Source organism: Mobula hypostoma, chromosome 5, assembly GCF_963921235.1.
Source record: "Mobula hypostoma chromosome 5, sMobHyp1.1, whole genome shotgun sequence".
NCBI classification, from domain to species: domain Eukaryota; kingdom Metazoa; phylum Chordata; class Chondrichthyes; order Myliobatiformes; family Myliobatidae; genus Mobula; species Mobula hypostoma.
The window spans coordinates 28183882-28327701 of NC_086101.1; the positions used below are offsets into that span (position 1 = coordinate 28183882).

General features: G+C 48.9%; 3 protein-coding genes across 5 annotated transcripts; 1 reads left to right on the plus strand and 2 right to left on the minus strand.

Annotated features, from left to right (window-relative positions):
* Nucleotides 1-6414: 6414 nt before the first annotated feature.
* On the minus strand, nt 6415-46842 carry LOC134346714 (uncharacterized). Its single transcript, XM_063048272.1, has 12 exons — nt 46655-46842; nt 45701-45801; nt 42478-42619; nt 40143-40391; nt 33932-34029; nt 31633-31711; nt 23451-23708; nt 18833-18933; nt 15324-15405; nt 9946-10197; nt 8532-8622; nt 6415-7751 (listed from the first exon to the last, which is right to left on the minus strand). Exons 1-11 carry the CDS (start codon nt 46840-46842, stop codon nt 8553-8555), a joined length of 1620 nt encoding a protein of 539 aa, XP_062904342.1. The 3' UTR covers nt 6415-7751; nt 8532-8552.
* Nucleotides 46843-49872: 3030 nt separating this feature from the next.
* pigc (phosphatidylinositol glycan anchor biosynthesis, class C) lies at nt 49873-64073 on the plus strand. Its single transcript, XM_063047477.1, has 8 exons — nt 49873-50100; nt 53911-53980; nt 55502-55656; nt 58402-58514; nt 60111-60166; nt 60844-60991; nt 61870-62036; nt 62342-64073. Exons 1-8 carry the CDS (start codon nt 49950-49952, stop codon nt 62403-62405), a joined length of 924 nt encoding a protein of 307 aa, XP_062903547.1. The 5' UTR covers nt 49873-49949; the 3' UTR covers nt 62406-64073.
* Nucleotides 64074-65235: 1162 nt separating this feature from the next.
* Nucleotides 65236-100562, minus strand: slc39a7 (solute carrier family 39 member 7). Of its 3 annotated transcripts, none has more exons than XM_063048273.1 (8): nt 92510-92692; nt 90110-90644; nt 88852-89020; nt 87995-88078; nt 75881-76003; nt 74283-74423; nt 72542-72738; nt 65236-68075 (listed from the first exon to the last, which is right to left on the minus strand). In XM_063048273.1, the coding sequence occupies exons 1-8, from the start codon at nt 92518-92520 to the stop codon at nt 67824-67826; spliced, it is 1512 nt and encodes a 503-aa protein (XP_062904343.1). In that variant the 5' UTR covers nt 92521-92692; the 3' UTR covers nt 65236-67823. The 3 variants fall into 3 exon arrangements, with proteins under 3 accessions (XP_062904343.1, XP_062904345.1, XP_062904344.1); XM_063048275.1 differs by lacking the exon at nt 92510-92692 and adding an exon at nt 100543-100562 and having other exon boundaries at nt 65238-68075; XM_063048274.1 differs by lacking the exon at nt 92510-92692 and adding an exon at nt 100336-100525 and having other exon boundaries at nt 65239-68075.
* Nucleotides 100563-143820: the final 43258 nt, after the last annotated feature.

Sequence of the window (143820 nt, forward strand, 5' to 3'; positions counted from 1 at the left end):
GTCACATGAAGCGTCTTAGAGTGGTATGTTGGCCACAGTGCATGCTCAGAGGGTAAGCTGTAAAAACAGAGAAAGAAAAACTGAAAATGAGCAGATACTGAAACAGGCAATTCTGATAGAGAGAATGAAACCATAACTTACTTAAAGTTGAGGAATTTGAAATCCAGTCTTGAAGGCTGCAAGGTGAGGTGTTGTTCCTCAAGCTCGCATTAAGCCTCATTGTAGGTCACAGAGAGATCAGAACAGGGCAGAGAAATAAAGTTACAGGCAACAGGTGCCAGTTCTCTGCAAAAATGATAACTAAGGGTCCCCACATTCCCATCAATTCTTCCACTCACTAAGGGCCAATTAACCTACAATCCCACACATTTCTGGAATGTGGGAGTAACAGGAGCACCTGGGGAAACTCACATCGTCACAGAATTTGGAAACTCTGTTGGGATTGAACCCGAGTCACAGGAGGGAGCAGCTTTACTAGTTGTGAAACACTAGAGGGAACTGGGTATGGACTGGATCATGGGGCTACAAGGAAAGCGTAGGTTAGCAAGCTTTTTTTGAAAAGATCATTGAACAGCCAGCAGAGGAAGGAGGTGAAGGTGGCTGCCTTCTCAGTGGTGATTCACCGATCAGATTGAAAGGTTTACTTTCCAGAAGTTCAAATGAAGACCTACCAATGTTTGACTCAATGGGAAAATTATCAGCTTCAATGTTGGCTTTAAAACTGCCCTGTGTGATCTGTACCTCCCATCCCCATCCAATCCCCTCATTTTTGGTCCTATTCCCTCAAACCAAGAACCTCTTCCCCCACCATCACTCACTTACGCCCCTCCCCTACTGATTCCATCTATTCACTGTGCAGTTCAACCACAGGCTCTCTCCTTCCCTCTGCTTTCATTTCCCATCCTCACCTCCCTGAGAGTTCAGCACTGTTAGCTCTTTGTGCCCCTGCTTTTCTCCCACCTGCAGCCATTTCAAACCTTCCTACTGCCCTTTTAACTTGATTGTCCTCTCTTGCTCAACATCTCATTTTACTGCTTTTTTCTGTCTTTGTCTGCCTCCACCTGCCCATCTCCCAACTGTGTCCCTTCTCCCCTCCATCTTCTGTCACTATTCCCATTCTTTCCCTCCTCTATCTGCCTATCACTCCACTTCACCTGAATCCACCTATCGCCTGCTCTACCCCTTCACTCCACCTTTTACTACTGACCATCTGCTCCCCCCACACTCTCAGTCCAGATGAAGGGTCTCAAATGGACTCACCAATGTTCATTTGCCCCTACAGATGCTGCATCTCCACCATCTCATGCATTGCTCCACATTCCAGTATCTGCAGTCTCTTGTGCCTCCGGAATAGATAACAGACTTGCTCCAGAGTACAAACACATGGTGGCATCTATTAGTCTCGCGAGACCATGAATCTGCGCCTGGAAAGTCTTTGGAGTGTCCTCTCCAGGGCGCAGGCCTGGGCAAGGTTGTATGGAAGACCGGCAGTTGCCCATGCAGCAAGTCTCCCCTCTCCACCACACCGATGTTGTCCAAGGGAAGGGCAAGGGCCGATACAGCTTGGCACCAGTGTCGTTGCAGGAGTTGCCAGAACGAGGTTGAAGGCAACGTTGAACTGCCTTAGGGACTCCAGCTCCGGATTTCTCCTCAGGGTTTACTTTCAAAGTCTTTCCCATGAGTGGGTATGGCCGCAAGGCAGCAGAGGTTTGAAATCAGAGTTTTCCCTGTCTTAGATGGACTGCCTTCCCAGGCTGACGAGCTCCATCTACCCGAAGCACTGGTTTTAAGGCGCCAGGACCCGCCTTCGCCCCTTCTCCTGTCAGCAGAAACAGTTCCACCGGACTTTGTTATCAGAGGCTATTTGAGGCACATGCCGTGAGGGGCACTTTTAAGTAGTGGGAGCTTGTCCCCACTACCACTCCTCAGCTTGACAACCTTGGAACCACATATCCTGTCAGAAATACACTTGCCTCAGCTAGGCCTAACGTGAGACAATCATATAGGTGTTGTGTGGAGGTGATAGAGAAAATACCCACTATCCTATCCTCAGAGATGTTTAATAATCTAAATGCGTAAGTTGGGTAAGATACATTTATATTTTCTGGAGTTTAAAAAAGTGAGACAATTTCATTTGAAACAGTGAGGGTCTGGACAGGGTGACATAGAGAAGGCATTTCCGCATTTGGGAGAGTCTCGAACTCAAGGTTACTTTCAAGATAAGGGGCTGTCTAAGACAGAAATGAGGAGAATTGCTCTTTTTACCTCAGAGTTCAAAGTCCTTTGATCCAGCTTCCATAAAGGCCAGAGACAGTGAGTCTTAAATATCCTTTTGGCAGAGTTTATAGGGACTTGATAAGCAAGGCAGCGGAGGAGGGGCAGGTTTCAAAGGGGTTACATTGGGATTGCCCATGATCCAATCTACTGGCACAGAAGAGATGAGGTTCATGACAGACCAGCTACGATCACATTGAATGGTGGGGAGGAGCTTCCATTTTCTTATGATCTTATAAATAGCAAAGCAGGTTTGAAGGGTCAAACAGCCATTATTCCAAATTTGTATGGTTGTAAAGTTGCTGGTTCACTAATGTCACATATCTATCACTCTTACCTGGTCTCATTTGCTACATACACAAGGCAATATAACTGAATCTGCTAGAGGGATTCAGCAGCTGGGACAGCACTGGTAGAGGGGAGGAATCATCGATGTTTCGGGTCAAAGCCCTGCAGCAGGACTCTTATCTGCCCTCTGAAATTGCCCCACAAGTTATCTGGTTGCAACAGACATCAAAAAAGGCCACAAAGAAACAAATCTAGATGGTTCAACTCTCTCAACATATACCTGCATCTCACAGACTGTGGTGGTTGTAAAAGGCAGCTCACCAGCTCCTCATGGACAATTGGGGACGGGCAATTAAACGCTGGTTCAGCTTGCAAAGCTCACACCCTTTGAATGAATAATAAATAGTCTGTAGAATAAAACTGCAGTAGCTGTGCATACTGTGTCATAACCACTGGGCCATGGGTTTAACACAGCTATACTAACTGTTTCAAAGTTTTAACTTCCAGAAATGTCATGGATTCGGGGAATATTCAACTAAATTAGAAAAGAGCAAACATAACTCCGTTATTCAAAGGAGGCAGTTAGCTTAACATCCACCATAGGAACATGTTAAAAGCTAATATTAATTAAATAATCGGCAATGATATAAAAATGAATATAAACAGTCAACATTGTTGACCAGAAATAACTACAGTTTACAAATCAGTGAATTTGGATGAATCAAGGACAGTGGAAGTAGTCTTTGTTCTTGTCATGTGCTTGAAGGCAATTGAGGCAGCCATTTTGTGAGTCTGTCCCTTCAGCCTCCCCCCCCCACCCCACCCACCCACCCACCACCTCCATTTTGTGAACGCTGAATTGATTCCTGCTCTGGAATAATCTAATTGGAAAAATTGAATGTAGACACAAGGAGTTTCAGATGATGACCTGATAAACCTGGGACTATTCTCATGAGCAGCCATTTATTATGTAAAGAGCAGGCTTGCCAGAGAAGCAATCTGTAATCTTGTTAGACACAGTGTCTCGGTCACCTAGTTTGACTGGTTTAAACCAGTCAGAGTTGAAAGGAACAAAGGCACGAGGCTGGGGGCAGAAACCATAATGCCTGACCAATGTAGACACCTTTTCCAGGTAATACCTTTTCTCTTCATTGACCATTCATGGAGGGTCAGGGAATCCTAGAGGGTGTGCACACATGTAGTTACTTTGCAAAGCCACATGCTTTTTAGTTGAGACAATAAAGTTTACTTTCGGTAAATACAGGTTCTCTCTATGCCTCTCTGATCATTTTTACTAAGGGGTAGATCCTAATAAAAACATCAAAATGTTTTGTAAAAGGAAAATATGGTCCACCAATTTAACAGAGTACTTTGATACGTGCTGTGTATAAAAGGGATATACTTACAGCTTTTCACAGATGACAAGATGCTACTTCAAAGATTATTATAGAAATTAAATGCTCAAGATGTAGGAAGCATCATATCATCATGGGTAGAAAACTGCTTGACGACACTGTTCTGCCTGAGACCACAAAAATGCAGAGCGTTGGCACAGCTCAATCCATCACAGAAACCAGCCTCCCCCATCCATGGACTCTGTCTACACCTCACTACCTTGGTAAAGCAGACAACATAATCAAAGACCCCATCCATCCCAGGCATTCTCTGTTCCCCTGTCCCATCAGATGGAAAATACAAAATCCTGAAAGCATGTTTTTATCACCAAGCCAGGAACAGCTTTTATCCTACTGTGATAAGACTATTGAACGATCCCCCAGCACAATAAGGTGGACTCTTGCCCTCAACATTTATCTCATAATGGCCTTGCATCTATCTGCCTGCACTTTCTCTAAAACACTTTAATGTGTACACTGCTACTCTTGTCCACTCCTGTAGTGAAATAATCTGTATGAGTAGCATGCAGAACAGTTTTTCCAATGTACCTTGGTACGTATAACTATAATCAAATTTACCAGAAACAAAATAGGCACTGAAGGGTCTTTATCAGGTTGACAAGGTGTAACAGTTGGGTGTTACACTGTCTGACATAGTGTCTTGCAAGTGACTTGGATGAAGGCATACAAGGTGTGGTTGTTTTCTGATGATATGAAGACAGACGGAAAAGGGAGTGAAGAGGATATAAGAAGATTATTAAGGGATATACAGACAGAAGCAAACTGTGGATGTTGAATCTGAAGTAACAACCAATCTGCAGGAGGATCTCAGTGGTTCAAGCAGCATCTGTAGGGGAAAGGATTTGTTAATGTTTAATATCTTAGTGTTTTAGCATGTTCCCCTTTGACCCTCACCAACTTTTATAGATGCAACAAAGACCGCATCCTATCACGATGCATCATGGCTTGATAAGGTAACCACTCTGCCCAAGACCACAAGAAATTGTAGGGAGTTGTGGACACAGCTCAGTCCATTACGAAAACTAGCCTCCCCTCCATAGACTCTGTCTACACTTCCTACTACCTCAGGAAAGCAGCCAGCATAACTAAAGAGCCCTCCTACCCCTAACATTTTCTCTCTTCCACCACCCCCCCACCCCCGCCCAACCAGGCAGCTTGAAAATATATCACCATGGACAGTGCTCTCTTACTGTTGTACGTCTTGCATGGAGATGTTGTGGATGAAGAGGAATGGTTTATCTCATAATCCACCTTGCTATGGGCTTGCATGTATTCTCTGCCTCCACTACATTTCCTCTGTAACTGTATTCTGTTACTGCTTTTCCCTTGTACTACCTTACTGCACTGATGAGACAAAATGATCTGCACGATTGAAGTGCAAAACAAAGTTTCTCATTGTATCTCAGAAGACATGACAATAATAAACCAATATGGAATAAAACTTCACAATCCGATGGTGAGACAGCATTTGTTACCGATTCTCGGGTCAAGGAACGAGGAATAAAAAGCAACGCTTCCGACTGTCTAACATCGAACCAGTGACTATTGTCTCTGCTGTGGAAGGAGCTATATCTGTCTCTCCCTTGTTAATGAGACAGCGTGCCCGTGGGATGTCAAAAATGTTGGGAGTGAACAGTTAGCTTTTGAAGTACTATAGACCGTGATCTTTCTTTGAGGGTTTCCTGTTGCTTGCATGGTGGGTGGTAGGGATGCTGATGCTTTACGCTACAGTAAGTGGAGGGAGGAGGAGGAGGATTGCTGCTGCTTGTGGAAAGGAGGGAGGCAGGGGCTTTGGGGTTCTTACATTTTTTTGTCATTCATTCTTTGGGGATTTTCTTCTGTTCAGAGGATGTCAGTGGAGAGCAAGAACTTCAGGTTGCATACTGCATTCATTCTCTGGTATCAAACAGAACTACTGAAACCAAAGAGACAACCAATGGTTCATAAAAATCCAACATATTGTTTCCCTCACTTTAGAATCTTCTACAAAAATACAGAACACATGTTCACATATCTATATAAAAATAAATAATCCAACTGCCTGGCATCACATCGCGATCAAAGTTGCTGCAGCACGTCTGCTCGGGATATCCTGAGCCACTGGAGGTGGTGAGGGACATGCGCTGGTCTCAGGTTTCCTCATCCAGGACCTGCAACAGAACGAGGATTCAGAACGGCTCTCACTCACACCAGCTACCTCAGAGCAGCAGATACAGTTCCACTCACCACACCACTGGAAAGATGTGGTAGCTGTAGGGAGTGTGCAGGATTCACTGGGATGTTACCTGCAATGGAGGGCTGTAGTTAAAATCTGATAAGGGCGGGTTTATTATCTCTAGAGTGTAGGGAGTAATTTTACAAAATTAGGAGATGAAAAGATGAGATACTTTTTCTTCCCCCCCCGCCCCCCCCTGCCCCCCCCCAAAAGGTTGCAGTGTCCAGAACACAAAGGACTGACATGTTTAAGGTGAAACTTAAAAGATCAGAGTGTGGGCACATCGCCAAGTGGTTAAGGCATTGGACTGGCGACCTGAGGTCATGAGTTCGAGCCCCAGCTGAGGGAACGTGTTGTGTCCTTGAGCAAGGCACTTAATCACACAATGCTCTGCGAAGACACTGGTGCCAAGCTGTATGGGTCCTAATGCCCTTCCCTTGGACAACATTGGAGTGGTGGAGAGGGGAGACTTGCAGCATGGGCAGCTGCTGGTCTTCCATACAACCTTACCAAGGAGAGTGAAGACTTTCCAGGTGCAGATCCATGGTCTCGCAGGACTAACGGATGCCTTTATACAAGATCAGAGGTGTCAGACATTACAATGAATTACAGTCTTTGTACCTTTCTGCTGTTTTATGCTCGTCACTGTATTTATTATTACCAAGTATGCCATTTACTCCGTGAACAAGGGATTTCATTACACCCTGAAGCTGACAATGAACTAATCTGAATGGGAACAAGCCGCCAGAGGAGGTGGTGGAGGTAGATACAAAATAATGTTTGAAAGGCACTGGGTACGTACTTGCATAGAAAAGGAGCAAAGAGATCCCCTGCCAAGGGAAGGGAAACAGAAACAAGAGGGCATAAGCTTAAGGATTTAAGGACATCTTCAGGCAGAGATGGGTACGTGGAATGAGACTCCAGAGGAAGCAGTTGAGGCAGATCAAAGGTTACTAGGAGAAGGTACGAGAATGGGGTTGAGAGGGATAATGAATCAGTCAAGATGAAATGGAAGAGCAGACTAGATGGGCTGAACGGCCAGTTCTGCTCCTATGTCTTATGGTCTTAATGATAATGTTTAAAAGACATTCAGGCAGGTACATGGATAAGAAATGTCTATTGGAACATGGACCAAACATAAGTAAATGGGACTAGCTTGGTGGACATTTTGTTCAGCATGGACAAATTGGGCCAGGGTGCCTATTTCTGTGTTGCATCACTCTGTGATTCTAGAGCAGGGGTACCCAACTTGGGGTCCACAGATCCCTCGGTTAATGGTAGGGGTCCATGGCATAAAAAAGATTAGGAACCTCTGAACAGGCTTAATTGAAGCAAATGGAATCAGTGTAGGTGTGGCTGGCATGGACGAGGTCAGACGCTAAGAGCCCGTGCCTGTGCTGTATAATGTGAAGCTCTGCAAAGCAGTACCTGCCTGGGTGCCATGTGCTAGCTCCCAACTCTGATCCTGGGCCGCAAAAGCAGGCAGTTCCTGGCTCACTGGTGCCGGCCGTGCTAACCATTCGTGGCTGCAAACACCGCGCTGCTCCGCTCTGCTCGACCTGAGAGGAAGCGCAGCTGGATTAACCCTTAGCAGCACACACACATCCCCCTCACAGCCACACCCACCCGCTCCCTGAGTGCACACACTGTGGCCAACACCCCGGGTGGTAGAGGAACTGCTGCAGGATCGCCAACAATTCCTCCTCCCCCACCCCACAGATACTGAGTTCCTCCGGCAGATTGTGCTGCTCCAAATTCCAGCATTTGCAGACTCTTGGTGTCTCCAAAGGAAAACACTTGCAGGGAGCGTTGATATAACCTCAAGACAATGCTTGCCGTAAGATGTGTAGGCAGCAAAGTGGTGCAATGGGCAGAGCTGCTGCCTCAAAGCTGCTGCGTGTAGGGTTTGCATGTTCTCGCTGTGTCCGCGTTGAATTCCCCTGGGTGCTCGGTTACCTCCACATCCCAATGATGTGTGGCTCAGTGGGTTGACTGGCCACTGTAACCTACATGGTACAGGCAGCAGAGTGGTAGAATCTGCGGGGAGTTGTTGGAATATGGGGAGAACAGTACAAGCTCAGTGTAAAAGGCTGGTTGATGATCCCAATGTAAGGTCTAGAATAGCCCCTTCCTTGTTGTATTACCGGTATACACTGTATCAAGCAGCTCCCCGGCAACAGAACCTTCCGGTGGTTCTCAGGACAGAAGTGGGCGGTGGGGGGGGGTGGAGGAGAACAGTCAACAGATAGGGAACATACTCCTGTATGGCTGATCAGCATAACAATTCACTCCAGGATAAACGGGAAAAGACTTAATTAAAACCAGGAGTTGGAACTGACCTTACTACTGGGGGAAGCCTCTCACACTTTCTTCACAAACACAGGAAATGAAGTCAGTGGATGGGGTGGACTTGCGTGTGTCTTCATGTATCTGGAAATAGAGGATAACACCAAATGTTCACGAGTGTCATAGAGCACAGAAAAGGACAAATTTCACTCTGAACATTAAACACTCATTTACACTAATCCCATTTTAATCTCCCCACACCCACACACTGGGGGGCAATTTATAACAGCCAATTAATCAAACAATTGTACATCTCAGGAATGTGGGAAGAAACCAGAGCTGTACATGACATTGGTAACGCCACATTTAACGTACTGCATTCACCACTAAAATCGAGGTGAGAAGACTGCAACTAGCGGGGCACTGTCTACGCCATCCCGAGCTACCTGCCAGCCTAGTCATCATATGGGAGCCCAAGCATGGGAGGATGAACCCTGGGCGCCCTCCCAAGACTATGGTCAACACGCTCCTAGAAGACAGCGGCGCGGCTAATGTAGATGAACTGAACACACTGATGAGGGAGAGGGAGAAGTGGAGAGTCCACCATCGTGCCCGACGCCGGCCCCCCCCCCAGGCCTGAGTCGATGTAGTAGTAGTTTTAAAGAAAGAATGTCATTAAATTGGACAGAAAATGTATTTACAAGGATGTTATCAGCACTGGGGGGCGGGGGGGGTGGTATTGTGTTATAAGGATGGACTGGACTTGCTGGGATATTTTCCCTTGGAACGTAGGAGGTTGAAGAGAGACCCGTATATGTAAAATCATGAGGGGGACAGATAAGGTGGATTGTCAGTCTTTTTCCCAGGTAATTAGTCCCTCAAATAGAGGGGATGGGTTTAGGGTGAGAGGGAAAAGATATCAAAAGGATCCAAGAGGAATGTATTCACAAAGGATAGTGGATATATGGAACGAGGTACCAAAGGAAGTGTAAGAGGTCAGTACAATTACAACGTCTAAAAGACATTTGGACAGATACATGGATAGGAAAGGTTTAGAGGGATATGGGCTAAACACAGGGAAATGGACAAAGTTAGTCAGGCAACTTGGTCAGTACAGATGAGTTGGGACAAAGGGTCTGATTCCCTGCTGTACTTTACAGCATTGCGGGAGAGCCCACATGGTCACAAGGGGATCATACGAACTCCACAAAGACAGCACCCAAAGTCAGGATCAATCCCAGGTCTCTGGCACTGTGAAGCAGCAGCTCTACCCACTGCACTGGCCTGACTTTCATACCTTGCGCAAAGCACGAGTGGGGGAAACAGCCAGCTTCAACCAGCCAGTAGACCACGGACATGAGGAATATTGTCCGAGCCTGCCCACTCCCTTCCTATAACTCAGGCCAGAGTCCTGGTAGCATCCTCCTAATTAGAACCTGAAGGACAGAACGATGAGTGGGTTCTCACAAGTCCAGTAACACCCCAGCCATCTCTTCGTCGGTCTTTAGCTTCAAGTAACCCTTCACAAAGTTCCAACGATCAATCTCTGCTCCAATGTCCAACAGCCCGGGACGATCCCACCGCACATTGCTGCCCTTGGAGTCTTCATCTGGGAAGGCAGGTCTCTTTCTTCGGTTGGTCACCATCTCTGTCCCCTCGGTCTCACTCTCTGATGCCACTGTTGTGTTGACCAAGCACTCCTCTTCAAGGCTGACATCACTAAGACACAGAGAGGACACCTTTAGACAGGGTGCACAATGTAATTAAGGAAGCAATGGTGGAAGTGTTGATGACCAGCAGCATAACAAGGATCTTCTCCAATATTTTCCCTACCACTGAGGTATAATTCACCGGGGTAATAACTCCCTGATATGTATCTATTGTCCAACATAAGCCAAAGAACAATTGCTAATCTACAGTTCTCCGGCATCTCCCCTGTAGCTAAAACAGATATAATGATCTCTGTCAAGGCCCAAATAATTTCCTCTCTCGCCTCCTAATTGCCTGGGGTATATCCCACCAGGCCCCAGTGATTTATCTTCACCAGACCCAGCAACACCACATTCGTGTTATGAACATGCCTTGGAATATCAGCATACCCCTCTTGGCTTCACTGTCCTCCATGCCCTACCCCTTGGTGAATACTGGAGTGAAGTACTTCTTTAGCACCCCAACTGTTTCATCTAATTCCAAACTTACATTCCCTCCTTTGTCTTTGAGAGGTAGCTGCCCTAGACATACATTAGAAACTAGTGGGTGACCACCTATCACTAGTTACCCTCTCTGTGATTGCCCTCTTGTTTTTAATATACGTCTAAATGCTTTCTCTAACTTCCAGCATCCATTCCTGTCTGTTTCCCCTTCCTTCCACCTCTGCTTTCTTGATGTACCCCATTCTGGAGGCCCTCTCACCCCTTCTCTTCTTCCCTATTCTCATAACCTGCTCATCACCTCCTTCTGGTCCCCCACCTCCTCTTTTTTCACTCCATGGGCCATTGTCCTCTCTAATCAGATTCCTCCTTCTGCAGCCCTTTACTTCTACCACACCCACTGATTCTCACATTATCCCCTCCCCCAACCACTCACCTGTCAGCTTGCACTCTCCCCAACTCCTTATTCTGTCTTCTGCCCCCTTCCTTTCCAGTCCTGATGTCGGGTCTCAGCTCAAAACATCAACTGATGATTGCTGCCATAGACATTACCTGACCCGTTGAGTTCCTCCATCATTCTGTGTGTGTTGCTCAATATTTAGAACATCTGCAGAATGTCTTGGGTCTAAAATACCTTGGAGTTCTATCTAACATGGCTCCTTTGAATGCTCCTAATTGTCCATTTAAGTTCCTTTCTACTTCCTTCACATTTCTCAAGGACCCCATCCAATTTCAACTTCCTACAGTTTACATGTACTTCCTTGAATACATTTGCAATATCTCTCATCATCCAAGCTCCCCAAACCTTGCCATCCTTGACTGTCCTCCTCACAGGAGCATACAAGTGCCTATAAAAAGTATTCACCCGCCTTGGCAGTTTTCATGTTCTATTGTTTAGCAACATTGAATCACAGTGAATTTAATTTGGCTTTTTTGACACTGATCAACAGAAAAAGACTTTTCTGTCAAAGTAAAAAGCAATCTCTACAAAATGATCTAAATTAATTACAAATATAAAACACAAAATAGTTGATTGCACAAATATTCAGCCCCTTTTACATGACACACCAAGTCAGCACTGGTGCAGCAAATTGGTTTTAGAAGTCACATAATTAGTTAAATAGAGATCTGTTTTTGGAGATCTATGTGCAGTCAAGGTGTTTCAATTGAGTGTAGTAAAAATACACCTGTATCTGGAAGGTCCAGCTGCTGGTGAGTCAGTATCCTGGCAAAGACTACACCACAAAAGCAAAAGAACACTCAAAGCAACTCTGCGAAAAGGTTATTGAAAAGCACAAGTCAGGAGATAGATAAAAGAAAATCTCCAAGTCACTGAATATCCCTTGGAGTACAGTTAAGTTAATCATCAATAAATTTAAAGAATATGGCACAGCTGTAAATCTGGTTAGAGCAGGCTGTCCTCAAACAACTGAGCGACCATGAAAGAAGGGGACTAGTGAGGAAGGCCACCAACAAACCTATGACAACTCTGGAGGAATTACAAGCTTCAGTGGCTGAGATGGGAAAGACTGCACATACAACTGTTGCCCAGATGCTTCATCAGTTTCAGCTTTATGGGAGATTGGCAAAGAGAAAGCCATTGTTGGAAAAAAAAACATGAAATCTCAGCTAGGGTTTGCCAGAAGGCACGTGGGAGACTCTGAAGTCAGTTGGAAGATGGTTCTATGTCCTGATGAAACCAAAATTGAGCTTTTTGACCATCAGACTAAATGCCATTGTTTGGTGTAAGCCCAACACAGCACATACTCAAAAACACACCTTCCCTACTGTGAAGCATGGTGGTGCTGCACTCTGCTGTGGGGATGCTTCACTGCAGCAGGCCCTGGAAGGCTTGTGAAGGTAGAGGGTAAAATGAATGCAGCAAAATACAGGGAGATCCTGGAAGAAAACGTGATGCAGTCTACAAGACAACTGCCACTTGGGAGAAGATTTGTTTTCAAGCAAGATACTGAACCCAAGCATGAAGCCGAAGTTTCTCAGGTATGGCTTCAAAACAACTAAGTTAGTGTCCTGGAGTGGCTAAGCCACACCTCAATCCAACTAAGAATCTGTGGTTGGACTTGAAAACAGCTGTTCACTAACAACCCCATGCAATCTGACAGAGTCTGATCAGTTTTATAAAGAAGGATGAGAATTACATGCAGTGTCCAGATGTGCAAGACGAATAGAGACCTATTCACACAGACTTAAGTCTGTAATTGTTGCCAAAGGCACATCTACTAAATACTGACTTGAATGAGGTGAGTGAATATGCAATCAATTATTTTGTGTTTAATAATTGGAATAAATTTGTAGAAATTTGTTTTCACTTTGACACAAGTCTTTTCTGTTGATCACTGTCAAAAGAGCCAAATTAAATCCACTGTGTTTCAATGTTGTAAAACAATAAAACATGAAAACTTCCAAGGTGGGTGAATACTTTTTAAAGGCATTGTACTTCTAACGAGCTGGTCTTTAAACAACTCCCATGTCAGACGTGGACTTACCCAATACTAACCTGCTCCCAACCTCCTCTCCCCAGCTCCTGCCCAACACTGTTGTGATTAGCCCTGTCCCAATTTAGCACTTTGCCAGGAGGTCCAGTCCTATCAGTCAGACAACTTCACTGTCTGAAAACTTGTGGAGATATGATCACTGTTCTTAAAATATTTTCCCTTCTGAAACTCCAATCACCTAACCAGATTCATTTTCTGAAAAAAGGTCTAGTGTGACACTTTAAGCAACACACACTAAAAATGCTGGTAAACGCAGCAAGCCAGGCAGCATCTATAGGAAGAGGTACAGTTGACGTTTTGGGCCGAGACTCCCCCTCCCTCTCCCACTTTCAAATCTCTTACTATCTCTTCTTTCAGTTAGTCCTGACGAAGGGTCTCGGCCCGAAACGTCGACTGTACCTCTTCCTATAGATGCTGCCTGGCTTGCTGCGTTCACCAGCATTTTTAGTATGTGTTGCTTAAATTTCCAGCATCTGCAGATTTCCTCATGTTAGTGTGACACTTTCCCTGGTTGGACTATCTACATACTGAATCAAGAAACTTTCCTGAATGCACCTAATAAATTCTGCCTCAAATGTCAAGTACTAAGGCAGTTCCAAGTCAATACTGAACTTGGAAGTCAAGCTCAAGGCAACTACCCTATTGCTTTTGCATCCTTCCATAACCTGCCTACATCTGTTACTCCATCCCGTGCTGCCTGTTGAGAGGCCCATGGTACAACTGCAGAGGGCTTACATCCTTCTTATTCCTGATCGCCACCCATTTCCCTCAGTGGATGAGCTCTCCAGTATGTCGTTACTGAGAGCAGCTCTGCCACTTTCCCTGATCTGTAACGTAAACCCCCCCCCCCTCCAACTTCTATCACGTCTGAAACATCTGCACCCTGGAAAGTTGAGCTGTCAGTCCTGCCCTTCCCTCAACCATCATTGTAATGGCTACTACACATGTATTCATCCAGGCTCAAAGTTCACTTGCCTTACTGTAATACTTCTTGCACTGAAATAAATGTACCTCAGCCCATCAGTCCCATCTTGTATATTAATGTGATCCTACCCGTCCTTCGTTACAGACTTAAACTCTACCTTCTTGTCAACCCATCTACTTGCTGACCTGCTACTCTAGATCCAACACCCCTATCAGGTTACGTTGAACTCTTCTGAATAGTATTAGCAAAACTCCCGGTGAGGATATCACAGTTTAGCTACAACCCGTCCTTCTTGTACCAATCCCACTGCCTTGGTAAATATCCCAATTATTCAGGTATCTAAAGGAGTCCCCTATGCTCTGCATTTAACTGTATCACCTTCCCATTTCTTGCCTCGCTAGCACAAGGAGCCATACTGAGATTACAACCCTACTGGTCCTGCTTTTCAAACTTTCCACCTACACTGTCTTTGTAGGACTTTGTCCCCCTTCCCATCTTGTGTCACTGGACCATAACCTCCAGCTGCTTACCGACCCCCTTCAAAATAACCTGTGCCTACTAAGACATCCTTGGCTCTGGCACCAACGAAGCAGCACACCATCCCGGAGTCTTGCTTGTGGCCACAGAAACACCAATCTGTACCCCTTACTCCAGGATCTCCTATCACTACTGCTCGCCTAGACTTTGCCCACCTTCCCCGAGACATGCCAGCTCGTATTCCTCCGCTTCCACCCTTCCTCTAAATCTGGCTTCTGTCCCCTTCCTTCCCAGCTCTGATGAAAGGTCTCAGCACATAACAACAACTGCCAATTCCCCTGCATAGATGATGCCCGGCCTGCTGAAGTTTCTCCAGCATTTTGTATGTGTTGCTCGATTTCCAGTAGGATCTCTTGTGATTATAAACGAGAAAATCAGAAGATACTGAATATCCAAACAACACACACAAAATGCTGGAGAAACTCAGCAGGTCAGACAGAATCTATGGAAATGAGTAAACAGTCGACGTTTTGGGCCGAGACCCTTCATCATACTGAAATGTCAACTGTTTACTCATTTCCATAGACTCTGCCTGACCTGGTGAGTTCCTCCAGCCTTTTGTGTGTGCTGCTCTCGTGTCCATGCTTTGCCTTTCCTTGTTCTGCCCAATACGTACCACCTCTCACCATTTATTTTTTGGACAATTACATGTTCATCCTGGGCACCCATTAGCATTTACTGAGCCCCGTGACCAGCTGGTTAAAGCAGCCCCCGCACCTGCTCGGATGTGACAGGGTCACCGTGGTCCCAGAGAAGGCAGACGCCGCTGGCGAAGGCAGACTGTACAACTCCTCTTGCTCTGCGGGAAGACAAGGACAACAAAGACGTTTACTCCACGTGAATGGATCCACAGGTAAACCTGTCCTGCTGCTCGGCTTCCACTCCCCGAGCTAGTGTCCCAGGTTACATCAGCACACTATGGACACCATTCAACACATAACAAGATCCCAATCAAATAGATGGGAAAATATTCTGTGGAGTAAAGATATCAATTGGCTGTTTAACAGAACAGTGCAACACAGACACAGGACCTTTGGTTGTGTGCCAAACTAATTAAGATACATCCCTAATGAAACTACTCACTTCTGCCGCCACAATGTCCATATCTTTCCATTCTCGGAATAGTCACGTACCGATCCATGAGCCTCTTAAGCACCTCTATCATATTCCTGATGAAAATGGCAGAGCTCGTCATCGAAACATCAGTTAAAATCAACAACTGTACCTGGATGATAGCCTGGATCTCAAGAGAGAGAATTTGTAGAATGTCTGCGAGATGGCTTTTTAGAACAGCTTGTTGTTGAGCCCACTAGGGGATCGGCTGTACTGGATTGAGTATTGTGTAATGAACTGGAGGTGATTAGAGAGATTGAGGTGAAGGAACCCTTAGGAGGCAGTGATCATAACATGATTGAGTTCACTGTGAAATTAGAAAAAGAGAAGCCGAAATCTGATGTGTCGGTATTTCAGTGCAGTAAAGGAAATTACAGTGGCATGAGAGAGGAACTGGCCAAAGCTGACTGGAAAGGGACACTGGCGGGAAAGACGGCAGAGCAGCAGTGGCTGGAGTTTATGCAAGAAATGAGGAATGTGCAAGACAGGTATATTCCAAAAAAGAAGAAATTTTCGAGTGGAAAAAGGATGCAACCGTGGTTGACAAGAGAAGTCAAAGCCAAAGTTAAAGCAAAAGAGAGGGCATACAAGGAAGCAAAAATTAGTGGGAAGAGAGAGGATTGGGAAGTTTTTAAAACCTTACAAAAGGAAACCAAGAAGGTCATTAAGAGAGAAAAGATTAACTATGAAAGGAAGCTAGCAAATAATATCGAAGAGGATACTAAAAGCTTTTTCAAGTATATAAAGAGTAAAAGACAGGTGAGAGTAGATATAGGACCAATAGAAAATGATGCTGGAGAAATTGTAATGGGAAATGAGGAGATGGCAGAGGAACTGAACAAGTATTTTGCATCAGTCTTCACTGAGGAAGACAGCAGTATACCGGACACTCAAGGGTGGCAGGGAAGAGAAGTGTGCGCAGTCACAATTACGACAGAGAAAGTCTCAGGAAGCTGAATAGGCTAAAGGTAGATAAATCTCCTGGACCAGATGGAATGCACCCTCGTGTTCTGAAGGAAGTAGCTGTGGAGATTGCGGAGGCATTAGCGATGATCTTTCAAAAGTCGATAGATTCTGGCATGGTTCCGGAGGACTGGAAGATTGCAAATGTCACTCCGCTATTTAAGAAGGAGGCAAGGAAGCAAAAAGGAAATTATAGACCTGTTAGCTTGACATCCGTGGTTGGGAAGTTGTTGGAGTCGATTGTCAAGGATGAGGTTACAGAGTACCTGGAGGCATATGACAAGATAGGCAGAACTCAGCATGGATTCCTTAAAGGAAAATCCTGCCTGACAAACCTATTACAATTTTTTGAGGAAATTACCACTAGGCTAGACAAGGGAGATGCAGTGGATGTTGTATATTTGGATTTTCAGAAGGCCTTTGACAAGGTGCCACACATGAGGCTACTTAACAAGATAAGAGCCCATGGAATTACGGGAAAGTTACATACGTGGATAGAGCGTTGGCTGATTGGCAGGAAACAGAGAGTGGGAATAAAGGAATCCTATTTTGGTTGGCTGCCGGTTACCAGTGGTGTTCCGCAGGGATCAGTGTTGGGGCCGCTTCTTTTTACATTGTACATCAACGATTTAGAATATGGAATAGATGGCTTTGTGGCTAAGTTTGCTGACGATAAGAAGATAGGTGGAGGGGCCGGTAGTGCTGAGGAAACGGAGAGTCTGCAGAGAAACTTGGATAGATTGGAAGAATGGGCAGAGAAGTGGCAAATGAAATACAATGTTGGAAAGTGTATGGTTATGCACTTTGGCAGAAAAAATAAACGAGCAGACTATTATTTAAATGGGGAAAGAATTCAAAGTTCTGAGATGCAACGGGACTTGGGAGTCCTCGTACAGGATACCCTTAAAGTTAACCTCCAGGCTGAGTCAGTAGTGAAGAAGGCGAATGCAATGTTGGCATTCATTTCTACAGGAATAGAGTATAGGAGCAGGGATGTGATGTTGAGGCTCTATAAGGCGCTGGTGAAACTTCACTTGGAGTACTGTGGGCAGTTTTGGTCTCCTTATTTAAGAAAGGATGTGCTGAAGTTGGAGAGGGTACAGAGAAGATTCACTAGAATGATTCCGGGAATGAGAGGGTTAACATATGAGGAACGTTTGTCCGCTCTTGGACTGTATTCCTTGGAGTTTAGAAGAATGAGGGGAGACCTCATAGAAACATTTCAAATGTTAAAAGGCATGGACAGAGTGGATGTGGCAAAGTTGTTTCCCATGATGGGAGAGTCTAGTACGAGAGGGCATGACTTAAGGATTGAAGGGCGCCCTTTCAGAACAGAAATGCAAAGAAATTTTTTTAGTCAGAGGGTGGTGAATCTATGGAATTTGTTGCCACGGGCAGCAGTGGAGGCCAAGTCATTGGGTGTATTTAAGGCAGAGATTGATAGGTATCTGAGTAGCCAGGGCATCAAAGGGTATGGTGAGAAGGCAGGGGAGTGGGACTAAATAGGAGAAAATGGATCAGCTCATGATAAAATGGCGGAGCAGACTCGATGGGCCGAATGGTCTACTTCTGCTCCTTTGTCTTATGGTCTTATGGAGAAGAGATTATTCGACCTCTGTCACATCTGACTCCACCACCACACATGGCAGCACATTCCAGGCACCCACCAATAAACTTGCCCCACACATCTTGTCCGCTCTAGTATCTGACATTTAGACCCTGGCAAGATTCCAGTTGTTTGCCTTCGCCTCTCATTATTTTATGAACTTCCGTCAGGTCTCCCCTCAGCCTCGCCTGATTCAGGGAAAACAACCCACGTTTGTCCAGCCTCTCCTTATAGAATATGCCCTCTGATCCAGGCAGCATCCTGCTGAGTTTCAAAAGCAACCTCAGCAAAGCCTCAACATCCTTCCCATAATGGGGAGACCAGAACTGAATACAATTAATCCAGATGTAACCTAACCAGAGCTGTACAAAGCTGCAACAACTTCCTCACTCCTCTTTCATCGAGCAGGCACAAAATAAAAGGAGGTGCCCTTCACTGTCAAACCTGTCACTGAATCGACACTGGCCCCTTTTATTTAGACATATCCCAAATCTTGATGGTGGCAGTGAGTAATACATTGCATGGCCCCACGTTAAGCTCCTACCTTTCTTGATTGTAGCACAGGTTGGGACACCCCCTTCCCCGATGCAGACAGCAATGATTTCCCTATCGAGAGAGTGATGCCGCTCTGGCTCCTTGGCAAGTCTAGAAAATACAAACAGGAAGACAGGCCTGCCTGTTAAGGAGTTACCGTGAAAATATATACAGTAAAAGAGGTGAGAGTGGACTTCAGACCACAAAATAACTCTGGAGAGGGAGTAATAGGGACAAAGAAATGGCAGAGGAACTTAGTATTTTGGGTCAGTTCTTCACTATGGAAGATACTAGCACTATGCCAGAAATTTAAGATTGTCAGGGGCCAGAAGTAAGTGCAGTTGTAATTATTAAGGAAGACGTGCTTGGGAATATAAAAGGTCTGAAGGTAGAGGAATCACCTGGACCAGATGGTGTACACTCCAGGGTTCTGAAAGAGGTGCCTAAGGAGATTGTGGAGGCATTAGTAATGATCTATCAAGAATCACTCAATTCTGGAATGGCAAACAAGAGAAAATCTGCAGGTGCTGGAATTCCGAGCAACACACATGGAAAAAAGTACAATTGACGTTTCCGGCCAAAACCTTTCGGCAGGACTGGAGAAAAAAAGCTGAGGAGTAGATTGAAAAGGTAGGGGAGGGGTGGGAGAAACACAAGGTGATAGGTAAAACCTGAAGGGGGAGGGATGAAGTGGAGAGCTTGGAAGTTGATTGGTGAAAGAGACAGGCCATGGAAGAAAGGAAAAGGGGGAGGAGCACCAGAGGGAGGCGATGGGCGGACAAGAAGATAAGGTGAGAGACAGAAAAGGGGATGGTAAATGGTGAAGGGGGTTGGGGGCATTGCTGGAAGTTTGAGAAATCAATGTTCATACCATCAGGTTGGAGGCTACCCAAACGGAATACAAGATGTTGTTTCTCCAACCTAAGTGTGGCTTCTTCATGGTAGTGGAGGAGGCCATGAATGGATATATCGGAATGGGAATGGGAAGTGGACTTGAAATGGACGGCCACTGGGTGATCTTGCTTGTTCTGGCAGTCAGAGCATAGATGCTCAGTGAAGTGGTCTCCCAATCTATGTTGGGTCTTACTGAAATACAGGAGGCCACACCGGGAGCACCAAACACAGTAAATGACCCCAACTGGTCAAGTATCGCCTCACCTGGAAGGACTGTTTAGGGCCCTGAATGGAAGTGAGGGATGAGGTGTAGGGGCAGATGTAGCACTTGTTCTGCTTGCAAGGGTAACTCCCAGGAGTGAGATCTGTGGGAAGGGCCCAATGGACAAGGGAGTCACGTAGGGAGCGATCCCTGCGGAAAGCAGCAAGTGTAGTGGTGGGATCCCATTGGAGGTGGCGGAATTTCGGAGAATTATGTGCTGTACGTGGAGGCTGGTGGGGTGGTAGGTGAGGACAAGAGGAACCCTGTCCCTGGTAGGGTGGCAGACAGATGGGGTAAGAGCAGATGTGCATGAAATGAAAGAGATGCGTTTGAGAGCAGTGTTGATGGTGTGCGGTTGAGGGGAGCATTGATGGTGGCCTCATCTTCCCACCACCCTACCAGGGTTAGAGTTCGTATTGTCCTCACCTACCACCCAACCAGCCCCCGCGTCCAGCACATAATTCTCCGAAACTTCCACCACCTCTAACGGGATCCCACCACAAAGTACATCTAAATAGGGGCCGTGGACAATTCTGATTTGATGGAGAATGGATGTGAAAGCACAGAGGAACATCTGGAGAAATTTCTGAAACGCCGATTCGCTGCTGTCGTTACTGTGTGGTCGTGAATCTTTCGGAGGGTAGGCCTCAAAATCCCCGGCCTTGCCTGCTTTTGGCAACCGAGAAGGAGGTCGAATCGTTCGGACAGAGATGGCGCTCAGTACTCGGTGTCGGAGAGCTGATCAGAGCTCGAAGTTTTCAGATGACTCAGAGTCGGATTGTGGTTGGCATGGCAGGGAGAGCTTTTCTTCCTTCTCCCATCTGCGTGAGATGTGGGACATTTGAGAAACTTTGAACTTTACTATGCTCATGGACTTCTTCATCAAGTTATGGTATTGTTACACTGTTTGTAACTATATGTTATAATTACGTGGTTTTGTCAGTTTTTTCAGTCTTGGTTTGTCCTGTGTTTTGTGATATCACACCGGAGGAAATAATGTATCATTTCTTAATGCATGCATTACTAAATGACAATAAAAGAGGACTACATGTCTTCATAATCATCTTTCCCTCCTCCCTACTTTCTGCTTTCCACAGGGATCGCTCCCTACGTGACTCCCTTGTTCATTTGTCCCTCCCCACTGATCTCCCTCCTGGCACTTATCCTTGCAAGCAGAACAAGTGCCACACCTGTCCCTACACCTCCTACCTCACTACCATTCAGGATCCTAAACAGTCCTTCCAGGTGAGGTGATACTTCACCTGTAAGTCCGTTGGGGTCATTTACAGTGTTCAGTGCTCCCAGTGTGGCTCCTCGTATATCAGTGATACCCAATGTAGGTTGGGGGAGCGCTTGGAGAAAATAACAGGCAGGATAGACAAAGGATGTGGTTTACTTATATTTTCAGAAGACCTTTGACAAGGTGCCGCACATGAGGCTGCTAAACAAGCTAGGAGCCCAATGGTATTACAGTAAAGATACTAGCATATATAGAAGATAGGCAGTGGGAATAAAGAGGGCCTTTTCTGGTTATCCTCTGATGACTAGCGGTGTTCTACAGAGGTCAATGCTGTGACTGCTTTTTTTCACATCATATATTAATGATTTGGATAATGGAATTGATCTTTTTGTGGCAAAGTTCAGAGATGATACAAAGATAGGAGGAGGGTTGAGTAGGGTTGAGGAAGTAGGGAGTCTGCAGATGGACAGTCAGTTTGGGAGAATGGGCAAAGCAGCGGCAGATGGAATATAGTGTGGGGAAGTGTAAGGTCATGCACTTCGGTAGAAGGAATAAAGGGGTAGAACATCTTCTAAACAGAGAAAATTCAAAAATCAGAGGTGCAAAGGAACTTGGGAATCCTTGCGCAGGATTCCCTGAAGGTTACCTTGTAGATTAATACAGTGGTAAAAAGGCAAATGCAATGTTAGCATTCTTTTTGAGAGGACGAGAATATAACAGCAAGGACGTAATTGTGAGGCTTTCTAAGGCACTGGTGAGGCCTCACTTGGAGTTTGCACCCCTTACCTGAAAGGCATACTGGCAGTGGAGAGGGTCCAGAGGAAGTTCACAAGATTTATTACAGGAATGAAAGGGTTAATCTATGAGGAGCGTTTGATGCCTCTGGGCCTGTACTCGCTGGAGTTCAGAAGAACGACGGTCGATCCCACCAAAACCTATCGAATATTGAAAAGTCTGAATAGAGTGGATGTAGGGAGGATGTTTTCTATAGTGAGTGAGTCTAAGACCAGAGGGTACAGCCTCAGACTAGAGGAATACCCATTTGGAACACAGATGAGGAGGGAATTTCTTTGGCCAGTAGGTAATGAATCTGTGGAATTCATTGCCACAGGGGGTTGTGGAGGCCAAGTCACAGGGTATAAAGTGGAGGCTGCTAGGTTGTTGATTAGTCGGGGCATCAAAGGTTACAGGGAGAAGGCAGGAGAAAGGGGTTGAAAGGGATAATAGATCAGCTGTGATGGAATGACAAGAGCAGACTCAAAGGGCTGAATGGCCTAATTCTCCTCCCTATATCTTACAGTCTAAAATAAGACTGCTGGGTGAACTCAGCAGGTCAGGCAGTATCTGCGGAGGAAAATGGACAGTCAATGTTTCAGATTGAGATCTCTTACCCGGACTGGGAGTCCAGATGAACGTTCAATGTTGTGGAACTTAAAAGGGTCATGAAAGTAAGAAGTAAATAGAGGAAATGTTGCAGTGACTCTGAGTTTATTTCCACTATTCAGCTATTACTTAAGTCATTGTCTACTGGGCTGTATTTAATTACCAGCACAGGGATGGATAATGAATGCTGCCCTTGGCTAGACCCAAAATAAATTGAAAATGTCAATGAAAAATATAACTAAGTATAGCCTGACTGCATACAGGGGTCACACACTGACAAACATCGAAGAATACTGACTGAAGTTCAGAGACACACAAACAGACTACGTGGAGTCACGTGGGAATGTGGGGCTGGAAAGTAATCTGCAGGAGTAAACAAAACCAGAGATTAAACTAAGAAGAGCAATAGAAAAGCAAACCACTAGATAAAACAAATCCTACATAAAATAGGGTAGCGGTTGAACTGAGAATCAGACCAAGCAGTATACCTGGGCAGGTGAGCAAAGTTCCACTCAGTGAGCTCAGCGTCTCCGCCCTCCCACTGAGCAGAGGATGTAAAAGGCTGAAAGCACATACCACCAGGCTGAAGAACAGCTTCTGTCCTGTGGTGATAAGACTGTTGAACGATCTCCTCCTTATATGATGAGATGGACACTTGACCTCAAAATCTATCTCGTTATAACCTTGCATCTTTTCCTAGGCTTGCCCTGAACTTTCTGTCATTGCTTTTCCTTTGTATTACCTCAATATACTGATGTGACGAAATGAGTTGATCTCTACCAGCTCAGTGTTTGGTGATGGTTTCATCAGGGAGAGGTGGAAAAGGGAAGACCAGGCAACATTACTCACGCCTTTGAAGACTCTATCCATTCCATCTCATTATTCCTCTGATCCGACACTTTGCTGCTGAACGTACAGCGCTTGAACTTGTGGTTCTTGCTGCCCAGCTCCCATTCTCCCTCCTCCTTCTCTGACCGCAACTCGTGATTAGCCAGCAGGGTTCTGGCTCTTCTGTGTGCTGCAGCAGGAAGCCTGCTGCTGCTCCCTGACGGAGAGTCCGTGCCACTGAAGAGGTCGGCGTCAGCGTCCTCCTCGAAACTGTCGATGCTGTAAAGGAAGACAGCATCACATTCAGAAACGGAGGCACTGGATATGTGCTGTTGTGTGGGAGAGAGCAACTGAGAGACGGGGGGTTTACAGCAGGGCACGGATACTCAAGAAGGTGAATGCTTACATGCACATCACTTCACTGACCCACAACATTGTGGAAAAATGCCCAGGTACAGTAAAACTCTGATAATCCACTCTCCAGAAATCCCAATGATTTAACATCCAGTGAGTACGCAAACTAGCAACTGGTCAATCACACAAACCAGTCTTACTTCCATGGACTCTTTCTACACTTCCCACTGCCTCAGGAAAGCAGCCAACATAATCAAACTCTTCACTCAGCCCAGACATTCCCTCTTCTCCTCCTTTCCATTGGGCAGAGATACCAAAGGCTACCCAACTCCAACTCAGGTTGGAAGAACAACACCTTATATTCCGTCTGGGTAGCCTCCAACCTGATGGCATGAACATCGACTTCTCTAACTTCCGCTAATGCCCCACCTCCCCCTCGTACCCCATCCGTTATTTATTTTTATACACACATTCTTTCTCTCACTCTCCTTTTTCTCCCTCTGTCCCTCTGACTATACCCCTTGCCCATCCTCTGGTTCCCCCCCCCACTGTCTTTCTTCCCGGACCTCCTGTCCCATAATCCTCTCGTATCCCTTTTGCCTATCACCTCTCCAGCTCTTGGCTCCATCCCTCCCCCTCCTGTCTTCTCCTATCATTTTGGATCTCCCCCTCCCCCTCCCACTTTCAAATCTCTTACTAGCTCTTCCTTCAGTTAGTCCTGACGAAGGGTCTCGGCCTGAAACGTCGACTGCACCTCTTCCTAGAGATGCTGCCTGGCCTGCTGCGTTCACCAGCAACTTTGATGTGTGTTGCTTGAATTTCCAGCATCCGCAGAATTCCTGTTGTTTGCGTTCTATCCCACAGTTATGAGACTACTGAACCAAGGATGAACTCTGAACCCCACTATCTTCCTCATCATGTGATTTGAGAGCAAGAGCCCTTGACATCAACTGTGGTCCTAAGATGCCCATTTGAAGCTGAACTCTATGGGCAACACGAGGAAATGGCAGTTGGAGTTCAATCTCATATAAAAGCAGACTGTTGTGGTTGTTGGAGGTCACACATCCCACCCCAGGAGTTCCTCGGGGCAAAGTTCCGACCTAAACATTTTTTCTCTACTAGCTTCCTTCTGTCACAAGGTCAGAAATTGGGGGGGGGGAGGGGGGAGCAGCATAGGATAGACAAAACCACAAAGAAGGTGCAGCAACATCTTTATTTTCTTAGACGTTTAAGGAGATCCAGCAGGTCACCGAAGAGTCTGACAAACTTCTGCAGATGTACAGCGGAAAGCATTCTATCTGGGTTTATTTGGTATGGAGGCTCTAATGCACTTTAATGCACGGGGCTAAAAAGAGTAGTGGACTCAGCCAGTTCCATCACAGGTACGGCTCTCCCATCGAGAATATATCTCAGATATTACCGTCCCATAATTAAGATCCCTTACCATCTGGACCTTGCTCTTCTTCTCATTACCACCATTAGGCGGGAGGTACAGGAGCCTAGAGACCCAAAACCTCAAGGTTCAACAACACGTTCTTCCCCAATGCCATCAAGTTCCTGAACTGACCTGAAAAACCCAAACACTACCTCGGATTACATCTCTCCCCTCTCCCCCTCTCTCAAGTTTTCACAATCTTTGCTGTCTTAATCAATCTCTTGGACCATATTGGATGAATCCTTTAGTTCGAAAACACAGGTTTACTATCTTTTTTCTGGCAATAGCTTATGATAAGGGGAGTAGATAAGGTCGATGATCAGAGTCCTGTTTCCAGCATGGGAGGGGTGGCTAAAACTAAAGGACATAGATTTAAGATCAGACAAAGAATACTACAGCACAGAAACAGGCTCTTTGGCCCATCTAGTTCATGCCTGTCAACCTGCACCTGGACCATAGCCCTCCATACCTCTCACATTCATGTACCTATCCAAATTTCTCTTCAATGTTTCAATCAATCCCACAACCACCATTTGCACTGGCTCACAATCATTCCACAATCTCATTACCCTGAGTGAAGAAGTTCCCTTTAAACACTTCAACTTTCACTCTTAACCCACCACCTCTAATTCTAGTTTCACCCAACCTCAGTGGAAAAGGCCTGCTTGCATTTACCCGATCTATACCCCACATAATGTTGTATACCTTCATCAAATCTCCCCACAGTGTTCTATGTTCTTGACCAACCTCCCGCTCGGGACTTTGTCAAAGGCCCTACTAAAGTCCATGAAGTCAACTTCCACTACTTTGCCTTCATCAACTTTCCCATTAAGTTCCTCAAAACATTGGTTAGACACAAGCTACCATGCACAAAGCCAAGTTAATTATCTCTAATCAGTCCCTGTTTATCCAAATATTAAGTATCTGGTCCCTTAGAACACCTTATAATAACTTTCCCATTATTGATGTCAGGCTCACCGACCTATTATTTCCTGGCTTGTTCCTAGAGCCTTTTTTAAAGAATGGATGAACATTAGCTACCCTCCAGTCCTCCCCACCTCTCCTGTGGCAAAGGATGTTTTAAATATGTCTGCTAGGGCCTTTGCAATTTCTGCACTTGCCTCCCACAGAGTGGGAGGGAACACATTGTCAAGCAACTCTAATTTGCCACATGACAGCAAACACCCTCCTCCTCTGTAATCTGTATAGGGTCCATAACTCGCTGCTGAATTGCTTCACTTCAAAAGACTCCGTGTCCATCTCTCGAATAATTACAGATGCAAAAAATCCATCTTAGATGTCCTCTTCTCTTTTGGCTTCACACACAGATTACCACTCTGGTCTATCAGATGACCAATTCTGTCCCTCGGTATCCTTTTGCTCTTAATATATTTGTAGAAGCCTTAGGATTCTCCTTCATCTCGTCTGCTAGAGGAACCTCTTCGTATCTTTTAGACCTCCTGATTTCCTTCTTAAGTGTTTTCTTACATTTCTTGTACTCCAGAACCTCATTTGGTCCTGTCTGCCAATACCTGCTATGCACCTCCTATTTTTCTTAACCAGAGCCTCAAAATCCAAGGTTCCCTAAATCTGTTATCCTTCCCATTTATTCTGACAGGAACATATAACCTCTGTACTCTCAAAATTTCACTTTGGAAGACCTCCCAGTTACCAAGTATACATTTGCCAGAAAACAACCTTTCCCAATTCACACATGCCAGATCCTTTCAAAATTGAGCTTCCTCCAATTTAGGATTTCAAACTGAGGAGCAGACCCAACCTTTTTCATAATTACGTTGAAATAATGGCATCCTGATCACAAGATGCAAAATGTTTTCCTACACAAGCCTGTGTTACCTGCCCTGTCTTATTTCCTAGTAGGAGACTGAGTACCCCACTCTCTCTCTAGTTGAGATTTTATGTACTGATTAAGAAACTTTCCTGAACACATGTGAAAACCTCTTTCCCATCCAGTCCTTTTACTGTACGGGAGTCCCAGGTAATAAGTAGAAAGTTAAAATCACCTATCACAACCTTGTATTTCCCACAATAGTCTATAATCTCTACAAATTTGCTCCTCGAAATCCTGTGGACAGCGGGTGGTCTATAATATAATCCCATTAACTTGGTCATACCTTTCTTATTCCTCCTTTCTACCCATAGAGCCTCACTAGATGAGCTCTCCTGTCTGCCATGTCTGAGCACTGCCATGACATTTTCCCTAACTAGTAATGCCACCTCTCCCCCTTTAATCCCCCCCCCCCACTCTACCTGGCCTAAGACGATGGAACCCTGGAACATTGAGCTACTAGTCCTGCCCCTTCCGGAACCAAGTCTCATTAATGGTCACAATGTCATAACTCCATGCTCTACGCCCGTCCGCCTTTCGTACAATACTCTTTGCACTGAAATGTACACAGCTCAGAGTATTAATCCTACCATACTCTATCTTTGGATTCCTAACCTTTGTTTGTAGCTTTAACAATATCTTTCTCCACACCACCACACTATCTGTTCTGGCGCTCTGTTTCCCATCTCCCTGTAACTCTAGTTTAAATCCCACCCTCACGTTGTGCAGCATTAGCAAACCTTCCCATTAAGATATTAGTCCCCCTCCAGCTCAGGTGAAACACTTCCCTTCTGTACAGGTCCCACCTTCCCTGGAAGAGAGCCCAATGATCCAAAAACTGAAGCCCTCCCTCCTGCATCGTCACCTAGCCACATGTTAAACTGTACGATCTTCCTGCTTCTGGCCTCAGCAGCACATGGCATGGGTAGCAACCCTGCCACCACAACCCTGGAGGTCCTGTCCTTTAACTTAGTACCCGACTCCCTCAACTCACTTTGCAGGTCCTCATCACCCATCCTACCCAAGTCATTGGTACCTACATAGATCACAACCTCCGACTGCTCAGCCTCCCATTTAAGAATGCCGTGGACTCGATCAGGTAAGCCCCTGACCCCTGGCACCCAAGAAGCAACATACCATCCAGGAATCCTGTTCTTGTCCATGTAACCTGCTTTCTGTTCCTCTAATTAATGACTTCACAATCACTACAGCTCACTTCTTCTTCTTCTCTCCGCCCTCCCCCCAACTTCTGAGCCAGTGTCACTGTAAACTCCCTCTGCTAGGTCATCCTCCATCACCACCCCCCCACCCACGCCAACTGTATCCAAGCAGTACACCTGTTATTGAGGGGAAAAGGCATACAGGTATTCTGCACTTGTTGCCTATCCCCCTTCTCACTGTCACCCAGCTACTTGTGTTCTGCACTTTGGGTCTGACTACCTCCCAGTATATCCTACCTATCAATCCTTCAGCCCAGAACCAGAGTACAACAGTCCCAACTCCTTAACACAGTCTATTAGAGGCTGCAGCTGGATGCACCTCTTGCACGTGTCAGTAATACTGGAGGTCTTCCTGCCTTCTCACATCCTGTAAGAAGAGCACTCCACTATCCCGTCTGGCATCCCCACTGCTCTAAATGAGCAATAAGAGATAAAGAAAGAATAACAATAAAAGAAATCCATCTACGGCCTATGCCTCTCCTCGCCAAACCCTCAACTCCCCACTCTAATACTGGCCCACTTACACAATGGCTGTGCAGCTTAAACCTAACTTCTTTTCATTGGACCCTGCTAAATGCCCAATTATGTGTAAACCAATGCCTTCTCGAAAACTGTGGCATGCAAAATGTGTGACTTCCCCTGCTTGCTTCTTTTAACACTCTCCCTCTCTCTCCCTCTGTCTCCTTGGGAACTGAGGAGTGCAAAATGCGCTGACAGCTCCCACTCGCTTCTTTTAAACTCTCTCTCTCTACAAAGCCCAATGTCTCCTCGGGAACTTTGGCACATCAAATATGAGAGAGATTTTAAAAAAAACCTTAGGGACAACTTATTCCACACAGAGGATGGAAAATGGAACAAACTGTAGGACAATGTAGATATGGATACAATTCTAATGTTTAAAAGACATTGATACAAATTTACAGATTACAAAGAAAGGCTTATGCCGTAAGACATAGGAACCATCATGGCTGATCCTTTTCTCCCCTCCTCAATCCCACTTCCCGGCCTTCTCCTTGCAACCTTTCACGTCACGCCCAATCAAGAACCTACCAATCTCTGCCTTAAATACATTCAACAACCTGCCCCCCCACAGCTCTCTGTGGTAACAAATTCCATAAATTCACGACCCTCTGGCTAAAGAAATTTCTCTGCATCTGTTTTTAATGAACGCTCTTCTATCCTGAGAGTGTGCCCTCTTGTCCTAGACCCCCCCCCCCACCATGGGAAATATTCTTTCTACACCTTCTCTGTATAGGCCTTTCAACATTTGCAAGGTTTCAATGAGATCCCCCCTTTCTTCTAAGTTCCAGCAAATACAGACCCAGAGCTATCAAATGTTCCTCGTATGATAACCCTTTCATTCCCAGAATCATCTTTGTGAACCTCCTCTAAACCCTCTCCAATGCCAGCTCATCTTTTCTTAGATGAGGAGCCCAAAACTGTTCACAATACTCAAAGTGATGCCTCACCAGTGCCTTATAAAGCCTCAGCATCCCTGTTCGTGTATTCTAGACCTCTTGAAATGAATGCTAACATTGCATTTGGCCTCCTCACCACCAACTAAACATGCAAGTTAACCTTTAGGGTGTTCTGCACAAGGACTACCAAATCCCTTTGCATCTCAAGAGTTTTGGAAAATAGTCTGCACTTTTTCGAACATTGTATTTCATCTGCCACTTTTTGCCCATTCTCCTAGTCCGTCTAAGTCCTTCTACAGCCTACCTACTGCTCCACCAATCTTGGTATCATCTGCAAATTTGGCAACAAAGTCATCTATTCCATCATCTAAATCATTGATATACAGCATAAAAAGCAGTCTCAACACTGGCCCCTAAAGAACACCACTAATCACTGGCAACCAACCAGAAAAGGATCCTTTTATTTCCACTCGCTGCCTCCTAAAAATCAGCCAATGTTCTAGCCATGCCAGTAACTTTCCTGTAATCCCATGAGCTTAACTTGGTAAGCAGCTTCATGTGTGGCATCTTGTCAAAGGCCTTCTGAAAGTCCAAATATGCAACATCCACTGCATCCCCTTTATCTATCCTACTTGTAACCTCCTCAAAGAATTCCAACAGGTTTTCCTTTAAGGAAACCATGCTGATTTTGTCCTATCTTGCTCCATGTCACCAAGTACTCCATAAACTCATCCTTAACAATTGACTGCAACATCTTCCCAACCACTGAGGTCAGGCTAACTGGTCTATAATTTCCTTTCTGCTGCCCTCCTCACTTAAGAGTGGAGTGACATTTGCAATTTTCCAGTCCTCTGGCACTACGCCACAGTCCAATGATTTTTGAAAGATTTAGAGGGATATGGGCCAAAAAAGGAGCTAAGGAACTAGCTCCAACAAACATCTTGGTCAGCATGAACAAGTTGGAGTGAAGGACCTGTTTCCAAGTTGTAGAACCCTGTGATTCCTCTTTAAATCTAATTCAAACTTTCACTTTCTTGCCTAGTCAGGTTTCTTTCTTTTATCTCTATGTGTCTGATAGAAGTATGGCTGGCATACACTGGGTGGAGAATCGGGATCTTCTCCCAGGTTATGTCAAATAGTAGGATGCTGCAATTTAAGGGAGGAGGAAAGTTTGTAAGAATTGTGCAGGGCATTTTTAAAAAATTATTTCACAGTGGTGGTGCCTGGAATGAGCTGCCAGGGTGGAAGCAGATACAGAAGAGATGTTTAAAAGAGTGACAACTGCATGTATTTGAAGGGAATGGGTTATGTGTAGGCAGAAGAGATTTAGTTTAATGCAGCACCATGTCCAAAGCAGATATTGGGGGCTATAGGACCTGTCCCTGCATTGCTCTATGAACCAAAAAAAAGGAATATATAGATTTTCAGTCCCTGTCTTTATCCCTCAAACATAAATTTCCTTTCACTGAAACACACCAATCTGTCATAAGAACATAAGTAATTGGAGCAGGAGCTGGTTATGTGGTCTGTCAAGCATACTCCTTCATTCAGTAAGATCCTGGGTCGTCTAGGTGTGGGAACAGCTCCACCTATCTGCCATTTCTCCATAGCCCTTAATTTCCCAAATGCAAAGATCTATCTAGCTGTATCTTAAATACATTTAGAGAGCAGCTTCCATTGCTTCTCTGGGCAGAGATTTCCACAGATCGTTGCCAACCTCATACCTCACACCTACATTGACTTTTTTTTGGTTGTTTTGAGGTCCTACAAGGAAACCACAACCTGCAGGACCTCTCTCCTGGTCGAAACCCCTGCGCAACAGCACCTTCGCTGGAAGGATTGTAGCAGTTTGAGACAAGTGAAGAAGGGAAATTTGGGAACAACAATAACTGATGATGTTCACATACTGAGGAATAAAGTACCGTACCTGCTGGGATGTGACAAGGTGACTGTCGATTCCGAGCCTGCTGACTGAGACGAGGGGAAGCTGTCCAAATCATCTTGTTCTGGGAAGAATGGCCAAACAACAAAAAAAAAGTCATGTGACTGGGATCTGGGATCAGAGAAAGTACTTACATGAGGAAATCTTCTTCACCACAAGGTAACCCGAAGACCCTCGGCAGCAGTATAAAGATCCCGGAGCACAGTTGGAAAGTAGCAACCTTCAAGACAGCTTTGTGCACAAAATTTCCTACACTGCTACTGCTCTGTGCTCAACAGAGTGACTTGGTTTAAATTCATTCCAATTGCATACCTTTCTGTACAAAAGCACTATTCCATATAAAGTATATCCATTGTAAAATGTGGTTACAGGCTGTCCCCAGCTCATGAATGCCCAGCTTGTAGTCACCCCTGCACAAGCCTGAGCTTCCTTAAATAATTATTAAATTCAAGTCTGACGTAAGTACACATGTCCATCCTACAGATGGCAGAATTAGTTTCCCTTCATCCTCTCTCTCTCTCTCTCTCTCTCTCTCTCTCTCTATTTTTAGTGATCACTCTCATCAGTCTCATGTGCTTTTGTTGTTGTTATAACATCCTGGAGATGTGGTTACCGCAGTTATTTATTTATTTTTAACATATTTTCTGAGTTATGGATATCTGTAAAAATTTTACCAAGCGATTGTTTCAGCATGGTTCATTCACACAAAGGGTTGGTAATTTAATTGCTCATTGAAAGTTGTCCCTAGTTTGAAGCAGAAATTGGGAAAGAGGGGAGAATAAAATTAGATTAATGTGGGATAGGTCATTGATGGTCAACACAGAGTTGATAAGACTGTAAGATACAGGAGGAGAATCAGGACATTCAGCCCACTGAATCTTCTCCACCACTCGGTTAAGGCTGATTTTATCAACCCTCATCCTCCTGCCACTCCCCATGACCTTTAACTGCTTTACCAATCAAGAGCCTATTAATCTCCGCGTTACACTTGCAGACTTGGCCTCCATAGTACTCAATGGCAACAGATTCACCACCCCCAGGCTGAAGAAATTCATCCTCCTCTCAATTTTAAAGGGATACCACTTTATTCTGAAGCTGTTCCTCTGGTCGTAGACTTTCTCACTACTGCATTCATCCTCTCTGTGTTAAGCCTATGCACACTTTTAAATATCCAGTAGATTTCAATCAGATTCTCTCCACACCCCCACCCACCCTCCATTCATTCCTTCTGAAATCTACAAGTACAGGCGCAGATACATTCTCCTCATACATCAAGACCTTGGTGAAGCAAAGGACCAGTTTCGGTGCTGATTAACCCTATGACACTGGCAACACTTCATAGTTATAAACATTCTATCGAAACCTTTATTTTGCAAAGCCCCCAGGAAAATTCAGTACTCAGACAGCACAGAAACAGGCCCTTCAGCCCATTATGTCCATCCAACTACACTTTTCTGCACCGGACAATGTCAGGTTGAACAGCTTCTGGGCAAGAGTCAGGTGTTTAAGTGATGGTGACACACGAAATAGCTAACGGTCGCCACCAAAAGTTTCTTGGAAGTTTCATTTGGATGCAGAAGAAGGGCTGTGGACAGGTTACTGACCCTTATAAAGAACACTCTGGCAAAGTCACATTTATTAATGGTCGTCAGTGTTACACCCAACCCACCCCCTCCCGTGTCCTTTTAAGTTATTGAGAGATGTTTAAACGATACCAGACTCAATGAGAATCAACCACCAGAGGGTCTAATCTCACCAGGTCATCAAGACAGATATGTCTTGACCCAACAGTCAACTGTCCATTTCTCTCCACAGATACTGCCTGACCTGTTCAGTTCCTCCAGTGTTTTGTGTGTTACATCCTGCTTTTACCTATTTAAGCCAAGAGAGCTCTTAAATATTGCTTGTGTTGTCTGGATTTTGAGTCACACAGCATGATGAGCTCTTCGGACCATCAAGTTTGCATCAACCATCACCCATTTACACCGATCCTGCATAAACAGTTTTTTTAATTTTACCCATGTTCAGATTTACTCCACTCACCCACAAATTTGGGGGGAATTTTCAGCAACCAATTCATCCACCAACAAACACGTCGTTGGGAATTGGAAGGAAACCAGAGCACACCGGGGAAACCCACACAGTTGCTTCTAAACCACAGGTCAGGACTGAACTGCCTCTGGCACTGAGGGGCAGCAGTCTACTGTCTGCCTTTCCTCTCCATTTCTTTCTCTCGTGTGACCTATAACCCGTGCACTTCAAAGGCCCAGAAGGAAATACAAACCTGTGACTGTATCGCAAGTGATAGCCGCTCTCTCGTCAGGAGCAGCTTCCAGGAAATCACAGCTCGGCCCTGGCTGATTCATCTGATTTTCTATAAAGCTAGAAAATTAAAGAAATACAAGTTAGCTCCTAACCCACTGGAGGCAGTGAGTGTACAAACAATTGAGTGAAATGAGACAGGCAAAATTAGACTAGGGAGGCAGCACTCTGCTGCAACTGTGGGCATTTCCTCTGGAAGCTCATTTCATATTGCTGTATGTAAAATTGTTGTTGTGACATGTCCAGCGTGGTAGTGTAGTGGGTAGTGCTTGACGCTCTCACTTTCACCTTCCACCGCTGGCTAGCTATCTTGTAACAAGGAGAGCTGAATGTGTAAGTCTTTCCCTGCCAGTACGTAGCCTCTCCAACAGCAAGCCTCATGTAGTGCCTCCTCACTGGCAACACACGAAAACTAAACTCCTTTCAGGTGCAGGCTCATGAACCAAATCCCCAGCTATGGGTAAATAGCCCCACTGCCTTATGGGCAGCCTCAGGAGAGACGAAGGCTATAGAGTAAACCCAGACAGCAAATCCAGAGTGGAGCCCCTATGGCGGAAGGACATCATTGAACATCCTTCTGGCAGCTCCTGCAGCCAAGCTGGTGCCAAACGTATTGCTTCATAAGCTTTCCTTTGGACTACACTGGTGAGGCCAAGAGGGGGATCTTGATGACTGGGTATCTCAGGATCTCCATACCTTCTGCCCAGGCTTGTGATGATGATCACCAGCCATTGTCCTTCGAGACAGACGGATGGATGCCAACCATGAAAAACGTAATGAACAAGAAACTTATCTTCAGTTCCCCTTTAAATTTCACCCGCACCTTAAATCTGAGCCCCCTTCTCTACACTCGCCTGTGCTGAGAAGTTGACTATCCATTCAATTTATCCCCCTTATGACTTTATGTTTCTCCCCACACTCCCATCAACTCTCCAGGATTACACCACTTACCCACACACTAGGGGCAATTTACAGTGGATGATTTTGGGATGTTGGGGCAAACCAGAGCACCAGGGAGAAATCTAGAAAGTCACAGTGAGAACATGCAGGCTGCACACGGACAGCACCAGAGTTCGGGATTGAACCCCATCTCTGGAGCTGAGAGGCAGCAGCTCTAACCGCTGTGCCACAGAGCCAAAGGATTTGCCTAGACAGTAGTCCCAAAGTGGACTAAGGAGATCTGCAGCAGGACAAAGATTGAGCTGGCCTTATAGGGGTGTACAAATCATGAGGGACAGAAGGCATGACTGTACACAGTCTTTTTTCAGTGGTTCAAGTATCAAGAACTAAAGGACATAGGTTTAAAGGTGAAAGGGAGAGAGGGGTAAGATTTAGACAAACTGAAGGATCAATCCATTTACTTTTACTCAGAGGGTGGTATTCATGTAGAATAAGCTGCCAGAGGAAGTGGTTGAAGCAGGTACACGTAGAAACAGAGAAAACATAGAGCACAATACAGGCCCTTCGGCCCACAAAGCTGGGCCAAACATGTTCCTACCTTAGAACTACCTAGGCTTTACCCATAGCCGTCTATTCTTCTAAGCTCCATGTAGCCATTCAGAAGACTCTTAAAAGACCCTATCGTTTCCGTCTCCAGCACTGCCGCTGGCAGCCCACTCCATGCACTCACCACTCTCTGCGTAAAAAACTTACCCCTGACATCTCCTCTGTATCTACTTCCAAGCACCTTAAAACTATGCCCTCTCATGCTAACCATTTCAGCCCTGGGAAAAAGCCTCTGACTATCCACACGATCAATGCCTCTCATTATCTTGTATACCTCTAATAAGTCATCTGTCATCCTTCGTCGCTCCAAAAAGGCCAGGTTCACTCAACCTATTCTTATAAGACATGCTCCCCAATCCAGGCAACATCCTTATAGATCTCCTCTGCACCCTTTCTATGGCTTCCACATCCTTTCTGTAGTGAGGCGACCAGAACTGAGCATAGGACTTCAAGTGGGGTCTGACCAGGGTCCTATATAGCTGCAACATTACCTCTCGGCTCTTAAACTCAATCCCACAATTGATGAAGGCCAATGCACCGTATGCCTTCTTAACCACAGAGTCAACCTGCGTAGCAGCTTTGAGTGTCCTATGAACTCGGACCCCAAGATCCCTCTGATCCTCCACACTGCCAAGAGTCTTACCATTAATACAATATTCTGTCATCATATTTGAGCTACCAAAATGAACCACCTCACACTTATCTGGATTGAACTCTATCTGCCACCTCTCAGCCCAGTTTTGCATCCTATCAATGTCCCGCTGTAACCCCTGACAGCCCTCCACACCATCCACAACACCTCCAACCTTTGTGTCATCGGCAAACTTATTAACCCATCCCTCCACTTCCTCATCCAGGTCATTTATAAAAATCACAAAGAGTCGGGGTCCCAGAACAGATCTCTGAGGCACAGCACCGGTCACCAGTCTCCATGCAGAATATGACCCATCTACAACCACTCTTTGCCTTCTGTGGGCAAGCCTGTTCTGGATCCACAAAGCAATTTCCCCTTGGATCCCATGCCTCCTTACTTTCTCAATAAGTCTTGCATGGGGTACCTTATCAAATGCCTTGCTAAAATCCATACACACTACATCTACGGCTCTACCTTCATCAATGTGCTTAATCACATCCTCACAAAATGTAATCAGGCTAGTAAGGCACGACCTGCCTTTGACAAAGCCATGCTGACTATACCTAATCAGATTATGCCTCTCCAAATGTACATAAATCCTGCCTCTCAGGATCTTCTCCATTAACCTACCAACCACTGAAGTTAAGACTCACTGGCCTATAATTTTCTGGGTATCCCTACTCCCTTTCTTGAATAAGGGAACAACATCCACAACCCTGGAACCTCTCCCAGCCTCATTGGTGATGCAAAGATCATTGCCAGAGGCTCAGCAATCTCCTCCCTCGCTCTCCACAGTAGCCAGGGGTACTTATCCAACTTGATGCTTTCCAAAAGCTCCAGCACATCCTCTTTAATATCTACATTCTCAAAGTACAATAACAACTTTTACAAAATATTGTAGATACATGGATAGATGAGGTTTAAAGGGGATATGGGCCACATGCTGGTCTTGGACATCCTGGACCAATTGGGCCATAGGGCCTGTTCCCATAAGATATAGAAGAATTAGGCCATTTGGCCCATTGAGTCTGCTCCATCATTTAATCATGGCTGATCCATTTTTCCTACCTCCTCCTCCCTAATATCCCTTCATGCCCTGACCAATCAAGAATCGATCAGGCTCTGCCTTAAATATAAAGACTTGGCTTCCACAGCTGTCTGTGTCAACAAATTCCACAGATTCACCGCTCTCTGGCTAAAGAAATTCCTCATCATCTGCATCCTAAAAGGATGCCTCTCTATTCTGAGGCTGTGTCCTCTGGTCTTAGACTCTCCCACCATAGGAAACATCCTTTCAAAGGTTTCAAAGATACATTTAATATCAGGGAAATGTATACAATATACATCCTGAAAAGCTTTTTCTCCACATTCACTCTCTCAAGGCCTTTCACTCCTTTCATTTCTTCTACCAAAGTGTATGACCACACACTTCCCGGCACTATTCCATCTGCCACGTATTTGCCCATTCCCCTACTCTAAGTCCTTCTGTAGCCTCTCTACTTCCTCAAAACTATTTGCCCCTCCACCCATCTTCATATCATCTGCAAACTTTACAACAAAGCCATCAAATCCATCATCCAAATCATTGACATATAATGTAAAAGTATCAGGCCCAATACAGACCCCTGTGGAACATCACTAGTCACTGGCTGCCAACCAGAAAAGGCTCCCTTTATTCCCACTCTTTGCCTCCTGCCAATCAGCCACTGCTTTATCCATGCTAGAATGTTCCCTGTAATACCATGGACTCGTTGCTCGTTAAGCAGCTTCATATGTGGCAGGTTGTCAAAGGCCATCTGAAAATCCAAGTACACAACATCAACCGGATCTCTTTTATCTATCCTGCTTGTTATTTCTTCAAATAATTCCAACAGATTTGTCAGGCAAGATTTTCCTTGAGGAAACCATGCCGACTACGGTCTTTTTTATCATGTGCCTCGAAGTACCTCGAAACCACATCCACAACAATCAACTCCATCTTCCCAACCACTGAGAGCAAACCAACTGGCCGATAATTTCCTTTCTACTGCTTCTTTCCCTTCTTGAAGACTGGAGTGACATTTGCAATTTTCCAGTCTTGCAGAATCATTCCAGAATGTAATGATTCGTGAAAGATCATTATTAATGTCTCCACAATCTCTGAGCCACCTCTTTCAGATCCCTGGGCTATACACCATCTGATCTAGGCGACTCATCTACCTTCAGACCATTCAGTTCCCCCAAGAACCTTCTCCCTAGTAATGGTAACTTCACAAACTTCACGACTCCTCATACCTGGGATTTCCACCATACTGCTAGTGCCTTCCACAGTGAAGACTAATGCAAAATACTTATTCAATTCATCTCCCATTACTATCTCTCCAGCAGTCCGATATCCACCTTTGCCTCTCTTTTACACTTTATGTATCTGAAGAAACTCTTGATATCCTCTTTAATTTTATTAGCTAGCCTACTTTTGTATTTCATCTTTACCATCTTAATGATTTTTCAGTTGCCTTCTGTTGTTTTTTTTTTACAAGCTTCCCAATCCTCAGACTTTCCACTAATTTTAGATCTATCTATGACCTCCCTTTGGCTTTTATGTTTCTGTGTTGTATGATTCTATACCCCTTGATTACCTACATCTAGAAATCCATTTTCATTTTAAATTTCAATGCCAGTGGGATAGGTACACAGATAGGACAGGCTTAGAGATGCTTGGCTAAATACAGGCAAATGGGACGACTGTAGATGGGCGTCTGGTTGGCATGGAGTAGATGGGTTGAATGGCCAATTTCCATGCTGAATTATGAGGATATTGTTGGAACTCAAGGCAATGAATTCTGGAAGGAAATTGAGCAGACTTCATTCACCAGGGCATAAGAGAGTAAAAGGTGACCTCATAGAAGTGTATAAAATCATGAGGAGCATAGATAAGGTGAATGCACACAGTCTTTTACCCAGGGTTCAGAAGCACCAATGAGCAGGCATATATTTTATAAGGTACTTGGACAGATACATGGATAGGAGAGGTTTTACAGAGATAGAGACCAAACGTGGGAAAGTGGGACTAGCTTGGATGGGCATCTTAGTCAGCATGGACCAGATGGGCCAAAGGGCCTGCTCGTTACAGTATTCACTGCACTTTCTCTGCAGCTGTTACCTTCATTCTGCATTCAGATATTGTTTCAGGGGCTTAAGGAGGTTTAATGGCACCTAATGGTGACATCTTTACTTGCATCTTCGGAAACAGCTCTATTTTCCCTGTCGGGGTTCTTTTGAAGACCCTGACCTGGAGTTACACGCTGACTACGGTTCTTTGCGGGAATGGGACCCACTCTCGGGATTTCATGACTGGCCATTATTTGGCACGCCAAGGGCTCGGCCTAAGTTTCACTCACCTTCGAAGGGATGAGATCTCGTAGCTCTGGAGACAGGCGGATCCAAGGTCGGGGCCCGGGCAGATTGGTGTGTCATGGGAGATGGAAGTTCTAAGGCTGTGTGCCCAGAGACCTGAGATCTTCGGGCACAGAGCTCAGAAAAAGTGACGCAATGGACTTTTAACATCGTAAACCAGCGAGTTGTCTGTTATGTCTCCCCTCTTGCAGTGAAACGGAGACACCTCTTTTTCCCTTGTTAGGGAGAGGGAGAGCGCGGGTGAATTAGTCGTCTTTGGAGTACTGCAAGTCCGTGCCTTTACTGTTGCTTTGCTGACACTTGAGTGTTCAGTGGTGGGTGCCGATGCTTTTTCTTTTGCTGGTGGGTGGAGTGAAGATCATTGTTTGCTGCCGCTTACGCTCTGGAGGGAAGGGATCTGGGGGTGACTTTGGGGTTCTAACATTTAACTGTCATTCATTCTTTGGGGGCATTCCTCTGTTTTCGTGGATGGTTGTGAAGAAAAAGCATTTCAGGATGTATATTGTATACATTTCTCTGACATTAAATGTACCTTTGAAACCTTGTTCTACTGTGTAATGATTTGATCCCCACATGGTAGGCAAGACAAGCTTTTCACTTTATGTCAGTACGAACCAATACCAATACTCTGACTTACACGTCCAGCAGAATCTTGGCCATTTCCTCGTCGCTCCTCACCTCGAGACGAGTCTTCAGAGAATTCCAACGAACTCGCTGGTCTCCGATGAAGATCTTGTGTCTCTGTCGCCTCCGCACATCTCGGCTGGCTTCTTCCAGCGGCAAGGGCAGCCTCGCCAGTGGCACCCGCTCAGCCGTCTGCCCAGTGTTATCAGATCCAACCTTTGGAAAAACAGGACAGCCACCAGCTGTTCCATGCCTGGCACTTCTGGAAAAACAAACAACAAATTATTTGGGTACAAAAGCTCCCATTTTTAAAAAAAGACTTGGAATCAGAGTTGTGCACCCCCCTCCTCAAACACCAAATTTCCACCAACCATGCCCACTGAACACTTTCGATCCCTTCTAGGTTCAGTAGAGAAACAGGCCCCTCAGCCTGTCTCTATGCTGATCATCTTGGTCATCAGGCAAGCACGTGAAAGAGCCTGAACAAAACTGCAGGAAGAACTCTGCAGGTCAGGCAGCATCAGTGGAGGCAGAAGGACGGCTGGTGTTGGTAACTGGTTTATTACTGTCACCTGTACTGAGATGCAGTGAAAGCTTTCGTTTGCATCTCATCCAGACACACCAATTGACATAACATAGCACAAGGGAAAGCAACAACAGAATGTGAGTACAGAGTTACAGAGAAAGTGCAGGTAGTTAAATAAAGTGTAAAGGCCAGGACAAGGTAGACTGGGAGATCGTCTTTATCAAACAAAGGGTCCATTCAAGAGTCTGATAGCAGCAGGATAAAAGCTCTCCCTCAGCCTGGTGGTATGTGTTCGTAAGCATTTGTATCTTCTGCCTGACGGAAGAGAAACTAGAGAATGACTGGGCGGTAGGGGTCTTTGATTGAAGGGAGGTTGGATGACACGAGACCCTGCAGCAGGACCAACAGGTTAGAGATAATAACGTTGATTGCATTGGGAGTCTGCTGGAGGTTAGAATCCAGCCAAGTTTCAACTAATCTCAGTACAAATGGAAATAAAAGGTGATCATTTCACCTCTCACCCCTACTTCACAGTAACCTGGATTTTTGCTCCATCAAGATCGACTTTTGTTGGTTTAACCAAGGGATGTTCATCCTTCTTGTGCACGCCCTAGGAAGAAAGTGACAAAAGCTACAGAAGGTTCACCAGGATGTTATTGGGACCAGAGGGATTAAATTACACAAAGAAACTGTATAGGCTAGGACTGTTTTCCCTGGAGTGAATGGGACTGAAGGGGTCACCTGATAGACATTTATAAAAAAGATGAAGAGCACAGATAAGCTGAATAGCCACATTCTTTATCTATAATAGGGAATTCTAAAACTCAAGGGCATGAGGTGTAAAGGAAAATATTTAAATGGGACCTGAGGGGCTAGTGAATGCACATTGAGGGTGTTGGCAATATGGAACTGCTGCCACTGGCAGTGATAGAGTAGGTACAATTACAAAGTCAAAAAAACAGTTGTATGGGTAATACACAAAATGCTGGAGAAACTTGGGTCAGGCAGCACCTATGGAAATAAACAAGCGGTTCTGATGAAAGGTCACGACCTGAAGCATCAACTGTTTATTCACTTCCACAGATGCTGCCTAACTTGCTGAGTTCCTCCAGTAGTGAGTGAGTGAGTGTGTGTGTGTGTGTGTGTGTGTGTGTGTGTGTGTGTGTGTGTGTGTGTGTGTGTATGTTGCTCAGGACTTCAAGCACCTGCAGAATCTCTTGTGTTTGCTGACTTGGACATATACCGTACATGGATAGCAAAGGTTTAGAGGGACATGGGCGAAATGCAGGAAAATGTGATTAATGCAGAGAAGCATTCTGATTGGCATGGATGAGCTGGGCTGACGGGCCACTTTCTGTGCCGTGTAACTATGAATTTCTACACACAAAGGCATCAAGGGGTTTGGGAAGAGCCAGGGACATGGAGACAGAGCAGTAGTTCTACTTGTATTAAATGACAGCAGAACTGAAAGAGTCAAATGGCCTACCGGAAATCCTATGCTTCAGTATTCTCACAGCTAGAATCGACTGTTTACTCCTTCCCATAGATGTTGCCTGGCCTGCAGAGTTCCTCCAGCATTTTGTGTGTGTTGGTTGGATTTCCAGCATCTGCAGACTTTCTCATCTTTGAACAGGTATGTGGACAGGAAAGATTTTGAGGGACAGGCGCCAGACAGTGTTTGGGACCATCTTAGATGGGCATCTTGATCAGCATGGACCAGTTGGACCACAGGGCCTGTTTTTGTCCCCTGGGTCACTATGACACAGCAGCCACATCAATCCCCCTACACCAGACACATCTCCTGTGAGATACAGCTTGGTACCTTTCTGACCGGGACCTCCTGCCCTTGTGCTTTGACTCCTCAGAGCGACCTTTCTTCCATGACTGGGTGCGGACTGCAAGCCTTCGTACTTTACTGACAGCTGCCGGAGGCCAGAAGGAGCTGGTGTTGTGGACAGCATCACCTTGGGGATGAGAACAGGCAAATAGGAACCCGTCAGCCAAATGCAATTCACTTCAAAGTTCAAAGTAAATTAATTATCAACATTCATAATGTCACCAAGTACTTTCCTGAGATTCACTCTCTTGAGGGCACGCACGGCAAATACAAAGAAACAACAGAATCAATGAAAACCCGCACACGATGAAGACAGACAAGCAACCAATGTGCAAAAGACACATGCAAACGGAAGTGAGAAGAAATTTCTTTAGCCAAAAAGGGTGGTGGATCTGTGCAATTCATTGCTACAGGCAGCTGCGGAGGCCACGTCATTGGGTATATTTAAAGCTGAGCATTATGTCAACAAAAATAATTCTAGTAGGATAAGAGTCACCCGCTTCTTCCCTCAGAGGGGATGAGAGGACGAATCTCTCAGTCTGGGAGAATAGTGGAGACTCGATCATTGGGGGTATTTAAGGAGGAGGTAGACCAGCTCTTGAAAAATCAGGGAATTACAGGCTATGGAAAAATGAAGATACAAAGATATTGCACATGGAAGCAGTCATGAAGAAGGCCCGCCAGTGTCTCTACTTTCTTAGAAGCTAAGGAATTACTGGCATGTCACCACATACTGCATCATTTTATTCTGTTACTGTTTTACCTTGTACTATGTCAATTCGTCTGTACTCTGTGTATGGTATACAAGTCTGTCGCTGTACCTCTGTACAACAGCTCAAGCTCCCATCCTGAGAGTAAGAGGAACTCTTACTGATACTAATCCTCAGCCAAATACTTTGCTGGCATTAAAAAAGAATGCCTGAAACACTCAGCAAGTCAGGCAGCATCCAAGGAGGGAGAAACGGGGTCCAAGTCCCTTCAAAACTGAGAAAGTGAGCATGTCTTACGCTGCAAAAGGAGAAATAGAGGGGAAAGCAAAGAGGAAATGTGACAAGCTGCAAATCAAGGTCGCCAAGGTAACAATTAAATCTAATTCCGGCATTTGGCGATGGAAAAGAAACAAAGCAACACGCTGAAACTAAAATCTCCAGCAAAAGCACAGCAGCCTGGTTATTTGAAATCGCTGAATGTACTGGTGGTGCAAGCTCTTTTTACTTGGAGTGATTGACACCTGGAAATATGTTGCCAGACGTGGTGATGAAATCAGATGCAATTGCTCAGACACACTTCAGAAGCCTTTATACAGGCGCTCAGTTAATGCCGGCAGATGGGATTAGTGTAGAAATGGTCAACATGGATACAGTGAGCCAAAGGGTATGTTTCTGTGCTTTATCACTCTATAGCTCAATGAGTTGCTAAGGCTGAACGATGCCCAGACAGAAGATGAGGTGATGCTGCTCAAACCTACGTTGGCCTTCCTTGGAACACTGGAGGATAGGGAGATTTCGAGTGGATGTCCAGTGGACGATTAAAGTGATGCACAGCTGGAGGCTCGGGGTCAGTCTTGCAATCACACAATCTACATCTGTGTTCTCGGCTGGTCTAGAAGGTTAGATCACATGGGATCCAGGAACAGCCACCTACATAACGGCTCGATGGTATGAAGCTGAAGGTAGAGGTTGCTTATCGGAGTGGAGACTTGTGACTGTGATGCGCCTCAGGTGCTGGACTCACTGTTGCTTGTTATTTATGTAAACTAGTCGGAAGAGAATATACATGGTAAGGGTAGTGAGGTTGTAGATAACAGTTAAACAGCTGGTGTTGTGGACAGTTATCAAAAATTACAGGGAGATCTTGATCATTTGGGTAAGGCAAATGTTGTTCATTTCAGATAATGCAAAGCTTTGCATTTTGGGGATTCAAATCAGTCTAGGACTTGAACAGTGAACTGTAAGGCCGTGGGGAGTGTTTTAGAACAGAGAGACCTTGGAGTACATGGTTCCCTGAAAGTGGGAGCACATAAAGGCGTCAGGCATGCTGGCCTTCATCAGTCAAGGCATCCAGTTGGGACATTTTGCAGTAGTTATATAAGACACTAATAAGTCGCATTCAGAATACCGTATTCAATTTTGGTCACCTGCTGGAAAAAGTGCAGAAAAGATTTACAAGGGGTCCGAGCAGATCACTATGAAGCTTTATTCATTGGAGCATAGGAAAAGGAGAGATGACATACAGGTGTAAAAATCATGAGGGCATATCCTGCGGATCATCCACAGAATTTTTCTCCCCAGGATGGGGGAATCAGTGGGCACAGGTTTAAGGTGAGAGGGGAGAGATTTAATAGAAACCTGAGGGGCAACCTTTTCACCCAGAGTGTGGTCTACACATAGAAATAGCAGCCAGAATGGCTGAAGCAGGTACATTAGTAACATTTAAAGGACACTAGGACAGGTACATGGATAGGAAAGGCTGAGGGATATGGGAGAAACAAGTGCAATTGGGACTAGGTTAGATTGGCATCTTGGCCAACGGTGGGCTGTAGAGTCCGTTTCCATGGTGTATGAACATGCTGAGCTTGAAGAGGGCAAGTAAAGATGAAAAGAAGCACTGTGAGGTACATGTCCGTAGATCCTTGAAAGTGGCAGCACAAGTGTTCAAGGCGGCAAAGAGGATGCCTGCCCTCATCAATCGCGGCAGAGAACAAGAGAGCTGGACATCATGCTACAACTTTATAAAACATTGGTTGGATTGAACCTGGAATTCTGTGACAAACAAAAGAAAATCTGCAGATGCTGGATACCCAAACAACACACACAAAATGCTGCCTGGCCTGCTGAGTTCCTCTGGAATTCTTATGCATTTCTAGGCATCATGCTATAGAAAAGATGAAATTGCTCTGCAGAGGAAATTCACTTCTAGTCCAGGAGATGCTGCTTGGACTGGAGGATTTCACTTACGGGCAGAGATTAGATAAACCGGACTTCTTTTCCCTCTAGTTGAGGAGAGTGAGGAGGGCAAAGAACTGGGTTTGAAGGATGGAGGGGGGGAAGTTCGGGGTGAAAATGGGAATGAATGGAGTGGTGGGCTAGAGTGGAAGGAATGTGGAGTGCGTGGACACAATAGAAAGGAGGTGATTGCTCTGGAGAGTGTGCAGAGAAGATTCACCAAGTCCTGTTGAACACTTTTCAATGCTTTCCGTAAGGCCCACCTTTCCCAAGGGCAGCATGAGTCACCACAACTTCTTCAGCGCAAGAGGCTTCAAGCTCGTTCTGGCTAGGGCTGGCGTGGCTCATGTGGATCTTTACAAACCTGGAGTAAGAAGACTTCAGTTAATTCCTGCTCCCTGAGAGAAGAGGGCCCAGGGGCCACTTCATTTATGTGTGGCACCCATAACTGGTTCTAGGGGGATAAATGAACCCATAAGTGGTTCTAGGGGTATGGAGAGTTAGATGTGGACGGAACGCAGGGCTGAAGAAAGTCCGAGGCTTCAGTTTAACGGAGAGGTGAAATGCTTCACAACTAGTCTCTGTGAAGTTAAGGTGTGTCCGCAAACCAAGGATCAGATGACCCACACTTCCTGACGTGCATCCCTGGGCCTTCCTGCTGATAGATGCTCATGGGACACTGGAAACCCTTCAGTGGTTACACACCCACCCCACTATCTCCCACACCCACCCTCTCAAACTCATTTTCTCAAATCTCCACTGCCTCAGTAAAATAAAACACTGAAGTGGTGGAGCCTATTTCCGTCACTCCAGTCCACCCCACCCCCCTTCCTCCATCCATCCCACTCAGGTCCACCTCCATTCCTCAACTTCACTCAATCTCTCAGACGCTCCCTCCCCCATTCCCCATTCCACTCTCACCCTCTATAATCCACTCGCCATTTCCCTCCCGCCATCCCTCACTCCTGCCCACCCATTCCACACTGCTCCCCACACACCAGCCCTCCTTCAGCCTCATCCCTCTCTGCTCACCGCCTCCCTCTCTCTACTCTGAACCCGCCCACATCCCCGTCCATTCCCTCCCTATTCCCTACCCAACCCCCTCCCTTTCCTCCGCCCACTCCATCCCACCCTTTTCCCTCTCCCATTCCTCCCCACCGCCTCCTCCACCCCATCCACCAACTCCAGCCCTCCCCTCTCCTTCTCCCTACACTCACGCATCCAGCAGGGTCCGGGCCATCGCCTCGTCGCTCTGCAAATTCAGCTGGCTCTTCACGCGATTCCAGCGGTGAAGCTGGTCGCCGATATCCATCAGCGAGCGCTCCCGAGGCGGCAGTCGCCACTCGGGAGCCGCGGCCTCAGCCCGCCCGCTAACCGCTCCATCCGTCGGCCCAGCGCACGCCATCTTTGTGACTGGCGCCTCTGCCCACAATAAAGATGGCGGATTCAAGCATACTCCATAAGAGACAGCGGCCCTTGCCAAAAGCAAAGATGGCCGACTGGCGACTTTCCTGCCAGCTGAAAAATGAATCAAATGCTCACATACCCTATTCAATAATAGTTCAAGAACAAAGTCAATTTATTATCTAAATACAAAAAAGTCACCATATACAACTACTGTATAAGATTCGTTTTCTTGCATACATACTCAGTAAATCCAAGAAATATTAGAATCAATGAAACACCACACCCAAAGGAATGGACAATCAATGTAAAAGACAACAAACTGCGCAAGTACAAAAGAAAAATGAAAATAATAATATTTATTAAGCAATAAATATCGATAATATAACATGAAGTGCCATTGGAAGTGAATCCATAGTTTGTGGGGACAGTTCGATGATGGGTTGAGTGAGCCTGATAGGTGAGGGGTAATAACTGCTCCTGAACCTGATGGTGTTGGTCCTGAGGCTCCTGCACCTTCTTCCTAATGACAACAGTAAGACGAGAGCATAGCCTGTGCCGTGAGTCCCAGATGACAGATGTCGCTTTCTTGCGACAGCACTCTTTGTAGATGTGCTCACCGGAGGGGAGGGCTTTGCTCATGGACCTCTGTTTTCCTCCTCCTGAACTCAATAATCAGCTCCTTGGTCTTGCGGACATTGCGTGTGATGTTTTTGTTGTGGCACCACTCAGCCAGATTTTTGCTCTCCTTCCTACATGCTGATTCGTCACCACCTTTGATTTGTCCAGTGACAGTGGTGTCATCAGCAAACTTAAATATGTCATTGGAGCTGTGCTTAGCATCACAATCGTAAGTGTAAAGTGAGTAGAGCAGAGGGCTAAGCACACAGCCTTGTGGCGCACCTGTGTAAATGATTATTATGGAAGAGATGTTGCCAATCTGAACTGACTGGGGTCTGCAAGTGAGGAAATCGAGGATCCAATTGCACAAGGAGGTATTGAGACCAAGATCCTGAACCCATCTTAAGGATGGTAGCACAGTGCTGCCCGCTTTGGAGAGGGAAACAATGTCTGTTATTGGTAAAAGGATTCAAGGGGATAAAGACAAGCTGAGGAGAGCATGGGCACATGGGATATAATGTGCAAAAACATAAGGTTGCACAAATAGTCAGAGAAAAGTAGAGTATTCTTTAATAGTTGGAGATCGGGTGGTGTTGATGTACAAATGGACAAGGATGCCCTTATGCACAAGTCACTGGAAGCCAGCATCAAGGTGCAACATGTAATTTGAGGGGAAATTGTCTGTTGGCCTTTATTCTGAGGGGACCTGAGGGTTGGAGTTAATGATATCTTGCTACATTTGAACACAACCTCGCATCTTTAGTATTATGTGCAATCTTGGACTAGTTTTTTCTCAGTAGTGATACACTTGTCACCAATGGGCGAGCAGCAGATGTTCAAGAAACTGATCCCAGGAATGTTGTGTTTGCCAAGACCTTTGTTCTCTGGAGTCAGGAAGAATGAGAGGAGATGACAATACAAAATTCTGACAGGACTCAACAGGCTGCTTACAGAAAGGATTCCTCTGGCTAAGGAATCTGGAACTAGAGGGCACTTTCTCACAATAAATAGTGTCAGTTCCGTGTGTTTGTGTTCATAAGCCCTAATTTTTGTGACTGATAATTGGCAAGAAGTAAGCAGTAAGACAATTCTGAGCTGTTTTGTTCACTGCAGTTTCAAGCATTCCAGTTTGGAGATGCCTGAAAGAGCCGGGACTGAAAATGAAACAGTTTCACCAATTCAACAAGATAGGAACTATGAAGAATTTGAAAGTATCGACAATCATCTTTAAGGGTAAAATGAAAATGAAGATTTGGAAGATGAAATCATTGATAGCATTATATGAAGGTCGCCCATTATCTGCACGAGCTGCTTGCACTGATTATGTTCAGTTACAATCAATCAAATCAAAGTGCCAGCTTACACTGGATGAATTCCTCCATTGATAACTATTAGGAACTAATGCACAGTTTTATAGTATGGTAGTAGTATTGATAGTGTTCTAATTTGTTCTGTATATCATTTAAATACATAATTTGTTTCTCAATTTATCTTTTTCTACATTTTTAACTATTTCTAAGAAACCGGCTAATTGAAGCAGCCCTTTATTTGGCCAAAATGTGCAGGTCCTGATGTGTCCCAATTACTGGAATCGACTCTATTTTTCCATTTTTATACCAAATTTCCACTATTTTCACTTACATCTATTCAAGATTCAAGTTTGTTTATTGTCATTCTTCAGTATTCAAGTGTAAAGGAGAATGAAATGATTGTGACTCTGCATCTGAAGTAGCATGAAAAAAAACAAAAAGACTGCAATAACAAAACAGCTAGAGCTACATAAGATAAGATTATACGTATTCTAATTGTATGAACATAAAGTGACACTAGATATAGGAGTATCTGCAGGATAGTGATTAAAACACACATTTTAACAAGATTGCTGAGTTTAATTTTGTGTTAATTTCAGAGAAGGCAAAAATATTTTCATCCGTAAAGGAGTTTTCAGTGACACAGCACTTTCTATCAAAGGAATCTTAAAAAGGCAATGCCTCAGAAAGGCAGCATCAGTCATGAAAGAACGTCACCCAGGACATGCCCTCTTCTCATTGCTCCCATCAGGAAGGAGGTATATGAAGCTTTAAAGCACACACTCAACGTTTTAAGAATAGCTTCTTCCCCTCTCCACCATCAGATTTCTGAACAGTCCATGAGTACTACATCACTATTCTGCTCTCTTTTTGCACTATTTATTTTATATATATATTTCTTCTTGTAAGTTATAGTAATTTTTTCTGTTATGCACTGTGGTGTTTCCACAGAACACCAGATTTCACGACATATGTCAGTGACAATAAACTTGATTCTGAGTCTGATGGAAGTTTAATCCCCAGACTGGATAAACTACAAACGTTGTCATGGTGACAGAAAGTTCCGGTTAGTGTGCCTCAGTTTCCGGTCCGTGGGCAGCCGACCCAGCCGCCTGAAGTTCCAGGATCGTTTATCCCCCGGGCGAGCCGGGAGGCCCCGCAGCTGTCCCGGTGATTGATGAGGACGGTTCCGGAGCCGGCGAGTGCGGGCCCTGCGGCCCCAGCGGTCCGCTGCAGACGCGGGCGTTGGAAGAAGGTGTTGTACGAGCGGCAACCGTTCCCCGATAATTATGTGGATGGGAGTTTCCTGGAGGAACTGCGGAAGAACAGTGAGTGGTAATAAAGGACGGGTAGAGGGAGAGGAGGGGGGAGAAGAGAGGGGGGGAGAAGAGAGGGGGGGAGGGGGGGAGAAGAGAGGGGGGGAGGGGGGGAGAAGAGAGGGGGGGAGGGGGGGAGAAGAGAGGGGGGGAGGGGGGGAGAAGAGGGGGGAGGGGGGAGAAGAGAGGGGGGGAGGGGGGAGAAGAGAGGGGGGAGGGGGGGAGAAGAGAGGGGGGGGGGGGGGAGAAGAGAGGGGGGGGGGGGGAGAAGAGAGGGGAGGGGGAGGGGGGAGAAGAGAGGGGGGGGGGGGGAGAAGAGAGGGGGGAGGGGGGAGAAGAGAGGGGGGAGGGGGGAGAAGAGAGGGGGGAGGGGGGAGAAGAGAGGGGGGGAGGGGGGAGAAGAGAGGGGGGAGGGGGGAGAAGAGAGGGGGGAGGGGGGAGAAGAGAGGGGGGAGGGGGGAGAAGAGAGGGGGGAGGGGGGAGGGGGGAGAGAGAGGGGGGAGGGGGGAGAAGAGAGGGGGGAGGGGGAGGGGAGAGGGGGAGAGGGGGGAGGGGGAGGGGAGAGGGGGAGGGGGGAGGGGGAGAAGAGAGGGGGGGGGGGGGAGGGGGAGAAGAGAGGGGGGAGGGGGGAGAAGAGAGGGGGGAGGGGGAGAAGAGAGGGGGGAGGGGGGAGGGGGGAGAAGAGAGGGGGGAGGGGGGAGAAGAGAGGGGGGGGGGGAGAGAGAGAGGGGGGAGGGGGGAGAAGAGAGGGGGGAGGGGGAGAAGAGAGGGGGGGGGGGGGGGGAAGAGAGGGGGGGAGGGGGGAGGGGGGAGAAGAGAGGGGGAGAAGAGAGGGGGGGGGGGGGAGGGGGGAGAAGAGAGGGGGGAGGGGGGAGAAGAGAGGGGGGAGAAGAGAGGGGGGGAGGGGGAGAGAAGAGAGGGGGAGAAGAGAGGGGGAGGGGGGAGAAGAGAGGGGGGAGAAGAGAGGGGGAGGGGGGAGAAGAGAGGGGGGAGGGGGGAGGGGGGAGAAGAGAGGGGGGAGAAGGGGAGAAGAGAGGGGGAGAAGAGAGGGGGGAGAAGAGAGGGGGGAGGGGGGAGAAGAGAGGGGGGAGGGGGGAGAAGAGAGGGGGGAGGGGGGAGAAGAGAGGGGGGAGGGGGGAGGGGGGAGAAGAGAGGGGGGAGGGGGGAGGGGGGAGGGGGGAGAAGAGAGGGGGGGGGGGGGGGGGGGAAGGGAGGGGGGAGAAGAGAGGGGGGAGGGGGGAGAAGAGAGGGGGGGAGAGAGGGGGGAGAAGGGGAGAAGAGAGGGGGGAGGGGGGAGAAGAGAGGGGGGGGGGGGGAGAAGAGAGGGGGGAGAAGAGAGGGGGAGGGGGGAGAAGAGAGGGGGAGAAGAGAGAGGGGGGGGGGGAAGAGAGGGGGGAGGGGGGAGAAGAGAGGGGGGAGGGGGGAGAAGAGAGGGGGGAGGGGGGAGAAGAGAGGGGGGAGGGGGGAGAAGAGAGGAGGGGGAGAAGAGAGGAGGGGGGGAGAAGAGAGGAGGGGGGGAGAAGAGAGGAGGGGAGGGGGGGGAGAAGAGAGGAGGGGAGAAGAGAGGAGGGGAGGGGGGGGAGAAGAGAGGAGGGGAGAAGAGAGGAGGGGGGAGAAGAGAGGGGGGGAGGGGGGAGAAGAGAGGGGGGAGGGGGGAGAAGAGGAGGGGGGAGGGGGGGAGAAGAGAGGGGGGAGAAGAGAGGGGGGAGGGGGGGGAGAAGAGAGGGGGGAGGGGGGAGAAGAGAGGAGGGGGGGAGAAGAGAGGAGGGGAGGGGGGGGAGAAGAGAGGGGGGGGGGAGAAGAGAGGAGGGGGGGAGAAGAGAGGAGGGGAGGGGGGGGAGAAGAGAGGAGGGGGGAGAAGAGAGGAGGGGAGGGGGGAGAAGAGAGGGGGGGGGGGGAGGGGGGAGAAGAGAGGGGGGAGGGGGGAGAAGAGAGGGGGAGGGGGGAGAAGAGAGGGGGGAGAAGGGGAGGGGGGGGGGAGAAGGGAGGGGGGAGGGGAGAGGGGAGGGGGAGGGGGGGGGGGGAGAAGGGAGGGGGGGGGGAGAAGGGAGGGGGGGGGGGAGGGGGGAGGGGGGAGAAGGGAGGGGGGAGAAGGGAGGGGGGGAAGGGGAGAAGGGAGGGGGGAGAAGGGAGGGGGGAGAAGGGAGGGGGGAGAAGGGGAGAAGGGAGGGGGGAGGGGGGAGAAGGGAGGGGGGGAGGGGGGAGAAGGGAGGGGGGAGAAGGGAGGGGGGAGGGGGGAGAAGGGAGGGGGGAGGGGGGAGAAGGGAGGGGGGGAGAAGGGAGGGAGGGAGGGGGGGAGAAGGGAGGGGGGAGGGAGGGAGGGGGGGAGAAGGGAGGGGGGAGGGGGGGAGGGGGGGGGAGAAGGGAGGGGGAGGGGGGGAGAAGGGAGGGGGGAGGGGGGAGAAGGGAGGGGGAGAAGAGAGGGGGGAGAAGGGGAGAAGAGAGGGGGAGGAGGGGGGAGGGGGGAGGAGGGGGGAGGGGGGAGAAGAGAGGGGGGAGGAGGGGGGAGGGGGAGGAGGGGGGAGGGGGAGGAGGGGGGAGGGGGGAGGAGGGGGGAGGGGGAGGGGAGGAGGAGGGGGGAGGGGAGGAGGAGGGGGGAGGGGGGAGGGGAGGGGGAGGGGAGGGGGAGGAGGGGAGGGGGAGGGGGGAGGAGGGGGAGGGGGGAGGAGGGGAGAGGGAGGGGGAGATGGGGAGGGGAGATGGGGAGGGGGAGGGGGGAGGGTGAGGGGGAGGGGGGAGAGGGAGGGGGAGATGGGGAGGGGGAGGGGGAGGGAGAGGGGGAAGAGGGGGGAGGGGAGAGGGAGAGAGGGAGGATGGGGAGGATGGAGAGGGAGGAGGAGGAGGGGAAGAGGAGGGGAGGAGGAGGAGGGAGGGGAGGAGGAGGAGAAGGAGGGAGGACGGAGGGGGAGGAGGAGGGAGGACGGAGGGGGAGGAGGGGGGACCTAGTCCTGACGAAGGGTCTCGGCCTGAAACGTCGACTGTACCTCTTCCTAGAGATGCTGCCTGGCCTGCTGTGTTCACCAGCAACTTTGATGTGTGTTGCTTGAATTTCCAGCATCTGCAGAATTCCTGGTGGTTGAGGGAGGGTGGGTTGTAGTTCGGCGCAGATATTTATTTTTACACAGAGTTCTGGGAAGGGACTGCCTAACTGTGACCCGAATGCCAGATGTAGATGTGGAACCGGTACAATAGTGTGTATAAAATGCTGTTAGACACACTGGTGAGTGAGAATGCAAGCACAAGAGATTCAGTTCAGTTTGGCATCATTTCTGGTATAGTTGTAGGTCAAGGGGCCTGTTCCTTTGATAAACTGTTGGAGAAATTAATTTGGCTCCAGTGTGGTAAATCGCCAGCACCCTGGTATTTTGAAGGTTCTGATGGTGGAGTTGGGTGATTCACTGGTTTCAGACTACCACAGATTTCAGCATTTCCCACCAGACAGAAGGCAGTTGGAGAGAGAAGAGGGAATGAGCTGTAAAGAAAGAGGGCGAAGGACTTGGAGAGGGTGAAGTGGGGAGTGCTGTTGAACCCACTGCCATCCCAATCCCACGCTACTGCAGGGCAGCCTGTTCCGCTTGTGTCCAGAGAACACAGATCTGAACTGACAGGCAAACAAAATAGGCGTCGAGAAAGAGATTCAAAAATTTGACTGGAAGCATGGTGAAACCCGTGTTTCAGCGAAAGCTCCAGAAAGAGGAAGTGGGAACCCAAGATGGAAGTCACAGGGTTGTGAGGAGAGGAGCAGGGAGAGAGATCGTCCGGGTCACCTCCTCAGAGCAGGTTTTTCTGTCCTTGTCTTAGTGCCCTGATTCTGTGTTTCAGTTTACGTGCGGCAGTACCAGTATTGGTCGGTGGTGCTTGAATCCAGTGTAGTTATCCAGCAGCTCTCCAGGTAAGCACGCGTGGAGGTGAGGGGACGTGAAGGAGTGGGGTAGGGGGCTGGTCTGGGATGTGCTATTTCTGTGCGTGTGATGTGCATTTTAGATATACAGACATCTGACACGCACGGTAGTGTGGTTAGCACAACGCTTTACAGCACATGTCTGCACTGTGAGGAGTTGGTACGTTCTCCCCGTGACCGCATGGGTTTTCTCCCACAGTCCAAAGACGTACCGGTTGGTAGGTTAATTGGTCATTGTAAATTGTTCCGTGATTAGGCTCGGATTAGATCGGGATTGCTGGGTGCTGTGGGTTGAAGGGCCAGAAAGGCCTATTCGGCACAAGTAATAAAATAAATATCTACGTCTCTACACTAAACCAGTTTTACTTCCAGCCACCCCTGCACGTTCTCCACTCAGCTGCAAAATAAGGGGTCAGTTACAGCTGTCTCTTTGGAACGCTCGGGAGGAGATCCTGCATGGTCACAGGGACTACGTACTGACCTTATACCTGGGTCTCTGGAGATGTGAAGCAGCGACTCTTCCTGCTGAACCACTGTGCAATCCTTTGGTGCGTGTGTTTGATTTGTTTGAGTTTCAGGATTTGGGAGATGTGGAGTGCTGGCATTCGTCGCCCATCACTGGTTGGCCGTGATCTGATCAGGGTGCTCAACTGCTACACTGGGTGTTTAAGAATCAGCCCACGATGTGTAGTGAGGTGTGGGAAAGAACTGTGGTCTTCCAGCCCTGGGGTAACAGATGGGCTTTTATATTCTAGAATAATGATAATTTGCATCCCAGAGTTTGATTTGAAGGCCGATTTGTTATTGTTACTCCAGCTGTTGTGTCACATGAAATCCCCCTGCGTACAGGTGGTGTCTCTTCCTCTGCAGGTACAATTGGTGTCTCACTCTCCCACCTTACTGAAGCAAAATCTTCTCGCCTTTGTACTAAATTCCTCTAGCAATAAGTTAACATGGTCTGTTGTTTCATCCTAATTACTTTTTGTACCTGACATCTACACAGGTACTGAGATCCTAAAAATACCTCACAGCTCTGCAGATCGTACACCCTTCAGATAATGGTTTTTTTTCTGACGGATAACTCAGTTTCTTATTTTCCCTTATCATGCTCCAGCTGCCAGCACCAGGCTTACCTAAGCTTTGTAGCTTCTTAACGCCCTCTTCACAACTTAATTCAATGTGTCATGAGGAAATTTTACCCATATAACTTCATCAAAGCCCTTTCCATGAACCATTAAAATGTGGCTCACCTCACTATGTCTGTTTGCACTATATAATTACAGAAACAGTAAATTTTTGTCTTTGCACTATATTGCTGTTACAAAACAAATTTCACGTAACGTTAGTGATAATCAACCTGATTCTGATTGTGTAAGTTGCCCCAGCCACTGTGGCATGCAACCCATTAAATCGTGCCAGCAGAGTATGTACTCTCCCACTCTTGACAACTTTCATCACACTCGTGCCCCTTTTGTGTCCCCGGTTCTCATCTCTGTGCTTCTTGCCCCGCAGTGTTTGTGTATTTGTCATCATCTGGTGGTACGTGGACCAGACCCGTCTCGCTCCTCAGCAGCTCTTTGGCTGTGGGCTGATCATCTGTCTCCTCGGCTACCTCCTGTTTGACCTCATCGACCTTGGAGAAGGACGAATGCACAATGGGCGAACAAGTGAGTAACCGTGACCACAAGGATGTGATTGTCGAGCAGGTGATGTCAGTTGTAGTCAGTTTGCATTGATTCACTTGGTGTACTGGGGAAAGGCACTGCTATGAGTTCAGTTCCGACCTCCAGTGCTGTTCGAACCAGGTTTGTTGTCCCGGACACATTGTGGAATTTGTGGCATCTGGCAGCAGTACAGTGGTGCAAGACATTAAAGAATTACCAGAAGTTCCAATAGAAAAATAATTAAACAGTGCAAGAGAGGAATAGTGGGGTAGTGTTCAGAAATCTGATGGCAGAGGGGAAGAAGCCGGTCCTAAGAGTGTGAGTGCAAGTCGTCAGGCTCCTGTACCTCCTCCCTGACGGTAGCAATCTGTGTGGCATTTGCATGTTCTCCCTGTGCCTGCATGGGTTTCATCCAGTGGCTTCTGTGTACTAACAATGTGCTGACCTCCTTGTGAATTGGCTGCTGGGAGGGGGGAGGGGACAAGTGGCAGAATCTGGTGGGGGGGGAGTTCTGGGAATGTGGGGAGAATAAAATGGGATCAGCTTAAATGGGTGGTTGAGGGTTGGCATGGACTCACTGGGCCGAAGGGTCTGTTTTTCTCTCTGTGTGCATGAGGTTTTAGAGGCACGGGGTAACCAAGTGATAGTCACAACTCTAGTGATAAAGATTTAATCCCAACCTCTGGCACTGTCTGTGCGTGTGGAGTTTTCATGTTTTCCCTGTGACTGCGTGTATTTTCCCCAGGTGTCCCGGTTTCTCCCCAGGTTCCAAAGAATTGAATTGAATTGACTTTATTACTTACATCCTTCACACACATGAGGAGTAAAAATCTTTACGTTATGTCTCCGTCTAAATGCGCAATGTGCAATTTATAGACATCTGTAATAAATAGTATGTACAACAGGACCATCAATATAGCATAGAAATACAATTGTATCAGCGTGAATGAATCAGTCTGTTGGCCTGGTGGAAGGATCTGTCTCGGAGCCTGTTGGTCCTGGCTTTTATGCTGCGGTACCATTTCCCAGATAGTAACAGCTGGAGCAGTTTGTGGTCGGGGTGATTTGGGTCCCCAATGATCCTTCGGGCCCTTTTACGCACCTGTCACTGTAAATGTCCTGAATAGTGGGAAGTTCACATCAGCAGGTTGGTAAATTAATTGGCTGCTCTAGGCAGCTTCTGCGGGAATCGGGTGTGGAGGGGAGGGGGTGAATAGGGTGTGGAGGGGAGGGGGTGAATGGTGTGAGAGCAGTGAAGTAAGTGGGAGGGCAGGACAGGACTAGGCCAAATAGACTCCTACATTGTAATGATATTGGTAATTAGTGTATTATTGTCACCATAAGACACAGGAGCAGAATTAGGCCACTTGGCCCATCGAGTCTGTGTCGCCATTCAACCTTCCCTGATCATTTTATTCCCCCCCTCCTCAACCCCATTCCCCAGCCTTATCCCTGTAACCTCTGATGTCGTTTCCCATCCACAGCCTTAAATACATCCGACAACCTCTCCTCCATTGCTGTCTGTGGTAATGAATACCACAAATTCACCACCCTCTAGCTGAAAAAAAATTCTCCATGTCTGTTTTAAATGGATGCCCCTCTAGCCTGAGGCTCTGCCCTCTTGTCCTAGACTCCCCCATCATGGGAAACATCCTTTCCCCATCTACTCTGTCTAGGCTATTCAACATTTGAAAGGTTTCAATGAGATCCCCCCCCCCATCCTTCTAAATTCTAGTGAGTACTAACCCAAAGCCATCAAATGTACCTCATATGATGACCCTTTCATTTACAGAATCATCCTTGTGAAATGTCCTCTGGATCGTCACCAATCTTATATGAGGAGCCCAAACTGTTCACAGTACTGAAGGGGAGGCCTCATAAAGCCTCAGCATCACGTCCCTGCAGTGAAAAACTTTTGCTTACCTGCTCTCTAGCCAGATCATTCTGTACATCAGTATGTTGAGGTAGTAAAAAGGAAGCAGAAGGCAAAGTAGTGTAGGCAGACAGGTAATACAGTGCAGTGGCCATGTCGAGCTATATTGACAGGTCTAGAATTCATTTTATTTTACAAGAGGTTCAATGAAGAGAATGTTAAAGAGTCAACATTGCTTCATGTAATTTCCTGTGCACAAGTGTAAGGAGAACAAAGTAATTGTTACTCTGGACCCAATACAGCACAAAAAAACACAAATAGTGTATATGTACTATATGTCCAAAAAGTGATGCTAATCTGTACATAAGGTGACTGATTGGAAATAATGACATAGTGGTGGGGTTAGTGGGTAGAGGTATTGACGAGCCTCACTGCTTGGTAAAGTAACTGTTTTTGAGTGTGGTGGTCCTGGCGAGGATTCCGCGTAGCCTCCTCCTTGATGGGAGTGGAACAAACAGTTCATGAGCAGGGTGATGTTTTCCAGCTCTTTTCCTGCACTATTTTGTATATATGTCCTTGATGGCAGGTAGGCTGGTGCCAGTGATGCGTTGGGGAGTTCTGACTACTCGTTGTAGAGCCTTCCGGTCTGCCACATTGCAGTTTCCGTACCAGGCAGTGATGCAGCGGGTCAGGATGCTCTCTACTGCACATCTGTAGAATGACGTGAGTATGGATGTGCAAAGTCCAACTCTCCTCAGCCTCCTCGGAAAGCAGAGGCACAGATGAGCTTTCCTGACTGTGTAGGATGCTCTGGGACCAGGGGAGGTTGTGTGTAATGATGGTGCCTTCACACTGTGCTAATTCTTTGTCCGCAGGGTGGGCTGACCTAAAGAGCACTGTTGTCTTTGTGACATTCACCTACGGATTTTCACCAGTCCTCAAAACGCTAACTGAATCCATCAGCACCGACACCATCTACGCCATGTCTGTAAGTGACCAGTGTGGACGTGCAGCCAACTTCCCCAAGTTCCTGGCTGCTTGCCCCCCTTCAGTATCAGAATCAAAACCAGGTTTATTATCACCGACGTATGTTGTGAATTCTGTTGCTTTGAAGGTAACGGTACAAGTACAGCACAAGTTTCAGTAACATATGCAAAAGAGATATAGAGAGGTACTGTTCATGGTTTCATGGACCATTCAGAAACCTGATAGCAAAAGGGAAGAACCTGTTCCGAAAATATTAATTGTGGGTATTCAGGCTCCTATATTTCCTGTCTAATGAGAAGAGGGCACGTGGCAGCTGGTGAAGGTCTTCACTGCCAGATGCCACCTTAACACACCATCCTTTGAAAGTGTCCTGATGATGGAGGGCTGTGTCCTTTATGGAGCCGACTGAGTCTGTGACCTTTGTCTCTGTCAATATCAGCAGCCCCTTCCAGCCATGTGTGCTGTTGGGACCCTTCCAGTTAGCCACAAAGACGTGCACCTCCTGTGTTATTGATTGCCTCAGCACAGATATTCCAAAAGGCAAGTCTTGTAAGTTCCCTCCATTATCTGTGTCTCTCTCACCAACCTCATAGTTCCTTTAAACCTAATTTTTATCCAACTGACCCTGCGTCTGTGTGCGTGGTCTGTTGTCATGTTGACTCTTTGCTTGTGGGTTGTGCTGAGGTAGAAGTGAAAGGTGAAGTGCTGCAACTAGTAAGAGAGTGGCCATTACGGTCTGTGTAAGTCTTAGTAAGACACTTAACCCTGTGTGAAGATTCGACTCAGAGCCTTGTAATTGGCAGATGGTGGGGTGGGAGAAGTTGATGGATCAGACCTGTGGGTGGGGAAGGTCTTCACTTGGAGACTGCAAATGCTGGAATGTGGAGCAACACGCAGCCTGCTGGAGGAACTCAGTGCAGAAGCCTCCGTGGGAGGAGAGGGATTGTCGATTCTCCAAGGCAGAGCCCTGCCTCCAGAAACAGCTGAATTCCTCCGGCAAGATGTTTGTTACTCATAGTTGGATGTACCTGACCAGGATGACTCCCTGTTACTGATCTGTAACCTGTGGTAAAGGAAATAAAGTAAAACTCGATCATAGTTTACTTTGTATCACAGCGTTTGGTTCACAGGGATTCCATTCCTCCTCTGCCCCCATACCCTGTGGGATCCCAGACCCCATTTTCCCCCCATACTCCCCTTATACTCACTGGAGCCCTTGTTCCTTGCATTTCTCCTAAACACACCAGAATGCTCATTCTGTCCCGTTCCCCCCAACCCCAAACTCACAGGGACCCCCATTCCCCACGTTCCTAATCTCACTGGGATTGGGTCCAAATTCAAACTAACACTACTGTGTAATATCTTAGTAAAAATTGAATAAAAAATGTGTTGGGTAGTAATTGGCGTAGCCTCCAGTAATCCATAAAGTCTGTACGGAACCAACAAAATTCTGTGAATGACAGATTATCAGAATTGACTGTTATGTACCTTGCGTGATTGTGTGTATATGCATTTGTATGTGTAAAAATATGACAGAGTGTGATTACTGGCACACATCCCTGATCTGGTGAGTAATACCCAGCTCCCTGTTCTCTAGGTCTTCATGCTGTTGGGCCACCTGATATTCTTCGATTATGGAGCCAATGCAGCCATGTAAGTTCAGGGGTCTGAACAGCTGGGATTCACACCCTCTCCCTGGGAGAGCAAGGATGCGAGGTCATCGGTTCTGACAGTTCAGATCTGCCTTAAATTCAAACTCTTCCCAGCTTAGGGATAGAGCTCACTGTTAGACTACACTTCAGGAATCTCTGACTTCTCTGGGATTGATGGGACAGTGTAGAGCTAGCTTCGCTTTGTACCTGACCTGCTCTCTGTGCCCCGAGAGTCCATGATAACTCATTGTAGGGCACCTTTACTCTGTATCTAACCCGTGCCTTGAAGTGTGACAGGGCAGTGTAGAGAGAGCCTTGCCTCATTGAACCTGTGCCTGTCCTGGCATTTGTGAGAGGAACGACTTTGATCCCATAAATGGACATGTTTGATGGGACATTATTCAGCCCAGGGTGGTAGACAGCAGGTCAGAGCACATTCTGACTATCAGACATGAACTTAGTGCTTGGAGAGTTGACTGTCCTGAGCCTGGAACCAGCTTTGGGCCAGAGGGGGCCCAGGTACAGGTTTCCTTAAGTCACTGCAGGCTAGCTGTCAGTTGTCTCTCAAACCCCTCCTCCCCCCCCCCCACCCACACCCCTTCAAACTGGCTGTTTTCCACTGATATCTCCTTGTTTGTTTTCCCTCTTCCCACTGCCTCTTCCTCCACACCCTCCCAGTGTCTCAAGCACACTCTCACTGAACATGGCCATCTTCGCCTCGGTGTGCCTGGCTTCCAGACTGCCCAGCTCCCTCCACGCCTTCGCCACCGTCACTTTGGCCATCCAGATCTTCGCGCTGTGGCCGATGTTTCAGAAGAAGCTGAAGGTACAACCTTACTCTCCTGTACGCGCTGGTGAAGCCTCAGACCTGCTACCGGAGAGCTGTGCCGGTGGGAGGGTGGGGCACTGTATGGCAAGAGATAGAAATGGAAGTAGGCCATTGAGCCCATAGAACCTGTACCAGCAGTGAGATTATACCTGACCTTCAACCTTAGCAGCATATTGCATGAAAAAGAACAGGCCCTTTGGTCCATCTCAGCCCTGCTGACCAAGAATCCCATATCCCTCTAAACCTTTCCTACTGTGTACCTGTCCAGGTGGCTTTTAAATGTTGTTCAGGTACCTACCTCAACCACTTCCTGTGGCAGCCTGTTCCCCATACTGGCCACCCTCTTAAAGATCCACTTAAGGTTTCTATTAAATTGTATTTACTAAGATACAGTGCAGAATTGACCCCTGCAGTCGCGCCACCCAGCAGCCCCTAGCCTAATCACTGGATCATTTACAATGACCAACTAACCTACCAACTGATCTGTCTTTGGACTGTGGGAGGAAACTGGAGCACCCGGAGGAAACCCACGCGGTCACGGAGAGACTGTACAAACTCCTGATCTTTCTGCTCTCTCCTTAAACTTGGGCCCACCAGTTCTGGATTCCTTGATGAAAGGCCCTGTGCATTCACCCTCATGATTTTTATACACCTCTATCAAGTCAATTCTCACTCTAAGGAATAAAGTGTCTTCCCCGAAAGCTCAGGTCCCCGAGCCCTGGCAACATCTTTGTAAAACCGTGTGGAAGGATGGCAGGTGTGGGTGTGAGGGTGTTACTGGGGACAGAGCGGGGTTTGGTCAGTGTCTGGGTTCAAGCCGCTGGGTGTACTGAAGTTTTGAAGTTTCTAACCCCCCCCCTTCCCTTTTGTACCAGGCCCGAGCCCCTGGCAGCTACCTGGCCGCCACTGTGGTCTATGCCCTGGCCGCGGTGCTGGGGCTCCTGACCGTCTCGCCCACTGCTGCCGTCCTCTTCGCTTTGCTGCTGTTGGCCGTGGCTTTCCTCTGCCCTTACTACCTCGTCGCTCTGCAGTCCTCTAAAGAGTAAGTTCCACCACCCAATAAACTGATGGTCCAACAAGCGGGTGGGCTGGGCTGGGGCAGGGGGTGGATGGTGGATATTGGGCAGGAGCAGCCTCACTCCAGTGCATCCCTCGTGGGATGTGGAATGGGCAGGGCTACTGAGGTCAAGGGGGGGAGAGGGGGAGTGGATAGAGGGGTAGTAATGAGAGAAAGGGAGGGAGGTGATGAATAGTAGGAAGAGGGGGTGAGGGCAGTAGAGGATTGTAATGGAGGGATCTTGAGGGAGTGTTTTGATCACCCTAATTTTCCCCATTTCTCCTTCCCAGCAACATCCATGGTCCCTGGGACGAGGCTGAAATCAAGGAAGACCTGTCCAGGTTCCTAGGCTAGTGGAATATCAGGAGCAGGTCCTGGTTCAGGGGTGCGTCCGGGGGAGGGGCTGAACCCCGACACACCACCTGGTCCCTGCACCATACTCCTGGAACGCTGGCTCACCCCAACAGTGGGGCCAGTATCTGAAATGGGATAAACGGAGGAGCCTTTCCACCTGCTTCCTGGTGCCCAGAGGAGCCTCCTCTCCACCCTTCCCCTACCAGCCTCAGCATTCACCGCCCACTCCAGGACGTCACCTTGGCCAGTCGGACGCTGTGACTTCTTCGCACACTCCCAAGTCACAGGCAGGCTGCAACTCGGTGGTTCTTGGGGTCTCCTCCTGCTCACCCCCAGAAAAGGATCAGGATTTGTTCTCCCACTACACGCCCCATGCCTACTGCTCTGCCATCAGTCGCTCAGAGCTGGTTCTACATCTCACCATCGAGGAATTCCTGTGACACTTCATATGCTTTCACATTACCATCCCTCATCTCCCAGCAGAACTGCATACCTAGTCTAACAAATCATTCCTACCCTAACCCCCGCTATATATTAAAAAAATACTCACACACAGATGGCGGAAATCTGACAAAAACACAGAATGTGCTGGAAACTCGACATGTTGGGCAATGACTGTGGAGGGAACATGGACCCCCAGAATTTGATCCAAGACTTTAACCATTCCTCTCTCCATGGATGCAGCCTGACCTGCTAAGTGTTTCCGGTACTCTGTTGCAGGCCAGTGCAGCCTCCCAGTTCCAGAGACCCCCAGTTTGACCCCTCGACCTCTGGTACTTGTTTGTGGGTGCAGAGTTTTCACCCTCCGTGTGACCTTATGTCTTTTCCCCTTCCTTGGTGCTCTGCTTTCCTCTCACTCGCGGGCCAGTGAGCTAATTGCCCCAGTGTGTAGGTAAGGAATAGAATGTGGGGGGATTCAATGGGGCCACTGTGGGGAAAGATAAAATGGGTTTGTGTGAATGGGTGGTTGGTCGGCAGTGGGCAGACGAGCCGGGTTGCTGCTTCACATCAGAACCACGTGTCCAGACCTGACCAATCTTCATTCAGCTCCAACAAAAACACTATAGCAAGCGGCCCTCGTTTAACACCAGCCCACACACAAAGAAACACGTAGATATTCCTCAGGTCCCTGGACCGAGCACTGTCATGGGGAGCAGGAGCAGTGGACCCAGCCAAGATGGAAAAATGAAACCCTTGCATGATACAATCATGGCTGGGAGTTGCCCAACAGCTATTCGGCAGATCGTTGCTGGCTATTCTGCAGCCAGAAGTTGGGTGCTAATGCAACAGGGACTTCTCAAAGTACCAAAAGACTGCTTGGACATCTTATGCTAGCGGCAGCTTTGGCCTGGATTTGACCAAGGTTCTGCGGAAGAATTAGCAACTTTTACTCTTGCCTGTCCCGCTGAAGGGAACTTCAAGACATATGCTTGTCAAAGTCCCTCCCTCTACTCTGTTACTCCACTGCTTCTGGTCTTTCTCAGGTTGAGACTCCAGCCAGAATACTGGAGCGAGATTGCTGTTCTCTCCATTCCACGTGTTGGAATTCACCCAGCCAAGGAACAGCCTCTCCTTTGAGGGATTTTGTTCACATTTTTATATTTTTATAATTGTATCTTTAAATACTTGTTTTATTTTAAATTAATAATTTATAAAGTTTAATATAGCAATTGATACAAGTGTGGTGGAAGTTATTGAAACTTCAGTGGTTTAGGTGGGGTGGCTCTGATCTCAGCCAGTCCAGGTCTTGTAGTAGATCCTGTCTCCCTCGGTTGGTGCCATCCTGATGAGGCAGATTTTGTCATTCAGAAGGGCCAGAGTGTTTCCGTTCCCAAGTGGGCATCAGTATTGCCTGCCTTGCCCCTCCTGCCAATTGGAAGAAGCTGGTTGGCCTGTTGCCTTCACTTAGGACACTGCATATAGAAGATGGGAAGTCACTGCAGTTGCGAAGGATGTGGGAGAAGGTGCACTTGGTGTACTCTGTTCAATTTTGGTCATACTGCTTTGGAAAGATTACAGAGCAAAGTACAGAAATTTACACTGATATTGCCTGGAGTCAGTCTTAAGCTAGAGGCTGGACAGGCAAAGACTTTATTACTTGGAGCGTAGAAGACAGACGGGGTGACCTGACAGCTGTACACGAGAGGCACACATTTATTTTCTGTAGGGTGGGGGGGTGTCAAGAACTAGAAGACAGGTTTAAGGTAAGGGGGGAAACTTAAAAGCTAGGGAGTAACTTTTTTATATACAAGACGGTGGTCAGTATATGGAATGAGCTGCCAGAAAAAATAGTTGTGGACAGGTATTTAAAAAACACAATGATAGGAAAGGTTGAGGGGGATATGGGCCAAGCCCAGGCCAATAGGACTAGCTTGGTTGGCATTGACCATTTGGGCCGAAGGGCCAATAAAATCAGTGCAAAGAGGGAGTAGGTGAGATTTGAAGGCAACAGTTCATTGCATTACTGAGTATGAGGGGGGGTTGGAGGTCTGATTACTTACAAATAGGAAACAGTGTCTATGTGCAGAGAGTGAGGATCATTACATGAATCTTCATTTTGTTCCGCACCAGTCTAACGGGAGGAGGGGTTGGAAGCCGCAACAACACGAAATCCTACAATAAACATTTTTAAACAATTCAAGAGAGTTCCCACATAGTTGTTGCCAGGACTGGAAGGCTTCTCTGATATATAGATCTGCTATTTCCCCTGGACTGAAGGAGGCTGAGGGTGACCTCAGAGGTTTATAAAATCATGAGGGAAAAGGGTGAATGCTCACAGTCCTTTTTCAAAGTTAGGGGAGTCTAAAGCTAGAGCATAGAGGTTTAAGGTGAGAAGAGAAAGTTATGAATGGGTTCATGAGAGGTGTTTCTGCCAAAGGGTGGTGGGTATATGGAATGAGCTGGTAAAGGCAAGTACAATTACAATGTTTAAATGACACAACATTTTAGACATTTACACAGGTACTTGGATAGGAAAGGAAAGGTTTATAGGGGAAATGGGATAAAGGCAGGAAACAGGACAAGCTCACATAGACAAGTTGGACCTCTATCTGTGCCGCATAACAGCGTGCAGCTTGGAGAGGCAGAAAGCATTACAGGCGAGGGTTCAGACCCCATCTCAAGGTACAGTCTCCAGCATCCAGTGTGTTTCATACTCATTTATTGAATGCAAGGATTGAGGTTATTTGGTACAGCTATCATTATCAGAACAATTACACATCTGAGATGACTACAGGTAACCCAGCCAATTTCACTCATGATTCTAATACAGCCCCCTGCTGTAAGGCAATAAGACCAGTACTCCCCAATTACAGATCAAAGGACTGCAAATTTGAATTAAATAGATATCAAAAATAATGCCAGCAGTGAGGAATTTAACCTTTTGGGGCAGCACAGCCCAGTTTTACAGGGCAGGTTGGAGTCAAATCTCCATGTGCTTTTCAGGGCAGGGCAGATGACCTTTTTGTCCACTGGTCTGCAAGCAATTGTTCATTGTTCACCTCCCCGCCCATACTTGTGACCAAACGCATTCCCCCCACCCCTTGCCTCCTTCAAACTTCAGGCAGGAGGTTCCATCAAAAATCACATCCATTGATTGAGTCTGGAAGACAGCTTCGTTATTAACCTGCTGGTGAAACAGTAGCTCAAGCTGATCCCACCATTCCAACACACCAAATACCCACCCTACTCACATCTCACCAAATTCTCCTTCTACCTTGATTTGTGAAACCCACCAGCCTTCCTCTACACCTATTCTAATCTCAAAAATACCCACAGACAATGTCATATTTTCATCTACCTTGATCAACGAGACTCCCATCAGCCTGAGGAATTGCCCACTATATCCAGCCTACCAACAGGCCGCACTCCCATCTTGACCCACACATTTCCCACATAACTGTACAGAGGGCCAGGGAAGGTCACAGCCAGGAGCCCTCTTCAGGTCTGATCGAAGGGGACAACCTGTGGCTGTACCCCCGGTGGACAGCTCTCTCCGAACATCGGGGAAGCAGCCCTCAGGGTCAGTGGCAAACCCTCCCATCCATGATGGGCTGCCCGTGCTGACACTAGGCTCAGAGGAACTAGTTCCTCGAGATGAGGGCCCCTTTCAATCTAATCCTCCCCAGAACCATCGGTTCACACGATTCAGAAAGAGCCTCAAGGAAACCTGGAACCTCTGAAATAGAACACCGTGTGCATAAAGCACCATGTGCAGTCTTCCCTGCTCTGGTGACATTTGGCCAGGCATGAGAGGATTGGGTGTTGAAGGGTTTGGTTGGCAGTGGTCGGAAGTCAAGCTCCCCTCTTGCAGTTTGCTTGGTCGCCACCAGGTGCCACCCTGGTGTCAGTATTGCAGAAATAACGCCCAAAATTAACCGGAGAAATAAATGGTGGTGTGTTTGCAAAGCCCACTTCAGCAGATGGAAGATTTTGGGAGGGGGCGGGGGTAGGGTTTGCTTGCAGTCATGGTGTTGGCCAAGGGGTAGAGAACGCAGCCACCTTTCTTGTGAGCAAAGGAACAAGTCCGATCCTACCACAACTGAACCACAAGCACTGTCAAACCAGCTCCACCAAGAGAATGGACAGGGGTGAGTTCTTCCACAAGCACCCCCCTGCCCTCCCCAGAGCCTAAGCTGGCCCAAGCTCCTCCCCAAAAAGAAAATCAGCGATGTAAGACAAGTAATCAAGCACAATACAAACAAAAGGCCGGAGAACTTGGTCCGCTACAGTCAGCCGCATGTCATCATAAACCAGATTTGTGGCCGAGGGGCAATGACACTCCATCGGCCAAGAGAGTTCCTAGTGTTCAGGTTATCAACCCACCCAGGGGTGCAAGTGTACACAGGTGCATACACAGACACACACAGGCAAAAAGAGTCACGCGCAATCTACAAACCAGCTGGTGTGCGTACACTCTGTCACACGTGTGCCGCACTGACACAGATGTGAACCTGCAGATGCAGATATACACACAGTCATAGAAATGCACAAATATAAAAACACACGCGCACACACACGGTTATCTGTGTACATACTATATATGAAAAGCATAAAAAGTTGTATGTATGCGCACACACACACACAATGGATTTGGAAAGATCTGATTTGCAACAAAGCACGGTTCCTCACCACCAGTTCCACCCCAACACTTACACATTAATACACATCCTTCGTATAAAAAAAGAACTAAGTACATTCGATGCCTGAGCGTTAAAAAAATCCTCGGGATAGGCGGGCCTCGGGGCTCTGTAACCCTCTGGCCTGGATGGTCGCTGTAGGTTATGCCTCCTCTTGCCCAACACTCACTCTGTGTCCACTCACTACAACCCCACCATCACCACCACCACCCTTATACACAGACCGGGGAAGGCGGGGGGGGGGGGGAGAGGTTAGGGAAGGAGAGGAGGAGGAGAGGCCCTACTCGTACTCAGCAATGAGGACCATCATGAAGACGCCAACCAGCAAAGCTGCAACCTCAAGCAGCGACTGGGCCGGCCGGGAGTCCTCCAGCAGCTCAGGGATGACGGAGACGGTGGCAATGTAGATGAAGCCACCGGCAGTGAAGGGCAGGATCCAGAGGGTGGCAGCTTCATCAATGCCCTCAGCGAGCAGGGAGCAGGCTGTGCCGGCCAGCGCACCCAAAGCGGTCACCAATTGCAGAGCCATAGCCTGTAACACAGAGAGAGGTAGAGTCAGTGCTCTCTCCCCAACAAGCCTAGACACTTCTTTATCCCTCTCCTCACTGTCTCAAGTTAGTAAGTTACGTACAATTTATTTAAAGTGACAAACTGCACCACACGATTGTGCAGAGGGACTTGGAAGGACTGCTGTACAAGTCACAGAGGGCTGGGTTGCGGGTACAACAGGCTGCCAAGGAGACAAATGGAATATTGGCCTTCAATGAGTACCTCACATCACAGAAACAGGCCCTTCGGCCCACCTAGTCTGTGTCAACCTGTTCTTCCGCGTAGTTGCATCTACCTGTCCTGGGACCACAGCCTTCCATGCCTCTCCCATCCACGTCCCTATCCAATCTTCTCTTAAATGGTGAAACTGGCGGCACAGCAGGGTAGTGGTTAGCACAATCATTTTACGGTGCCGGCTGCAAGACTGGGGTTCGATTCCTGCCACAGTGTGGAAGGAGTTTGTATGTGGGCTTCGTCCGGGTGCTCCAGCCTCCTCCCACATTCCAAGAAGCTACGGTTCGGGTCAGTGAGTTGTGGGCATGCTATGTTGGTGCCAGAAGGGTGATGACCCTTGCACACTGCTCAGCAATCACATCTCACTGAATGTTTTGCGGTACATGCGACAAGTAAAAGCTAATCTCTTCAATCTCAATTGAACCACTTCCCCTGGCAGCCCGTTCCAGACTCACACCACCCTCTGAGTGAAGAAGTACCCCTTCAAAATTGTCGTAAATGTTTCACCTTGCACCCTCGTTCTCGTCTCAGTCAACCTGAGGAGAAAAGCCTGCATACATTCACCCTATCCATAGCCCTGAATTTTGTACACCTCAATAAGAACTCCCCTCATTCCACTGGGACTAAAGTCCTAAACCTATTCAACCTTTCTCTATAAATCAAGCTTCTGATACATTTCCTGCTTTCACTGCGAGAGTGATTGAAACCAAGAACGACGAAGCTAAGCTCCAACCGTACTGGGCAACTGGAGGACTGCATGCAGGTATCGACTCCTTACCTGAGAAATACTGGCTTTGGAAGTAGGGCAGAGGAGGTTGGTTCCAGGGATTTGGTGCGGGGGGGGGGGGAATGGAGTTTAATCTTTGGGATTATGTTGTCTGGGACGATACCCACTGGAATTCCCAAAGATAAGAAATCTTATACAGCTTTACAAGGATGTTGCCTGGAAGGCAGGGCATATTTTATCAGAATAGGTTGAGTGAACTCGGTTTTTTCTTCTTGGAGCAACAGAGGATGCAAGGTGACCTGATAGAGGTGTATAAGATGATGAGAGGCATTGGTTGAGCCAGAGCTCTCTTCCCTCCAGGGTTGAAATGGGTAACAAGAGGGGGCATAGTTTTAAGGTGCTTGGAAGTAGGTACAAGGGAACACTTTCAGTAAGCTGGATGAATTCAGCAGGTCGGGCAGCATCAGTTAGAAACGATGATTCGACGTTTCAGGCCGGAACCCTTCGTCAGGACTGAAGAATGAAAGATGGGGAAGGATTTGAAGAACGCCTGTAGCGTCAGTTGAAAGACCAGTAATTTGGAAGACAAAGGGGTGGGGGAGGGGAAGCATTGACGCCATAGCCCTCAAAACAATGGGTAGTAGAAGGACGAGGCGGAACCATGAGGGAGCTGGGGGAGGGGGTAGAGTGAAATAGGGATACAGGAAGGGAGCGGGAGGGAATTACCAGAAGTTGGAGAATTCTACATTCATACCAAGGGGCTGGAGACTACCTAGACGGTATATGAGGTGTTGCTCCTCCAACCTGCGTTTAGCCTCATCATGGCAGTAGAGGAGGCCATGTATGGATATATCTGAATGGGAGTGGGAACCAGTGTTGAAGTGGGTGGCTACCGGGAGATCCTGTCTGTTGTGGCGGACGGAGCGGAGGTGCTCGACGAAGCGGTCCCCCAATCTGCGTCGGGTATCACCGATGTACAGGAGGCCGCACCGGGAGCACCGGATGCAATAGATGACCCCAACAGACTCACAAGTGAAGTGTTGCCTCACCTGGAAGGACCGTTTGGGGCCCTGAATGGTTGCAAGAGAGGAGGTGTAGGTACAAGGGGTAAGTTTTTCACACAGAGAGTGGTGGGTGCGTGGAATGCACCACTAAAGGCAGATACAATAAGGTCATTTAAGATACTCTTAGGTAGGTACATGGAGCTTAGAAAAATAGGCGGCTATGCAGTAGGGTAATTCAAGGCAGTTTCTAGAGTAGGTTACATGGTCGGCACAACATTGTGGGCTGAAGGGCCTGTAATGTGCTGTAGATTTCTACGTTTCTATAGCACTGTATAAAATTATGAAAGGAATAGATAAGACTGAGGCAGGAAAGTTGTTTGCACTGTGTGAGACAAGAACTAGGGGACATATTGTAGATATGAGGGGGTAAGTTGAGAGCGGAGGTGAGGGGGAACTACTTTTCGCAGAAAGTAGTGAATCGTCAGAAATCTCTGCCCAGGAAAGTAGTAGAGGCTACCTCATTAATTATATCTAAGATACAGTTGAGAAAGGTTTTTCCACGGTAGGGGAATTAGGAGTCATGAGTCCACAGCAAGATCAGTCATGATCTTATTGAACAGCAGAACAGGGCCAAATGACCTACTCCTGCTTCTATTTGCCATGTCATTGTTATTTATATTCTCTGTGCAGCAGTAGCTATGTCAAGACAAGCTCGCAGTGTTTATATCAAGTCTACTGCCACATACCCATGTTCCTGCAGCAGCTTCACAGGTACATTACACTGGAGACAAGAAAGTCACAAATTAAACAATAATTATAAAGAATAGAATTAGAACAAAAAAAGCAGAGCCCATTGGAGTGCGAAATGAGCAAAGTAGTCACATGGACACAAGAAAACCTGCAGCTGCTGGAAATCCGAGCAACACACACACAAACACAAAACGCTGGAGGAGCTCAGCAGGGCAGGCAGCATCTACAGAAAAGAGTAAACAGTCAACGTTTCAAGCTGAGTCCCGAAGAAGGGTCTCAGCCTGAGGTGTCAGCTGTTTACTCCTTTCCACAGATGCTGCCTGGCCTGCTGAGTTCCTCCAGCATTCTGTGTGTGTTGCAAAGTCGTCATGGTATTGCTGAGGGTAGCAATTAGGGTTGTGCTGGTATGCTCCTCAACCTGTTGGTGTGGGGCTTTCAGCTCCTGTACCTCCTGCCTGATGGTACTTGGAGAACAGGGCACGACAAGGTACCTGTGATGTTGTAGCAAGGAACCTTCTCATTGTTCCTGTACCTCACTCTGCCTGTCCACACAACAATAAACCCAACTTGATGCCGACCTCCCCCTCACTCAGCTGGAGCTGGGGTTGGCAGTACCAAAGGCTATTTTGTGAGAGGCCTGGGAAACTGGCAGAGCAGAGAGTAAAATGAGCAAGACCAACAAGTATTTCCTGACAGGGGGTAAAAAACGGAAAAGAAGCAAGGAAGCAAATAACTTGTAAAACTGTAGATGCTGGAGATCTGAACGCAGGAACAAAAAAATGAAGGTGAATTGACTTTAGCTTTTTTAAAATTAGGAAGTAAAAGCCATCGGTTTTCGATGAGGGTTAAGGGGCTTTAACCTGAGGGACAAGTTTTGCTGTACGGATTCACTCGAACTGGAAAGTGGAGGTGATGCAATTATTACATTTAAGGGGCATTTAGTCACATAAATAGGCACAGCACAGAAGAATACCACCCTAATGCAGGCAAATGGGATTACTGCAAATGGGCAAAATGGTTGGATGGATGTGTTGGACCCTTTCTGTGCCTTATGGCTTTATGGCTAACTACAAAAAAAAAGTATCAAAACTGCAGATGCTGGATATATAAAATAAACAAACAGGAAATGCTGGAATCAGCCAGCGTCTGTGGAGAGAGGAACAATTAACGTTGGTCCGAGTTTCCTGGTCAGGTTCAGAGTCAGCGGAGTATTTTCTAAACAGTAAACGACTGGAAGTCCAAGAGACCAGGAGGCTCAAGGATGTTATTAAAAGGGAAACACAGGAAATGAAGGGATGTGTTGAAAAGAAGCTGTGCAGATGGGAGGTAGACTGCAGACACACAAGGTTCTGTGTAGACCTCACCTGGAACACCGGTGAGCAGTTATGATCATGTTAGGCTTCGAGGGGCAAACCCAATGTGGTTCAGTCACGTGGCGAGATGAGGGAAAACCAGTTCTCTTTTTAACACAGAACAGAAACAGGCCCTTCAGCCCATCATGGCTGTACCGACCTTGTTGCTAATTTACTACACTACACCTGATCTTAGCCAAAAGGCCCAGAAGCGATAATGCAATCATATCCTGCCAATCCCTCCATGGACCTGTCTCTGAAACGTCACTAGTGTATAAGCTTCCACCATCTCCCCTAACAAGGATGTCTGGAAGCCAGAGCCATGAACGTGCTCTCCCGTAGACAGACAGAACGTGAGAGGACCGAGCCCTGCCCCACTGACCTTGTGCTTGCTGCAGCCGGACTGCACCAAGATGGCAAAGTCGCCCACCTCGTGGGGCACCTCGTGCAGCAGGATGGTGATGGTGGTGACCACCCCCACCCCGGAACCGGCCAGGAACGAGGCACCAATGGCCAGCCCGTCCGTGAAGTTGTGCGTGAAGTCTGCCGCCAAGTTCAGGTAGCCCGACACCTTGATGTCTGGAGGAGGAAGGAGGGAGAGAGGGAGTTCGGTCAGTTGGGGGAGAGAGGGTGAAGAGACTGTCTGTGTGTGCGGTAAGCAGGAGAAGGTAACAGGTGGAGGAGGAGAGAACAGGAGGGGAGGGGGAGAGAGTGGTCAGTGCTGCGCGTGCATGAGGAGGAAGATACAGGGAAGGGCAGGGCCTGGGGGAGAGTGGGGATGGGAGGGCGAGGGGGGGAGAGTGGAGACGGGAGGGCGAGGGGGGGAGAGTGGAGACGGGAGGGCGAGGGGGGAGAGTGGGGGCGGGAGGGCGAGGGGGAGAGAGAGTGGGGACAGGAGGGCCGGGGGGGGGAGAGTGGGGACGGGATGGCCGGGGGGGGGGAGAGTGGGGACGGGATGGCCGGGGGGGGGGGAGAGTGGGGACGGGATGGCCGGGGGCGGGGGAGAGTGGGGACGGGATGGCCGGGGGGGGGGAGAGTGGGGACAGGAGGGCGAGGGGGGGAAGAGTGGGGATGGGAGGGGGAGAGTGGGGACATGAGGGCGAGGGGGAGAGTGGGGACGGGAGGGCGAGGGGGAGAGTGGGGACGGGAGGGCGAGGGGGAGAGTGGGGACGGGAGGGCGAGGGGGAGAGCGGGGACGGGAGGGCGAGGGGGAGAGCGGGGACGGGAGGGCGAGGGGGAGAGCGGGGACGGGAGGGCGGGGGGAGAGCGGGGACGGGAGGGCGGGGGGGAGAGTGGGGACGGGAGGGCGGGGGGGAGAGTGGGGACGGGAGGGCGGGGGGGAGAGTGGGGACGGGAGGGCGAGGGGGATAGTGGGGACGGGAGGGCGAAGGGGGGAGAGTGGGGACGGGAGGGCGAGGGGGGGAGAGTGGGGACGGGAGGGTGGGGGGAGTGGGGACGGGAGGGCGAGGAGGGGAGAGTGGGTATGGGAGGGTGAAGGGGGGAGAGTGGGTACGGGAGGGCGAGTGGGTACGGTACGGGAGGGGGAGAGTGGGGACGGGAGGGGGAGAGTGGGGACGGGAGGGCGAGGGTGGGGAGTGGGGACGGGAGGGCGAAGGGGGGGAGAGTGGGTACGGGAGGGCGAGGGGGTACGGGAGGGGGAGAGTGGGGACGGGAGGGTGAGGGTGGGGAGTGGGGACGGGAGGGTGAGGGTGGGGAGTGGGGACAGGAGGGTGAAGGGGGGAGAGTGGGGACAGGAGGGTGAAGGGGGGGAGAGTGGGTACGGGAGGGCGAGTGGGTACGGGGGAGAGTGGGGATGGGAGGGGGAGAGTGGGGATGGGAGGGGGAGAGTGGGGACGGGAGGGCGAGAGTGGGGACGGGAGGGCGAGGGGGGGAGAGTGGGGACGGGAGGGCGAGGGGGGGAGAGTGGGGACGGGAGGGCGAGGGGGGAGAGTGGGGACGGGAGGGCGAGGGGGGAGATTGGGGACGGGAGGGCGAGGGGGGAGAGTGGGGACGGGAGGGGGAGTGTGGGGACGGGAGGGTGAGGGGGTGAGTGGGGACGGGACGGGGCCCGGGGGAGAGTGGGGATTGTAGGAGGAGTGCTCCCTCTCCCACCCTACACTCACCGCTGCTCGGAGCCTTGGGTTCAGCCTTGGCAGCTGGTTTCTCGGGCTTCCGTTGCCGGACACCACCTCTCGGCTCCCCGTGCTTGTGGTCCTCCACCCGCTCCTCCTCTTCCTCTGAGCTCTCCTTCCTCTTGGCAGGGGCTGGAGGTGTAAGGCAGGTCAGTCCTGGGCTTGGCACTCTCTCCCAACCACCAGGATCACCATCACGCCTTCCCAACGTGAACAACCAGACAAAGAGTCCCAAAGGCTACCACCCACACTGAACCATCACACACTCCCAGGGTCAGACCCAGGGTGAAGCTCCCCCCATACTGAACCATCACACACTCCACGTCTGACCCAGAGTGAAGCTCCCTCCACATCGTTCCACCACACACTCCCAGGGTCAGACCCGGAGTGAAGCTCCCCCTACACTGAACCATCACACACTCCCAGGGTCAAACAGAGTAAAGCTCCCTCCACAATGTCTCATCACACTCCCAGGATCAGACACAGAGTGAAGCTCCTTTCACACTGCCCCATCATACTCCCAGTTTTCAGACACAGAGTGAAGCTCCCCCGTGCTGTCCCATCACACACTCCCAAGATCAGACACAGAGAGAAGCCCCCTCTGCAGTATTCTATCAAACACTCCTGAGATCAAACACAGAGTGAAGTTCACTCTGCACCACCCCATCACACACTGCTGGGGTCAGACACAGAGTGAAATACCCACCACACTGTCCCGTCCCATCAGACACAGAGTAAAGCTTATCCTGAACCCCCCTGGTGTGGGTACGTGGCCAAGTGGTTAAGGCATTGGTTAACCAAGTGGTTAAGCCTCAGCCAAGGGAACGTGTTGTGTCCTTGAGCAAGGCACTTAATCACACATTGCTCTGCGATGACACTGGTGCCAAGCTGTATGGGTCCTAATGCCCTTCCCTTGGACAACATTGGTGTCGTGGAGAGGGGAGACTTGCAGCATGGGCAACTGCTGGTCTTCCGTACAACCTTGCCCAGGCCTGCGCCCTGGAGAGTGAAGACTTTCCAGGCGCAGATCCATGGACTCACAAGACTAATGGAAGCACCGCCCTAGTACATACTCCCAGGGCACAGGTTAAACACAGTCAAACCTGCACCCTGGTTACACCCAGGCCTCCAAACCCACCTCCATTCCCTCAACTCTGGTCCTTTCACCATTCAATCTGGGCACCACCTTGACCCACAAAAAATATCTTCCCCTCCGGTGAAGGAGAGTGGCCCAATGTTTCATATCAATAATCTCTTCTCAGCAAATTCAAAATACTTCCAGGTGGCAAAACCCCTTGACAGGGTAGGGTGGGGGGGGGGAAGAGAGAGAGAACAACAGTCCCTTCACCCTCCCAATTTCAAACGTGCTGTACCCTAACCGCAGCCAGTGCTGATGGAAACCTCAACAACCTGATCCTTCGCCCCACAGATGCTGCTAAATTCCACGTGCATCCAGCCGGCATCAGATTTTACCTCAGGCTTGCAGCGTCTGCAGGACCTGGCCCTCCATTTTTGGAGATACTCCTAATCTCGGCACAGTTTCTCCTCCCACCACCGACAGTACCAGAAGGCAAAGTGTTCTAACGCACCGTGACTGTGACTATGACTGTGTCCACCCTTCATGTGCCTCACAAACTTCTCCACCACCAGGAAGGCAACGATTCCGGTCAGGACCCAGAGACCCACAGACATCACATGGGAATGGTGGTGACCTGCGGGACAGACAGGAGCAGAATGAATAACACTGCACTGTGGGACAGAAGAAAGGGGCAAATACTAGGACACTCACCCCTCCCCAGGCTGAGGGGGAGTGGTAGAATTTGCAACATTTGCCAACGGGAACAGAGAAGCTGATCCGGTCCTGCAGGGAGGGGTGCTGGGGGGAATGCACCTTGTACAGGCTGCTCTTGCATACTTTTCACTTCATTGTCCTCACCTGTTACCTGGATACTTCATGACGGTCTATCTTACCACCAGGCGGCCAGTGAGGTCCCCAGTAGAAGTCTCTTCATGCAGGGTTTTTTCCCCTGTAATTGGGGACCTGGGATGGAGGGTGTTACGTAGGGCAGTACCGTGCAACAGATTTCTGAGCCGGTTTACTGCCACCCGTCCAGGAAGAGATGGTATACCATTATATATGAAGTGTGTGAGGCTGCAGCCCCTGTTTGAATTTCTGAAGTGGCCGCTCCTCAAGTTCTGGCTGCACTTCAGGCCTCACATTCCTGATCTACGGTCACTCAATACGGGGGGGGGGGGGCGGGGAGGGTGCAGTGGGGACAGGTCGCCTGGGGGATCTGCTGATACGGTTTCTCCTAGGCATGGCCAAAATGGCCGCTTGCAGGTCGGGAGTCGAAGGCTGTGCCTGAGCTGACTTCCTGCCCCTCTTCCAGGGTTAGTTCGTGCCCGGGGTGTCCTTGCCATCACTGTTGGTACAGTGGGGATATCCAGGAGCAGTGGGTCCCCGAGGGAAACAAGCATGTTCTAGATGTTAGTAACTGTATTTTAATCTTCAAATCGTTATTAGTATTGCAAACCCTGACCCTTGTATGTATTTTGTATTTGAAATAAGTTTTGAATGTTTGTTAAAAACAGGACGGTACTAAGACAGCATCAGGAAGGATAATACTGACTGAAGGAGCATCACAATGCGGCGGGGGGGGGAATGGGACAGCACAGGATCGAGGGAGCATCGCACTGCAGGGGGGGGCATGGCACTGAGGGAACGTCGCACTGCGGGGTGAGTGTGGCACTGAGGGAACGTCGCACTGCAGGGGGGGCATGGCACTGAGGGAACGTCGCACTGCGGGGGGCGTGTGGCACTGAGGGAACGTCGCACTGCAGGGTGAGTGTGCAACTGAGGGAACGTTGCACTGCGGGGTGAGTGTGCAACTGAGGGAACGTTGCACTGCGGGGTATGTGTGGCACTGAGGGAACGTCGCACTGCGGGGTGAGTGTGGCACTGAGGGAACGTCACACTGCGGGGTGAGTGTGGCACTGAGGGAACGTCGCACTGCGGGGGGGGCGTGGCACTGAGGGAACGTTGCACTGCGGGGGGAGTGTGGCACTGAGGGAACGTCGCACTGCGGGGGGGGCGTGGCACTGAGGGAACGTCGCACTGCGGGGGGAGTGTGGCACTGACGGAACGTCGCACTGCGGGGGGAGTGTGGCACTGAGGGAACGTCGCACTGCGGGGGGAGTGTGGCACTGAGGGAACGTCACACTGCGGGGGGAGTGTGGCACTGAGGGAACGTCGCACTGCGGGGGGGCGTGGCACTGAGGGAACGTCGCACTGCGGGGGGAGTGTGGCACTGAGGGAACGTTGCACTGCGGGGGGAGTGTGGCACTGAGGTTACGTCGCACTGCGGGGGGAGTGTGGCACTGAGGGAACATCGCACTGCAGGGGGGGCATGGCACTGAGGGAACGTTGCACTGCGGGGGGAGTGTGGCACTGAGGGAACGTCGCACTGCGGGGCGAGTGTGGCACTGAGGGAACGTCGCTCTGCGGGGGGAGTGTGGCACTGAGGTTACGTCGCACTGCGGGGGGAGTGTGGCACTGAGGGAACGTCGCACTGCAGGGGGGGGAGTGGCACTGACGGAACGTCGCTCTGCGGGGGGAGTGTGGCACTGAGGGAACGTCGCACTGCGGGGGGAGTGTGGCACTGAGGGAACGTCGCACTGCGGGGGGGGGGCGTGGCACCGAGGGAGCGTCGCACCGAGGGAGCGTCGCACTGCGGGGGGAATGTGGCACTGAGGGAACATCGCACTGCGGGGGGGGCATGGCACTGAGGGAACGTCGCACTGCGGGGGGTGCATGGCATTGAGGGGACGTCGCACTGCGGGGGGTGCATGGCACTGAGGGGACGTCGCACTGCAAGGGGGCATGGCTCTGAGGGGACGTCGAACTGCGGGGGGAGAGTGGCACTGACGGAACGTCGCACTGCGGGGGGGGCATGGCACTGAGAGAACGTCGCACTGAAGGGGGAGAGTGGCACTGACGGAACGTCGCACTGCGGGGGGGGCATGGCACTGACAGAACGTCGCACTGCGGGGGGGGGCATGGCACTGAGGGAACGTCGCACTGCGGGGGGTGCATGGCACTGAGGGGACATCGCACTGCGGGGGGAGAGTGGCACTGACGGAACGTCGCACTGCGGGGGGGGCATGGCACTGACAGAACGTCGCACTGCGGGGGGAGTGTGGCACTGAGGTTACGTCGCACTGCGGGGGGGGGCATGGCACTGAGGGAACGTCGCACTGCGGTGGGGGCGTGGCACTGAGGGAACGTCGCACTGCGGGGGGGGGCGTGGCACTGAGGGAGCATCACACTGCGGGGGGTGTGTGGCACTGAGGGAACGTCACACTGCGGGGGGAGGGTGGCACTGAGGGAACGTCGCACTGCGGGGGGAGGGTGGCACTGAGGGAACGTTGCACTGCGGGGTGAGTGTGGCACTGAGGGAACGTCGCACTGCGGGGGGAGTGTGGCACTGACGGAACGTCGCACTGCGGGGGGAGGGTGGCACTGAGGGAACGTCGCACTGCGGGGGGAGGGTGGCACTGAGGGAACGTCGCACTGCGGGGGGGCGTGGCACTGAGGGAGCATCACACTGCGGGGGGGCGTGGCACTGAGGGAGCATCACACTGCGGGGGAGTGTGGCACTGAGGGAACGTCGCACTGCGGGGGGAGTGTGGCACTGAGGGAACGTCGCACTGCGGGGGGAGGGTGGCACTGAGGGAACGTCGCACTGCGGGGGGAGGGTGGCACTGAGGGAACGTCGCACTGCGGGGGGGCGTGGCACTGAGGGAGCATCACACTGCGGGGGGGCGTGGCACTGAGGGAGCATCACACTGCGGGGGAGTGTGGCACTGAGGGAACGTCGCACTGCGGGGGGAGTGTGGCACTGAGGGAACGTCGCACTGCGGGGGGAGTGTGGCACTGAGGGAACGTCGCACTGCGGGGGGAGTGTGGCACTGAGGGAACGTCGCACTGCGGGGGGAGTGTGGCACTGAGGGAACGTCGCAGTCCGGGGGGAGTGTGGCACTGAGGGAACGTTGCACTGCGGGGGGAGTGTGGCACTGAGGGAATGTTGCACTGCGGGGGGAGTGTGGCACTGAGGGAACGTCACACTGCGGGGGGAGGGTGGCACTGAGGGAACGTCGCACTGCGGGGTGAGTGTGGCACTGAGGGAACGTCGCACTGCGGGGGGAGTGTGGCACTGAGGGAACGTCGCACTGCGGGGGGAGGGTGGCACTGAGGGAACGTCGCACTGCGGGGGGAGGGTGGCACTGAGGGAACGTCGCACTGCGGGGGGGCGTGGCACTGAGGGAGCATCACACTGCGGGGGGGCGTGGCACTGAGGGAGCATCACACTGCGGGGGAGTGTGGCACTGAGGGAACGTCGCACTGCGGGGGGAGTGTGGCACTGAGGGAACGTCGCACTGCGGGGGGAGTGTGGCACTGAGGGAACGTTGCACTGCGGGGGGAGTGTGGCACTGAGGGGGGAGTGTGGCACTGTCGCACTGCGGGGGGAGTGTGGCACTGAGGGAACGTCGCACTCCGGGGGGAGTGTGGCACTGAGGGAACGTTGCACTGCGGGGGGAGTGTGGCACTGAGGGAACGTCACACTGCGGGGGGAGGGTGGCACTGAGGGAACGTCGCACTGCGGGGTGAGTGTGGCACTGAGGGAACGTCGCACTGCGGGGGGAGTGTGGCACTGAGGTTACGTCGCACTGCGGGGGGAGTGTGGCACTGAGGGAACGTTGCACTGCGGGGTGAGTGTGGCACTGAGGGAACGTCGCACTGCGGGGGGAGGGTGGCACTGAGGGAACGTCGCACTGCGGGGGGAGTGTGGCACTGAGGGAACGTCGCACTGCGGGGGGAGTGTGGCACTGAGGGAACGTCACACTGCGGGGGGAGGGTGGCACTGAGGGAACGTCGCACTGCGGGGGGAGTGTGGCACTGAGGGAACGTCGCACTGCGGGGGGAGTGTGGCACTGAGGGAACGTCGCACTGCGGGGGGAGTGTGGCACTGAGGGAACGTTGCACTGCGGGGGGAGTGTGGCACTGAGGGAACGTCGCACTGCGGGGGGAGTGTGGCACTGAGGGAACGTCGCAGTCCGGGGGTTGCACTGCGGGGGGAGTGTGGCACTGAGGGAACGTTGCACTGCGGGGGGAGTGTGGCACTGAGGGAATGTTGCACTGCGGGGGGAGTGTGGCACTGAGGGAACGTCACACTGCGGGGGGAGGGTGGCACTGAGGGAACGTCGCACTGCGGGGTGAGTGTGGCACTGAGGGAACGTCGCACTGCGGGGGGAGTGTGGCACTGAGGTTACGTCGCACTGCGGGGGGAGTGTGGCACTGAGGGAACGTTGCACTGCGGGGTGAGTGTGGCACTGAGGGAACGTCGCACTGCGGGGGGAGTGTGGCACTGAGGGAACGTCGCACTGCGGGGGGAGTGTGGCACTGAGGGAACGTTGCACTGCGGGGGGAGTGTGGCACTGAGGGAACGTTGCACTGCGGGGGGAGTGTGGCACTGAGGGAACGTCGCACTGCGGGGGGAGTGTGGCACTGAGGGAACGTTGCACTGCGGGGGGAGTGTGGCACTGAGGGAACGTCGCACTGCGGGGGGGCGTGGCACTGAGGGAGCATCACACTGCGGGGGGGCGTGGCACTGAGGGAGCATCACACTGCGGGGGAGTGTGGCACTGAGGGAACGTCGCACTGCGGGGGGAGTGTGGCACTGAGGGAACGTCGCACTGCGGGGGGAGTGTGGCACTGAGGGAACGTTGCACTGCGGGGGGAGTGTGGCACTGAGGGAACGTCGCACTGCGGGGGGAGTGTGGCACTGAGGGAACGTCGCAGTCCGGGGGGAGTGTGGCACTGAGGGAACGTTGCACTGCGGGGGGAGTGTGGCACTGAGGGAACGTCACACTGCAGGGGGAGTGTGGCACTGAGGGAACGTCGCACTGCGGGGTGAGTGTGGCACTGAGGGAACGTCGCACTGCGGGGGGAGGGTGGCACTGAGGGAACGTCGCACTGCGGGGGGGCGTGGCACTGAGGGAGCATCACACTGCGGGGGGGCGTGGCACTGAGGGAGCATCACACTGCGGGGGAGTGTGGCACTGAGGGAACGTCGCACTGCGGGGGGAGTGTGGCACTGAGGGAACGTCGCACTGCGGGGGGAGTGTGGCACTGAGGGAACGTTGCACTGCGGGGGGAGTGTGGCACTGAGGGAACGTCGCACTGCGGGGGGAGTGTGGCACTGAGGGAACGTCGCAGTCCGGGGGGAGTGTGGCACTGAGGGAACGTTGCACTGCGGGGGGAGTGTGGCACTGAGGGAATGTTGCACTGCGGGGGGAGTGTGGCACTGAGGGAACGTCACACTGCGGGGGGAGGGTGGCACTGAGGGAACGTCGCACTGCGGGGTGAGTGTGGCACTGAGGGAACGTCGCACTGCGGGGGGAGTGTGGCACTGAGGTTACGTCGCACTGCGGGGGGAGTGTGGCACTGAGGGAACGTTGCACTGCGGGGTGAGTGTGGCACTGAGGGAACGTCGCACTGCGGGGGGAGTGTGGCACTGAGGGAACGTCGCACTGCGGGGGGAGTGTGGCACTGAGGGAACGTTGCACTGCGGGGGGAGTGTGGCACTGAGGGAACGTTGCACTGCGGGGGGAGTGTGGCACTGAGGGAACGTCGCAGTCCGGGGGGAGTGTGGCACTGAGGGAACGTTGCACTGCGGGGGGAGTGTGGCACTGAGGGAACGTTGCACTGCGGGGGGAGTGTGGCACTCAGGGAACGTTGCACTGCGGGGGGAGTGTGGCACTGAGGGAACGTCGCAGTCCGGGGGGAGTGTGGCACTGAGGGAACGTTGCACTGCGGGGGGAGTGTGGCACTGAGGGAGTGTTGCTCTGCAGGAGAGGCAGTACTGGGGAGTGTTTCACTGTGGGGTGGACATTGTCATCAGCCAAGTGAAATGTAAAACCAAGGCCTGCTCTTATTGCTCAAGATGGTTAAGATGTACCACAATTTGAGTGCCTGACGGCCAATGTTTTCCATTGGATCAATATCAAATGAGAGGGATAACAAAGGATCACTTTACCGATGAATGAGATACCTTACATCATTACACATCATAAGACACTTTAATGACTTCACAATACATCTCACCTACGACACCCTCAAATACACTGCAATGGGGCAGATGTTTCAGTAACGGTTCCAGGCAGATTCAAACCAGGTAGAGCCTCTGTCTCATAGCTCCAGAGACCCAGGTTCGACCCCCATCTCTGGTGCTGTCTGTGTGTGGAGTTGGTATCTTCTCACCCCATCGCTGTGTAGGTTTTGCCTGGGTGTTCCGGTTACTACAGATGGCTTATTTCGTGAGATTAGTAAATTAACCCAAGTAGGGAGGCGATGGGAGAATCAGATGGGCACATGAGGGGAATAAGTCACAGGGAAAGGAGGGAGACAGATGGGATGCTCAGAGGGTCAGTGCAGATCTGACGGGTTGAACAGTCTCACAGAAGTATCAGTTTAGAGGATCGATCCTAGGTCCATCACGCAACTGCCACTACAAAGGCTTAGCAATGCCTCTACCTTCTTAGGAGTTTGCGAAGATTCAGCATGTCATCTAAAACTTCGACAAACTTCTATAGGTTCGCAGTAGAGAGCATACTTACTGGATGCATCATGGCCTGCGATGGAAACATGCCCTTGAATGGAAAATCCTACGAAAAGTAGTGGATACGGTTCAGATAATCACGGGTAAGTCCTTCTCCACCATTGAGCACGTCTACAAGGAGCACTGCTGCAGGAAAGCAGCATCCATCTTCAAGGACCCCCAGCATCCACACCATACTCTCTTCTCACTGCTGCCATCCAGAAGGTGGTAGTGGAGCCCCAGTTCCCACACAAGCAGGTTCACAAACAGTTATTTCTCCTCAAGCATTAAGCTCTTGAATCAGAGGGATAATTTCACTCAACGTCACTCACCTCCACACTGAACAGGCTCTACAATCTTTGGAATCACATTCAAGGACTCGACAACTCACGTGCTCAATAATTACTGCTTATTATTATTTTGTTTTCTTTTCAATTGTATTTGCACAATTTGTTATCTTTTGCACACTTGTCCATTTTCATTGTATGCAGTTTTTCATTGATCCTATTATGTTTCTTCGTACTATCTTAGGGTATATGATGACATACAGCCGCAAGAAAAAGTTTGTGAACATTTACAATTACCTGGTTTGCTGCATGAATTACTCATAAAACGTGGTCTGATATTCATCTAAGTCACAATAATAGACAAACACAAACTGCCTAAACTAACAGACACACAAACAATTGTACTACTTCTTCACAATGCTGAGTACACCATTTAAACAATAACAGTCTCGGTTCAAAGAAGTATGTGAACCTCTGGGGTAATGCCTTCTACAAAAGCTATTTGGAGTCGGGTGTCCCAATCAATGAGATTGGAGTTGTGGGTTGTAGAGGTGCCCAGCTCCATTAAAAAAAACACAAAGTCAGGTTACTGCAGAAAACTGCTCTTCTCAAGAAAGTAATCTATGTGCACCATGCCCTGATCAAAATAACTTTCAGAGGAGCTTAGAAGAAGAATTGTAGGGACGCATGAAGCTGGAAAAGGCTACAAAAGCATTTCTAAAGACCTAAATATTCATCAGTCCACAGTAAGAGAAATTATCTACAAATGGAGGAAATTCAGTACTGTTGCTACCCTCTCTTGGAGTGGGAATCCTGCAAAGATCACACCAAGAGCACAACGTGCAATGCTGAAGAAGGTGAACAAGGACCAAGGGTAACAGCACAATAGTTGCAGAAATCTTTAGAACTTGCCAACGTCTTTATTGATGTGTCCACTTTAAGAAAAACTCTGAACAAGAATTGTGTTCATGTTCACCACAGAGGAAACCACTGCTGTCCCAAAAAAAAATTACTGCACATCTCAAGTTTGTGAAAGACCACCTGAATATTCCACAACGCTTCTGGGACAATGTTCTGTGGACTGATGAGACAAACGGTGAACTTTTTGGCAGAAATGCATACTGCTACATTTGGAGGAAAAAAGGCACTGCACACCAATACCAAAACCTCATCCCAACTGTGAAGCATGGTGGAAGGAGCATCATGGATTGGAGCTGCTTTGCTGCCTCAGGGTCAGGACAGCTTGTAATCATTGAGGGAACAATGAATTCAAAATTGTATCATGACATTTTACAGAAGAATGTCAGTGTAGCAGTCTATTACCTGAAGCTTAATAGAAGTTGGATGATGCAACAAGACAATGATCTGAAACACAAGAGTAAATCAATAACAGAATAGTTTAAAAAGAAGAAAATTCATGTTTTAGAATGGCCAAGTCAGAGTTCAGACCTTAATCAAGATACTGTGGCATGACCTAGAGGGCTGATCATGCAAGGTATCCCAGAAATACTGATGAACTGAAACAGTTTTGTATGGAGGAATGGTTTAAAATTCCTCCTTGACATTATGCAAGTCTGATCAACAGCTATAGGAAATGTTTGGTGGAGGTTATTGCTGCTGAAGGAGGTTCTACCAGCTATGAGATACAAGGATTCACATACTTTTCCAGCCTGGACTGTGAATGATGAAACACTGTGTTCAATAAAGACGTGAAAAGTACAATGGTTTGTGTTTTATTAGCTTAGGCAGATTGTGTTTGTCTATTAGTGCAGACATCCCACCCTGCAAAAACGCATTTCAGGGAGGTAGCACCATCAATTTGCGGGAGACTCCCGGAATTCGCGGGAGAGGTGGGATATCTGCAATAGAGTAGCTCCTTAGCAGCTAGCCAGCTAGTTTAAATAACGTTAGCTATGCTAATGAACAAATGACACCCGTTAAACTCACCTCAACATGCCTTTTACAGTCTTAACCCACCATGGGCAATAGAAAAGTCACTGTTGCAAACAGTGCAGCGAGCAACACTGTGATTATTTTTTACCCCTATTAGGCAGGGGTACACTTTAGGGTAGTCTGGGGTGACGTACGTTTTATATTTTCTTTTTTTTGGAACACTCTCTCTCTCGCTGACTCTCTTGTGGTCGCTCTGTCTTGCTTTCTCTCGCTCACGCACTCTCTCGCTTGCTTTCTCTTGCGCGCTGTTTCTCTCGTGGTTGCTCTCGCGCTCTCTCCTGCTTTTCTCTCACTCGCTCTCAAAAAAATTGATTTCCGTGATATTGTACATAATTTGTGGGCATCAGGGAGCCACTATTCATATGCAGGAGACTCCCAGAACTTCCGGGAGAGGTGGGATGTCTGCTATTGTGACTCAGATGAAGATCAGACCACATGTTATGAATTAATGCAGAAGACCAGGCAATTGCAAAGAGATCACAAACTTTTTCTTGCAACTGTATGTACTTTAATAATAAATTTACTTTGAAAGATACACAAACCAGTAAGTCACAGAATGGAACAGGAAACGGGGCGGACAGTGGGTAACGAGAAGAATGAGTTAGTGAAGAGGGGTCAGATGGGTGAAGGGATGGGGGGGGGAGGGAAATTAGGTCAGACACTGGCAGAACTGACCATAAGACATAGCAGCAGAACTAGGCTATTCAGCCCATCGACTCTGCTCCATTATTCTATCATGGCCGATTTATTATAGAACATAGAATAGTACAGCACAGTACAGGCCCTTCGGCCCACAATGTTGTGCTGACTCTCAAACCCTGCCTCCCATATAAGCCCCCACCTTAAATTCCTCCATATACCTGTCTAGTAGTCCCTTAAACTTCACATCTGCCTCCACCACTGACTCAGGCAGTGCATTCCATGCACCAACCATTCTCTGAGTAAAAAACCTTCCTCTAATATCCCCCTTGAACTTCCCACCCCTTACCTTAAAGCCATGTCCTCTTGTACTGAGCAGTATCTCTCGCAATCCCTTTCTCCACCCTTCTCCCTGTAACCGTTGATATTCTTAGTATTGATGTTCTTAGTAATCAAGAACCTATCAACCTCCACTTATATAAATATACCCAGTGACTTGGCCTCCTCATCTGTCTGTAGCAATGAATTCCCAAGACTCATCAACCTCTGGCTAAAGGAATTCCTTCTCATCTGTTCTAAAGGGACGTCCCTCCATTCTGTGGTTGTACCCTCTCGTCCTAGACTCATCCATATAGGAAATACTCTCTCCAAAAGCTTTCAATATTCAAATAGTTTCAATGAGATTTCCCATTCATTCTTCTTAACTCCAGTGACTACAGGTCCAGAGCCATCAAATATTCCTCATATGTTAACCCTTTCATTCCGCAAATCATCCTTGTGAATCTCCTCTGGACCCTTTCCAATGCCAGCACATATAAGTGTAAGGGGGTTTCGACTTTTATGTTCCTGCGGAGGCTAATTAAAATGGTGTCTTTGTTATGTTAATCTGGGGAATGCGGCTTTGTTGTGTTAAACACTGAGAAAGTTTGCGCTAACAGTTTGCTTTTGCTTTAGAGTCTGATAAGAGGGTGCTATTAACCAATTGGGATAGTTGTTATGGTTTTGGTGTATTTGAAGATACTGTATGCGCGGGGTTTTGGGGGAGAAGGCGGGAGAGCGAGACAAAGGATGGGCGAGGTACTGTGGGTCCGCTAACGGGGTCGGACCCCGAGCGGGACGTTCAGCGAGGAGACGGAGACGGACTGGTGTGGAGCGTCTGGTCAACCACCGTTGTTGGTCCCAGGCGGCCGGTCGAGGTGGTCCGAGGGGGTCGCAGGGTGAAGAAGAAGGTCCTTGAGCTCCAACGGTTGTTGTGCACGAAGAGATTGAACTTTGATAAGTGTGGCGCCTTTTATTTTCCTTTTATATTTTATTCTCTTTTAATTATATAGTTCCAGTAATATCTATAAACTGTAAATCATTTAATTGCATCTGGTGTATTGTCTGTTATTTGGGCGGGGTGGGGTACCTCACACAGCATCCACACAAACAAGTTACCCAGTTTGGCGGGGCCGAGGCTGTTTCCCTAGACGACAGCGAGCCGAGCGACCCTGAGGGTGGCCAGGGGGCTACATAAGGGACACAAAATTGCTGACGATATGCCAAGTACAGCCAATACTTCAAATATATTATAAAGCCTCGCATTATGTCCTTTTAGTCTTCTTGAAATGAATGCATTTGCATTCCTCACCTTACCAACAACTCAACCTGCAAGTTAATCTTCGGGGAATCCTGGATGAGGAATCGCAAGTCCCTTCAAACCTCTGATTTCAGAATTTTTTCTCCTTTTAGAAAATAGTCTATGGCTTCACTTCTTTGGCCAAAATGCATGGCCATACACTTCCCTGCACTGTATTCCATTCTCCCAATCCTTCTGCTCACTCCCTTCTTCCTCAACACTACACGCCCCTCCACCTGTCTTTTTTACCCATTCTCCCAATCCTTCTGCTCACTCCCTTCTTCCTCAACACTACATGCTCCTCCACCTGTCTTTGTATCATTTGCGAACTTAGCCACAAAGCCATCATTTCCATCATCCACATCACTGACAGTGGGGATGGGTGAAATCGCAGACAGTGAGGAAAGGGGAATTAGTTGGGGTAAAAGGTGGGGGGGGAACGCTTGAGGGCGAGAGTATACAATGGAGGGAGTAAGAGGGAAAGAGGGAAAACAAAGCACAAAACTTCACTTCCATCTGCCGCTCACAGCACCCAGGCCCTGCTCCTACCTCCATGGGAGTGGCCGTGACTACTGTCCAGGTCTTCTGCCCCAGTATGTGAGTGGTCAGGGGTTGACTGGTGGGAATGAGGCTCTGTGGGAAACATCAAGTGTGGTAAGTGAATGATCCCGTGCACCAAACCCTCCCCCATCTAGCCAACCCAGTGACCCCAATGCCCATGCCCCTCACCCTCAGTACCCCACCCAGGGTCAATCCATCTCCCCAACACTCCCTCCCCTCTACACCCAACGCACGCACCTTTAACCTAGAGTCACCAACGCCCCCCTTTCAGTGTCAATACCCCACCCAGGATCATTCCCTCCCTCCGATCTCGTACCCAAAATCACCCACCAAACTCACTATATCTACTTCACACAGTGTCCCATCTCCCACCAAGATCATCTCATCTTCAACACCAACAACCTCCCCTGTCCAATCTGCCACCAATATCACCTTATCCACAACACCAATCTCTTCCATCCTTTCCCACCCAAGGTCTCCATTCCCAACACCACAAATGGTTCCCCTGCCATCACCCATCCAACACAACCCAGCCATTTCCCCCTAATCTCCCACAAAGATCACCTTAAACCCACACTACCAATCCCTTCCCTTCCCCTTTGCCCCCATCTCCCCCACAAGCTCACCTTAAATCCAACACCACCAATCCCTTCCCTTGCCTCTCCTCCTCCCACCCAAGGTGACCGCACCCTGCACCCTGCATGTCACAGGTGCATGCCCACCCATCACACCTGGAAAAATTCAACCTCTCCCACACCTTTCCTCATCGAGACCCTCCCCCAGCGCTCGAAGCTGCTTCACCAGTCCTGCCTCCGCGACCCTGTCCCAGCCCAATGGTGCCTCACCCAGTGCGTGAGGGATGAGGTGGAGGAAGGCATCCCCCAGCAGGCCTCCCGAGGCAAAGCTGAGCAGCACCTTGAGCAGGTTCTTGTGCTTGGAGGCATTGGACTCGACGGGGATGAAGAAGAGGATGAGGAAGGGGACACCGCTGATCAGCAGGGTGGCTCCAATGGCCTGTGGGGTTCAGAGAGACATGGGCATTACAACAGGCTGCACCTTTCCTCCACTGATCCCAACCATGGGTCAGGAGCTAGCCTCAGGGCCACCCCAGGGCAAAGGATCAAACCCGATTACGAGCACAGGATGGAACTCTCTGTGCAGGGCGCTGACGGTATGGAAGGGGCAGGGGAGCACTTGTGTCAGAGTGGCAATGAAGGGTGCACTGAGCCTAGGAGGGCCTGATGGAACGGAGGGAGCTTCAGTCTGTGTGCCTGACACTGGGTGAGGCTGGTAATGGAGGGAGCACTAATCTTTGGGAGGGGCCATGGAGGGGTGCCAGAGGGGGTGTTGCAACTGGACAATATATATGGGAATGTGGCTCACTGAGGGAACATCACACTGTCAGAACAAACCACGCAGTTTATACCCCACTGTGGCAATGCAGTTAGATGAAAAACTACCAACACTCCTCTAGGACTGGACGCTACGTGTTATGCTCACCATAATACCATAAATGTTCGGGATGGTGTTCCTGGCCCCAAACATTGTACTTCCTGCAGAGACAGTGGGAAGTAAGGCTTGTTCCCAAACTATGGAACGAGGCTCAAACTGAAGGGAGAGGAGTCATATATGTGCTGCTGGTGAGGTCACACACAGTGACATCATGTGTGTATTCTGCACTGAGGTCACAGACGTGGTGATGTCATATGCATCGTGCAATGAAGGTTCATAGGCACAGTGATGTCACAGTCAGAGAACGCAACAGCACAGTTGGTAGGACATGTATTTAAGGTGAGAGGGTAAAGTCTAAAGGTCAGGTACAGAGCAAGTTTATGTTTAAACAACACGAGGGGTAGATGCCTTACAGCGGTCTGTCGGGGGCTGTGACGGATGTTGAAACGAGGTTCTTAGACACGTGAACGGACAGAGAATGAAGTGATATAAATCACATGCAGGTAGAGGAGATTCCATTTAGTTTAGCGTCATGTTCACTGCAGGCACTGTTGACTGGTCTGTGATGCATACGGGCCAAACCAGGTCGGCAATTCGGTTGAGCGGGCACAAAGGGTCTGTTTCCGTGCTGTATGACTCTAAGACACTGACCTGCGTCCACAGCTCCACGGGTTTGCTCTCCTCCTTCCCAGATTTCAGCTGCTCCCGCTCCGCATCCACCTTCCAGCGGTCCTTCCCCTGGGAATGGCTGGGATGATCACGGGGGTAGGAGTGGCCAGTGAGCTCGTCTCCGTGAGAGTGGCCATGGTGGTCGTGGGAGTGGCCGTGATGCTCATCTCCGTGAGAGTGGCCATGGTGGTCGTGGGAGTGGCTGTGATGCTCATGGCCATGAGAGTGGCCATGATACTCATCTCCATGAAAGTGGCCATGATGCTCATTTCCGTGAGAGTGGCCATGGTGGTTATGAGAGTGGCCATGATACTCATCTCCATGAAAGTGGCCATGATGCTCACCTCCGTGAGAGTGGCCATGGGAATGGGAATGGGAATGGCCGTGACCCTCCTCCAGCTGCAGGACCAGCCCACAGAAGAGGCAGGCAAGGAGGAAGGATGCCCCACTGGGACGCTGCCACCTCCGGGACACGGGCATTGCCCTCTCTGTCGATGCACCACGGTTCAGACAAACACTGCAAAGCAAAGAGGAGGAGTCAGGCACATGAGACATGGGATGTAGCAATCCCTCCCAGGATCCGCCATGGCTCTGGGGGATCTAGCACACTGGGTGTGCGTGCTCCTTTCTGAAATCAATCAGCGGTGGCTCCCATCCAATCTCAATACAGTCCCCAATACTGCAGGATCGCCTGTTGCAGCCTCCCAGGAAAGGAGACTCCAGAGCTGCCGGTGTGATGCTGGATACCGTGTTGGGTTGGCAGCTGGCTCCCCCCAACCTAGCCGCCCCCGCCCCCAGTCGGTGCTGCCCTCCAGCGTTCGCTCCTGGGAGGACAAGCTGCACTTGCGTGAGATGAGGAACTGCTGCAGTTGTTCCTGCAAAAAAGTGACTCGAGGACAACATCCATGAACCATCAACCTACAGGCCACGACATTCTGGGATGGGCTATATTATTATTAATTTCTAACATTTTTTGTAACTGCACGTTTTTCTGCTATCAGAATTATATGTGCTGCAGATACTACGTAGGTACTACTGCTGGTGCTGTGCTTTGCACCTCGGCCCCAGACGGGCACTGTTTCATTGGACTGTATTCATGTGTATGGTTGAACGAAAATTAAACTTGAACTTGTACTTCTTCAGATGGGTGTTGGTGAGTTCTCTACCCAAGGGACTCATAGAAAATATGAACAGGATCCAACATCCAGGGATTTGATCTAATGAAGCTTCTGCATTCCTGCTCTTGCAGAAGGGGGAGATTTGGCGTAGTGGTAATCAGTACTCCAGAGACCCAGTTATACGCTGGGGAAATGAGTTTGAATCCTACCATGGCAGATGGTGAATTTGCGTTCAATAAAAATATCTGAAGACCATGAAATCATGTTGTAAAAACCCATCTGGTTCACTAACCTCCTTTCGGGGACGAATCCTGCCGTCCTTACCTGGTCTGGCCTATATGTCACTCCAGACCCACAGCAACGTGGTTGATTCATAAATGCCCTCTGAAATGGCCTAGCAAGCCTTTCAGTTGTATCCAACTGCTAAAAAGAAAATAATAAGGAACGTACCCAGACGGACAACCCAGCATTGACCTAGGCACTGGAAACGACAACGGCAAAACTAGCCCTGTCGACCCTGCAAAGTCCTCCTTACTATCACCTGGGGACGTGCCGAACTTGGGAAAGCTGTCTCACAGACTAGTCGAACAACATCCTGACACAGTTGTACTGACAGAATCATACCTTACAGTTAACATTCTGGACTCCACCATCACCATTCCCAGGTATGTACTGTCTCACCAGCAGGACAGGCCTAGCAGAGGTGGCGGCACTGCGGTATACAGTAGAGAGGGAGTTGCCCTGGCAACTGGACCCCATGAAGTCTCACAGCACCAGGTTAAACATGGGCAAGGAAACCTCCTGCTGATTACCAAGTACCGTCCTCTCTCAGCTGATGAATCAGTACTTCTCCGCGTTGAGCAGCACATTGAGGGTGGCAAGAGCACAGAATGCACGCTGGGTGGGGGGCTTCAATGACCACCACCAAGAGTGGCTCGGTGGTACCACTACAGACCGGGCTGGCTGGGTCCTACTGGACACAGCTACCAGACTGGGACTGCAGAGGGTGGTGAGGGAACCAACACGCCTGACCTCGTTCTCACCAACCTGCCTGCTGCAGAGGCATCTGTTCCCAGTTAAATTGAACGAATCCCGGTTGTAAGGCTCATTGTGAGCAAAGAGTTGGGGCTGAATTCTTGTTTACAAGGCACTATTTACATGAAAGCAGCAGCCATCAGACACCCACAGTCCGGGCCATGCCCCCTTCTGACTGCCACCAGAGTACAGAGGCCTGAAGCCCCACAGCACCAGGAACAGTTATTACCCTACAACCATCCGGCTCCTGCCTTCGTGGATAACTTCTTTCACCACCACTCTGAACTGATTCCACGACCTACAGACTCACTTCCGTGAACACTTTACAACTCATGTTTTCAGTATTGTTCTTATTTGCAGCTTCTCTTCTTTTGCACAGTGGCTGTTTGTCAGAATTTGTCTGTTTATGGACAGGCTTTCGTAAAATTCTGCTGTATTTCTTTTTTTCTGGTAAATACCTGCAAGAAAATTAATCTCAAGGTAGTATATGGTAACGTTTACATACTTAGATAATAAATTTATTTCGAAGTTTGAATACGTCAAAATCAGGTTTAATATCACCAGCACGTTGTGAAGTTTGTTCTGCAGCTGCACTACAATGCAATACATAATAATAAAACCTATAGATTCAATCAGTACAGATGAAAAAGTAAATTCAATAAGTAGTGCAAAAAGAGAGACGGAATACTGAGGAAGTTTGATGTTTTGTCACAACAAAGCAGAGCAAAACAAAAAAAAATTTAAAAACTAAAATAAGTACATAATGCAAAATAGGAATAGTGAGGTCGGATGTGCCCCGGATGGTGAGGCTCCTCAATGTGGATTCCGTCTTCCTGAGGCACCGCGTTTTGAAGACGTCGATGATGGTGGAGGGGATATCATACAGAGACATTTGTGTAACCTGGTGACTGCCTGTATAAGGAGATCCAGCTGTATCCAACACTGCAAGAGCCTGTGTAGTTTGTATGTTCACCCTGCAATTGTCTGGGTTTCCTCCGGGTGCTCCAGTTTCCTCCCTCGGTCTAAAGGTATACCAGTTAGTAGGTTAATTGAATTTCCTGTCATTAGGCTGGGTTTAACTGGGTGGACTGCTCGGTGGGGGGGGCTCGTTGGGTCGGAAGGACCTGGTCCGCACTGTATCTCTAACTAAAATAAATAAACTGCAGCAAGACGTCCCGCCCTCGAAACTTCACACAATAAAACCCAGTGTTGCATCACTTTCACAGCTTGCTGCACCTGCCTGTAAAATGTCCTTTAAACGTTGATATCATACCTATCTCAACCACTTCCTCTGGCAGCTTGTTCCAAATACCAACTGCTCTCTGTGTGAAGCCGTCCCTGGGGGCCCTTTTCAATCTTACCCCGGGAAAACAAGGGCATAGGTTAAAAGGTATTCACCTCATCTCTACCCTTCAATATTTTGTACACTTCTACAACGTCATCCTTCAGTCTCCTTTGCTCCCAATCCACCCAGCCTCCCCCCCCAGAACTTTGGCCCTCAGGTACAAGCAGATCCCTGTAAATCTTCCCTGCACTCTTTCTGACAACGGCCTCTCTCTTAATAACAAGGTAACTGTACATTCTTTAGAGCGGACTCTGGCATTTACCTGAATATTACTGTCAGGTAGTAGTTCTGGGCTGTAATTCCCCGTTTACGTGGATTCACACAGCAGACCAACAGGCTCCTTCCGCCCAGCTCGTCCATGCTGTGATAGCTATGTACGCATTTGATCCAAGTCCCTTTTAAATGTACTTGTTCCCTCCTCCACCACTTCGTTTGGCAGCTCATTCCACACACCCACCACCCTCAGTGTGGAAAACCTACCCCTCAAGATACCCTTTCAGTTTCTTCCCTCTTGCCTTAAACCTCTGCCCTAGAGCTCTAGACTGCCCTTTCCTGGGGAAAAGACCATCTCCAATATCGATACAGGTCACCGCTCAGCTCCCTTCATTCCAGTGAATAATAAGGTTATATTCACCACACCTCCAGTATTCAAAACCACAAGATATATGAGCGGAATCTGGCCATCCGCCCCACCAAGTCTGCTCCACAACCATGCCTTGTCCTATAGAACTTGGGAGGATGACAGCCAACTCATCCACAGTTTCCTGGTTCTGTGATCTCTTGTTCCCAGAATATCAGCATCAAAGGGGTGCTGCTGGGTATACATACAGGAGAGAATAAATTGTGGAGATTCAGTGAGGCAAGAGGAAAGGGATGGTTCTGCGAAAGCTGGTACAGATCTGACGGACTAAATGGCCACACCTTGGTCAAATAATTAAGCAAATCAGATTCTGAGAAATCGAGACAGTGACTGATAATCGAGAGGCAAGAGACGCGTCTGGTGGAACCTGGAGCAACACACAAGTCGGTCAGCATCCGTGGTGGGAAATAGGCAGTCATTGTTTCAGATCGAGACCCTTCCTCTGGAAGAGTAATGGCCTTCATCTGACACCTCCCAGTCTCACCCTTCCCTCATCCACCGCACTCCAGCTGCCTATCATCCCTGAGTTTGTGGAATTGTGGACTCAGGGATTATCATGTATTTCAGTGAATTGCCGCAGCAAAGTTAAAAATTTCACGACATATGCCGGTGATATTAATCCTGATTCTGATTCTGCTACAGTAACATTCAGGACTGCAGTCAGAATGAAGTTCAATTTAAGAATTCTTGAGCTCTGGTTACCAATAATGAGCCAGTTCTCCCAGGATCTCTCTATTCCATCAAATCAGTGAAGGTGTGGCCAGTGAATAAACACTCCCAACCTTCACACATTAATGAGCCAGGCAGAATCCATTCCAGTGAAGTAAGGAAATGGAATTGACAAGATGATTGTATCATGGCCTGGTAAGGCTCAGGAACAGAAGGAGTGGTGAATGCAGCCCAGTTCATCACAGGCAAAACCCTCCCATCATGGAATACATTTATGCAGAGCACTGCCCAAAGAAAGCAGCATCCATCATCAAGGACCACCCAACCCGCCACCCCTCATCTATGCCATGTTCCCTTCTCGCTACTACCACCAGGCAATTGGTACAGAGCCTTAGGTCCCACACCAGCAGGTCAAGAACAGTTTTTACCCTACAGCCATCAGGCTCCTGAACCAGCAGCTATAGCTTCACTCCCTTAATGCTGAACAACCTGTAATCTCACTTTCAAGGACTCTACAATTCAGTATTATTTATTTACAATTTGCCTTCTTTTGCACATTGGTTGTTTGTTTATAGTTTTCATAAATCCATTTGTATTTCTTTATCTTCCTGTAAGCACCTGCAAGAAAACTTCTCAAGGTAGTATCTACTTTAAAATTTACTCTGAAATTTCCAGTCAGATGCAACTGCTTCTATATGGCCAACAGCCAAAGGTGTTACTGTCCTTTTTTTAAATGCACCTTCTACAATTGCAAGACCTTCTTTAAGAACTTAAAGTACTGCAGGTTTTCCCCCATCAATGAGTTGCTCGCTGGCAGAGAAACTGAAGGGGCTGGAAGTGTGCAGTCTATTAGTGAGTGATTGTTTTAGTCATTTCTCTTCTGATGGCAAGACTCTGTTGGACATTGTTAATGTGGAATGATGAAAGTCCCAATCACTGGTCTATTGGCAAACGGTGGGGGAGAATGGCAGGAGAGCTGTGCGGCCTCAGTTGTAGCAAGGATTGGGCCTCAAGCCGCGGTATCACCTGCCCAGGAGAGAGGCGGAGTCGGTGGGCTCCAGCAGACTGCCGGAGGCCGCGTTGCGCAGTGAACATGCTGCAGTCAGTGCTGTCCTCTGGTATTCACTTGGTGAAAGACAAGCTATGTGGTGTTTGCAGACTGTTCCAACATCGATGAACTCAGACTTGGGACAATTTTTTTGGGGTATGACTGTACTTTACTGCTGTCTTATTTGTACGTACTGTGTGCCCTATGCTGTGTATGGCTTTTGGCACTCTGCTTTACACCTTGCCCCGGAGTAACACCATTTTACTTGACTGCATTCATGGATGGTTGAATGATAATTAAACTTGGTTGAGATTTCTCCAGGGATTCACCGGCTGAATCAGTGTCGTCTATCATGTATCAGAGAAGGCAACATATTAAAGCAAACAGAAAGAGAGACCAGGATTTAGGTGGCACACAGCCTTGTGTGGAGCGTGGCCAAGTGGTTAGGGCGTTGGACTAGCGATCTGAAGGTCGTGGGTTCGAGCCTGGGCCGAGACAGCGATGTGTGTCCTTGAGCAAGGCACTTAACCACACAATGCTCCAGTCTACCCAGCTCAAAAATGCTGGGGGTTAACCTCGCGACAGACTGGCGTCCTATCCAGAGGGGAGTCTCCTACTCTCAGTTGCTTCACACCACGGAAACCGGCATAAGCACTGGCCTGATGGGCCACAAGGGCTTGTGACAGACTTTACTCTGCACAGCCTTGGTCAGCAATTAAAGAGTATTTTGAAGTGAAGTCATATGGCCTGTGCAACAGCCAACAGAAGAACACAAACAGGCAGGTGACTGGTTCACTGATACAGATTGTAGGAGATATATTGAACACGGTCCTGGGAATTCTGCTGCTCCATCTGTCTGTGACGACAAGGCTTCAGTTTCACAGTTATAGAGAAGTACAGCAGGGGAACAAGCCCTTCACCCCACCGAATCCACCCCAGCCACTTATGCCAATGCCATTTTATTCTCGCCTCATTCCCATCGACTCCGCCCCAGGAGACCAAGGAGGATCAGCTTGTCACTCTAGCAGATGTGCTGTTGAAAGTGTCCTGACTGGTTGCATCATGGTCTGGAATGGTAATCCGAATGCGCAGGAATGCAAGGGGCTTTAGACAGTAGTGAACCCAGCCCAATGCATCACAGACACATCCCTCCCCACCATCGGAATCACATACAGGAGGCACTGCTCAAGACGGCAAAATCCAAAGACCACACCATCTGGATCATGGCATCTTCTGGCTGCTACCATCAGGCATGAGGTACAGAATCCTCAGGTCCCACACCAGCAGGTTCAAGACCAGTGACTTCCTTCCATCCATTCAGTTTGTGAAACAACCTGCACAACCCTAATCAATACCTCAGTATAGCAACACTATGACCACTCTGCACTACAACACTTGGACGTTTTTCTTAATTCTCATTCTTTTCTTTCTTGTATAATATGTTCAATTTATGTTTTTCTTTTGAATGCTGTGTCTCTAATGTGACGTGTCTGTACTGCACTGCAACTGTGCATATGGTTATAATCTCACTGGATTGTTTTCTTTGACTATCAGCCAACTGCACAATCCTAATCGATACCTCAGTACAGCAACACTATGACCACTTTGCACTACAACACTTTGACTTTTTTCTTAATTCACATTCTTTTCTTTCTTGTATAATTTATGTTCAATTTACGTTTTTCTTTTGAATGCTGGGTTTCGGATGTGACGTGTCTGTACCGCACTGCAACTGTACATATGGTTATAATCTCAAACTGGATTTTTTTCTTTGACTCTATCAGCCAACTACACACCAGGGGCAACTTACAGTGGTCAGTGGGAGAAAACTGAGCGTCCAGAGGAGAACAAAGTGGTCACAGGAATATATACCAGCTGTCAATGCAATCGCCTCAGTCCCATTAACCCACTTAATTCCCCCTCACCATAGTGCTGAAGAATTTACCCTGACATCGTATTTTACTGTAAAAGAATTTTGCCACCAATTTACTGTGAGAGACTTTACTCTGATAGGGAACAGAAGTAAAGACAGACCTCAGTAGGTTTAAAAGGTGATCACAGGAGACTCTGCCAAAGTCAGGTTACATCTTAAATTTATACAGTGAATATTGCAGGACACGGACGCAAAGCCAGGAGTCACAATGGCCAGAGCAGGCCACAGCCACAGTTCAGTGCAGAGATGAGTAAATATTACGGAGCAGTGAATAGACACAGGCAGATCCAATCAGTCCCTCGCCTCCGGCGCATGAATCTTCCAAATGTCGGGTTATTCCTCACTCTCGGGACACGCTGACTGCTCTGGCGCATAAATCGTCGAAATGTCGGCTTATTCCTCATTCTCTGGGGCCGAGCCCGCCGTCACCATTCAGTCTGAACCCAACCTTTGCACTTAAAATCAATCAGATACCGGAACTTTCCTCACTCTCGCCTCCGTCATGCCACTCTATTGTTAACGCTGACCATTATTAATAAGATGGTTACTAAGTTTCTTTGTTTTGCATTTTGCCGCCGATAGGTAGTTGTTGGGCATCACCCGCGCCATCGTAAACCAGCATCTCTGTACGATCTGCAGCCATGTGAAAGACTGAACATCTCCAACAAATGGCACCAACGGTTTGGCACGTCTCTAGCAGTTCACACGCATGTCAGCTGAGATTTGTGTGCTTTCCCAGTTGGTCATGAAGCTCCTCTACCTTACGGTGAGCTTTACCGAGGGTGCATGTTTGGGACTTGCAGGGAGCTATACAAATGCAAGTCCCTGTTCTTTTGTTTTAACTTGCAACTTCCAAAGTCTAGAGGTGTGGAGGGTTATGGTCGGGGTGCAGGTAGATGGAATGGAGGTAAAAAATCTGGACAGCACAGATTTGAGGGGCCAAAAGGCCAGTTTCTGAGCTGTCATGCACTATGATTGGAAATTCAAAGGAAATTCAGGCACGTGCATACACAATGTGGCTTGTTTTTGATGTACACTCAGCTTGCTGGCTTCTGTACATTAGAAAAAAGCAAGAGAGCAAAGCTCCCATGCTGCCAAACCTGTGGGTGTGGCAAAAGTTGTAACTCATAAGCCAGCCTTCTGCACAACTTTGGCGGCATTATATAAACGTTTGCCCTGGAAATCCCACACCTTTTGGATCACACGCAAAATACCTAAGGTGGAATATTAAATAAGACTATACTATACCCGACTCACTATACTCAACAGTATTGTGTCTGCTGTGGAGACCTTCAGGTTTCTGGGTGTCACAATCTCCCAGCACCTGAAGTGGACACCCAACACAGACACTCTTATCAAAAAGGCTCAGCAGAGGTTGTATTTCCTACATCAACTCAGGAAGTACAACCTGCCTCAGGAGCTGCTGATTCAATTCTATTCAGGAATAATCCAGTCTGTTCTCTGTTCGTCCATCACTGTCTGGTTTGAATCAGCTCCTAAACAGAACAAGAATAGACTCCAAAGAACCGTCAGGGCTGCGGAAAGGATTATTGGTGTGAAGCTGCCCTCGATCCAGGACTTATATGCGTCTAGAGTCAGGAAGCGAGCAAGCAGCATCATTGTAGACTCATCACACCCTGGACATCACCTGTTCCAACTCCTTCTTTCTGGGAGGCACTTTAGATCACTGTATGCCAGGACAAATAGGTACAAGAACAGTTTCTTTCCGTATGCCATCAGTCTTACGAACACTTTAATTTTAGTCTATTATAAACCAAGTCCACCTGTACATACACAGGTATACCTCATTGTATATAGTTCACGATTATTTGCACTATTGTTTTGTTTGCTCTTTGATTCTGTACTGCGAGAGCTCAGGGAAACCGCATCAAATTCCCTGTATGTGTTCACATACTTGTCCACATAAAGGATTCTGATTCTTCTGACTCAGTGAGGGGCTGATGAGTAGCCGCGGCAGGCACAGTTTGCCAATTGCTGATAAACTTACTCTCCACTCTCAACACTGGATTGGGCAGTGGGGGGAGTAAAACACTTGAGCACAGAATGATCCCAGTGCCCGTACCAGTGCAACCAACCCCGAAACTCTACACCAATGCAGTAGCACTCCCAAGACTCTGCACCAGCGCGGCCAACCCTCAAGAACCCCCACAAGGACTTGCATTATGCAACCAACACTCCCCATACCCTTCACCAAAGCAGCCAGCCCGCAAGAACCTACCCCAGTGTCGCCAACCCTTCAAGACACTGCATCTGTATAGCCGCCCCCCTCCCAGACCCTGTAAAAGTACAGCAACCCTGCACCAGTGCAGCCACTGGAATGTTGCTGGCGGGTGCGGTTCAGGGTGCAAACAGAACTTTAAGTGTCCTCCTTGTTCTTGTCGCCGACCAAAGCCCCTTACCTGAAACAGACGTGGCACTGCCGCGGGAGACACAGAAACCCGGCGCCGTGCAGATACCGCGAGACGCCGGCCGCCTGTGACGTCACGAGACGAGTGTGAGCGGTATCTCCGTGTCACGTCACCCGCCCCGCAGCATCACTCCTCACCGCCCTCGGCCAGGTCCTGCTAGTCTACCCCGCACCAATACTACCAGCCACTGGAACCTACCTCCGGGTTCCGTGCGTCTGCCCCTCACCAATATGGCAGCGGAATTACCTCCGCCCCGCTCTGCTCGCCTGCCCCTCACTAACATGGCCACCCACCGGAAATATGACCCCGCTCCTCGCTGTTCCTTCCCCTCATCAAGATGGCCTCTCTAAGACGTGGTGGCGCTAACCTGTTCCCATCTTCCCATCAGCGCATAGCTTGGACAAGAGCCTCGGTGAAGTTGTGAGCCACTGAACTTATAACCTCTTCCTGGTTCAATCTGAAGTTCCTGAATGCTTTAAGAAGATCACTACCATTTTGGTTCTTAAGAAAAATAAGGTCATGCTCCTTAATATCAATTCATTCACCTTCCCCCTTCCCCACCGCCCGGAATGGCTCTGACATCCATCATCATGAAGTGTTGCAAGAGATTGGTCATGGAACACATTAACTCCAGCCAATCTGTAATGACCAGCTGAAACAGTTTGTGGTTGGGGTGACCGGGTCCCCAATAATTCTTCGGGCCCTTTTTATGCTCCTGTCTCTAAATGTCCTGAATAGTGGAAGTTCACTTCTAAAGGTGCGCTGGGCTGTCCGCACCACTCTCTGTAGAGTCCTGTGGTTGAGGGAAATAGCCAGTTCTACAATCTGCAGACAAATCATCGCAAACTCCAGATTGTCAACACCGTGTACTTCAGAAACCAGAAAAAGAAATATGATTGTATGTGATCATGAAATATACTTATCATGAGGTAGGGGGTGACAAATTTTTGTATGCCATTTAAATTCCTTTGTGTGCTCATAGCAAAAGATGTGTGCACACGCACTCTTTAGAGGGAACATTGACTCCAGCCTTTCAGAAACCCACTCAAATCACCTAGTGCCAAAACAGATCCATGACAGACACCTTCACCCTGGCCCTACTCCCATCTCTGAATCAGAATCAGGTTTAATATCACCAGAATATGTCATGACTGCCATAACTGAAGATAAGCAGCACCACCTCTGCCAAGATTATCCTCTTCAGAATGTTCCACAAGGTTACATCCTCAGCCCGATACTTGGCTTCTTGTACACTTGGGGCTGGGGGCCAGAGTCTGCTCTAATTCCACCTACACGTTTGTGGATGATGCCTCGATAGCGGGCCGTATCTCAAACGACAATGAGTCAGGGTACAGGAAGGAGATAGAGATCTCATGATATGGTGTCATGACGAGAACCTTTCCATCAGTATCAGCAAAACAAAAAAGCTGACCATTTACTTCAAGAAGAGGGGTGATGCCCTTGCTCCTGACAGTGCAGATGTGAGAGGATTGCAAGCTTCATGGTCCTACAGTAAACATCACCAACAGCCTATCATGATCCAACCATGTTGACCCCAAGGACAAGAAAACCCACCAGTACCTGGGCTTCCTCAAAGTTCAAAGTAAATTTATTATCAAAGTACATCACTACATACAACTCTGTGATTCGTTTCCTTGTGGGCATACTTGGTAAATCCAATAAACATTATAATCAATGGAAAATCACAGCCAACAGGACGGATAAATAACCAATGAACAAAAGTCAACATACTACAAATAAAAATGAAAAGAAAAGAAATAATAATAATTACTAAATAAGCAATAAATATCGAGGACATGAGAAGAAGAGACCTTGAAAATGAGTCCATTGGTTGTAGGAACAGTTCAGCGAGGGGGTGAGTGAAGTTATCCCCACTGGTTCAATAGACTGATGGTTCCTGAACCTGATGGTGTGAGTCTTGAGGCTCCTGTACCTTAATCCTGATGGCAGCAGTGAGAAGAGACCATGGCCTGGGTGGTGGGGTCTTGTCGTGCTTTCTTGGTAATTGGGCCCAGATTCTCTGAAATGATAACACGGAGGAATTTAAAGTTGCTGACCCTCTCCACCACTGATCCCCTGATGAGGACTGGCTAATGGACCTCCAGTTTCCACCTCCTGAAGTCAGGAATCCCTTGGTCTTGCTGACATTGAGTGAGAGGTTGTTGTGGCACCGCTCAGCCAGATTTTCTGCCTCCTATATGCTGATTCATCACCACCTTTGATTCGGCCAGTGACAGTGATGATGTCAGCAAATTAAAAAATGGATTTGGAGCTGTGCCAAGCCACACAGTCATAAGTATAAAGCGAGTAGAGCGGGGGGGCTAAGCACACAGCCTTGTGGTGCAACTGTGCTGATGGAGATTGTGGAGGAGATGTCGTTGTCAATCCGAACTGACTGGGGTCTGCACGTGAGGAAAGCAAGGATTGTACTGCATAAGGGGGTATTGAGGCCAATGTCTTCAGGCTTTTTGATTTGTGGAGATGATAGCGCTGAATGCAAAGCTGTAGTCAATAAAGAGTATCCTAATGAACGAACATTTGCTGTCCAGATGTTCCAGGGTTGAGTGAAGAAACATTAAAATGGCATCTGCTGTTGACCAATTGTGTCAGTAGGCAAATTGGAATGGGTCCTTTGCTTCTCGGGCAGGAGTTAATATGTTTCATCACAAACCTCTCAGAGCATTTTATTCCAGAGGATGTAAGTGCTGCTGAACGATTGTTGTTGGGGCGAGTTACCATGTTCTTCTTAGGCACAGATACAATTGAAGCCTACATGAAGCAGCTGGGTATCTCAGGCAGCTGAAGCGAGAGATTAAAGATATCAGCGAACACTCCAGCCAATTGATTAATGCATGTCTTTCGTACTTGGTTAGGTACCCCATACTTTCCGTGGGTTCATCCCCCTGACGGATGCTGTCACGAAGCTGAAATCACAGGATCACTGGGGCTGTGGGAGTTCGTGAAGGTGCCTCCATGTTCTGATGGTCAAAGGGAGCACAGAAGGCATTGAGCTCATCTAGGAGAGAAACCTTGATGTCACCTACGTCACTTTGTAAGAGGTAATAGCATTCAAGCCCTGCCACAGTAATTCAAGTTTGGTCCGGAGTTGCCACTTTGCCCATGAAATGGCTTTCCCGAAATCGTACTTGGAGGCTAACAAAATTTGGCGTGTTCCCTTTGACCCTCACCAGCTTTATTGATGCACCATTGAAATCATCCATTTGAGGCACCACAACTTGGTAGCAAGAAACTGCAGAGAGCTGTGAGCGAAGCTCAACGTGTGAAACCAGCCTCCCCTTCATAGACTCCATCTGTACCTCTCAATGCCCCAGCAATGCAACCAACATAATTACAGACCCCACCCACCCAGTAATTCTCCTACCCATCCCATCAGGCAGAAGATACAAATATCTGAAAGCACATACGGCAAGGCTCAAGGTAAGCTTGTATCCTGCTGTTAAAAGACTATTGAATGGTTACCTATTACAATAAGGCTCCATACAATGGCGGGGGGGGGGGGTGAAATTGATAGCATTCTTTCAATTTCATCTATGGTTTTCTGTATTTTATGGCTGTCTGGAGAAGACAAATCTCAGAGTTATATTCTGCATCCATACTTTGATAACAAAATAAACCTTTGAACCTTTAATCACACAGTCAATTTCATTATGACCTTACATGCAGCTGTCTCCCTGCACTGCACTAAAAACTTTATTCTGCATTCTGTCATTGTTTTACTTTGCTCTACCTCAGGTCGCTGTTGTAACGAATTGATCTGTATGAACAGCATGCTGACAAGTTTTTCACTGTACCTCGGTACGTGTAATAAGAATAAACCAACTTGCTGAACCAAAAACAACGCCGACTTTCACAAATCAGCATCAATCTAAATCAAAACTAATCTCCAACATTCCCATGTTACACTCAGTCTCTACCACAGATGCTTCCCTCACCCACATCTCCTCCATTACTTGAACATCCACGCTCACCCTATCTTCCAGCCGCCGTAGCAGTGATAGGGTTCCTCTCGTTCATGAGCCTCCACATCCAACGCATCATCCTCTGCAACTTCCATCATCTCCAAAGGGATCGTACCACTAAATATTTCTTTACCTCTCCTCCCACTCTGCTTTCTGCTGGGATTGTCCCCTCCGTGAATCCCTTGTCTATTCATTCCTCAGGATGGAAGAGCAACACCTTATATTCTATCTCGGTAGCCTCCAACCTGGCGGCATGAATATTGATTTCTCTTTCCAGTAAAAAAAATCCCTCCCCAACCCTCTTCTTCTATTCCCCACTCTGTACTCTTACCTCTTCTCACCTGCCTATCACTTTTTTCTGGATCCTCTCCTCCTTCCCTTTCTCCTATGGTCCACCCCCTCATCTCCTGTTAGATTCCTTTCTCACCAGCTCTTTATCTTTCCTACTCACCTGGCTTCACCTATCACCTTCTAGCTATCCTCCTCCCCCTCCTCCTACCTTTTTATTCTGGCATCTTCCCCTTTCCTCGGCCCAAAACGTCGACTACTTATTCATTTCCATAGATGTGGCCTGACCTGCTGAGTTCCTCTTTTGTGTGTGTTGCTTTTGATTTCCAGCACCAGCAGACTTTCTCGTGTTTATGATTACACTCACTCTGCTGAGTTCCCAACACCAGACTCCTGAGACCGCCACTCTGTTCCAAGCTCTGGCCCAGGAAGGCATTGCCAAACAAACGGACAGGATCAAACCCGGGTCGCCAGGGTTGTGAGGCAGTGGCTCCACCAGCTGCACCACTATGAAGCCCTCACCCCCGGATTCCACCTTAACTTAGAACCATGGTGGATCACTCCCTGTTTTTCTGGTAGATGGCTCCTCCAACAATACTAAGGAAGCCTGCATTGGGAGTGAGGATGTACTGTATTAGCTTCCACAGTTAGCCAACAAGAGACAGCCTGGCCCGTCGCCTTTCACATCATTGCCGGGGTCTTCAGTCAGGTCTACTTGAAGAAATCTCTACCCAATTATCAACAGCATATCACCTGCCGTACCAGGGGTCCCAATACACTCGACCACTATGATCAGGAATGCCAACCTCGACCACGTTCCGGGAATACTGATCATCAGGCTGTCCTCTTCCTAGTACATACAGGCAGAGGCTAAAGAGCAAGGCACCAGAGGTAAGGACATCAAAGAGGCCATCTTAGGTTGCAGAGGAGTGGAGTTGAGTCAGTGGACTGGTCCATGTTCAAAAGACTCATCAGAGTATCTGAATGAATACACCACAGCTGTCATAGACTTCATAAAGACACCCACAGTCTAGTATGCCTCCGCAAAATCATTCGGTCTTCTCCAACCCAAGGCCCTGCATGAACCGAGAGATTTGGCAATCTGCTAAGAGCTAGATCAGTGCTGTTCAGGTTTGTGAAACAAGGAACGTACACGATGTCCAGATACAACCTACAGAAATCCATTTCACATGGGAAATGGCAATTCTGGACCAAACCTGAATCACGGAAGAATGCTCGACGGCTGTGATAGGGGTTGAATGCTGTCACCTCCTACAAAGTAAAACCAAACAACATAGGTGACAATGAGGTTTTGCTCCCAGATGAGCTCAATGTGTTTTATGCTTACCTTGACTGATGGGACATAGAGGCACCTACACGAACTGCCACAGCCCCCAACGACCCTGTGATTTCAGTCTTTGAGGCCAACATGAGAGCATCCTTCAGGGAGAGTAAACATGCGGAAAACATTTGGCCCAGACAGTGTACCTGGTTGAGTAGAGAAGACCTGTGCTAATCAACTGGCTGGAGTGTTTACTGACATCTAACACATTTAGCTTTGGCGGTCTGAGGTACCCACCTATAGTACTTCAAGGTGACTTCAATTACACTGGTGCCTAAGAAGAACATGGTAACCTTCCTTAATGACTATTGCCCAGTAGTGCTTACATCCACTGAGATGAAGTGCTTTGAGAGGTTGGTAATGAAATGTATCAACTCCTGCCAGAGGAATGACTTTCACCTGCTCCAATTTGCCAACTCTTACAACAGATCAACAGCAGATGCCATTTTATTGGATTTTCACTCAACCTTGGAATATCTGGACAGTGAAGATGTGTACATCAGGATGTTCTTTATCAACTACAGCTTAGCATTCAATACCATCATCCTCTCAAAACTAATTAACAAGCTCCAAGACATACAGTAGGCCTCAATACCTTGAGCAAGTGGATCCTTGATTTCCTCACTTGCAGACCCCAGTCAGTTCAGACTGTCAAAAATATCATTTCTGCACGGTGTACCACAAGTCTGTGTGTTTAGCCCCCCTGCTCTACTTGCTTTATACTTAAGACTGTAAGGCTAAATATAGCTCAAATGCCATATTTAACTGTCCTGATGACACCACTGTAGGCCGTATCAAAGGTGGTGATGAATCGACAGAGAGGCAGAAGATTGAAAATCTGCCTGAGTGGTGCAACAACAACAACCTGTCACTCAACGTCAGCAGATACAAGGAGCTGATGATTGACCACAGGAGGGAACCAGATGTCCATTTGGCATTCATCACCAGGGGATCAGAGATGGAGAGGGTCAGTAACAGGTGTTATCGTTACAGAGGCTCTCTCCTGGATCCAGCACATAAGTACCATTACAAAGAAGGCATAGCAGCACCTCTGCTTTCATAGAAGCTTACCGAGGTTCAAAATGTCAATGACAAACTTTTATAGATGCACGGTGGAGAGTATACTGATTGGTTGCATCATGGCCTGGTGTGAAAACGTCAGAGCCCTTGAACAGAAAAGCTTGCAAATTCAGTGGATCCAGCCCCATCTATCACAAGTAAAGCCCTTCCCACCATTCTGTATATCTACAAGGAGTGCTGTCACAGGAAAGCATTGTCCACGATTGAAGATCCCCAACCTCCAGGCCATGCTCTCTTCTCACTGCTGCCATCAGGAGCCTTAAATCCCACACCGCCAGGTTCAAGAACAGTTATTACCCCTCAACCATCAAGCTCCTAAACCAGAGTGGATAACTTTATTCACCTCAAATCTGAACTGATTTCACGACCTATGGACTCACATTCAAGGATGCTACAACTCACGTTCCATATATATATATATATATATATATAATTTATTTATTTATTTATTTCCTTCCCTCCCCCTTTTTCTATTTGTGCAATTTATTGTCTTTTGCACATTGGATGTTTGTCCATCTTCGTGTGCAGATTTTCATTGATTCTATTGTGCTTCCTTGTATTTGCTGTGAATATCCACCTCAAGAAATACCCTCAGGGTAGTATATGGTGGCATATACATACTTCGATAATAAATTTACTCTGAACCTTGAACTTTGAACTTTAGAATCCCTTTTCACTGAATCAAAATCAGAATCAGGTTTATTATCACTGATACACGGCATGAAATCTGTTGTTTTGCAGCAAGACAGGAATTGGTATAAATTACTCAAATAAATAGTGTAAAAGAGGAATAGAGAGGTATTGTTCATGGGTTCATGAACCATTCAGAAATATGATGGCTGAGGGGAAGAAGCTGTTTCTCAGTAAAGGTTTTCCTAAAGACCCACACATTGAGTGTAAGTCTTCAAGCTTCTGCACTCCTCCCTGTTGGTGGTAAGGTCAGGAGAGCATGCATTTCTAGATTATGAGAACACTCAGTCCTCTTTTATTGTCAGTTAGAAATGCATACATTCATTAAGAAACGATACAATGTTCCTCCAGAGTGATATCACAGAAAACAGGACAAACCAAAGACTAACACTGACAGATCCACATAATTATAACATATAGTTACAGCGTGCAAAACAATACCATAATTTGATAAAGAACAGACCACAGGCATGGTAAAAAAAAGTCTCAAGTCCCGATCGACTCCCGAGTCCCCGATAGCAGGCAGCAAAAGGGAGAAACTCCCTGCCATAAACCTCCAAGGCACCGACAACTGCCGATGCCTTGGAGGCAGCCGACCACAGCCGACACCGAGTCCATCCATCTGAAAACTTCGAGCCTCCGACCAGCCCCTCCGATACAGCCTCCCGAGCGCCATCCTCTGCTGAGCGCCTTCGACCTAGCCCCGGCCGCCGAAACAAGCCAAGCCGAGGATTCGGGGCCTTCTGCTCTGGAGATTCCGGTTACCACACAGTAGCAGCGGCAGTGAAGCATGCATTTCAGAAGATTCTCCAGATGTTCCTCCATACTCTCACGTCTGTCTCCATCAAATCAGAAATGTGCATGGTCCCCTACTTGGCAGATTACAGATATCATTCACCGGAGAGGCTGCGCGTGCTGCATCGCGCCGCCATCTTCTCCTCCTCCTTTAAATTGTATGCCCCAGCCAATGAAGATCAACATCATCCATGCCTGCTTCACTAGTTTATCCACCATGGCTACAGGGACCCTTAGTCTTAAACACCAAGGGATAACTGTCCCTCAATAGTCCTCTATACACCATATGAAAGTTCTGATAGTTCAGTATCTGGTCCACCAACTAATGTTTGCCGCTCATCTTTCCACTAACTGGAGCTCTTTTTCCAACACTTTCTTCCCACTCACTCAGGCCATCCTTCCACAATGCTCAAACACCATCTGTAAATTTGCCAATGACATAACTGTTGCTGGCAGAATCACAGATGGTGAAGAGGAAGTGTTCTGGGATGAGATACACTCAGTGCCCACTTTATTAGGTACAGGTGTGGAACATCTGTAGCCCATCCAGTTCAAGGTTTGATGTGCCGTGTGTCCATAAATTCACAAACACTACCTCACTACAGTATTTTGCTCTTTCATTACACCACAGATTTGTTTCTTTATATTTATTATTGTAACTTATAGTATTTTTATATTGCACTGTACAAACAACAAATTCACAACATATGTCCATGATAATAATCCTAAACCTGATTCTGATTCCAACACTTCCTGCGCACACACTGGGGCCCTGCTTCTCGATTGTCTTCCACCTCCCTGAGATCCCTGATTCCCGATTACCCCTCCACCTCTCTGGGGCCCATTTCTGATCTCCCTTTAACCTTAGCTAGTTCAGTGTGAAATCAGTTCTAACACTGTCTATCACAAAAAGGATGAAATCAAAGTGTGCTGAGATATTGAGAAAGAATATTATAGAATTTATAAAGAATATTCTAACAAGATGGTGCCCGCCACCAACAGCATCATTTTGCACACAGCTCACAAAACTACAAATACTCCAATAGATATACTTCTGTTTGCCGCAGTCTGCATTTTTTTCCTTTTACGGGTGTACTTTTGAATGGACTAAATGATCTGGCGCTTTTGCAGTCCCTTGAGTGTCATGGTCTGGTCTGGGAAGTCCGCATTCCGGTTCACAGTTTGATCCATGGATTCCGTATTCCAGCTATTCCTTTTTTCCCTTGTTCCATTGCACTCCTTAATTGAGGCATCTGATTCTCATTTTGGGCTGCCAACAAAATAGCTCTGGGGTCCAGTGATTCCTTGTTGGACCATCCTCGTCAGTAACCTTGTCAGAATCCCCATCAAGTTAACCCACCGGAGTGAGAATAGAGCCGCTGTCTGCTGTTCCTCAGCCGCATCTAGGGCTTGCCGCTACTTGGAGCCTTTTCATGTCAAGATAAAGAACAGTCTATCATTGTGTGGTTTTGTCTCTCTGTATTCTCTCCTCAGCTGGGTAGGTCTGGCCATTTGCCGCTACCCTGAGAGAAGAACGGTCTCAGTGTTTTATATCCTGTATCTAAGAAGGGTCCCGGCTGTATGTCCCATGTCCAAGGAGGAGCCCCGGCTCAGTGTTCTGTGTCCTGTGTCTAAGTAAAGTCTGAGTCTAGTCCAAGTCAAGAGTCAAGTTCCAAGTCCAAGTCGAGAGTCAAATCCAAGCAAAGTCCGAGTCAATTCCAATCCAAGTCTTAGTCAAGAGCCAAGTCTAGTCTAGTCTAGTTTTTTTTTCTCTCTCTCTCTCTCTCTCCCTCCCCCCCCCTCTTATATTGGCGGGACGTGGAGCAGTCGTGGGTCTCACGCTCTGCAGTTCATGTTCCACGTGCTTTTGTTTACTTTTTTTTAAACTATTTGCGCGATTTTTGAATATGTGGCGGTCCTGTCGAGTGTGATTTTTGGTGAATTGTGTTTTATTTTATTTTTTTCTGCCTGCAAGAAGACGAAACTCAAGGTTGTATGTGGTATACATACTTCGGGAACAAATTTCAAACAACCCGTTAATCGGGCAACACCAAATCTTGAGTGAACCGGAATATCGGGGATTTGGCGCTCCCCCGTTATTTAATGCATATACCTTCCCCCCCTCCCCCACCACAACTCCTCCCAGGTGCATCACCTCGCCTCATCCCTGTCTAATATTTCATTTCTCTACCTGTTCGCTCCAAACACTGCGACGCAAACTGTTACACAGAGCCTTGAACCCATTCAATTATTGAGCAGGAACTTTCTGTGCCAGGTGGGACCGATTTCACCCTGAAACGAGCGAGGTGTGCGCGGCTCCCGCTTATTCTGGGTCCGTCTGCTGACGAGCAGCTTCTGATCGGCGGCTGTTCCCAGGGTGACCCGAGGCAGACCATCATCAGCTCGGTGAATGGCGCTCGCAACCCGTGCTTCCAGCACAGCGGGATGTTCAGTCCAGGGGCTGCAGAGCTCGGGCTGAGGGACGCGCTGAAGCTCGGTGCAGCCGATGCACTGACTCAGTGGGGTAAGGATCACAATCTCGGCTCCTTCCGCTACCGCCCATGGAGGGGCTGAGTGGAGAGGAGAAACCCTGAAACATTGAAATGGTGTCTCACCCTCGGGCAAGGAGCTATGGTGCTGTTTTGAGTTCTCTTTTGAAGTTTGCAGTAGTGAATGTACTGAGCATATTAAGACGTTTATTTGGTATCGTTTATTACTATGTATATCTTTTCACCATTTAAAAAAAGGCCTACTTTGAAATAACCGGGGCGGGGGGGGGGGGTAGGCAGTAGCGGCACATTTCATTCCGGACTCGGGAACCTCCACCGCCCGCTCCGGAGGCTGGCCCCAGCGACCTGGTGTTACAAGGAAAACCGTCCCCGAGACGTTCCAGCGGGGTGGAATTAACTGCTCCGTCATCTTGCAGGAAGGCAAACGAAACCCTCCGCCCCTCCCCCGCCCCCACCCCTACATCTGTCAGCTCACAGCTGTCCTATCAATGGTTATAGAGCACACCACACTGGCCCTGTGTACTGCCAATGAAAGGCGTCAGTGGAGACAGCTCTGAGTCCCGCAGCAAGGCACCAGCCTGCATCTTCTCTCCTGTCCGCCCTCTGGCAGCTACTGACTCATTGGGGGTGGGAGCAGGGTGAGGGTGAGGGCTAGGGATGGAAGGGGGCAAACGGTGAAAAGTGGTAGAGGACTCCTTCAATCGATGGGGGTTCTGCTGGGAACAGATGAGTTAAGCCTAACATTCTACTGAGTAGCTTCAGGTACTGGCTGGTGAATATTAGTACCTGAATATTCCATCTAACTTATCTCTCTCTTGTTTGTATCTTCCCTCTGGCAATCACCACTGCATCCCCTTTTGTAGCCTCCCCCATCCCTTTCTGCACCCTCTCCCCAATCCCCCTTCTGTAATCTGTCTTTTGTCCATAACCTCTCTCTCATAGCCTCTGCCCATCACCTCTTTTCCCATCTGAAACCCATCCCCCATCTGCAATAATTTCTCCCGTACCCTCTCCCTCTCTCCAACCTCTCCCCCATCTGCAACACCTCTCCTTATCCAAATCAAACTTCAAAGACCATTCTGAGTCTGTGGAGATTCAGCATGACATCTAAAACTTTGACAAACTTCTACGGATGTGTAGTGGAGAGGATATTGACTGGCTGCATCATGGCCTGGTATGGAAACAACAATGCCTTTGAATGGAAAATCCCACAAACAGTAGTGGATTTGGCCAGCTCATCATGGGTAAAGCCCTCCCAACCATTGAGCACATCTTGATGAAATGCTGATGTAGGAAAGCAGCATCCATCGTCAGAGATCCTCACCACTCAGGACTCACACCACCAGGTTCAAGGATAGTTACTACTCCTCAACCATCAGGCTCTTGAACAAAAGGGATAACTACACTCAACTTCACCTGCCTCATCATTGACATATCCCCACAACCAATGATCTCACTTTCGAGGACTCTCCATCTCATGTTCTCATTATTTATTATATATTTACACATGCATTTGCACAATTTGTGCACTCTGGTTGATCTTTCATTGATCCTGTTATAGTTACTATTCTATAGATTTGTTGAGTAGGTTCACAAGAAAATGAATCTGAGGGTTGTATATGATGACAGATATTTGATAATAAAAGTTGCTATGAACTTTATCAAACTAGGTATATAGTATACAACCTTGAGATTCATCTTCTTGCAGGCAGCCTCAAAACAAAGAAACACAGACCTGTTTAAGGAAAAAAAGCCCATACAACAAAGACTATTTAAACACCCAATATGTAAAAAATCACAAATCGTGCAAACAATAAATGTGAACAAACAACACAGAATATTAAACATCAAACCGCAGAGTCCCCGGAAGTGAGTCCACAGCCACTGTGCTACTGAGGTGAGTGAAGCTGGTCCAGGAGCCCGACGGCTGTGGGACACAGCCAGTGGGTCAGCTCAGTGCTGCGCTGAAATCGCAGAGTCCTTCAATGCTGAAGCACCTTGATCAAACCGTGCAAAGTGTAAATGAAAGTAAACAAAAACAACGGAACGTGAACTACAGAGTTCCCAACAGTGAGTCCACAGCTGCGGAGCCTGTTCAGTGCTGACGCGAGTGAAGCCCATCTGGGAGCCCGATCGCTGCTTCCAAACCTTTCCTGTGGGGCCTAAGATTGCTGCTCTTTCTGCCGGTAACAGCAAGAAGAGAGGGAAATTGGTCAAACGCAGGCAGATGGTGCTGAACACCTGTTCGTTTTGCACTCTCACCATTAATCTTACTTGATGCTTAAATCGGCATGGGGTACTGGAGCTGACCATGGGCTCATGTTCCACCATCAGGAATCGATGCAGCCGTCCCCAGTGATAACCAACCCTGCACTCTCCACTCTCATCCTCACCAAATCCCCCAGGAGATCACAAAACCACTAGGTCATATAGTCGGCTCAAAAATACATCCATAAACAAGTAATTCCACTCTGCAATCAATCACAGTTGAGAAGAAGAAGAAGAATGTATAATAGTTGTGTGAGCTGCCTGCAAGGTGTCGCTGTTGGCTGTTGGTGCCATCTTGCTTTCACTCCTCTGTATCATGTCTACCCTCCTCACCCAGCCGTAACCTCTCCCCCACTTGCAATATCACTGTATAACCTCTCCCATTCCTATCCTTAACCTCAATGCAAATCTTTAATTTCTCCCTCTCTGTAAACTTTCACCTCTTTCAGGACTTCTGTTCTCCCCTATCCTTATAACCTCTTCCGCATCCCCACCCCTAATCCAGGCAGAATCCTGCTGAACCTCTCCAAAGCTGCCTTATTTGCATAAAGCAGTAAAGTCAGCACCCATGCGTGGGGCTCAAGGGCCTCTTTCACTGCAAAGTTAACACGATGGGGAACAGCCAGTGAAATAGTTACTACGACCACTACTACTGCGGTGAGCATCGGTAGGTTAGTATGAAATTGTTAATATGTAGGATGCCCAGCAGTCTAACATCTGCCTGGAAGAAACACAGGAAAGGAGTAGAAAAAAAACTCACACAGTGGGATGCAAGCCCTTTGGCCTATCTTGTTCATACTATGTTTTATGTTCTTGTCCAAACTGCCCATCTAAGCTAATCTCTTTTGCCTGCATTTGACCCCCGTCATTCTGTGTGTTTGTCCATCGTAAATGTTTGTGAGGACCTCAACACCATTGTGATGGTGTCGAGACTAGCGCATGATCTGGTTTTAAGTGAGGGAGAGTTGCACAGTGTCGGCCTCACTCTCTCTTCCCATTTCCCATCTTGATCGAGCGGCAAGACAGAGTAGAGTCAGCTGGAGGTGGGACTAGGCGCAGTGGATGACCAGGACATCTTCTGTGTCTTGTCCTGCTCTACACGTTCCATGACGCTTGCAGAGACCACCTTCTTGACCATTGGACCTTCCATTGGTCTCATCCGCTCAAACCGCCGGAGTCTGTCTTCACGTGCTGGGATAGACAACTCCCTATCTCACGGAGGGTTTGAGACCCGTCAGCTACCCTCACCTGGATTAGCCGGCTTGTCGAAGCCGTTGCCCGGGGTGTGGCCGCTGTCGAATGCAAACAGCTACGGGGAGCTACAGGTGAGAGCTGAGTGCCAGGTGGTGACCAAAGGTGGACTAACCGCCTTGAAAAGGATGCGACATGTTCGCCCACCAGAGGTGCTACCCCTCCCAGACACCCCATACACCCCCTATCCCTCTACACCTTTCCAGTTGGTATCTGTCTACATGCCTTTCGAGATGGGAGAGGTGGAGCTGAATGAGACTGGCTACAGGCTGGGCAACCGCTTTGCCGAGCACCTTCACTCCATCCGCCGTGGCCTTCTGCAGCTCTTAGTTCCCCTCCCCGTTTCCACATCCACATTTCTGTCCTCGATCCCCTCTCCTGCTAGGGTAGGGCTAAATGCAAAGTAGAGGAACATCACCTCATATTCCATCTGGGGAGTCTACAACCCGATGGCATGAATATTGAACTTAGGGTAACCTGTTGCTCCTCCATCACTTTTCCCTCTCCTCCTGATCTACTAAGTTCCTCCTCCACCCACCCCTGCCCCCATCATCTTGTTTCTTTCCCTCCTCCATCCACTCCATCTGCCCATCACCCACATGTTCCTCCCACTGTTCCCCCCATCTGATCTCCCCACCTCCCTCAACTAGTTACATATTCTCCACCCTCTTCACAGTTTACATTACCTGCAGCACATAGTCAGTTCCACCAATCACCTACCACCTTCTGTTGCTATTCCTGGTCTTCCCTCCCCCATCTACCTATCGCCCATCCTACCTTGCCAGCTCTGGGTCCACCCATCCTTGTTTCTCTCAACCCCTCAGTGCTAAATGTCTTACCTGCTATCCTGACTGGGACAATACCCACCAGCCCCCACCCTGTTCCCTGCCACATCCAGTCCAATTCACATATCAGAGTTTTGTGCAATCTTGGTGCTGTAACATCCAAGAAAATTTCATGTTCTACTTCCCTTTGCCATAGAGAAACTCTTGGATTCACTCTTAGATACACTGTCCGATTCACTGTTGGATTCACTATGGGTTTACTATTCTCTGCTGCACTCACTATGGCTATGTCTCTTACATGTAATTTCTGGTGCTGATGTGTATGTAGCACATAGCAAAATTTATTCCATGTCCCACCTCCATCAGAATCAGGCTTAATATCACCAGTATATGTCATGAAATTTGTTAACTTTGCAGTAGCTGTACAATGCAATACATAGAACATAGAACATCGAATAGTACAGCACAGTACAGGCCCTTAGGCCCACAATGTTGTGCCAACCCTCAAACCCTGCCTCCCATATAACCCCCCAACTTAAATTCCTCCATATACCTGTCTAGTAATCTCTTAAACTTCACTAGTGTATCTGCCTCCACCACTGACTCAGGCAGTGCATTCCACGCACCAACCACTCTCTGAGTAAAAAACCTTCCTCTAATATCCCCCTTGAACTTCCCACCCCTTACCTTAAAGCCATGTCCTCTTGTATTGAGCAGTGGTGCCCTGGGGAAGAGGCGCAGGCTATCCACTCTATCTATTCCTCTTATTATCTTGTACATCTCTATCATGTCTCCTCTCATCCTCCTTCTCTCCAAAGAGTAAAGCCCTAGCTCCCTTAATCTCTGATCATAATGCATATCATAATACATGATAAATGTAGGAAGAAAAATGTAGTAAGTATATACATATGTATATCAAATAGTTAAATTAAATAAGTAATGCAAAAACATAAATAAAAAATGTAGTGAGGTGGTATTCGTGGGCTCAATGTCCATTCAGAAATCAGATGGTAGAAGGGAAGAAGCTGATCCTGAATCGCTGAGTGTGTGCCTTTAGACTTCCATACATCCTTCCTGATGGTAATAGTGAGAAGAGAGCATGTACTGGATGGTGGGGATTCTTAATGATGGACGCTGCCTTTCTGAGGCACTGCTCCTTAAAGGTGTCTTGGAAGCTAGTACCCAAGATGGAGCTGACTAATTTTACCAGTCTCTGCAGCTTATTTGGGTCATGTGCAGTAGCCCCACCCTACCAGACAGTGATGCAGCCTGTCAGAATGCTCTCCATGCTAGATCTGTAGAAGTTTCCGAGTGTTTTAGGTGACATTCCAAATCTCCTCAAACTCCAAATGAAATATAGCCACTGTCTTTCATTCTTTATAGCTGCATCATTATGCTGGGACCAGGTCAGGTCCTCAGAGATATCAACACCCAGGAACCTGAAATTGCTCACTCTCTCCACTTCTGCTCCATCTATAAAGATTGGTGTGTGTTCCCTCATCTTACCCTTTCTGAAGTCCACAAGCAGCTCTTTGGTCTTACTGACACTGAGTACAAGTTTGATGGATCAGCTCAGACCTCCACTCCCCCACTACCTGTCTTTCTTTGAGGAGAAAAACATGCCCTCCATCCCTCTCTTCAATTCTTATGAACTCCCTGTTCATACCAGCCCTGTATAAACTCTCTATCACTGTAATATGCAGAGGATGCAATTCTCTCTCTCTCTCTCCCCTCTCCTTTCTCTCTCCCAGTCCCGTTAATTTTCTTCTCCAACTGGATTTCCTTTGATCCTCTGTTGCAGCTACCTCCTTTTTTTGTGAAGCATTTTCTTTAATCAAGGCGATTTGCTCTTTCTTTACTGGCCTGCCTGTGCCGAGGCCGCTGGAGGGACAATGCTCCGGCAATCTGCAGCCACAGTCTTCCACTGAAAGATTGTAGCTGAAAGAAAACCTCTTGAATGATTCTCACGCTGTGACTAAGACTCAAAGCCCTTTCTCTTTGTCACTTTTCACTTCACCCTCCTGGTTTAAAAGCGAGAGGGCAGTCTGGGGAAGGATGAATTCAGCCTGCCCCTGAAAGTAAACAGAATTAGCAGTTTGGTTACCTCACAGAGTAAACTTGCCTGCTTGCATAAGAACACCCATTAAATCTGCAGGGACAACAGATTCTGTTTATCAGTGACAAATTTATATATATATAAAATAAGGGAACTCGGTTTGACAGGCCCTAAACTCTTGCTTAGAACAAATACAGATCTTAGAAAAGTACAGCACAGGAACAGGCCCTTTGGCCTGTGTCGAACACTATGCCAAATTAAATGTAGTCTCCTCTGCCTGCACATAGTTCATATCCCTTCACTGTCTGTGAGTCTCATTTAGAGAGGTATCAATGCATCTCTTTAAATGCCACTTAAACACCACCATTGTATCTGCTTCCACCACTGCTCTTGGCAGTGCATTCTCGGCATCCACCACTTTTTATACAAAGCAGTAGATTCCGTCTTTGGTTAGTGTTTTCTTGTGTCCCACCTCAGTGCACCGTTTGTAATGGAGTTATCTGTATGACTGGTATGTTAAACAAAGTTGTTCACTGTATCTCGGTGGCACATGATAATAATAAAACACTTCAGTTTTACCAGACCTGCTCCACACATCTTCTCTAAAATTTACGCCACTCACCTTGTATGTATGTCCTCCAGCATTTGAGATTTCTATCTTAGGGAAAAGTTTCTGTCTTCCTGACATGTACATCTCATAAATATATAACACGTCTCTCCTCAGGCTCTGGCACTCCGGAGAAAACAGTCCAAGTTTGTGCCAGCTCTCCTTACAGTCCAAGGCAGGCATCATCCTGATGTACCTCTCGTGCACCCTCTCCAAAGTCTCCACATCCTTTCTGTAAAGAGGGCAAGCTGAGCTGCACACAGTATTCCTGGTGTGGCTTCACAACAGATTGATGTAACTGTAACATGATTTCCTCACCCTTCTACTCGGTGCGCTGACCAATATGGCAAGTGTGCTATATTCTTTCTTTACCACTCTATCTACTTGTGTGGCCGGTTTCTATGGGGACTTCAAAACCAGATCAGGTTTAATATCGCCGGCATATGCCGTGAAATTTGTTAACTTTATGGCAGCAGTACATAAATAAATATAGAGAGAAAAAAAACAGTTACATTATGTTTATAAATGTCTATTAAATGGTTAAAATCAGTAGTGCAAAAACAGAAATAAAAAAAGTAGTGAGGAAACGTTCAACGTCCATTTAGAAATCAGATGGCGGGGGGAAGAAGACCTTGGACCCAAGGTCCCTCAGTGTATCAATGCTTATGAAAGAGTAACTTAAGATGCCAGTTTGTAACAAGAGCAGAAAACGTTGGTGAACTCGGTTGGTCAAACAGAACAATGTGGGAATACAACGTTCAAGGGGCTCTTTCTGGGCCATTTATACATGTCCAGTATGACCAATTTATGCTCTGTAAACATGGCCAGGGAAACAGACGGACATGTCCTCCGTTCACTCTCCCCACAGATGCTGCCTGACATGCTGAGTGTTTCCAGCATTTTCTGTTTTCATTATGGTTAATCCTGTAGCCTCTCCCTTGCTCTGTCCAACTCCATCTTTCCAGCATCTGCCGGCATCCATTCTACTGCACACCATACTCATCTTCCAAGACATGCATGGCCAATCACTTATCGACGTAAGCGGCAGCTTACCCAGAAATTTGATTAACTTCGGTACCCGAACGGGCAGAAGGACATGTCCTTTGAGAGAGAGAGGGTGTCCAGTAGCGGCGGGAAAAGGGGATTTGTTACTATTGGAGTGGCGATGGGATGTTGAACACAAAGGCACTGATGTTACTAGGCTGATTTAAAAGCCCACTCTGCGACCCTCTTTTTTTTGCCTCCTTCCCGCCACCAAGGACCGGAGAACCCACCAAGGGTCAGGAAACTTTTCCTCACTTTAGTCTGGCCGGGCATTTCTCTCTCCCTCTTCTCTTTTGTATCTCCGTTGCCAGGAGACCTCGGAGACTAGCAGAAACTATTTGCCCGATAAATTAAAGGAGAGAGTGAGAGAGAGAGAGAGGGAAGTTGAGGGGGTTGGGGAAGGTGTAAGGAACACTTGCGACAGACCGACCAGAAGAGGCGAGTCCCGGGCCATTGTGAGATGTGAGGGATTCTCTCTCTCTCTCTCTCTCTCTCGGGGAGGTTCCACGCTACATCGGGATCTGCCCGTTGTTTTAGCACATTCGCTAAGTGTCACAAATTCACTCCACAAAGCGGTCTTTGCTGATGGATAACAAGGGAGAGCTTGTGCTCATCTGCGCCAGTCCCTTGTACCAAGCGTCCACGGCTCAAGCACATCAGAGGGTTCATTTACAAAGGCGCGGGGAGGTGAGGTCTCTCTCTTGTCTTTCTCCTTCGGAGGGGGTTACAGGGGGGAGGAGGGCCGTGCGTGGCGGTCTTAAATACGGAGATACCCCCGCAGGCAACAGTGAGCGGAGGGGCAAAGGGGGCGGCAAGGGTCTCGCAGCTCACCGGCCTCCATACATCATCACGAAGCTCGGATCCGGTCAGCCGAGAGAATATTTGGTGTCACCCTCCTCCCGGGTAAGGACAAGAGCGGAGATGAGACAAACCAGTGAACAACAGCGAGAGTGGGGGGGGGGGTACTGGAGGGTTGGACCCACGAGAGAAAAAAAGAAACGACCAGAGGAGTTCTCGACACAAGATGATTTCATCGAAGCCAGGAGGGGAAGTTTGGAGGTAACTCCCAGCGTAGGAGGACCGCAAGGGGAATCTACCCCCAGGAGAACCCTCCATCCTCGGTTGCAAACATTGGACGGATTGCGTTGTTATCCCAAGTTCTCGAAGTTTGATTTGTCTTCTGTGTTGTCTTATTTATTTACTTGTTTTGTTAATTTAACGCTGGCATTCGGATTCCAGCTCCTGATTGTCCAAACGCAATTCTTGTGTCAATTATGAACCACCCCAAGAATTGTGTCTGAACATCGAGAGCAGGGCTTTCCAAAGCTCCGCCGGTCGGTAGTATTTGGCGATCGCTCGCACTGCTTGCTAATAAAATCGCTATCCCTCGCCCGTTCGTGCATCGCTCACCTTTGACCAGTGTTTGTTGCAGACAATATCTCGGAGCGTTGACCTGACGCGCCCGGCGAAATGTAAATGGTTAATCTGCCTTCGATGGGGGTCTCCGGTTTTCATCAAATAAGCCACCACTTCTTTTTGAAATGTTAAGTTGTCTCAAGAAGAGAAAGAAAGTAAAGTTTTAAGATTTCCCCGCCTTGTAGTCCGTGTTATGCAAACCAACTTCGAGCGCCGGGGAGACGGGCAAGGTGTTGAAATGTGAAATGGAAGTGGTGCGGGTACCGGGATTCAACTCCGACCTCTGGCACTGTCTGTGTGGAGTCTGCATGTTCTCCCCGCGACCGCGCGGGTTTCTCCCGAGTCCTTTGGTTTCCTTTCACACCTCGAGTGCGGGTCCGCGGGTTAATCGCCCCGAGTGTGTGAGTGAGGGGTAGAATCAGGGAGGGGGAGTTGATCGGAATGTGGGGAGAATAAAACGAGTGTGTGGGCGAGGGGGGATAATGGGAAAGTGTGAGATTAGTGAGATTAGTACAAAGCGGTCGGCACGAACTCGGTAGGCCGAAGGGTCTCTCTACATCTTTTATAACGATTACTTTACTCCAAACTTGGGATGGAGGGAGGGAGGGAGACAGAAAGAGAGAGAAAGAGAGAGGAGAGAGAGAGAGAGAAAAAATGAGAACGCCACAATTCCTAAAGAGACTATATTTGTAAATTTATTGCTCCTTTCTTTTACTGTCTCTCCTGGAGTTGACTCTTTACATTTTATCTCGTCGCACTCCTCTCCCCCTTCCCTCCCCGCCCCGTACCTTCTCTCTATCTCTCTCTCTCCATTTCTTTACCCACTCCGATAGCCCCCTCTCTCATCTCTCCCTCCGCATCCCGGGAGCGCTAACTGTTCTGTTGTGTTAATCGCCAAAAATGAATGAACGATCCTTGAAATACAGCGGGCAATATTTGTTCCCAACACAACGGGGACTCAGACTACAGCCCTGCTATCCGCTCTCCGCTCTCCAGTTCGAAGGAAAGGGACGCAGTGTGCCAGGTCCCGGCCACGTCTCCCTGTCCCACCTCCCTCTCTGCAGCTCGCCGATGAGACCCCGTTCGCCAACTGCACCTGAACATCAGACGCCCGGTGGTATCCCGGGCGCAGCGCCGCACTATCTCCGCAGACAATGCCGTCGGGCGCAGGGAAACCGCAGCCGTCACCCGAGCAATTCTAGTCCATAAAGAAAATGCTGCAGAGGCTGGAAACACTCAGCAGGTCAGGCAGCATCTGGGGTGACAGAAGTCAAAGTCAAGTTTATTGTCATATGCTGAAGTACATGTGCTAAACAATATTCACAAGAAAAGCATAAATTAAACAAATTATATACAAATTTTACCGGAAAGAACTCAAATAAAACAACAAAAAGTGTATTTTAGTGCAAAGCCGTTACTGTATAGCGTTGCTTTACTGAGGTAGTGATTAGGATTATACAGGCTGATTCCGGAACGGTATGGTTGAAGGGAATTAGCTGGAGTATGGGACTTCAGGCTTGCCCAATGATAGCTATATGAAAAGGGCATGCCTAGGTGTTGTAGATAGTACTGATGGTGAGGAGGGATGTACTGAGCAAAGTTCACTACTGGATGCAGCTTCTTATGTTCCTGTGCACTGGAATTGGTGTGGCTAAATGGTGCGACCAGTCAGGACACTTCCAACAGAACATCTGTAGAAGTTCATCACAGTGTTCAACTCCTTAAACTACCAAGTATGTGAAGACACTGGCTTGCCTTCCTTGAATGCATTACTGTGCTGGGCCCAAGCCAGGAGCGGGAGAAAATGAGCCAGTGGTTCAGTCAGTTAAAAAGAATGTGGTGAGGGTTTTCTATTCTTGGAAGCTATACCCTACCTATACCAGGGAATCCTATTGTAGGAAACCCAACCTAAATTCAGGAAATCTAGGTACCTATCCCCACCTGTAGTAGGGAAACTAAATGCTGGTAAGTTGGTTTCTTCACCCAACCATTCTGCCCTGTGTAAAATATTCTGTCCTGTTCTGGCTTTGCAACACAGGGAGATAGTGCGCAGAAACAGGCCAGTCGGCCCTCCGAGTCTGTGCTGACCACCAGCCACCCATTTATATTAGTTTCATTCTCCACACATTCACATTAAGTTCCCTCAGATTCCATCACCCACCACCGACAATTTACGATGGTGAAATAATCCACCAACCCACACGCTGCGTGTTTTCCACAGACAAGACAGTGCCAGAGGTCGGCATTGAATCCATGTCTCTGGTGAGGCAGTGGCTCTTTCAGCTGTACCACTGGCAGGATCACTCACACAGAATGACTTTAAGGAATAGCAACATTTCCACCATTTGAAATATTCCAGCCTTGTCTCGCACTCTCCCAAGCTTCCCACCTCTCAGCTTCTGGTTATCTCAGATGTAACCACCTACAGTCGTAGCTCCTTCACACAGAGCTTTCATTCCCCTTCCTTTTTAACTTCTGCTGTCATCCAACACCACCCTCCAGACCTGCACTCCACCAGAATCAGATTTATTATCGCTGACTTAAATTATGTGATTTTTTTTTTGCGGCAGTTGTACAGTGCAAACACGTAAAATGACTATAAATTACAGAAATAAATAAAAGCACATAGTGCAAATAAAGGAATCGCAAAATAATGTCAATGGGTTTGTAGATAGATCAGAAATCTGATGGTGGATTTGCCACAGACTTCTGCTCCTCAGAAATTTTATTGCTGACCTCTCCCCAGCCTGAGGAAAGATCAATGTTAACTTTGTTTCTCTCTCTACAAATGCTGCCTGACCTGCTGAGGTTTTTCCATTTTATATCAAGTTGATCTCATATACCAGGACTTATATTAGGTAAATGAAAGTTTAGGACTTTTATACTATGGGAGGTGCTCATTCTGCCCATCAAGCCTGTTCCAGCTCCTATTCGGCCAATCCTGTGAATCCCATTCTTTAAAAAATATCAAGTCGTTCTCTCTCAAGCATCTGGCAGGGCAATTGAAAACCAGAGGGCAAGAGTATTAAGTGAGAGTTGGGTGGGAAGGGGGGGGGGGGAGAAGCGAAAGGATAAGTATTTTCACAAGGAGTGCCAGAAGAGATACCACATTTATGAGGTACTTAGACAACCCTTCAAATGGCAAGGTAAAGCAAGATTTGGTCTTAATACAGCTAAATAGGGCCAGTTTAGACAGACAAAAATGTCGGTGTGGGTGATGTGGGTCAAAGAGCATGGTTCTATGCTATAGATGATTCTATGCCTCTAAACTCTATGGCCCAGTGACCAAACACTTTAAGACTAGCTCCATACCATAAGACGATAATCATGATTCCACAACTACGTCTCTATGACTCAACAGCTCTACGAATCTAAGACTCTAATCCTGGTAATGATTCCACAACTCCATTACAACTCCACAACAAATCTGGAACTTTGAGCATGTAAGGTTGTTTGTTGGGAAAAAAAATCACAAATGGAACATGTAGCTGAGTCGCAGAATCATAGATTCATAGTCAGAGAGACGCAGAGTTATAGAGTAGAATCATAGTTGCAGAATCATCGTCCTAATCAGAGATCCAGAGTCATAGAGGTCACAGAGTTAGTATAATGAAGTCACAATCATTGTCATGGAGACATAGTGTGGTAGAGACATAGAGTCAAAGAGAGTTGTAGAGCATAGTTGTTGTCAAAGAGTTGTACAGTCATGCAGGTCCCTGTAGTCTGCATTAAAATTATTCTTCTATAACACCCCCCTTGCCACCGTGTTTACAGCCCTAAGCCGTGCTCTGGAGAGACTGCAACTGGAATGTTGCAGATAGGTGATCCAAGGAAAGAAACACGAGATAGGAAGCACTGATTCTTCAGCTCTTCAGGTTGATGACTGGGATGGGCTGGGCGAGGGTGTGGTGTGGTAAGAAGGGTTGTTGTGTGAGATGAAGTCAAAAAGAATGGGAGTTGATTTCACTGAAATGAACTAAATTCCAACAAGGTTTGTTCGGGTGGCTGTGGAGGTGTTTTCCCCCAAATGAAGTGCCAACTACCAGGCATCATAATCAGGGCTGGGCTGAGGAGAGAAGTCTTCATGCAGTGAGGAGGGGGTAGGTGAATCTTTGGAATTCTCCATTCTGTCACTGTGTTTTCAGGAATATAGATAAGGGAATGAATGGATACAGGCTTGTTACTGGGCAGTATAAATTTATACATTATCTTATTGAACAGTAGACCAGCACAAGATGCCATATCGCATAGTTCTAGTAATTTCCATGTTCTTATATTCCTTGGACCTTGAAACATCTACAGATCAGAATGGATTCTCTTTCCATTCCCCATTTAAACCAGTTATAATCTTGTATAATCCCTATTAAACTTTCAGCCCACAATGCTGTGCCAAACACGTACGAGGGGTGATTGATACATTCCTGGCCTAAGGTAGAAGAAGTGGCCTGTTCCAGTTGTTCTATGCAGGCCTAAAGAATGGGGGCGCGGAGGGTGTGGAAGCTCATTGAAACTTATTGAAAGGCCTGGATAGAGTGGATGAGGAGAGGATGTTTCCGATAATGTGGTAGTCTGGGATGAGAGGGCGCAGCCTCAGAATAGAAGGACATCCCTTTAGAACAGAGGTGAGGAGGAATTTCTTTAGCCACAGCATGGAGAATCTGTGGAATTCATTGCCACAGATGGCAGTGGAGGCCAAGTCAATGGGTAGATTTTAAGCGGAGGTTGATAGGTTCTCAATGATTAGGGGTGCCAAGGGCTAAGGGGAGTAAGCATGGCAATAAATCAGCCATGATGGAATGGCGAGTCTCAGACCTGATGGGCTGAATGGTCCACTTCTGCTCCTATGTCTTATACCTTATGCCGAATGGAAATCCTTCTTTCTAGAAAATCTCCGCTGTACCTGTGGAAGATGCAGCAAGGAAAGGGTTCAAATAATGTCCTGCCAAGGATAGATTGCAGATAGAGTGCAGGCCGTCCAGGCAAGAAAGGTTTTCGAAGAGCATTGTTTCCCATTGTACCGCAGGGAACTGGAGCTACTTGGCTTATTGAGACGAGGTGAGGATGTTATCGAAGGATGCAAGGGGCACACACAGCAACTAAGGGACAATTACTTTACTAACTTCAAAGTATTATCGGTTGTTAGGTTGTAGTTTCTGTTGACATTTAACACCTCTATTGTGAATGGCGATTGACCTTACAAGTAAGGAATTTGAAGCAACACACATGAAAGTTGCTGGTGAACACAGCAGGCCAGGCAGCATCTATAGGAAGAGGTACAGTCAACGTTTCGGGCCAAGACCCTTCGTCCTGACATAGATGCTGCCTGGCCTGCTGCGTTCACCAGCAACTTTTATGTGTGTTGCTTGAAATTCCAGCATCTGCAGATTTGAACAGGTTACCAGTTGGTCAATGCGCGTAACTGCTAGTCAATTCTGTTTAAAACTAGCATTTCTCTGTTCAGATTTCAGGACAGCATGGTGTTCTCCTTGTGCACAAGTAAATAAAGTATAACAGAGGAACCATAGTGCATTTTCTGAGTCCAATGAATCAGTGACAACACACTCACAGAGACGTTCCTCAACATCAGAAGAGGATACAATACAGAAACCCTGTATCCCAAGAGTGTAACTAGGGAAGAGACGTCTCACCAAATAGACTATGCAACTAAAAATAAATTAAAAAGGAGGCACGAGAGACTTAATGTTGGGTCCAGGTGTGAGATATTGCAGGTTACGGAGGAAAGTGAAGTTGGAGAAGCTGAGGTCGTGGCTTTAATCTTCTCTTCGTCTATGGATACTGAGAATGGTGCCGGAAGAATGGGAAATTGCTAGTACTGTTGTCATTCATAAAAGGCTGCAGGTATAAACCCAGTAATACAAAGCAGCCAGATTAACTTCTGCAACACACATCAAAGTTGCTGGTGAACGCAGCAGGCCAGGCAGCATTTAGGATTAGATTAACTTCTGCGGTAGGTGAGTTAAGTCAAGTTTGTTGTCATATGCACAAGTATAGTGAGGCACAGGTACAATGAAGCTTATATAACCACATAACAATTACAGCACGGAAACAGGCCATCTTGGCCCTTGTAGTCCGTGCTGAACTCTTGCAGTAGCATCACAGGCAAATAGATACAGATGAAACTCAGAATACAAATTATACAAGATACTGAAAAAAAAAACGACTGTACAAAGCATGAGTGTAAAAAACACAACCAGAGACAAATCCACAATAGTGCAAGAGGTAGAATTCTGTTGCTGAAGTAGGGTTAGGGTTGTCTAGATCAGTTCAGGAACCTAATGGTTGTAGGAAAGTAACTGTTCCTGAACCTGGTGGTGTGGGACTTCAGGATTCCGCACCTCCTGCCTGATGGTAGCAGTGAGAAGAAGGCACAGCCTAGATGCTGGGGATCCCTGAATAGATGCCACTTTCTTGAGGCTGTGACTCCTGAAGGTGCTGTTAGTGGTAGGGAGGGCCCAGCTGTCTTCAGCCTCTTGCGTTCCTCTGCATTGGAAATGGTGTTTCATTCCATGATGTAACTAGTCAGGATATTTTCAACAGTGCATCTGCAGAAATTATTTGGTATGTTTGGTGACATGCTAAATTTCCTTAAACATCTAAGAACATAGAGACACTGGCTGCTTTCTTTGTGAATACATCTCTGTGCAACACACTAATGAGGAACAATAAAGCAAGGCAGAATTGACAGCTCCCCGAGAAAAAATGGTGAATTTTCAAGGGAAGTTAGATCAAGTATATGGCCAGGGAAGTTAATTTTGTGTACATTCCAAATTATGGATAAAATAATTTACAGATGTCTAAAAATGGTACCCGGGGCGGTCTTGAGAGAAAACAGACACCAGAACATAATAGAGTATCCCATCAATCTATAGACACGCATCCCATTCCAATCCATAAACACACATCCCAAAGTTCAAAGTCAGAGTAAATTTATTATCAAAGTTCATATATGTCACAATATACAACACTGAGATTCATTTTTCTTGTGGGCATACTCAATAAATCTATAGAATAAAAACCATAACAGAGTCAATGAAAGAGCACCCAACTAGGGTGCTCAACCAGTGTGCAGAAGACAAAAAACTGTGCAAATGTGAAAAGAAGAAATAGTAATAATAAATAAATAAGCAATGAATATCAAGAACATGAAATGGAGAGTCCTTGAAAGTGAGTCCATAGGTTGTGGGAACATGTCAATGATGGGGCAAACAATGTGAAGTTAACCCCTTTGGTTCAAGAACCGGATGGTTGAGGGATAGTAACTATTCCCGATCCTATTGGGTGTGAGAACTGAGGCTCATGTACCTTCTCCCTGATTTCAGCAGTGAGAAGAGAAGAAGGTCCTGGGTGGTGGCGGTCCCTGACGATGGATGCCACTCTCCTGTAACATGTAGACGTGATCAGTGGTTGGGATTGCAGTGAAAGTAATTTGAAAGAGGTATATTTAAAAGTATACTTAGAAGTGTACTTACATCCCATCCCATAAATTATAGACACACACCCCATCATAATCCGTAGACAGACACACTGACCCGATCCACAGCACACACCCTGTCCCATCAATTGTGACACACACACCATCCCATGAGTCCATTGACACACACCACATACCATCAGTCATAGACACACATCCCATCTCAATCTGTAGACCTACAGCCTGTTCCATTATTTTTCATCTCCACATCTTCTCTCATCAACTCCATTTCCCAATTCACACACAATATCTCATCAGTTGCTCTACCCTGTCTTTAAGATACCAGTTACCTGTCGTCCAGGAGTTGGGAGTTCACCAGTGACCAGAGAGCCATGAGTTTTGTGGCAGGTTTGGGTGTCTGATCTTCATAGTCCCTCTTCCTCAGGAGGGGCATCATCATCCTGGTGGACTGACAGTGAACTGGATCTTCAGTGCCTGCAAGATGAGACTTGGGAAGCGGTCCATATCTTCTGGCATCTTGTCACTGGACCTGCACCTGGGTGGAAGACACTTGGTTTGCATCTCGAGTACTTTAGTGAACAAGTCGACAATGATTTGGAGCTCAGCCTCTGTGTGCATCATCAAATTCCATCTGCATTGGAGGTGTTGTCCCTCTTTTCCTTGTCTGTAGCCTGAACACATCCTAGTTGGTAAATACACACATTATCAAACAAAATCTGGAACTCCTTGTCAAGAACTATTAAAACTAAATAATCACAATGGCTACAATATCTGTAATACTGCAAATCATGTAATAAATCTTACAAGAAACTACAAATGTTGTTGAGTCTCCTCCCTCCGCATTGAACCTTACCCCCTCAGAACTTTTGTTGATTCTGTTGGTAGCGGACACCAACAGAATCAACAAACTCATTCGTAAGGCCAGTGATGTTGTGGGGATGGATCTGGACTCTCTGATGGTGGTGTCTGAAAAGAGGATGCTGTCCAAGTTGCATGCCATCTTGGACAATGTCTCCCATCCACTACATAATGTACTGGGTGGGCACAGGAGTACATTCAGCCAGAGACTCATTCCACCGAGATGCAATACAGAGCATCATAGGAAGTCATTCCTGCCTGTGGCCATCAAACTTTACAACTCCTCCCTTGGAGGGTCAGACACCCTGAGCCAATAGGCTGGTCCTGGACTTATTTCCTGGCATAATTTACATACTACTATTTAATTGTTTATGGTTTCATTACTATTTAATTATTTATGGTGCAACTGTAATAAAAACCAATTTCCCCCGGGATCAATAAAGTATGACTATGACTCACTGCCCCCCCCCCCCACTCTCTGTGCACCAATTCCAGCCTTGCAATCAAATCTGCAGACAAAGGCAATGCCGTTGTAGTGTGGCAGACTGACCTCTGCCTTGCTGAGGCTATACCTCCTCATACCTACCCCTTGAAGAGGACCCCACTCTGGTGTCTCCAACACCATCACTGACCTCATCACCTCTGGAGAGCTCCCATTCACTGCCACTAAACTCAAAGTTCCCTTACCCAACAGTGCTCCTTTCTACTTCCTACCCAAGATCCACAAACCTGACCGTCCAGGTAGGCCCATTGTCTCTGCCTTCTCTCCACTGAATCTGTGTCCTCATACCTCAATTCCATTCCATCCCCCTTGGTTCAGTCCCTTTCCATCCACATCCACAACACTTCTCCTGTTCTTGACCTCCTCACTAACTTTCAATTCCCTGGCCCTGGCCACCTCACTTTCACCGTAGACATCCAGTCCCTATACATCGCTATTCCCCCATCAAAGAGGCCTTAAAGCTCCCCGTTTCTTTCTCAATTAAAGAATTATCCAGTTCCCCTACATCACCACCCTCCTCCATCCGGCAGAACTAGTCCCCGTTTTCAACAATTTCTCCTTTGGCTCCTCCCACATTCTCCAGATTTGAATGGTAGCCATGGGTACCCGCATGGGCCCGGCTATGCCCACATTTTTGTTGGCTATGTAAAACAGTCCATATTCCAAGCCTTCCCCAGTAATGCTCCCCAACTTATCCTCCGCTCCATTGATAACTGCACTGGTGCTGCTTCATGGACTCTTGCTGAGCTCATCAATTTCACCAAATTGGCCTCCAACTACAACCCTGATCTTAAATTCATTAGGACCACTGCTGACACCTCCCTAAACTTTATCGATCTTGTCATCTCTATCTCTGGAGACAAACCATCAACCGACATCTTTTATAAACCTACTGATTCCCACGGCTATCTTGACTATACCTCTTCCCACCCTGTCTCCTGTAAAATGCCATTCCCTTTTCTCAGTTCCCTGCCTTTGACGCATTTGTTCCCAGGATGAGGCTTTCCTTTCCAGAACATCAAAGGTGTTTTCCTTCTTCAAAGAAGGGGGTTTCCTTTCCTCGACCATTGATGCTACCCTCACCTGCATCTTCTCCATTTCTCAGATATCTGTGTTTATCCCATCCTCCCACCGCCATAACAGTGCTAGTTCCTCTTGTCCTTAACCTACCATCCCATGAGACTTTGCACCATTCTCTACAACTTCCATCATCGTTAAAGGAATCCTACCACAAACACATCTTTACCTCACTCCCCCTCTGCCATCCACAGGGATTGCTCCCTTTGTGATCCCCCTGTTCATTCCTCCTTCCCTGCTAATCGCCCTCTCGGCACATAACCTTGCAAGTGACCAAAGTGCTACACCTGCCCATTCGCCTCTTTCCTCACCTCCATTCAAGGCCCCAAACAGTCCCTCCAGGTGAGGAAATGCCTCACCTGTGAACCTGCTGTGGTTGTCTATTGTATCCGATGCTCCCGATATGGACTCCTTCACATTGGTGAGACACGCTGGAAATTGAAGGACCGCTTTTTTGAGCACTCCAAGCAGGAAGAAATTGGGGAACTTCAGTTGAAAGAAATCCTTTGAGGATTTCTTTGCCGCAATACTCACTGATGACATCAGGATTTTTTCATTGCTGTATATTTTAATTATGATCTTGCTCCTCCCCCTGGGTTCCCTCCACTTTCCCTTTCACTAATGGTCCACTCACCTCTCCTATCAGATTCCTTCTTCTCCAGCCCTTCACCTGGCTTCACCTCTCACCTTCTAGTTATCCTCCTTCCCCTCGCTCCACCTTTTAATTCTGGCATCTTCCCCCTTCATTTTCAGTCCTGAAGAAGGGTCTTGGCCCAACCTGCTGAGATCCCCCAGCTTTTTATGTGTACTGCAGACTTTCTCGTGTTTATGATTTTGCCCCTTATTTTTCACCTGCACTGCACTTTTCTCTGTAGCTGTCACACTTTATTCTGCATATTATTGTTTTCCCTTGTTCTACCCCAGTGCACTGATCTGATCTGAATGAACAATATGCAACATAGGCTTTTCACTGTATTTTGGTACAGGTGGCAGAAATAAAACAATTCAGTTCGATCCCATTCAATAGTTGCTAGCCAATGAACAATGAACAAATAAAAGCAAAACGGCAGGTTAAAAGTACTTGCCATAAAGGACTAGTTTAACACCGTGGCATTCTATGACTCATGTATAGTACAATCCACTTTCAATTGCTGGAAAGGTGGATTAGCTGACAAAGGAAGAGCAAAGTGCCAGTGTTAGCTTAGGTTCAAGGTCAAAGTCGTGTTTCCCACTAAATGGGGTCAGAATGTCCCCTAGACCCAGATTTTCCCACATGAGAGAGTGAGGTTGAATCTACACAGCATCTCATTCTATACAATTCAGAGTCACATGTAAGTCTTGGCATCCAATCCCGTGGTTCTGGGAAGGGCCAAGAACTGATTCCTGGGGTCCTGCATGAGTTACTTTTATTCCTACGCTCTGCTTTCTCTGCCATAACCAACCAGTAACCCTGCATAGGATCTCTGAGCTGCAGGAGTTCCTTGTGCATGCAGAAGGTGGGCCATCTCAAACTTCTACATTGACATAATATGGCAATCTTGGTCACCATGGACCAGTCCTGCTTTCATGCTGTATGAGTCCACAACATTTGGAGGCCTTTACAAATGATGGCAATACCCTGTGAGCCCCAGAAATGATCTTAAAGGTGAATTGTCCTTTCCTGTTGGTACCTCCAATGTGTCTCTTACATGATTCATCTCTACCCCTCTTTCTCCCTCAGCTTACACTATTCTTTACCCCCACTGGGCCTATTTAGGGTTAACCCTCATCCCAATTTGTCACGAGTTGTGACAACTACCTGTGTAACACCACAGTTCCTCAGAATTGGCAGTAGTGGACAACTCTAGAAATCAGCTGGTCTGACCCAGCGAGGACACTCAGCCAACTCTTAATGGGACAGGGATGGACCATTGTGGATCCCTCAGTCAGAGGTGTCTAGGCAGAGTACTGCCTCCTCATGACAGATGGGTCGAGGCACAGCTCTGTCCACTCGTAGTAGACATAATGATTCCCCCTTGTGGCAGACAAGCCCAGGTGTAGAGCTTCTGACCAAAGGGAAGGGCAAATTTGTACTTCTTGTCTTGTTGCAATAGACTAGGAGCCATTAAAGATCTCCTGCACTGCTGCAGAGTTGTGTATGCCGATGATTATTTCGACCTCAGCACAATCACCATTGTGATCTTTTTGTTTAATACCCTAGAACCAATGATTATTTGCCACAATTCATCCTTTCCCAACAGAAGTGGTGAATTTATATGCATTGTCAGAGGTTGGATCATGACCCCAGTACTGAAACCAGGCAACTGAATTCCAGCCCTAAACACACCAGGGGATTCCTTCCTCCACAACCTCCACCTCTTCCCAATCCCTCACTACCCGTTTCCGTCTCTTATCTCAGATTCCTGACAGAACTGCCCAGTTTAATCTACTGCCTATATGGGGTGTATGGGGTGTCAGGGAGGGGTAGCACCTCTGGTGGGAGAACATGTCGCATCCTTTTCAAGGCGGTTAGTCCACCTTTGGTCACCACCTGGCACTCAGCTCTCACCTGTAGCTCCCCGTAGCTGTTTGCATTCGACAGCGGCCACACCCCGGGCAACGGCTTCGACAAGCCGGCTAAACCGGGTGAGGGTAGCCGACAGGTCTCAAACCCTCGGTGTGATAGGGAGTTGTCTATCCCAGCATGTGAAGACAGACTCCGGCGGATTAAGCGGACGAGACCAATGGAAGGTCCAACGGTCAAGAAGGCGGTCTCTGCAAGCATTGTGGAATGTGTAGAGCACGACAAGACACAGAAGTTGTCCTCGTCATCCACTGCGCCTAGTCCCATCTCCAGCCGTCTAGACTCCATCTTGCTACTGGATCCAGATGGGAATTTGGAAGAAAGAGTGAGGCTGACGCTACGCAACTCTCCCTCACTTAAATCCAAATCAAGCGCTAGTCTCGACACCATCACCATGGTGTCGAGGTCTTCATCGACGTCAACGTCGACGAACAACTGCTTCTATCAGCTTTTCCCGCACTCAAACCATTTCTTCATACCTGGACTCCAACTTGCTTTATCTCTTGTCCTATCCTTTCCCAGCTACATCAAAATTTCCACCTTTTCAATAATTTCCCATTCCCTGGTCAAAATGCCTCACATTTACCATGGAAATCCAGGCTTTATATGTCTCCATCCCCCATCAGAAAGTTCACTCCGTTTTTTTCTGGAACTCTTTCTCCTCCACTAACAGCCTGCTCCACCTGGTTCACACCCACAACAACAATGCTTCCCACTTTCAGCAGCTTAAAGGCATAGCCATGAACTCTCGTGGTCTGGCTTCACCTGTCTTTTCATAGGCTATGAGGAGCAGTTCATTCTGCAGACCTACTCTTGTAACCCTTGTAAATCTTTCTTCTTTACAACATTGGCTCCCCTGGACACAAAAAAATGGTAGATATTGGAAAATGGAACAACAAACAATCTGCTGGAAGAACTTAGCGAGTCGAACAGTATCTGAGGGGTGGGGGGGAGAGGGTGATGAAACTGGTGACATTTTGGGTTGAGACCTGTATCAGTATTAGATCATCCCTTGACAAGAGGGTATGAGCTATAAGGAGGGATTGATTATCTTTGATTAATAAATCATTAGTTCAATAGTTCCATTTAATATCAGACAATGCATACAATATACAACCTGAAATTCTTGTTCTTCACAGACATCCACGAAAACAGAAGAGTGCCCCAAAGAATGAGTGACAGTAAAAATGTTAGAACCCCAAAGCCCCCTTATCACCCCCCCCACACGTGAGCAGCAGCAAAGCATTGACCTTCCCCCTCCCCCACTTACTTCAGCAAAAAAAGATCAACACCCTCCACCCAACAGAAAGCAATATCAAAGCCCCCAAGAAAGATCTTGTTCCCTCTAAGGTATACCCACATGCAACTAGTGCACAAAGGAATTTAAACTGCACACAAAAGGTTGTCACCATCTACCTTGTTGGCATGTTAAGTACATTTCCTTTTCCAGTTTCTGATGCGGATGGTGTTGACAATGTGGAGTTTGCAATGATTTATCTGCAGATTTTAGAGCTGGCTGATTTATACTGCTTTTATTGAAGAATTTATTGATTCACTATGTCGGATTCCAAAGAAGCGAAAAGCATGAAGCATAAAAGAACAGCTACTTCATTTAAAGCAGAATGGCTTATTATCCTTAGAACAGCTTCGGGTTTACTCCCACTTAAAAATCCAGTGCGCACATGTTGTTGTCACTGGGCAAAAAAATTGCACACCACAAGATTTTTACGCACACTGGTCATTACAAATTAGAGGGAGCATTGATGTGCAGCACAACAAAAACTAATAGCTTACCCAACAATTCGACATACCACAGACTCTCTCTCTCTCCCTAATAAAGGGACAAAGAGTTGTCCCCCTTTCACAGCAAGAGGGGAGACCAACAAAGACAAACAACTCCCTGATTACGGTGTTAAAGTCTGCTGCGTCACTTTTTTTCGGAGTTCTCCAACTCGAGAATCGGCAACAAACTCTCTCCCACCAATGAGAGAAAGAGAGAAAGCGGGCGATTCGCTGAGGTCAGAGCCCCCAACAGCCGAACCACTGTTCCGTTTGCTCCCATGAAGCTGTTTCCGCAGGTGAGCTTGAAGGCGTCCCTGTCAAGTGCCATCGGAGCTCAGCCCAATTATTCTATCTTGAGCGACAGAGGCTAGGAGACACCTGACAGAGGGTTATAAAAATCGTGGGAGACATAGGTAGGGTAGACAACCAGAATTTCTTTTCCCACAGAGTGGAAATGTCAAACATAAAAAAGGACTAGCTTTAAAATGTTGATGAGGGGGGGATTTAAAGGAGATTTATGAGACAATTTTCTTTTTCACAGAGAGTAGTAGGTGCCTTGAACAAGCTGCCAGGGAAGATGGTGGAAGCAGATACAAAAGCAATGATTAAGAGGCTTTTAGAAAGGTAAACGAAAAGGTAGGGAAAGAAAGGAATACAGTCCATGAGCAGACAGATGGATTAGTTTAAATTGGCATCATGGTCAGCAGAAATATGATGGGCTGAAAGGCCTGCTGTTCTAAGATGGACTGGTTAGAGTCACTTTGACACAAAGCTCCTTGGTGGGACAGAGTGCCAACGAGCTGTCCTCTAGTAACTTGTGGGTTATAATTAGCTGAACTCTGGGTGTTCATCCTGGCTGGAATAGGGGGCTACCTTTGCCGTTGCCATAGCAACGTGCTCGAACCGAGGCTGTGTGGAAGTGCATTCAGTGGAATTGTCTTAGGCTCCTTAAGCGGTTCCTGAGGATTGAGGATAACTTGTATTCAGTCTGGGAGAGCAGGCCCTCGTCTCATTTCCATTACAAAGACCCTCTGGGGTTTAAAATGCTTTCTGTGGTCCAAGAAGGCAATGTGCTGGGGGAGTGATTCAGTTCCCAGGGGCCACAGGCTGGCAATAGGGCTTCAGGAGTAAATTCAGAAAACCTTAACTGAACTAGTATTTCCAAACTTTTGAATGAAGTACAGTCACAGACTCACATGGCAGAGGAACAGACTATTTAGCCCACAGACTCTGTGTTAACCATCAACCACCAATTTACACCAGTCCCTCACTCATTCCATATTAAATCTTGAGCAACACACACACACACACACACACACACACACACACACACACACACAAAATGCGAAGGGTCTCAGCAGATCAAGCAGAATCAATAGAAGACAAGAATAAACAGTCAACATTTCAGGCGAAGATGCTTCACCAGTCCCGATGTCCCATTCTTTTTCTCCTACGTCTCCATCAACACCGCTAGATTCTACCACACACAGCGACCGCTTTACCAATCCTCCCATCTTTGGGATGGGGGAGGAAGCTGGAGGACCCAGGGTCACAGGGAGAATGTGAGAACCCCCAACAAATACTGCCGAAGGTCGGGATTGAACCTGGGTCTCTGAAGCTGGGTTTATGGAGCAGCAGGGTAATTCTCTTAAGTGTATGTAGGGACACTGGGGAAAGTTTGCAGTGAATAGCAGGAACCTTTGGCACATTGAAGTACAGAGGGGTTATGGCTTGCAAGCACATAGACCTCTGAAAGTGGCCAAGATTTCTTCCCTTCGTTGGATGAAGTGTTGACTGTAAAAGTTGTGAAGTTTCATTGAAACTGGTTAGAACTTTGATTCGGCCAATTTGGAGTATTTCGTTCTATTCGAGTTACCCCATTACAGGAAGGACATGGAGAGGGTGCAGAACAGGTTTACTGGGAAGCAGCCTGGATTAGGGAGCATATGAACCATAAGGAGAAATTGCACAAACTTGGGGAGTTTTCACTGGAGTGGAGGAGGCTGAGAGCAGATCTGATAGAAGTCTGTAACATTATAAGAGGACGAGATCGTGCGTTTTACCCCAGAGTCAGAATGTAAAATACTAAAAGGCGCTGCCTTAAAGTGAGAGAGGGAGATTTAAAAGGCGAATGTCGAGACAAGGCTTTTTTTTACTGAGAGTGCTGGGCGAGTGGTGTGCTGCCGGAGGGGGTGGGGTGGTGTGCTGCCGGAGGGGGTGGGGGGGTGTGCTGGGCGAGTGGTGTGCTGCCGGAGGGGGTGGGGGGGGTGTGCTGGGCGAGTGGTGTGCTGCCGGAGGGGGTGGGGGGGGGTGTGCTGGGCGAGTGGTGTGCTGCCGGAGGGGGTGGGGGGGGTGTGCTGGGCGAGTGGTGTGCTGCCGGAGGGGGTGGGGTGGGGTGTGCTGCCGGAGGAGGTGGGGGGGTGTGCTGGGCGAGTGGTGTGCTGCCGGTGGGGGTGGGGGGGTGTGCTGGGCGAGTGGTGTGCTGCCGGAGGGGGTGGGGGGGTGTGCTGGGCGAGTGGTGTGCTGCCGGAGGGGGTGGGGGGGTGTGGTGGGCGAGTGGTGTGCTGCCGGAGGGGGTGGGGGGGTGTGCTGGGTGAGTGGTGTGCTGCCGGAGGGGGTGGGGGGGTGTGCTGGGCGAGTGGTGTGCTGCCGGAGGGGGTGGGGGGGTGTGGTGGGCGAGTGGTGTGCTGCCGGAGGGGGTGGGGGGGTGTGCTGGGCGAGTGGTGTGCTGCCGGAGGGGGTGGGGGGTGTGGTGGGTGAGTGGTGTGCTGCCGGAGGGGGTGGGGGGGGTGTGGTGGGCGAGTGGTGTGCTGCCGGAGGGTGGTGTGCTGCCGGAGGGGGTGGGGGGTGTGCTGGGTGAGTGGTGTGCTGCCGGAGGGGGTGGGGGTGTGTGCTGGGCGAGTGGTGTGCTGCCGGAGGGGGTGCGGGGGGTGCTGGGCGAGTGGTGTGCTGCCGGAGGGGGTGGGGGGGTGTGCTGGGCGAGTGGTGTGCTGCCGGAGGGAGTGGGGGGGTGTGCTGGGCGAGTGGTGTGCTGCCGGAGGGGGTGGGGGGGTGTGCTGGGCGAGTGGTGTGCTGCCGGAGGGGGTGGGGGGGTGTGCTGGGCGAGTGGTGTGCTGCCGGAGGGGGTGGGGGGGGTGTGCTGGGCGAGTGGTGTGCTGCTGGAGGGGGTGGGGGGGTGTGCTGGGCGAGTGGTGTGCTGCCGGAGGGGGTGGGGGGGTGTGCTGGGCGAGTGGTGTGCTGCCGGAGGGGGTGGGGGGGTGTGCTGGGCGAGTGGTGTGCTGCCGGAGGAGGTGGGGGGGTGTGCTGGGTGAGTGGTGTGCTGCCGGAGGGGGTGGGGGGGTGTGCTGGGCGAGTGGTGTGCTGCCGGAGGGGGTGGGGGGGTGTGCTGGGCGAGTGGTGTGCTGCCGGAGGGGGTGGGGGGGTGTGCTGGGCGAGTGGTGTGCTGCCGGAGGGGGTGGGGGTGTGTGCTGGGCGAGTGGTGTGCTGCCGGAGGGGGTGGGGAGGTGTGCTGGGCGAGTGGTGTGCTGCCGGAGGGGGTGGGGGGGTGTGCTGGGCGAGTGGTGTGCTGCCGGAGGGGGTGGGGGGGTGTGCTGGGCGAGTGGTGTGCTGCCGGAGGGGGTGGGGGGGTGTGCTGGGCGAGTGGTGTGCTGCCGGAGGGGGTGGGGGGGGTGTGCTGGGCGAGTGGTGTGCTGCCGGAGGGGGTGGGGGGGTGTGCTGGGCGAGTGGTGTGCTGCCGGAGGGGGTGGGGGGGTGTGCTGGGCGAGTGGTGTGCTGCCGGAGGGGGTGGGGGGGTGTGCTGGGCGAGTGGTGTGCTGCCGGAGGGGGTGGGGGGGTGTGCTGGGCGAGTGGTGTGCTGCCGGAGGGGGTGGGGGGGTGTGGTGGGCGAGTGGTGTGCTGCCGGAGGGGGTGGGGGGGGTGTGGTGGGCGAGTGGTGTGCTGCCGGAGGGGGTGGGGGTGTGTGCTGGGCGAGTGGTGTGCTGCCGGAGGGGGTGGGGTGGTGTGCTGCCGGAGGGGGTGGGGGGGTGTGCTGGGCGAGTGGTGTGCTGCCGGAGGGGGTGGGGGGGTGTGGTGGGCGAGTGGTGTGCTGCCGGAGGGGGTGGGGGGGTGTGCTGGGTGAGTGGTGTGCTGCCGGAGGGGGTGGGGGGGTGTGCTGGGCGAGTGGTGTGCTGCCGGAGGGGGTGGGGGGGTGTGCTGGGCGAGTGGTGTGCTGCCGGAGGGGGTGGGGGGGTGTGCTGGGCGAGTGGTGTGCTGCCGGAGGGGGTGGGGGGGGTGTGCTGGGCGAGTGGTGTGCTGCCGGATGGGGTGGGGGGGGTGTGCTGCCGGAGGAGGTGGGGGGGTGTGCTGGGCGAGTGGTGTGCTGCCGGTGGGGGTGGGGGGGTGTGCTGGGCGAGTGGTGTGCTGCCGGAGGGGGTGGGGGGTGTGGTGGGCGAGTGGTGTGCTGCCGGACGGGGTGGGGGGGTGTGCTGGGCGAGTGGTGTGCTGCCGGAGGGGGTGGGGGGGGTGTGCTGGGTGAGTGGTGTGCTGCCGGAGGGGGTGGGGGGGTGTGGTGGGCGAGTGGTGTGCTGCCGGAGGGGGTGGGGGTGTGTGCTGGGCGAGTGGTGTGCTGCCGGAGGGGGTGGGGAGGTGTGCTGGGCGAGTGGTGTGCTGCCGGAGGGGGTGGGGGGGTGTGCTGGGCGAGTGGTGTGCTGCCGGAGGGGGTGGGGTGTGTGCTGGGCGAGTGGTGTGCTGCCGGAGGGGGTGGGGGGGTGTGCTGGGCGAGTGGTGTGCTGCCGGAGGGGGTGGGGGGGGGTGTGCTGGGTGAGTGGTGTGCTGCCGGAGGGGGTGGGGGGGTGTGCTGGGCGAGTGGTGTGCTGCCGGAGGGGGTGGGGGGGTGTGCTGGGCGAGTGGTGTGCTGCCGGAGGGGGTGGGGGGGTGTGCTGGGCGAGTGGTGTGCTGCCGGAGGGGGTGGGGGGGTGTGCTGGGCGAGTGGTGTGCTGCCGGAGGGGGTGGGGGGGTGTGGTGGGCGAGTGGTGTGCTGCCGGAGGGGGTGGGGGGGGTGTGGTGGGCGAGTGGTGTGCTGCCGGAGGGGGTGGGGGTGTGTGCTGGGCGAGTGGTGTGCTGCCGGAGGGGGTGGGGTGGTGTGCTGCCGGAGGGGGTGGGGGGGTGTGCTGGGCGAGTGGTGTGCTGCCGGAGGGGGTGGGGGGGTGTGGTGGGCGAGTGGTGTGCTGCCGGAGGGGGTGGGGGGGTGTGCTGGGTGAGTGGTGTGCTGCCGGAGGGGGTGGGGGGGGGTGTGCTGGGCGAGTGGTGTGCTGCCGGAGGGGGTGGGGGGGTGTGCTGGGCGAGTGGTGTGCTGCCGGAGGGGGTGGGGGGGGTGTGCTGGGCGAGTGGTGTGCTGCCGGAGGGGGTGGGGGGGTGTGCTGGGCGAGTGGTGTGCTGCCGGAGGGGGTGGGGGGGGTGTGCTGGGCGAGTGGTGTGCTGCCGGAGGGGGTGGGGGGGGTGTGCTGCCGGAGGAGGTGGGGGGGTGTGCTGGGCGAGTGGTGTGCTGCCGGTGGGGGTGGGGGGGTGTGCTGGGCGAGTGGTGTGCTGCCGGAGGGGGTGGGGGGGTGTGGTGGGCGAGTGGTGTGCTGCCGGACGGGGTGGGGGGGTGTGCTGGGCGAGTGGTGTGCTGCCGGAGGGGGTGGGGGGGGTGTGCTGGGTGAGTGGTGTGCTGCCGGAGGGGGTGGGGGGGTGTGGTGGGTGAGTGGTGTGCTGCCGGAGGGGGTGGGGGGGGTGTGGTGGGCGAGTGGTGTGCTGCCGGAGGGGGTGGGGGGGTGTGGTGGGTGAGTGGTGTGCTGCCGGAGGGGGTGGGGGGGGTGTGCTGGGCGAGTGGTGTGCTGCCGGAGGGGGTGGGGGGGGGTGTGCTGGGCGAGTGGTGTGCTGCTGGAGGGGGTGGGGGGGTGTGCTGGGCGAGTGGTGTGCTGCCGGAGGGGGTGGGGGGGTGTGCTGGGCGAGTGGTGTGCTGCCGGAGGGGTTGGGGGGGTGTGCTGGGCGAGTGGTGTGCTGCCGGAGGGGGTGGGGGGGTGTGCTGGGCGAGTGGTGTGCTGCCGGAGGGGGTGGGGGGTGTGTGCTGGGCGAGTGGTGTGCTGCCGGAGGGGGTGGGGGGTGTGCTGGGTGAGTGGTGTGCTGCCGGAGGGGGTGGGGGGGTGTGCTGAGTGAGTGGTGTGCTGCCGGAGGGGGTGGGGGGGTGTGCTGGGCGAGTGGTGTGCTGCCGGAGGGGGTGGGGGGGTGTGCTGGGCGAGTGGTGTGCTGCCGGAGGGGGTGGGGGGGGTGTGGTGGGCGAGTGGTGTGCTGCCGGAGGGGGTGGGGGTGTGTGCTGGGCGAGTGGTGTGCTGCCGGAGGGGGTGGGGGGGTGTGCTGGGCGAGTGGTGTTGCTGAAAACAGATACAATAGCAACGCTTAAGGGTTGTTCATTCAGGCACATAAACAGGCAGGGAATGGAGTGATATGGACATCTGCAGGCTTGGGATGGGATTGGTTTAAACTGGCATTGTTGTGCTCTGAAAAGACTTTTCTGTATTGTACTTTTCAACGTCCCAAGTATGTTAGCCAAAATTCATCCCTCAATCAGCATCAGACAACAGCCCGCAAATTATCCAGTATCAATAAGGTTAGTGTTGGATTCATTTCCATCCCTTTACTCCCAGAAAATTGGCATTCCCTATCAAAGTCCATTTCCAAAGACAATCATGGTCAAGACTATGATCGCCCACATCATACAGCATGATACATAATGAATGAATCAAAGTTAAACAGAGCAGCCATTCTCTCCACCAGATCCAGGGTATCCTGTGCAACTCAGAACTGGTGGTAATAAAAAGAGGCAGAACCAGAGACAGGAAAACAGAAATTAAAAACCACAAATGCTGGAAGCACTGAGCAGGGCAGGTAGCAACTGTGGAGGGAGGGAGAGAGGGAGGGAGGGAGGGAGAGAGAGAGAGAGAGAGAGAGAGAGAGAGAGAGAGAGAGAGAGAGAGAGAGAGGTGAAAGAGAGAGGGGGAGAGGAAGAGAGAGAGAGAAAGGAAAAGGAGGAGAGAAAAAGAGAGGGCAAAAGAGAGAGGGGGAGAGAGGGGGGAAGAGAGGGAGGAGAGAGGGGCAACAGAGGGAGAGAGCAAGAGGGAGAGAAAGCAAAAGAATGAGAGAAAGGGAGAGAATGAGAGAGAGAGGGAGAGAGAGAAGGATAGAGAAAGAGGGAGAAAGAGGGAGGGAGAGGGAGAGAGAGGGAGGGGAGGGAGGAAGAGAGGGGGGAGGGGGAGGGAGAGAGAGGAACAAGAGGGAGGGAGAGAAAGTAAAAGAAGGAGAGAAAGAGGGATAGAGAGGGAGTGAGAGGGGAGGGAGAGAAGAATAGAGAAAGATGGAGGAGAGGGAGGGAAAGAAAGAGGGAGAGAAGGTGAGAGAGGGAGGGAGAGAGAGACAGGGAAGGGGGGAGAGAGAGAGGGAGGAAGAGAGAGACGGAGAGGGAGAGGGAGGGGGAGAAAGAAAGAAAGAAAGAAATTTAATGTTTGAGGTATGAGACTATATGCCAGAATTGGGAAAGAGAGATAAAAAAGAAAGGAACTTACATTGGAGAAAGGGTAGTAGAGGAGTAAAGAGAATAGAGGGAATATCTGTGTTGGGGTGAGACCAAGTTCAGTGGGACCAAGGTCAAAGGGTTCTGGAAGTGGTAAATGTGGACAGGTAAATGAATCCATCCCACGGATTAGACTTTGTACTGTGGCTTTGCATCTTTTATAAAGCCAAGCATACTGCATACCAGTGCACCTCATTCCCACCTGCTGACCTGACCCTCCTTTCATTCTTTGTTCCATTTTCCTTTCCTATCAGGTTCCATCATCTGCAGCCCCATGTCATCTCACCATTTCCACTCTCCCCTCCTCTACCTGTCTGTTGCCCATTCTCACCTACATCTACCTGCCACCTGCCAACTCCTGTCCCAACCCGTTCCCCCATCCCCTCGTTATGCTGGCTAATACTCCTCTGCCTTTCACTGCAGGTGAGTGTCACGGTCCCGACCGTTAATTCCCCATTTTCTCCAAATTCCCTTTGATTGTGACATGGTCCTGACCGTTAATTCCCCATTTTCTCCTCATTCCCTTTGATGGCGACATACCTGGTTCTCATCAAGACCTGCAGCATAAAAACCCTGGCTTTGCATCCACTCATTGCCAGATCGTTGTTTTAGCTCGTGTGGTGATTAACGTTCCTGGCCCCTTAGGATTGTGTATTCTAAGATTTACTTCAGTACCGAGGCTACCCGGGTAACTCCGTCTCTCCGTGTTAAGAAAAGTATTGTCTACCGCTTGGCTTTCTATGCTCTGTGTCAAGGTAAGTTCTGCCTGCCTCCTGCTTTCCTGTTCACACTCCTGTTTGCCGTTCAGCTCCAGCCACTCTCACACCGTCGTCTGCATCCTAACTCAATCTCCAGTGTCCTGCGTTTGGGTTTTCCCCGCTCCTTGCAACAGTGAGGGGTCTCGACTTGAAACGCTGACTGTCCATTTCCCTTCACTGATGCAGCCCAACCCATTGAGTTCCTCCAGCATTTCCTGTGTTGCTCCAGCATCTGTAGTCTGCTGCCCCTCCAGCCTACTTGCTGTCTGACCTTGGGTGATTTTGCAGGCACACACCCAACAGTTGCTCTGCATCCCTCTTTAAAACACGACGTTTACATTGCTTCCTTTTGTTCTTCCTGCCAAGAAAAATAATGCCTGTCCTTTGGAAATCCTGAGAGCAGGCAAACACAAGTCAGGACGAATCAGAAACACAAGAGAGTCTGTAGATGCTGGAAATCCAGAGCAACGCACAAAATACTGGAGGAACTCAGCAGGTCAGGAAGCATCTATGGAAATGAATGAACCGTTGGTGTTTTGTGTTGAGACTGCTTATTCTTTTCCATAGATGCTGCCTGACCTGCTGAGTTCCTCCAGCATTCTGTGTGCAGTGCTCAGGATGAGTCCGGGTCGGGTGATGTACAGAACCCTGTACCACAGCCACATGTTCTTGATGTAAGTGAATAGTACGGGCCCTTTGGCTCACAATGTTGAAGTTCAAAGTTCAAAGTAAAATTTATTATCAGAGTACATACATGTCACATCA

Excerpts from the sequence above, each read along its gene's own strand:
- LOC134346714 (XM_063048272.1), bottom strand. The coding sequence starts at position 46,842 with ATGGCGTGCGCTGGGCCGACGGATGGAGCGGTTAGCGGGCGGGCTGAG. Across the intron at positions 42,620-45,700 it reads TCATGCTGCCCTTGGGAAAG|GTGATGCTGTCCACAACACC; the intron begins GTGGGCCTTACG and ends CTCATCCCCAAG. Across the intron at positions 23,709-31,632 it reads ACCTTGTCACATCCCAGCAG|CATCGACAGTTTCGAGGAGG; the intron begins GTACGGTACTTT and ends CTTCCTTTACAG.
- pigc (XM_063047477.1), top strand. The coding sequence starts at position 49,950 with ATGAGGACGGTTCCGGAGCCGGCGAGTGCGGGCCCTGCGGCCCCAGCG. Across the intron at positions 53,981-55,501 it reads GTTATCCAGCAGCTCTCCAG|TGTTTGTGTATTTGTCATCA; the intron begins GTAAGCACGCGT and ends CTTGCCCCGCAG. Across the intron at positions 58,515-60,110 it reads ACACCATCTACGCCATGTCT|GTCTTCATGCTGTTGGGCCA; the intron begins GTAAGTGACCAG and ends CCTGTTCTCTAG.
- slc39a7 (XM_063048273.1), bottom strand. Across the intron at positions 76,004-87,994 it reads TCACGGCCACTCCCATGGAG|GTCACCACCATTCCCATGTG; the intron begins GTAGGAGCAGGG and ends TCTGTCCCGCAG. Across the intron at positions 68,076-72,541 it reads CCGGCTGCAGCAAGCACAAG|GCTATGGCTCTGCAATTGGT; the intron begins GTCAGTGGGGCA and ends TCTGTGTTACAG.